Source organism: Thamnophis elegans, chromosome 4 (assembly GCF_009769535.1).
Source record: "Thamnophis elegans isolate rThaEle1 chromosome 4, rThaEle1.pri, whole genome shotgun sequence".
In the NCBI taxonomy this organism is placed as follows: domain Eukaryota; kingdom Metazoa; phylum Chordata; class Lepidosauria; order Squamata; family Colubridae; genus Thamnophis; species Thamnophis elegans.
Window position 1 is genome coordinate 702,045 of NC_045544.1, and position 144,179 is coordinate 846,223.

At 41.7% G+C, this 144,179-nt stretch overlaps 1 protein-coding gene across 1 annotated transcript; it reads right to left on the reverse strand.

Annotated features, from left to right (window-relative positions):
* Positions 1-20,075: 20,075 nt before the first annotated feature.
* ERICH1 (glutamate rich 1) lies at positions 20,076-97,415 on the reverse strand. The gene is made up of 6 exons (XM_032216385.1): positions 97,262-97,415; positions 81,273-81,431; positions 62,560-62,700; positions 39,699-40,061; positions 33,210-33,404; positions 20,076-20,745 (listed from the first exon to the last, which is right to left on the reverse strand). Exons 1-6 carry the CDS (start codon positions 97,284-97,286, stop codon positions 20,669-20,671), a joined length of 960 nt encoding a protein of 319 aa, XP_032072276.1. The 5' UTR covers positions 97,287-97,415; the 3' UTR covers positions 20,076-20,668.
* Positions 97,416-144,179: the final 46,764 nt, after the last annotated feature.

Genomic DNA, 144,179 nt, shown 5'->3' on the forward strand with positions numbered 1-144,179 from the left:
TGTCATGGCTCCCCCTCTCTTCCTTCTGGTTCTTCTTCTTGTGTTAGTTTGTTTTCCTGAGTGTGTGTGGGGTGTGTGTGTGTGTGTGGATAATTGAGGTTCTTCTTCCACCTGTGGAATACAAATGGAGGGGATTGTATTCACAGCAGAAGACGACTCTCTCTGCACACCTTCAGCCAGTGGAGTTATCCCTGGAAGTGACAGTGAAAATCAATTGGGGCTCAGCCTCAGGCTCAGCCCTTTGGCTGGAGATCCAAAATCTGATTTAAAAATCCACAGGTTTCCTCTTTTTCTGAGCCAGCTGCATTAAGCTGTAGGTGGAGATGCTGGTCCCAAAGAATCCCAAGAACAGGGCCGCCTGATGGATCAGCGTGTCCACGGGGTTGAGGGCTAACTTCCCAGCTGCTTGGGTCTGCAAGAAAGCAAAGAAGTCCCCCGTTGAAGCATTCGGACGGGAGAAGGCGAAGCAAACAGACGAGCACCCGGAATGGCCAAAGGGCCTTGGCAGGAAGACAATCCAGCCTCCTGGCCTCGGGCTTCTCTGAGCTTAGCTGTTTTCTTGGAGATATTTCACTACCACGGATGACGTTACCTAATCTGGGTAATGAAGTATTTACAAAAAAACACAACCAAGCCCAGAGAGTACGGAGGACCCCCCCACTTCCACCCTGAGCTATAAATAGTCTCCTTTATTGGCGTCTCCTAACCATCCTGACCAACAATACCAGGGCTCTGTGAGCCTTCAGCGTTTAGTCGTCCCAGCCACGTGACCAGGGAGACATCTTCAGACAGTGCTGGCTCTTTGGCTTTGAAACGGAGATGAACACCGCCCCCTAGAGTCAGGAACAACTAGCAGCCCATATGTGCAAGGGGAACCTTTACCTAACCATCCGCGTGGGAATTCCCGCCACAGGGCTTTTCACTATCCACTTCTTGCCTTTGGTTTTCCACTTATCGTTTCTAATTAAGATGCCATATTCCCTGGCTACTGAGCATGCTCAGTCCTACCTCAGTTCCCACCAGTTCCCCCAAACCTTCCCAAATTGTCCCCTTGTAGTTTTCAGAGGTCTATTTGCAACATAGTCCTTTGCTTTGGGATCTGATTATTTCTGCATGTAGTCCTATCGTATCCAATCTGTCTTCCGTGAACGGAGCAGAATGCCTGGCTTGCCTCTTGAGTCCAATTGAAAGGGTGGCCCCCGAGCACCGAACAAGAACGCCCTGCACCATTTCTTTTAAAAGAAAAACCCAATCCCTTAAGTAGCAGCCATATGGAATACGGGCTTTATTCTGGTTTTCCAAATGAAAAGCTGGGGTGAATTGCCAGTGCCATCAAGAGTTATTGCTGTATTAACTTATTAGATGTTTATCCTCCTTTTATTACTTTATATAAGTAACTCAAGGCAACACACACACCTAATACTCCTTCCTCTTCCTATTTTCCCCCGCAATAACAACCTATGAGGTGGGTGGACTGAGAAAGAATGATTGGCCCAAAGGACACCCCCCCCTCCCCAGCCAGCTTTCACGGGACTAGAACTCCCAGTCTCCTGGTCTCTAGGCCAGCACCTTCAGCACTGGACCAAACTAGAAGATACCTCCATGGCTGATGGGCACTGGGAAAGGTTTTTTTTTATAAGAGTTTTTACTCCGTTTCATTCTGACTATTGTGAGTAAGCAAAAGGGGGGAGAGTTTATGGCTGTAGCCTTGGTGAACGTCACGGATGCTTTGATGTATTATGAACAGAAATTCATACAGACATGCAGAGCAGAGATACAATGTGAGAATTCCAGTTAATAAGAGGCAAGGGGACCAGAAAGTCATTCTATATTAAATCGCCATAGAAACCAGCGCTCTGCCATTTTGAGCATAGGATCCCCTCTCCCACTGGCACCTCTGGGACTTCCTGGTTAAGGAGATGGTGGGTGCTCTAAAGCAGTGTTTTTCAACCTTGGCAACTGGCTGGGGAATTCTGGGAGTTGAAGTCCGGACATCTTCAAGTTGCCAAGGTTGAAAAACACTGCTCTAAAGGCCATGAAAGGTGATGAATGACAGTAAAAGCTGCTTCATTCAAATTATATTCTTCCGCACTGTTATAGGACCCTCCCCGTGAGAAGCTAGAAAAATCAAAGGGTTTTCTACGAGTCTGTGATTTTTGCATAGATATTTTAAATATTCAAATCATACTCCATTAAGTCAGGAATATTTCACTACTCAACTGTAAGAAACTGTTTTAGGAACCTCACCATAATTAGCATTATTTACTTTTCCTTCACATTCTAATAGTGCAGTGTTGTGTTTACGGGATGTCTGTGAATAGATAATTTTATACGTTCTCGTACTCAGAAGTAATTCCAGTTAAATATAATGGGGGTTTATTTGGGGCTAAGTAGCTATTGAATTCAGCCTAAATAATTGTTGGTAATTGAAAACCTAGAAAAAAGAAGAAAATTCCAAAAAACGCAATAACAAAATACACACTTTTTGCTCTGGGCAATGTAGAATGACGCCAGTGATCCAGATTAATAACCAAGGCATCCCCCTATAAATTTAATTAGATTCCCATTGATGGCTGGAAAATTGGCTGTACCAAATTTAATATTCTTTTCCTACGTGACCCAGGACAGAAGCCCTGCAGAAGTGTAAGTGGAAGCGAAAGAGGGCAGGGAGAGAAAGAAAAAAATATCTTACCTGTAATAATCTTATATAACCCGGTGTGATTTTCCGCAGGAAGATAGCCATTTTTATCCAAGTTTTTCAGAGACTTCCAATTTCCAATTTTCTTCTCTTTTTTTAAAGATGAGCTGGTGGACAGCCACAACTTAATGAAAACAAAAACTTGCCATAAAGGCTTATATGATTAGCTAGCTGGACTCACTTTGCCTGGCCTGTTCTACAGAAATACAGATTGGAGCATGTTGTTCCCATTAAGATTTTTACATGCCACTGTCCTACAGATACAGTATATAAAGCCCAAGCCTATTATATAACCTGCCATGTGTGATTTATCGGCAAAGCTTAAGTGTTGGCAGAAGTCCCTAACTCTTCAGCCGAGAGCAAGTTATGTCTCCAATATCCCAAAACTCTTTTGGTATGTTTGAGTCTTATTAAGAAAGCAAATCAAAAGCAGCTTCCTTTACAACAAAGCGATCTAAATGTGGGTGACTCTGGACACAGGAAAAAAAAAAACACCACACGGACTCTACTGAAAAACTACAGATCATTCTGAGGTTGAAGAATAAGGCAGGGAAATCGGATTATTGGGAGGCTGGGATCACATTTTACTTCCATAAAATATAATCACAACCTGTTTTATTGATTTCATGAGAGGACATTTGAAGAGAAGAAGCTGAGAGGAGTACTGGGCATGGCTCGGTCTGGAAAGTTAAATGTTTTATTTTGTTGGCTACACATATAGAAGATGTCAATTCTCCTGAAGGGTTAATGTCCTCTTACAGGCTGAGGGCTCCCTTCCGTTATCATTTCGCCAGCTCTTTTTCTGAAAAGGGTCGAAGAGTAATAGCAATAGCACTTAGACTTATATATACTGATCCACAGTGCATTACAGCACACTCTGAGCAATTTACAATGTCAGCGCATTAGTGACTCCTTCTTCTCCCTTGAATAACGGCGGGATTAATAATAAATAAACAAAATAAAGAAATAAAATGAGAATAATAATAATAATAATAATAATAATAATAATAATAGTGGTGAGATTAAATAAATTGAGAAGTTCCCCAAGGAATAGAATATTGGCCAAGTGTGATTGGACACACAAGGAATTTGTCTTTGGCGCAGAGGCTCTCAGTGTACATAAAAGAAAAGATACATCCGTTAAGAATCCTAAGGTACAACACTTAATGATAGTCATAGGGTACAAATAAGCAATCAGGAAACAATCAGTATCAATGGGCTCCAGCACGAGTCCAAAAGCTCGGAAGAATAAACCTCTGGTCCTGGTGACTGACTCAGATTGGACCTTCAATATTCTTGTATCTCATTGACAACTCAGGCGATATAGGATTCTGGTAGGAACAGAGCCAAGAGCCTTGTTCTTTTGATGCTTTCTGGTAGATATAAGCCTAACATTATGCTTGGCTTCCAGAACAGGAGAACAAAGCTCATCAGAATGGAAATAACCAGATCCAGCCTCACCAAGGATCAATAGGGAAGTCATGTTTGCATGTTCAGACAGCCTTGAGAACAAACATTGCACAAAAAGAAAGAGGATTATTTTAGATGGACCAATGATCTGGATTTCTTCCTACATTGAACTCCTGACTTGCGATAAAATCCCTTCCCTTGGGCTACAAGAGAATTTGTGACTGTACAGGAAAACCAGTGACTTCCAATTACCAACTCTTGTTCAGCAAGCTGAGTTTTTTTTTTTTTTTTGAATAAATGCAATCCCTGCCATTCAGACATCAATTTATTAGATTTCTATTCCTATGTATGTATGCACATACATACAGAAATCCAAGGTGGTGCTTCCCCTTATTTTCTCATAATAACCACCCTGTGAGGTCAATTGGATTGTGAATGGCTGGCCCAGGGCTAATCCAGTTAAATTGTTTTTCTTCCGGCTTCTTAACCACGTCACCAAACGAGGCCTCCCTCATAAAACATATAGGCTAAATTAAACCATGCTGGTTAGATTCCTTTTACTAAAAAAATAAATCTATCAAGACAAATTTTGAATGTTGACTTAGAAACCATCACAGCAACGACCCGTGTATGGAAGACATTTTTGTTGGGGCCTTCGAGAAATAAAATAGAATATGCATTTAATTCTAAGTGATGAGATTTTCTAAGATGGTGTTCATTTTTTATTCATTCATTCTGTCTTTAAACCTGCCCCTTCAAAAAAAAAAAAAGACACTGTCATACTTGAATGCTAACTATGCAAACTACAAATTGTTTCTAAATTAAGGAAATGAAGCCCAAGAACGGAAACAATAATTCCTGGATGGCATTGCCTATTCTGACCCACGGCAGGAGTAGGCAGCCTATTGATTTGTTTATGCATTCATCTATAGAAAGATTTGTATGTCACCACCACCCTTTCTCCTGCAGGGACCCTGGGTGGCATATATGAAATGCACATTTATTTTGGAAGCAAGCGTCCCAGATTTCAATGGGAACGATTCCAAGATATTATTTCATCATCCATGGGGAGACTACATTATTTCCCTTCAAGGTAGATGACAGCAAGTCTTTCATTTTATAATTCCAACGGTGATAATAGTCAAGTTCTCTGAATTAACTATTAATTTCAGCAGTACTGTGCCTGTGGCAAGCAGAACACAAAGCTGTGATGCATGGCTGCTTATCATGGGAGGGAAGAGAGCACAACTCAGAGCCAGCATAATTCAGCACCATCCGGCAAAAACAGAAATATTTACAGATTATGCCCTTGTTACAGAAGTCTTTTCTCTCTCCTCCCTTTCAGAAGATGGTGGAAAGAACATTTTGTTCTCTTAGCTTCAGGGCGACAACTTAACTTTCTTTGCCTTTTTTTTCTGAGGCAACTTTCCTGATGCATTTTTAAGATTTACAGCACAAAATGGTAGCCTAGGTGATTCATTTTCCTTAAATGCTCAGTGATATAATGGCTGCTTGGCTGAAGTCCAATACGATCCCAGGTAGGGACACCAGCTTAATGTAGGTCATTTGTTAAGTGCCTTCTGGAACCTGAGTTTAAAGACACCATGTGAATAGCAATCAAAATTACCGGCAACTGTGGTGGGATAGCTAAAAATTAATAAATTGATAGATTTTTCTCTTGGCTGGCCTTACCGGAGCAATTCTGAAGACCATGATGAAACAGGCATGGGGCCTATGATGAGAGTATTGGGTCTATATTTTAAAGCGCCTTGCCAGCTTCAGGACATCATCCAGAAAAGACAGAACATTTTTTAAAATAATATTGATTTGGAAGAAACATATTTTTTAAATTTATGTGACCAAAATTAATTGGACTGAAGGCACTTAACTTTGCTGGATAAATGCCCAGAGTGAGGACCCGAAGTATGAATTATGTTGTGGGGGTAGATCTACATTTTTTCCTGGTGCTAAGAGAAACACCCAAATACATTAATAATTGGAGATTAGATATTTGTGTGCTCAGCCATCAGCATCTGTTGTATTGAAAACTATGTCATCCCATTTGAAGGACTTCTTAAAATTAACCTTACAAGAATGTGTGGACAGCTACATGTACATTGAGAGCTTCTGCACCAAACACCAATTCCTTGTGTGTCTAATCACACTTGGCCAAATAAAGTATTCTATCTTGATATCACCACCACCCACCATCCAAATTATTTTCTTGACAACAGTAGAGCAATAGCTTATCATTGCTTTCTACCTGGATCCCCCCCCCCCTGCAATTCTCAGTCTGGCCTACGTGCAATGGAATGTGTGGGTGATCTTGGGGACGAGAGGAAGAGATGCTGCCTATGAAACCATCAGAGGAGAGAGGCAGGAGCCCCCAGTGGCTTTAATGGCCAAGAAGAAACTTAGGAAAGACTCTAATAGATCAAAACTAAAAAGTAGCCATGGGAAGCTTGTACCTTTTAATGTAATTAATGTATCCCATACAATAAAGTAGAGTTTGATCAACTAGTTATGTTTCCTGTCTGTTGCCCAGGAGGGCGAACACTACAATTCTGCGATTTTTTTTGTCTTCTATCTAAAGAGGCTCCAAACTCCTTAGCTTCTCAGTATCAGCCAAGGTCAGTTGCCCCTCAGATAGGGTTTGAATCAGGTAACAAGCAATGCAGACAATTAGAAAGAAAAAAGAACACTTGCATTTAAAAAAAATGAGCCTACAGTATATCCTGCCTAAAGGCCAATTGATGCTAATGGGGACGAGAGAAGTCAAGTGATGGTCCTTGTCTGCTTTTTCCTGTTCTGATCTTTTCCAGGATCTCTTTTGTAAAACCGTAGTAGTCATGGCTGAAAGGTTGGGAAAGAGGGGAGGGGGGGGGAGGAGGAAATAATATCCATTTTTATTTCTGGTTCCGTTCTGTAGGCTTATCCATGAGCAGGTTTCATGATATACATCTTGGGAGATGACAGGCCATATATCCTTGCCGCTTCTCAGTTGAGAATCATTCTGTTTCAAAAGAATGATTGTCCTTGGTGCCTTTCCTTACACAAGATCCTTTGTGTGTGTGTGTGTGTGTGTGTGTGTGTTGTCACTGTGGAAGTGATAGTTTTGCAAGATGCAGTTGGTGCTTAATAAGTACATGAAAAAGAATCTGGGGCAAAGTCCGTTGATTGTAAAGTGTGAGCATTTTGCAGCTGCAGGAGAAATAGGAGTTGCTAGAAAGACTCTAATTGCAGCTGGGTTTATTTTAGTCAGTTTTCTGACTAAAGCATATGTTTAGCATAGATTGGAGCATAGATAGCATTGCAATTGATTTGCGTACAATTGTTCCTTTCTCATCTACCAGGTTCTTTGGGAAGCAGAGTTTATAAGTGACCGTTCATGTCATCATCCCTTGGTACTGGTCTACCCTTGCGTCAATTTCAGAATTTATAGAGTATTCTATATTTTATAGAGAATAAAGGGAAAAGTAAGGTTCCCTTCACACACATGTGCTAGTCGTTCCCGACTCTAGGGGGTGGTGCTCATCTCCTTTTCAAAGCCGAAGAGCCAGGGCTGTCCGAAGATGTCTCCGTGGTCATGTAGCCAATATGACAAAGGTGTACGGAACGCTGTTACCTTTCCACCAAACTAGTCCCTATTTTTGAACTGCTAGGTTGGCAGAAGCTGGGACAAGTGACGGAAGCTTACTCCATTATGTGGTGCTAGGGATTCAGACCGCTCAACTGCCAACCTTCTGATCAACAAGCTCAGTGTCTTAGCCACTGAGTCACAGCGTCCCTCTTATATAGAATAAAGAATATTTTATTACAGAATCAACTCTCATTTATCAGGATTTTTCATGTGTCATATTATGTTCTATGACCTAGGTGCATTCACAATAAGAAGATATTGCTGTGAGAATTTAATGCTTGAAATGGACTATATGTATGGACTTTTCAACATGAGTCCAAGATTTAAAACACTTTAACGGATAGAAATGTCTCTCCTTAGATCCCCCCCCCAAAAAGAACGCCAGCCACCTGTATTCAAGGCGCGCTACCGCTGAGTCACTGACCAGTCCATGGGGCAGCTGATGCCCCTTTCCACATTTCTGACAGTCAAAAACCAGCCTCTCATTTCTGCTGCACAGTAAGGAAAAGAACATTGTATTTCTGCAGTTCTCTTTCTTCCAACTCCTCCCAACTGCCATTGTTTAGCTCTTATTTATCATACAACAGGAAAGCGCGCGGGGGGGGGGGGGAGGGGAGCTGTTAAATGATACAACAGTTGTGCTGAGGTACAATTAGGCTGTCATGCCATTTGGCCATCCTCTCTCCCTGAATGCTACTGAATGCTGAGAATCCCAAGTTTCTGGTGGTTGTTTTTTAAAAAAATATTTTCTAAATCTCTCTCTGTGTATATGTGTATTTTACAATTAACAAAACAACATTTAAACGTTGGAAACATCAACAATGATAAAAGAGATAACTCCAAACCAATTAAAAATACAAACTAATAATGAAAAGAAAAGGGAGGGGGGGGGGAAATCAACTGTTACAGTTTATACTTATGAACCGAAGTCTCTTGATGCAGCGACCAGAAACAATCCCATCTTCACTCATCTGTTTCTGGAAGGATGGAAAGGGGCTCATTTCTAAACCACCTTGAAGCAGATTCCAGAAGGTCCAAAGGAGCAGAATTAAGGACTTGGCTCTTTTGGAGGATTCTCTTCCATTCTTGCCCTGCCAGAACTTTACAACGTCATTCTTTGCTTGCTTGCAGGTAGCCCTCGACTTACAAAAGTTCATTTTGTGACTGTTCAAACTTACGTCACTGAAAAAAGTGACTTATGACCGCTTTTCACATTTACGACTGTTGCAGCATCCCCAAGTCACGTGACCAAAATTCAGAGGCTTGGCAGAGGGATCTACTTTGCAACCTTCTGACCAGCAAAGTCCACGGGGGAATCCAGATTCACTTAACAACCATGTTACCAACTTAACAAATGCAACGATTCACTTAACAACACTGGCAAGAAAGTTGTAAATGGGACAAACTCAATTAACAAATGTTTCGCTATAAACAGAAATTTAGGGCTCAATTGTGCTCATAGCTGAAAGGACTACATGTACGTATGTATATTTTTTACATTTTGAACCATTCATCTCCTTCAATGAGAGAATCTGGCCAGTGTACAGTAAAATGTTAACATACAAAAACAGGATATATAAAAGTAAACCTTTAGCGAGAGGCAAGGATGGTTCAAACACTATTAAAATCAGTTCAACAGTTAAGGAAGGGCTCTCAAGGCACCAGCCAGCCCCACTTCTCCTCTGGGCCTCCCCATGTGAGGCTGCAGAGCATGTTGTCATCCCTTCCAGGCCAGGAGGGCAGGAGCTGCCTCATCTCTGGGGGGGCAGAATATTCCTCAGGATGTGGGCCATTTCCAGAGCAGGGTCTCTCTATGGTATCCGCTACTCACAGTTCTTTAACCGACAGGATCTGCAACGTACCTTCCCTGCCTGATTGAGTGTGACGGGCCGAGGTAATGGAATTTAGGGTATAGTGTAATATAGGTAAGGGAAAAGTTCCCCTCACACATATGTGCCAGGGGGCTGTGCTCATCTCCGTTTCAAAGCCGAAGAGCCAGTGCTGTCTGAAGAAGTCTCCATGGTCATGTGGCCGGCATGACTAAATGCCAAAGGCGCACGGAACGCTGTTAACTTCCCACCAAAGGTGGTCCCTATTTTTCAACTTGCATTTTACATGCTTTCGAACTGCTAGAATGGCAGAAGCTGGGACAAGTAAAGGGAGCTCACTCCGTTACGCGGTGCTAGGGATTCAACTGCCAAACTGGTGACATTTCTGATTGACAAGCTCAGCGTCTTAGCCACTGAGCCACCGTGTCCTTTTTATAATGTAATACGGCGCTGAGCAAAAGGCCCCTGCCTAGTTATTACATAATATTTCTATTTTTTAAATGACCAGAGGCTTTCATATGAGAACATCCTCACCACTCTTCCCTGAGCTAAACACAATATTTGCCTGTAAATTGGTCTCCGAAGTTTCCCAGCTTGCCCATGGACCCGTCAATCAGAAACTATTCCAAGGCTGCAGCCTTCCGAGCCAGATCTCCAGCTTTCCAAAGCTTTGGAAGCCCAACTTGAATCTGTAGGCTGAGGCTGGGGAGGATGGGAGGCTGATACTCGTCCTTTGTTAACTTGGCCGGAGCCTGACTTGCCAGAGAATGCTTTCCAAGCCTTTTTCGTTCTTTAGCCCTTTCAGGAGATTGTGGACTTACCTATTTAGTTTCTAACTGCAAAGGCCCTTCCTGCCACGGATTCCATTTGCTGAGCAGAGGGCAAAGCAATTTACCATGCACTTATCTAAACATTTGAGAGTTTGCTTTGCTGTGCTGCGGAATGAAACACTGCAGCCTGGAAAACGGCAATTAATCGGAAAGATGGTTTCCTGCGTTTGCCGGTTTAAAAAAAACACACACACACAAAAAAAGAAACTCCAAACAAGCATAGCTGTGAGCAACACGGAGGATCCTTTTCTTACTACGGGTTACCCGGTTGTTAGAAACAGGCCAGAGAAGAGAATCCAGATGCTGTTACGAGCTGTACAATGGAGACGCCGTCAGAAGATGTGATGATGCCAGAGCTGTTTTATGGAGCAGAGCTGAAATTAAGAAACTAAGTTGTGTTTATGTTTGCTGGTTTAAACCATCCATGGTTCTGATAAACTAACACGAAGAACCGTCTTCTGAAAAGCTCGTAAGGAAAGGCTGGCTGGACCAGACCAAACCAGATTTAAGCCTAAATGCTAAACTGATTTGGGAGAATCCTGTTTGGGAACCCTGTTTGCACGTAATTCAGTCCAAGCGAATGAGCCGTGGTGGCGCAGTGGTTAAAGTGCAGTATTGCAGGCTAATTCTGCCAACTGCCAGCGGTTTGATCCTGACCAACTCAAGGTTGACTAAGACTTCCATCCTTCCAAAGTCATAAAATGAGGACCCAGATTGTTGGGGTCAATATGCTGACTCTATAAACTGCTTAGAGAGCTGTGGAGCACAGTGAAGCAGCACATAAATCTAAGTGCTAGGGCTATCATTGGACGGTTCCTAAAGGTAAAGGTTCCAGCCACTCATGCGTGCTGGTCGTTTCTGGTTCTAGGGTGGGTGGTGCTCATCTACGTTTCTAAGCCGAAGAGCCAGCGTTGTCCGAAGACGTCTCCGTGATCATGTGGCTGGCATGACTAAACACCAAAGGCACACGGAACAGTGTTACCTTCCCACCAAAGATGGTCCCTATTTTTCTACTTGCATTTTACACGCAAGCTGGGACAAGTAATGGGAGCTCACTCCATTATGCGGCACTAGGGATTCAAACTGCTGAACTGCCAACCTTCTGACCGAGAAGCTCAGCATCTTAGCCAATGAGGCATCACTTTTAAAACTTTTGTTTTCACAAAATATATCTGGGCACTCTTTTGTACTATTTCCTTGATTCTTCTGTAACCTATTTTGTGCCCCTTAAATATACTTTGGGAAATGGTTGTTTTTGAGCAAGATTAAGGACATGCATTAGAAAAGTTAACTCAGGTAATAGTGGTTGGAACTCCTGAAGTAGCATCGATTTCATTTGACCTGCAAACATTCCCCCCCCCCCCCCGGTCCTTCTCATCAGAAAGGAATGAGAAGATATGGCAAATAGTTTAACCTTCATCTGAATATTGGATGGGGTTCCTGGTGTTGAGAATAAGTGCTTGCCCCTGGACCATCCAATTAGCTTTGTGACTATTAGGCATCTAAAGAATAATACTATGTGCTTAATTTATTAATATTCACTGAGTCTTTAATAGCGATTTAAAGCAAATGTATTCTGTTGTTTCGCATTATTGAATGTTTGGGCTATTTCGTTCATGTAAATGAAAGAGGCTTTTTAAAAATCTGAATCATATTTTGAAAAGCTATTCACGCCTCCACCATCTAAAATTAAAAAAGTTCTGGATATAGGCATGTGACTCAAAAGTACATAATTTCTATTGACCTGTATTTTTATATGAGCTGTGGTGGCACAGTGGTTAGAATGCAGTTCGGCAGGTTACTCCTGCTGACCACCAGCTGCCAGCAGTTTGGAAGATCGAATCTCACCGGCTCAAGGTTGACTCAGACTTCCATCCTCCAAGGCCAGTAAAATGAGGACCCAGGTTGTTGGGGCAGAGGCTGACTCTGAAAACTGCTTAGAGAGGGCTGGAAAGGACTATGAAGCACCATATAAGTCTAAGTGCTATTGCTATTTGGAAAATAGTAAAAAAAATATTCTTTGAAGCCATCCTCACTTCTAGTGAGTGTAATTTGCTATAGCTTTTTTTGGCAGTAGTAGAGAAATGGTTCTTTTTTCTGTTTCTCTGAAAACTCTTCCATTGTTAGTCTAGCCAGAGTTATTCCATCCAAATAGTAAGGAGGCCATATCTGGCTCAACTTCTTGATATCAGTCAGAATTGGCTCGCTCATGGTTTCTCAATTTGAGCAATTTTTAAGATGCATTCAACTCTCAGAATTGCTTACTGGGGATTCTGGGAGTTGATGTCCACATTAGTTCAAGTTGTCAATATTTAGAAACTGACTTTGATGGTGACATGTGGCTCCAAGTAAGAATTTGTGCTTTTAGTTGGTGAGATTAATTTAGGTAGTCAAATATTACAATTGTTGTTATGAATATGAATATAACCAGGGATTATATTCACTTACCTTCCCTACCAGTTTGCAAATATGAGAATGCATGTGCTCCGCCCTCCGCGCCATGAGCTTTGCTTAAAAAAAAAGGCCTAAATGGGATGCTGTAGAGCCATGGCAGGTAGGCATTGCCAACCATGATTTCCGCTACCACTTTGGACGAACCGGTCAGAACCAGCAGAATACCACCTCTGAATATAAGAACAATTGTTAGCAAAATATGAAAGGGTTAAGTAGCAAACAAATGAAAACTCTTGCAATGTGCTTAGCTTAATGCAACTGGGGTAAAAAATATATATAGCTGTCAATTTGCAATCTTGCATTTAATTGAATAGTATCCTCAGTTTTTAAAAACTATTTACTAGTAAAATGGAATAATGGTTTCCCTCATAATCTGTAGGACTCAGATATGAACCTGGTTTCAGTTTTCTACCATATATTAAAACAAACAACTACAATCTGTATGACTGTCAACCAACCTTGTGTGGGCTTTTGTCTTATTATTCAGTAAGTTATCAAAATACTTTTATAGAATTTATCAACGTTTCAGTATTCCCACTCATATCAATGCTATTTTTGTATTTTACTATGGATATCGGTAAAGATATTTATCCATCTGTAATCTAAAGCACATTTACAATATAATCCGTATCACTGGATCTATTAAAAAAAAACTCGCTGAGGTTTTAAAATTTAAAAGGGAAATACAAATGACAAGCCAAAAGAGAGACCTGAATCTTTTTCTCCTACTGACTTTACGAAAGAGGATTATTAAGGCTTTGAAGAACTTTGCGCAATGGGACGAAGAAAAAATGATCAGAAACCAAATCCTACAATATTTGTATGAACTAAACACTGAGATTGTTAGAAGCAAAAGGAAGTAAAGTTGGTTTATTCGATCAATGTTAAAATAAGAGGTTTTACCTGTGCATGGAATTTCTGCTGGCATAAGGACTAAAAAGATGCTTTCTTATGGATTTGTTTATAGATAACGTATGAAAGGAAGAGATAAATGTTGGTAACCTTAAAAGGGGTGAAGAGTCACTAAATGTGCTTATACTTGTGATGAAGGTTGGAAATCTCTCAAACACACACACACACACACACACACGTATCTTTATTGTATTGCATTTCCCTCTTTTCTTTTTTCTTGCACTTCTTTCTCTTCTCTTTTTTCTTGGTTTGTATTAGATTTTACTACTATAATCACAATTCTTTTATATACACCACACTCATACACATCTTTCTGCATGTCTTCTTCTGTATTTCTCCTTTATTCTTCATGTAGCGCAACTCTACATTATTACTTATACTCCAGTTAACTGCATTTCTTTCATTTCTTCCTTTCAAAAACTGCCCTATTTTTAAAGTCAACTACAAAACCAGTTGGCATTTTTATTCCACAGAGTGTTTTCATTTCTTCTTGTCTAGAGGCACACAACTTTGATTGGTGAACAAGCTTATTCATGTTACAGGTAATTTATAAAGCTATCAGACAACACTGACCTCAACTGGCTTCTCTTTCTCATTTTTTCCTCAATATGTTGGTTGATTAAAAGTCTGTGATAAACAAAATTCAAATACTGAAATGAGCTGATTGCACAGTCATGTTTTTTTCATAGTATTTTTTTTGCTAGGAATGCTGCAAAATTTATTTGTTCATTTTTTCAAATTAACCTATTTCACTTCTCTGACAACTTTGTGGAATGGAGCACGTCTTCTGGATAACACACTTCTTAAATTTAGTAAAGCAGTTCTCAGTTAAAAAGAAATGCATAAAAAGGCACATTTTAAAGGAATGTTTAGGAACTATCTATCTTTTGGGGTAAATACATATAACATAAAGGCATGTTTAAAATAATACAAGACAGAATGATTTAATCTGCCTATCCTAATTTATTATGTGATATGAAAAAACAGATTAGAGAAAAGAGCCCTGCTTTCCCCACATTAAGAATCCTGTTAATGGAAGATCCTTCTGTTGCCAGATATGAAGATAAGCAAGAGCATTTAGGCTTATATGCTGCCCCATAGCATTTTACAGCACTCTCAGGGTAATTTACAATGTAGAAGCATCATTGCCTATTGCCCCCCCAACAATCTGGGTCCTCATTTTACCAAACCTGGAAGATTGGAAGGCTGAGCAAACCTTGAGCCCCCTCAGGAATGAACTCCGGGCTATGGGGAGAGTTAAGTCTGCAAAAATGAATTTCAACCACTGCACCACCAGAGATAAAGGGCTCCTGAAGATGTACGTTCCAATGAGCTCTTATGGCCGGGAGGAAGATTTCATGTGAACATCAAGAAGAATTTCTCAATGGTCAGAGCTGTCAACAGTGGAAGAGGCTGACTTGGGAAGTGATTCAGCGAAGAGGCTGGATGCTTTAGGAGTCTATGCTGGAGAAAAGGTTGGAATAATCCATCTCTAAGTTCACTTCAACCCTTAATTCCTATGACAACTTTATTCATATTTTTTTAAAAAAATCATGCCTTTATTATTGTTATAACTCAAGGCGGCAAGCATACACAATCCTCCTATTTACCCCACAATAACAGTAACCTGTGATTGGTGGGGGTGGTGGTGGGTGACTGCTGGCTTTCATGCCTAAATCAGGACTAGAACTCCCAGGCTCCTAATTTCTAATGTGGTACTTAACCACCAGATCAAACTAGCTTTTTTTATTGCTCAGCTTTTAAAAACTGGAGGTATAAAATGGTACGGAAGTCTATATCAATTGATTACTTTGCAGGACAGAGTACCGTGTTTCCCCGACATGGTCTTATTTCCTTTTGACTCCCGAAATAAGCACTTGGCCTTATTTTCGGGGAGGTCTTATTATTTTTGAGGTGCAGGAGGCAGCGAGCGGGGTCACCTCATGGCTGCTGCTGCATTGCAATATTTTCAGGGAGGGCTTATTTTAAGGCATGGACTCAAAAACCTGATTGGGCTTACTATCCAGGGAGGTCTTATTTTGGGGGAAACAGGATAGTATAGTTCCTGTTCAGTTTTACTAAAACAACCCCTAGACTTCCTGGGGAATGACTCTGACTGAATAACCAGCACATGAGACAGAGCAATTGCATTAAGTATATTTGCAAGTTTGTTGAAGTAGATCATCCAGTTTAACCTGTGGCTCAGTGCAGACCAATATTTATTTATTAAATTTATTTATGGATGGTGTATAAATGTATAAAATTTATATACCACCCATCTCATCTAGAGACTTACATCAGAGTAAAAATAGCAAAACAAAGCTTTAAAATGTTACGATCCCAACTATTAAAATGAAGATGGTAAGGAAGGGAGCAAAATACATGCAGTCCATTATCCTCCCCCCCCCTCCGAATGACATGCGCCCCCATAGGGGCCCTAGGCCAATTGGCCAAACCAGGTTTTGAGGCTCTTATGGAAGGTCAAGGGGTGGGAATGGCTCCTATCTGGCACCACCGTCCCAGAAGACGGGTGCATAAATAAGAGTGAGTTTTTTCTTTCCTTTTCATCCCATTATGATTCTTTTATGACATGAAGATGAGCAAAGGTACTGGAGTGAATGACATAATTGTGCATGGTTCATGGGAGTAACATCCATTGCATCTGCATTGTCAGCTGAAGGCACGTTATGCAAGGAGACTGGTTAACAAGCCTAAATTCCTTCCATACAGTCTGGGTAATGTTGGTTTGATGGAGGTCTTAAGCTGGCTGCACTACAGAAGTGGTTTTTCTTGCTTTTGCTCGCTGACTGAACTGCATGCAGTAGAGGCTTATTTCAGGCAGGGAGAATTCTAGGGGTGGAATTCAGCAGGTTCTGACCAGTTCAGCAGAAATGGTAGCGGAAATTTTGAGTAAATACCACCACTGGCTGGCCATGCCCCCATCTATTCTCTGCTTCCTGAGTCCCAGCTGATTGGGAGGAAATGGGGATTTTGCAGTATCCTTTCCCTGCCACGCCCACAGAACCGGTAGTAAAAAATTTTTGAACCCCAGCACTGGAGAATTCTCTCGTTATTCCTCATCTAATACACTGCTGTCAAACTTGCCGTATCATGTTGATACCTTGTGACATATCATGGCATTTTTTGCCTTCGAGGAGCTGGGGTGGCCGTGGCCTGCGCATGATCCATCCGGCCTATGGACCCCCAGTTTGACACTCCTGATCTAATACGTATCTCAAGATCTTGACAATGACCAAGGCCAAATCCTGTCACTTTTCCTCCATGACCTCCTTTCCTATGTAGCACAATATGTTTCCACTCTGACACTGTCACTAATACTAAACTAAACTCCCAACCCACATTCTGCATTCCTGATTACCGTATATACTCGAGTATAGGCCGACCCGAATATAAGCCGAGGCACCTAATTTTACCACAAAAAACTGAAAAGTTATGACTCGAGTATAAGCCTAGGGTGGGAAATGCAGCAGCTACCGGTAAATTTCAAAAATAAAAATAGATACCAATAATGTTTTTGAATATTTATTTCAAAGAAAAACAGTAAACTAGCGGTGTATTCAATGAAATACTTCACTCACCTCATGATGCTGATGTCCCGCTGTGATGATGATGTCCCGTGCAGCCGCGGGAGCGATGTCCCGCCTCCTATGACACACGGCACAGTGATTCCTATCATTGGATCACTGTACCAGAGGAGGTGGGACATCGCTATGTGGCTGCTTGCCATAACAAGGAGGAGGTGGGACATCGTTGCAGAGCGGCAGGAGGGGGAGGAAGGGGAATCGTAAGACAGCCCTGCATTACATTAGAACGTGAGGAGGGGGGATGGTGCGGTGCGCGCTGCGCGGCAAACTGACACAGAGGGAGGGGAAACTCACAGGGGCGCCGGGCCATTCACGAGCGTCACCCAGCGGCATGGCCCCGCCCCCTTTTCTCCTCCATTTCGGGCAAATTTTTCACTGACTCGAGTATAAGCCGAGGCGGCTTTTTTCAGCCCAAAAAGTGGGCTGAAAAACTAGGCTTATACTCGAGTATATACAGTACTCTGGTTTCAGAAAAACTTCCTGCAAAGAAAAAAAATAGAATGCTACGATCAGGGGGGGAAATGGCCTTACTTACCAAGAATCTCAAATCTCACTTGATTTCTTTTAAATAAGATTATTCTTTATTAATGACATTCATTGCTAATGCCAATGATGCAAAATGAAGACATTACGATCCTTCCTAAAAAAAAAGACAAGAAAAAGGAAAACCTATCCTTACAACCACAAAAGACTTCCTGTTTTCTAACGGTTGCCTTGTTTTGAAATTTTAGCACAATGAAACGGAGCCGATAACCACTTCTGCTTAGGAATATAATCATCTCAGAACCTTTTGCATCAGGTATCATGGAACCTGAATGGAAATATAATAATATCCTGGCTGCAATTATCTGTTACCAGAATCTTTGAATGTCTCAATGTCTGAATAAGACAAAATTTCAGTTGCTAAGAGAGAGACACTTATTAAGTGAGTTTTGCCCTACTTTACAACTTTTGTTGCCAGAGTTGTTAAGTGAATCATTTCAGTTGTTAAGCTAGTAACACGGCTGTTAAGTGAATCTGGCTTCCCCATTGACTTTGCTCATCCGAAGGTTGGAAGATCACCTGATCACATGACCCCACGACACTGCGATTGTCATAAATATGACAAATGTCTGAATTTTGATCACATGACAATATGGATCCTGCAATGGCTGTTAAGTGTGAACAATTGTCATAAGCCACTTTGTTGTAACAATGAACAGTCTCTAAATGAATGGTTGTAAGTCGAGGGATACCTGTACTAACAAAACAGTTTCAGAGAATGAACTGCACTCTTAAAAAAGAAGAGGAGGGCTGATCATAGCAAGCCAGGTTATACGGAAGATGCAGAAGAGAAAGGACAAATAGAAGACATCTTGCAGGCTTTGTGTGAATGCATAATAAAAACGTACAACTTACAGAAGCCGCTGTATTTAGAGTATTAAGGAGAGAGCTGGGTATTTCTGAGGATAGAAGAATTAAAATAGTACACAGTCAGATAAGCAGTATCAAAGATTGAGTTCCTCCGTGGTCCTTTAGAAACTACTGGAATAAGCATTATATCGATGCTTCTTAGAGGGCGAAGACTCAGCAACTTTGGGAGAACGGCAGTATACTCCATTTTTGCTGCGCAGGCAAGGCAAATAGAAGACAGGCGTGCTAATATGGGATTTATTATATGTCACAAATACATATTTTGGTCAAAAATTAATGAACTCACACTGTAGTCGGGGGCAGATTTTCTCCTGTATTGACTGCAGGGGCAGAAACACAAAGCGTCTATGCTTACATAAGGGAGTTTAAGAAATAATATTTATTCTGCACAGTTTCTCTGCCTCATTTATTCCGATGTCCCCTGGGGATCCTGTTCTCTCTAGTATCTTTAAAATTTATACAAAGGGCACATTTTGGCAGGCGAAGCGGCTCTTGTGCAGGTGCTAGAAAAGCTGTTCTGATTAAATTCCTCTCTTGGAAACGCTTGGAGCCCATCACTTGAGTTGCTGGTGGAAGCTGCAGTTCTAAGAGGAACTAATGGAGATACCCCAAATATTTACATGACATTGAAAAAAGAGAGTCTGCCCAAAACAGACCATGCTGTAACTCAAAACGAAGCCTGTACATTTTATTATCCCATGGTAGAAAGTCAGCACCCTCTCCCCTCCTAGCATAATGAAATGTTATGGGAAATATTAAAAAAGGCAGAATATTATATTTCCCCTGGATGAGAAATGGAGAAACCTGCTCCTGGAGAACTGAGCCCCACTCCCTGCCCCCAGCAGACACCTACAAAACAAAAGACGTCCGCTCCAGGATGATGGGATTATCCTCCAGGGCAAAGCCATTCAGCCATAATAGGAAATTGCCCTTCACTGCATCCCCCGGCAAGATTCAACCAAGTCTGGGACATAGAGAGCCTATGAAATGAGCTATGACCCCTGCCTAGTCCACTGGGAGTCTGACAACAACCAATAGAATACATTTCTTGCACAGGAACAGGACGCTCAAGGGCAAGGCCCAAGAGAGGGTATCAATAACACTCTCTCCACTCCATGTGTTCAGCTGCACCAGGACCACATGCTTAATGGTTCTGCTCCATTAAACCACCTTTCCAATCAGCCTTCATGTTTCCAGTGCCTTTCTCCTCCCTTGGAACTGAACCCACGTGCTTATTTTTCCCCAACACCACGTCAAATCAACTCAAACAAAGAATACAGGAAAAACGATTCACCTTTTATTCTGCTCCTACAGTGAGTACTTTTTTAAAAAACACCACCACCAGAGATATGATGGGGAAAGCCAATCTTTTCCAGTTTTCCTATCTTTGCACACCAAACAGTGTGTTCCTCTCTGCTGCCTGTAAATTGGTCTCCGACGTTTCTCAGCTTTCCCGTGGTCCGATCAATGAAAAGAGTTTCTGAGCTGTGTTCAAAGTGAGTTAAGCTGGAAAAAAAAGAAACATCAGACTTCTGTACTTCAAGTCACAGCTTTTGCAGTCCATGTTGTTAGCCAACCTCTTAAATCAATGCTGGAACTTGCTGGCTTGTAATGTGGCCACTCCAAATTTCTTGGAAGAAAAACAAAGTGAAATGGACTTCACTGAAGCCGTTGGCTGAGAGCTCTGGGTGCACGAAAAACGAAAGTCACAAAAAAGCAAACAGAACCCAACCCAACCGCCCCCCCCCCCCCCCTACCATTAATAGTCTCTCCATGAACCTGTATCCTCTCCAAGGACATATTTCTCCCCAAGTATTCTAAGGTTTAATTCAAAGTTTTAGATCTTAGCTCTGTACAGATGGAGATTCTCATTCGGCTCATTTCCTGTCCTCCCTTCCAGGAAGGATATCTGTAATCCAGTAGCGAAACAAAGAAGATATTGCCGTGACTTGATCTGCGAAAGACAAAAACATATTATTCACGAAACGTCACAGAGTTTTTAGCAAACCTGTATCTTACGATAGAACTAAAAGTCTTTGCAATTCCTTGAATGAAGCATTTCAAGAATCTTGATAACTGCTCTTATAAATGTTCTTATATATAAATTATAAATGCCTGTTCTTCTTTCTTTCTTTTTTTGCATTGAATTACACAGTTTTAAAAAAAAAAACCACAAGCTTGATCACACAAAGAAGTGGTGCCCTGCTTGCTCCTAGTCCTCATGAAGTGCTAGGTTTTGAAACAGCAGACCTCTTGCCAATTTCGTGCTTTGCAGTCAGTTGCAATGGCCCCATCCCTTCCTAGGAACCACCCACATTTTGGAAAGGGTGGAAGAAAGCCACGAAGAGAAACACTGGGAATAACTCGGAAAATCAGGAGAAATGGCACCCATTTTAAACCCAGCCCAGGTCAATTTGGTGGCCACCAAACAGCTGCAGATTGCACGGCCAAAGGAAGAGGATGGCGGGCTTCCTAACTCCAAACAGCTACAGCGGCAGGCAGGAATTCAAGCAGCCAAGCGCAGGGCTGGGTCTGGCCTGGCGCAAACCCAGCGAAGGGGGCGCCTGTCCCAGGGCGTCACAAGCTTCCTTTTAAAGGTCCCAATAAAGATTGCAAAGATCCTTTTCCTTTCAGTCTTCAGTTTTACTGCCAGTCTTGCCCCCCTTCTCCTTCTGGGGGAATAAACATTTCCCCACCTTTGCCTGCCAGGATACCTTATTTTTTATTCTCCTTTCTTTCTCTCTGCCTCTGCTTCTTCATTTCTTCTCCCTGAATGCCTTCTCATTCTTTACTCCTGGGAGGCAGCCCTTGCTCGGATTTCAAAAGCTCCCTGGAAGGCCTGACCCTTTCCAGTTTTAGCTACGCTCCCGCTGCCAGCAGGAAGGCCCTTCAAACATTATTCCGGAGGGACTGCGGCCTTTGAAAAGAGGCCACCAAGAACAGCTCCATCCCTCCTTTAAACTTTGCTTAAACTGATCTTCTAGATAGGCCTCCTAGTTCCTGCTCTGACCTAGGTAGGCTTCCCCAGCAGCACAAAGCCGAATCCTCGCCCCGATAAACCGCTTCTATTTAATTTACAGTGAATTCCTCTCCAGCAAAGTCCCCGCCCACAGTCTTTCAGGATAGTTCTCAATTACCGACCTTCACCAGGCTTGGCGAGTGGCCAAGCCGATATCTTTCTGACGCAGCAATACTTGGCAAAGAGTGCAGGAATGAACTAATTGTCTCCTGCAAACTCCACTCCCCTTTCACTCCTCTTTTATTCCCTATGGGAGGGGCCATTCACCGTCCACCCGTGGCTTTACTCCCAAGTCGACTCCTGTTCTTTAGCTGTTTCCTTCACCTGGCAACTGCGCATGCGCACACTGGGAACAGGCTGCAGCTGTTCTTCTGCCCCACTGATGTCTGACTCTGAAGGCAGCTGATAACTATCAGACAGCCCTGGCCCCCTCTCCGCTTCCGGCGCAGATCACTCGTCAGAGCCTTCCCTGGATTCCAGGACTGGCCAATGTTCCTCCCCAACCTCCTCCCTCTCCGAATCTGCTGCCAGCTCTGCTGGCTGCCCACAACAGTTTCTTACTCAGAAATCTCTCTCAACATCTGTTTCTCCTATTCTCTCTCATTTGAATCTTTAGCTCAAAATCCCCTCTGATTTTGCATTCTGGCCTTTCACATCTATGCCTTTATTCTTTAAAATAGCAATCAGTACGTAGGCAAAATCTTGTTTGGTTTTAAACTTTAGAGTGATAAGTAATTTACACATTTTATCAATGAAATATGATTAGGCACAACTGTGACCTGCCCCAAGTTTGTTTACTTAAAATCATGTTGTTTCCAGGTATGCAAATGTATGCAAATCTTATTTTTATTTTATTTTTGCTAATAGGTCAGAGAGAAAAAAAAGAATACCTCTACATGTTATACAAGCCGTATTATGCAGAATTGTTGCTTGCCGGGACATTCCTTGAATATCCGATGGAAGGCCACATGCATGAAAAATGTGGGGACTTACATCACAGGCCCAGAATAAAACCCAGTGGAATATTAAAACTGCAGGCACAGAGGAGGCTATAATACTGATAGCCAGCATCCGTCTCTGCCAACCATGCAATTTGAATTCTGCATACAAATGGCTGGCAAACCCTGGGTTTGTTCAGACTAGTTAATTACACATCTGTTTCCCTGAAAATAAGACCTCCCTGGATAATAAGCCCAATTGGGCTTTTGAGCGCATGCACTAAAATAAGCCCTTCCCTAAAATATCGCAATACCGCAACAGCCATGAGCTGACCACGCTCGCTGCCTCCTGCACCTCAAAAATAATAAGACCTCCCCAAAAATAAGGCCAAGTGCTTATTTCGGGGGTCAAAAGAAAATAAGACCCTGTCTTATTTTTGGGGAACCATGGTAACTGCTTGAGGGACCAAAGAAAAAATTACAGGAACAGTACAATAAAAGTGAGAAAAAATATCACAATATCCCGGAAGAGGATAAAACCAAACTACTCCCATATGTATCACGTACAAGAAGTCAGGGACCAGGATATTCAAAAATACAGTACTACAAGTTTATTTCATGCTACTTGTTCAGAAGAATCTGAACTACTAAGGGTGCCAGATAACCGTTAAAGGACTTCAAGGGGCCTGGACTTATGTTTCTTATGGGGGTGTAGAGATTCCAAACCGATGATGCATTCAGCCCCACCCTCGAATTCAGCCTCTTACATGGGAACATAAAGACAAATGCTGCAGACATATCTACAAAGTCACCAGGTATCAAATTTGATCTGAGGACACCTTTACCTGTGAGATTCACCGTAAGCATAAAGGAGATGATACCTTACAGGCAACAGCTACAAGAAGACCTAACCCACCCCCCCCAATTGAAAACAGACACAAAATCTTATTACAGAAAACCATCACCAGGCAGTCCTCAACTTAGCAAAGCTACTGGGGTGAGCGACGCTACAGTGACAGGTAGTCCTCAACATGACAATTCAACCCAAACTTTCTGTTGCTAAGCAAGACAGCTGCTAAGGGACTTTTGCCCCATCTTATGACCCTTTTTTGCCACTGTTGTTAACTGAATCCCTGCAGTTCTTGAGTTAGTAACATGGCTGTTAAGAGAATCTGGCTTCCCCGTTGATTTTGCTTGTCAGAAGGTTGGAAAAAGGGATCGCATGACCCCGGGACCCTGCAATTGTCATAAATACGAATCAGTTGCCAGGGATCTGAATTTGGATCATGTGACCATGGAGATGCTGCAACGGTCATAAGTGTGAAGAATGGTCATAAGTAATTCCCCCCAGTTCTGTTGTAACTTTGAAAGGTCACTAAATGAACTGCTATAAGTCGAGGACTACCTGTAGTCACAGTTCTGTTATTTATAGCAGGCCCCCCCCAATCTTTCCAGCTTGGTGGCCAACCTGGCATGGGGTGTGCGTGTGAATGGCAGATGCACATGTGCATGCACAGCTCCATATGTGTGAGTGGCATGCGCGTGGGCGCCCTCCACTTGCGCGAACAGACTGGTCCATGAGGTGGTGCTTCCGATCACCCACAAAGCTCCCCTTGCAGGTGAAGTTCCACTCCTGCGAACGGAGGGCGCTCGTACTAGCGTGGGTAGCTCCACTTCCACCAGCTGAGGGCGCTTGTGTGCAGGACTCCGTCCAAATGAATGGAGCTTTGCACACTTGTGCAAGTGTTCTCCACTCACGCAAGCACTCTCTGCTCACACGAGTGGAGCTTTGTGCATGCGCGCTTGCCCACCCCTCGTGAGAGGGGAGCTTCACGTGTGCATGCTTGCCCATCTCTGCCACGGTCTGGTTTCAAACAGGCCGCAGTCTGGTAACGGGCCACGGCTAGGGGCTGGGGACCCCTGATCTCTAGTTTTATGTTGGATTGGTTTGCTCCCAGAAAATAAGAACTGCATAACTGCAGCCACCCATCTATCTGGTGCAACGTTTATTAAATGCTAAACATCTTCTGCATGCTTCAGTTTTTAAGGTAGCACCATTTGGTTTCTCTTTCTTTGGATATGATTTCTACTACATGGAAGGCAATGAAGAAAACTGTTCACGGCAGACAGGATATAAACATCCATTACTAGTGTAGAGAATTCACAGAATTATTAGAAGATTGTTCCCTAGTTTCTTTCTGTTAAATGCTTAGAAGACGTTTTTAGCTCTTTAGTGGGTGATAATTTCCAAGGCAACACGAAAAAGGACTATTTTTGACTTGATGCTTGCTGACAAGAAAGAAAGGAAGTGTTAACAGTCTGGCTTCAAAGAAGAGGGGATCTTAAGGCCAAAGACATCCAGAGTGAAGGGGGATAACTTCTTAATACACTCCTTGAGATCATGATATCCCAAATTTAAAAGATCTCAGGTGCTGTGGGAGTGGCAAGCTGGCACTGGAGAGGAAGCAGATCCCAAATGTACACGTGAAATGCTGCCCATTTCCCCGTTCCCTTTGCATTTCCCTCATTACCTTCATATTCCAAGCAATCTCCTTCATTTGGCCAAGAGTGTGATGGGAAGCAGCTGGCTGAACAATGAATTCATACAACCACAAAACCTTTATCTCGGAGAAGAAAGAAACTCACATTTATACCTGGGAAGCAATATATTTTCCATATGTTTATTTATTACAAAAGAGTTCGGTTGGTTCCGTGCCTGCCTTAATAACCAGAGAGTGGATGCTTCCCACTCGCACAGCACCTAAGATCTTCAGATTAAGATTCGGATTAAGTGATGGTCACGAGTCTTCCCATTTTGAGGGTTCAGAAAATGCCATCAATTTTCTGTGATTTCAGCAGTAGGGAAATATTACATCTCTTGGGTGCACAGTGTGGAGCTGCCTTTCAACCTGTTGTTGAGCTGCCAAATCCTTCCTGCTACTATAAACAAACCATAAGCAAATATTTAAAGACCATTCACCCTCTGAGGTTACTGAGAGCTAGAAACAAGTACTTATTCTTATTGAGCCACAGTGGTGCAGTGGTTAGAGTTCAGTGCTGCAGGCTACTAACTGTTGACTTCCGGCTGCCTGCAATTCGGCAGTTCGAATCTCACCAGGCTCAAGGTTGACTCAGCCTTCCATCCTTCCGAGGTGGGTAAAATGAGGACCCGGACTGTTGGGGGCAAGAGAGGCCGACTCCGTAAACCGCTTACAGAGGGCTGTAAAGAACTGTGAATCGGTATATAAGTCTAAGGGCTATTGCTATTCCAACTGTACCAACAACTCTACCATACTTCCAAGGCCAACATGCTGAAAATTTCTCGAGGAACAATCTACTAACATGAGACACACGTAGACTGGATTAGTAGTATGGAGGTTGCCAAAGTCTTCAGAATAGATCCAAAAAATGTGAGCGAGCACAGCATCAACAGAAACTTTGCCTAGAAAGCAAGCAACCATTACTTTATTTTTTAATCTCAAAAGGGACCTGACGGCCCATAAGGTTATCAGTCATGAACATGGGTGCCACATACAGCAGAGGGAATTAAAATGTGTTGACTGCCTAGGCAATAGCAAATGAATTTGTGACTCAGGGCCATGCCGGCACTTCCAAATGTGTCAGGCCACAGTCTGGTCTTTGTCTCAGGAAACCAAAAGTAATAAAGCAACAGGAAAAGATGCACGATGCATTGATGTGTGCTTGTTTTACAGGGAAAACAGCACCCATGCTACCCTCATCTAATTTATAACGTGGAGTTTTAGGAATGCCGATTATACGCCTGGGTTTGTCTTACAGCATTCAAGATAGCTTGATGCCTTTTTTAACAGCTTGTTTCATAAAGTTAAAAAAGGAATGGTGTTCCTGTGGCTTTACATTCAATAAAACAAAGACACAAAACAAAGGCAGGATAATTACATTCATCATTCAAACAGGACATGTGGTTAAGATCACTGTTGAAAATCCATTCCAAGCAGTCATTCCACAGGGAACAGCTGGAGGTTCAAGAGCAGGAAACGTGGGGAGCAGTCATGTTGCACAAAATGGCTGCAACTTTAGCAACTCTTTGTAGTCAGATAAGATTAGGGCTGCTCAGAAGGACTAAAAATAAAAATCCTATATAACTAGCCCTCGAGTTACAGATATAATCCAGCCTCTCAATTGCATTCCTAACCTAAGGATGTGTTTTGAGTGAATCATGTAAAATGAACGTGGAAACTCCCTGCTTTCGCCCACGCATTCACTAATCGAATGCGCAGGTGGTTAAGTGCACATGAGGTCTCTCAAGGTGGGAAAGGCCATGGGGGGGAGGGGGCTAGTGATGGAACAGCCACCTGCTTAAGACCACCCAAGGCCTCCCCAACCCACTGAGATATCTCATGCTCCCCACAATTGCTTGCTGTCCCCACCCTGCCACGCTGGGTCACTTATCTTGCAAAGATCTAGCAAGTTGTCTCCTCTCCAGCCTCTCTGCCACGCAAGATCACGGCCCCCAGAAACTTCCAGTCTCAGTGTGCAAAACGTTTGAACACCGACGGGAGGCTTTGGGGCTGCCTCAAAGCGTCCCATCGGCCTGCAAACACCTTGGCACCTCTTTGCAAAAAGACTTTGACAACAAGAACGGAGCCCCGGAGGGAGAGGCCAGAGGCTCCTGGGGTCTGTTCTTGCTTGCAAAGGCTTTTTTCAAAGATGACTGCAGCCTTCAAGGGACACCTTTAGGCTTCGACAAGGAAACAGCAAACGGAGTGAAGGCCTGAAGCCCTGAAGCCTTCCTCCCATTTGCAAAGCACTTTGCCGCAGATCTCGTAGTTCGAGATCAGTGGCATGAACACTCGTTCTACTGATACCGCATGCTCTTGCACTGCTTTAGGCGTCTGTTCCCAGCGAATGTACCGAAGCAATGAGGGCCATTTTTTGCTCATTTCTGAAGCAAAGAAACCACGGCACAGAGGAGAAAGCTCGCTAGATCTTCGCAAGGTGAATCTCCACAGGCCCAGTGCCTACGGAGACCTGGCGAGGGGGACGGGGACGGGGAGAGAATAGACAGGGTGAATGTTGCAGGGCCTTTGCTGTCGTTCGTAAGAGTGAATGGCTTCCACGGTGCTGCAACATCCGTAAACTCATAAGTGTGTCGTAAGCACCATGTTGTAACTTTGAACAGTCGCTAAGTGAGTTGTCATAACTCGAGGATTACCTGTACACCAAAAAGGGAATTACAAGCTCATTCCGCAAGCAATTTCTTAGGCTGCACTTCTATACTCATTTTTTACCTAAGCTACAAAACTCCAGATGACCATTAGATACTAGCAAATAATGCAGGAAACTCCCTCTGTTGCCATCTTCTGGCCATCTAGATTTCTGCAGCCCACATGTAGTTATTAATGAGTAAGATGCCCTCTGATTTTACTCAAGTACAAGTCCCAAGGCTGCAGTGCAGATGAACATTGGCATTCTATATCTTGGTATTTTCTTTCTCACCATACCAGTGTTTCTATTGTACCCAGTAAGACAGCTTTACATGGTCAGGTCCATTCATGTGATTTACAAGAAGGAGAAGACTCCAATACGAAAGGAAAAATAAATACTGTACCATATATCACTGACACTTGGTTCTGAATAAATATGTCTAGCTTCACCAAAGAAAACATAGGCACGCAACTTTTTTTAAAAGCAGGCCCAACTTTAATTACAAGCTTATTTATAGGTGAGAGCCTGTTGTTGTTTTTACTGTATTTTGGCCTTTCTCCAATGAACTTAGTGCTGTATATCTCAATGAAATCCTAGCAGGGATCAAGCTAATAGGCTTCGGCAGGGCATCTACTATCAGCCATGCAAGTCAAACCCAACTTGGAAAGCAAAGACATGAAGGCGAATGCTACTTTTATTATCAGATTAAGGTAAGAGAATCTTGCAAGTCAGAATCCTTTTATCCCCCTAAGAATTATGGAGGATCACGTCTGAGACGCTTTCCCCGATTATGTTTGTTCTCTGGACCCAGATTTCTTTTCTCTGACTGGGTCTTGGTTATCTTCTCAAGGTTAATCTTTGGGCCCATTACATACAGGCAGACCTCGACTTACAACCGCAATTCAGCTCAAAATTTCCATTGCTAAGCAAGGTCAGGTAACTTTTGCCCCATTTTATGACCTTTCTACCCCAGTTATTAAGCAAACTACTGCAGTTGTTAAGTGAATCATGCAGCCGTTAAGCAAATCCAGATTCCCCGATTGTCTTTGCTTGTCGGAAGCAGGTTGAGAAGGTCTCAAATGGGGATCAAAAGACCTTGAGAAAGTGCAACTGTCATAAATACGTGCCACTCGCCAAGCACTTGAATCCTGATCACAGGATACTACAGTGGTTGTTAAGTGTGAAAAGCGGTCATAAGCCCCCCTGTTTTTAAGGGTGATTGTAATTTTGGGCAGTCACTCAATGAATGGCTATAAGTCAAGCGCTCCTTGTTTACTCTGCACTGCCAAAGACTTTTTCAGCCCCTGAGTTCTTGGAGCGGATCTGTCTGAATTAAAGCTACTATGATTATACTGCAACCAAGAGAGTTACTGGGACAGAAGCACCAATTGTCTTACGGGAGGGTTTTGTTTCTAAATATATATTTTAATTCCTTAAGTACATAAGAACAGCCCCGCGGGATCTGGCTTCAGTTAATCTTACTTCAGCATTTTGTTTCTCACAGATTCCTTTAACTGCATCTTTCTGAACCAAAGTATGAAATATTCTGATGCATGAAAAGTATATAAAATAAAAGCCACAGGATTTTTAAAAAAAATGTAAATAGAGTTTCACATTAAATAACATTTTTTGGGGGGGAAATCTTTCCTTTCACCATTGAAAAACTCAATGCCTTTTATCCAGCTCTTTCTTTCAGTCCACTTATAAGAGGAAGGTATGTGAGATTTGAAATAATTACACTGTCATTGATTAAATGCTTTAAAATGCAGGAAGGGTACATTTTTTGCAGGCCCTTAAGTCTATCCATATGGTCTATTTCGCATATTTTCTCTAATAAGCCTGGTCATAAAGGACGAGCATCTGGCGGTGGCTTTTAGATGACAAAATCTCTGAAAGAATTTTTAATTATGATGTAGAAAGACCTTCCAGTGACTTGGGTCCTTTTTGGAAACCTGTGACAGAAGGAGTCTTATAATCTGATTGGTTGTAAAGTACAATGGAATCTGAGAGTAGTCAAAATGGTATTTTACCAAAAAAAGAGAGAATATTTTGCAATATAACACATGACTCCTCAGAATACTCTGGATGAATATACTATATAATCTTTGCTTGAGATGTTTATGTATACCTGAGCATACTTCCTTTGGGTGCCTTTTAAGCGTTTTGCTCTTCGGTACGTATGCTTTGAATTAAAAAACCAATTCAATAGGAACCTGGCACAATGGAAGACAGAACAGTAGCATTCACCCTGATCTTTGTTTCCCTGAATGCCTCTGGATCTCACATGGATCACACAAGTAACCCAATATGCCTCTCTTTCAAATTTTGTCAGGTTACACTGGTACCTATGTTGTCCTAGTACATAAGCAAGATTTTCACCTAAGCGTCACAAGAAAAGTTTTAAAAAGACTCTAAAAAGTTTGAATTAGAAAATATATTTCCACAAGACTAATTGATGGGTTGGAGCAGGGGTGTCAAACTCAAGGCGTGGAGGCCAGATGCGGCCCACGGGGTGTTTAGATCTGGCTCGCGGGCGAAACCTGGAAACAGTGGATGACCAGCCGGCAGTGCCTCTGCCAGCAAAATCAGGGCTCCTCCCGAGCTCCGTTTTTGCTGGCAGAGGTTTGCAGGAGACCATCCCAGCTGAAAATGGAGATCAAGAGGGCTGCACCCAGACCCCCGAGCTCTGTTTTCGCTGGCAGAGTGTTGCAGGAGTCCCAGCCAAAAATAGAGCTCAGGAGCTGGCAGAGAGCTTGGGCCGCCACTGGTGACATGAGTGACACCATGCTTGCCACCCTGGCTTCCTGAGGTCAAACACAACCCTGATGCGGCCCTCAATGAAATTGAGTTTGACACCCCTGGGTTGCAGTATAAAATTCAATACAAAAACCATTACATGCAGATAAAAGGAAGACCTGTATCATCCCTCTGATCAGATCCAAACACAAGGATCTGCTTTGCCAGACTGATGAAATAACAAACATTTGGGGAAGGGGCTACCTGTGGATCGGTCCCACAGTTTAAGCGGCACACAGATTTTTCAATCCTGTTTATTGCCATCTGAACTACAATGGATGCTGAAAGAGATCTGGTGCCCAAGGGATTTTGTTCCATATTTGTGAGCAAAGATTTGCGATCAATAGTTTTTCAGTTTACTTTTAAGGATTATAGGAAGTATATTACCTTCTCTAAATACAGCTTTGTCCTTTTCTCTTTGATGGTGATAGCTGTTGCCAGTGGATTTAAGAATTCATAGCATTCTTTTGTGCTTAGTATGGCAATTTTGGAAATGCAGAAGTCAAACATGGCCTTCACCCCAGAATAGCTAGAGTATGGATTATTGCAACCACTGGGGGACGGGGGAGAGAAGATTATACTTTGGAGTCCGTGGGAATAAGGAGGAGGAAAGTGACAATATGAACGTTACGTTGTAAGCTCCACACTTTTGTTTGTGCAGTGTGATATCACATGCACATAAAGACACGACATTGCCATGTTTGATCTCAGAGATAACCACTATGCTATTGCTAGCATCACTGGATTTGTTGTTATTGTTAGTTGCGAAGTTGTGTCCGACCCATTGCGACCCCATGGACAACATTCCTCCAGGCCTTCCTGTCCTCTCCCATCCTCTGGAGTCCATTTAAGATCATGCCTGCTGCTTCGGTGACTCCATCCAGCCACCTCACTCTCTGTTGTTCCTGCCTTCTTCCGTTGGGTCAATGTATTTCTAGCTGAATAGCTGGCTCAGAAGTACAATGGATTCTAGATCTTTCTTTCTTGCAAATTAATCTTGGAACAAACTTTTGTTTTTGCTGAATTGAACCCATGAAAACTTCACTGTATCTAAAATGGCTTTTAATTTACTATCGTCAAGGGGAGTTCTATCAAGAAATAAATCTCTGAATTTAATGCCTTTCTGCTACTATTAATCGCATGAATTTATCTCAGTGGTACTGTAAAAGCTGGCATAAAAGAGGACAACTGGTGGATAACTCAGTGTCAGAAATTGTCCCCATTTTTTCTAAGTAAGCAAATTATTCTATAAAATTGATTCAAAATAGATTCAGTAACTTGGCAACAGACTGGGAGGATATAATGCTCCTTCCCCAAAAGGAAAAGAAACAAGACCAGTTTCAATTGTTGGCTTAGAAATTGTTAGCGCTCACCATAGAAAAAGTTTTAAAGTGTACAGGTACATAATCCTTTAAAGTGTACAGGTACATGAATTCTGGCAATGATGCTCTTGGGATACATTATATAGTAATAAGCCAAACCTTGCCCATCCATATGTTTAAAGCCAATGTGCCCGTTTTATTTCTGGGCTAAAGGCTTTTCTATAAAGTAAGGGGAGGGCTAGGATGAAATTTGATTTCATTTCATTAAACTACATTAAATATACTTAAGATGAGTGTTCTGCTGTTGTATATTCAATAAATATCTCCCATCTGTCAGAATATAAATTTCATTTGAGAACCATTTTTAGGGTATCTGGCAGCTTCATAGAAACTGCAGAAAAGATCATGGAAAGCCATGACTGACCAGAAAGCAATTTCAAGATTTAAATTCTCTTTTCCCCGTACAAATCACTTATTTGAAATTGGGAGGGGGGGTGAATTTACGTTTTGCCTGCAAAGACACACTGAATAAAAATCTTTATATTTATATGAACATTAATTATTTTTTTAAAAAAGAAATTAAAATGCTTGAGAAAAATAGTTTTCTAGGAAACTAGCTGATAACCTGGCATTGCCCGAGTATTTATTTATAGGGGGAAAATGTCTAGACCAAATGTAATTTCTAATGTTGGATTTTCCCCATTACCAGATAAAGCCCCCTTGTGCAGTATTGTGAAGCCGTTACCATGGCAATTCCACTGCACTGTACAGTAGAAGCCATTTTATGGTAGTACAGTAGAAGCCATTTTAAGGCACAACAGGTTGTATCTTAACAGAACACACACCCGAGGGGTACTTGGGGTGTCTTATCCCTACAGTATTTTTTTCCAGAAAATAAGTCATCTGTGTACCAAGTTTGATTGAAATTGTTCGAGGCGTTCCAGAGTTATGCTGGAACATACACACACATACATACAGAGCCAGATAGATAGATGATAGACAGAGATGGATGGATGGATGGATGGATGGATGGATGGATGGATGGATGGATGGATAGATAGATAGATAGATAGATAGATAGATAGATAGATAGATAGATAGATAGATCTGCATGCTAGAAGAAATCTCATCAAAAACTTGGATGCATTCAGCCTACCATGAGGCATCTCTAAATGTGTGCTGAGGTCTTTCAGGGCAATATTTAGTTCCTCCACGTTCTGCTGAAGGACGAATGATTTCATTTGACGCAAACGTGCAATATCTGATGATGACAACATGCCAGATTCAAGACTCTTTAAAACCTCATGGATGCTTCCGGAGCTGTCGGTTGACTCTGTACACTTTGAGAGCTCTTAAGGGAAAGAAAAAGTAGCTGTTAGCAACTGGTTTACAGCATACAGATATTCCTCGACTTACAACAATTAGTTTAACGATGGTTTGAAGTTACGATGGCAATGAAAAAAAAGTGATCATTTTTCACACTTGATGACCATTGCAGAATCCTTGTGGTCAGGTGATCAAAATCTGGACACTTGCAAACTGGCATAGATTTATGACGATTGTAGTGTCCTGCTTTCAGGTGACAGGTGACCAATTTTTGCAAAGTTAATGTCGTGGTCAGACCACTGCCTACTGAGGCTCGACTTCCGGAGACCAAACCCCCACTGTAGGGAGGAGGAACCGACCAGGTGGTTCCGCCCCAGGCGACTTATGGAACCGTTAAGGTTCCAGACGGAGCTTGGGGTCATTCCTGATACTTTCGCCCACAGTCCGGTAGAGACTCTGGTTGCTGCTTGGCACTCGGCAGCATCGGAGGCCCTCGACCGGATTGCGCCACTACGGCCCCTCCGAGGCGGCGGATCCCGGAGACCTCCTTGGTTCACCGAGGAACTCCGGGAGATGAAGCGCCGGAGGAGATGCCTAGAGCACCGATGGAGGTCCGATAAGTCCGAATCGAACCGAGCAATGGTAACCACCTGCAGCAAGGAATACACCAGGGCACTTAGGGCAGCAAAAAGATCTCACATAGCCACCTTGGTTGCGTCCGCTGAGTCTCGCCCAGCCGCCCTGTTTAAGATAACCCGCTCCCTATTGAATAAAAGGGAAGCGGGGGAACCCTTGCAGGGCAGAGCTGAGGACTATGCCCAATTCTTAGCGGACAAAATTGCTCGGTTTCGGTCGGACTTGGACTCCATCCCCGCAGTTCCAGCCAAGGCACAAGAGGATCAGGTGGAACATCTCTGGGTTGAGTTTCAGGATGTTACCCCCGGGGATGTGGACAAGGCCATGAGGGCTGTAAGTGCCTCCACCTGCGTACTGGACCCGTGTCCCTCATGGCTGGTTACTAACAGCAGTGAGGTGACACGAGGCTGGATCCAGGCGGTTGTTACCGCCTCTCTTCGGGAGGGGAACTTCCCCGCCGCACTGAAAGCGGCGGTGGTGAGACCCCTCCTAAAGAAGCCATCTCTGGATCCAGCTGTTCTTAATAACTATCGCCCAGTCTCCAACCTTCCCTTCCTTGGGAAGGTTGTTGAGAAGGTGGTGGCCTTCCAGCTCCAATGGTCCTTGGAGGAAGCAAACTATCTAGACCCCTTCCAGTCAGGCTTCAGACCCGGTTACAGCACAGAAACCGCTTTGGTCGCATTGACCGATGATCTCTGGAGAGCCAGAGATGGAGGACATTCCTCCATCCTGGTCCTCCTTGACCTCTCAGCGGCTTTCGATACCATCGACCATGGTATCCTTCTGCGACGACTGCGGGAGGTGGGAGTGGGAGGCACCGTGTTGCAGTGGTTCTCCTCCTACCTCTCGGACAGGTCGCAGTCGGTGTTAGTGGGGGGGCAGAGATCGTCCCCTAGGCCCCTAACATATGGGGTGCCTCAGGGCTCGGTCTTATCCCCCCTACTATTCAACATCTACATGAAACCGCTGGGAGAGATCATCCGCAGGCACGGGATCAGATACCATCAATATGCGGACGATACCCAGTTGTATCTGTCCACCCCGTGCCAACTCAATGAAGCGGCAGACGTGATGAACCGAGGCCTTGAGGCCGTTATGGACTGGATGAGGGTAAACAAGCTTGTGCTCAACCCAGAAAAGACCGAGTGGCTGTTGTGCTTCCCTCCCAAAGATTCGATCAATACTCCATCACTCAGGCTGGGGGGTCAAATTCTATACCCCTCAGAGAGGGTTCGCAACTTGGGAGTCCTCCTGGATCCACAGCTATCGTTTGACCACCACCTGACGGCTGTGACCAGGGGGGCATTCGCCCAGGTTCGCCTGGTGCGCCAGTTGCGACCCTACCTGAATCGGGAGGCTCTCACAACAGTCACTCGGGCCCTTGTGACCTCTAGGCTGGAATACTGCAATGTGCTCTACATGGGGCTGCCCTTGAAGAGCATCCGGCGACTTCAGCTAGTACAGAACGCGGCCGCGCGAGCGATTGTGGGTGCACCTCGGTTCACCCACATAACACCTATCCTCCGCGAGCTGCGCTGGCTACCTGTCGATCTCCGGATGCGCTTCAAGGTGCTATTAGTCACCCATAAAGCCCTGCATGGTAGTGGATCTGGGTACTTGAGAGACCGCCTTCTGCCAATTACCTCCCTGCAACCAATTCGATCTCATAGATTAGGCCTCCTCCGTATTCCATCGGCCGGCTGGCAACTACAAGGAGGAGGGCCTTCTCAGTAGTAGCCCCGACCCTTTGGAACGAGCTCCCCGTGGAGATTCGTACCCTCTCCACCATCCAGGCCTTCCGCACAGCCCTTAAGAACTGGCTAGCCCGTCAGGCCTGGGGATAAGGATAGCCGCCCCTCCCGAATGATGAGTGTATGTTGCTTATTACTTTTATTATATGTGTCTTTGTCATTGTTTTGTTATTCCCCCTCCCTGATTTTATGTGAGCCGCCCTGAGTCCCCTCAGGGAAAAGGGCGGCCTACAAATGTTAATAAAATCTAAATCTAAATCTAAAAAATCTAAAGCCAGTTTCACCAAACAACCATGTTATTAAATGAACCCCTGCAGTGATTCATTTGCAAACTGTGGCAATAAAGATTGAGCCGGGGGGGGGGGGGGGAGTCAACTATCTTTCTTAGCCACAGACATTTTGGGCTCAATTGTGATGATAAATTGAAGGCTACTACCTATATGAAAAAAGCATCATATTTGCGTTTTCAGTCTATGCTTTTGGTTTTGACAGACTTATTTTTTTAAAAAAAATGATATAGAGAAACGTTTACCAAATTTGAAGTGAAAAAAAGTCTACGAGAGACTCATAGCACTGTGTTTCTGAATCTGGGCCTCTTAAATTTTCCAGGTCTCTCTTGCTCTGATGGGTGTGTATAAAACGAAAGATACACCTGAGTCCAGTCTGGGTGAACATCGGGTGAACTTATGCTTAGAAGATGCATTACACAGAGAGTATGACTTTGACCTGATAATATTGAGATGAAGAGAGCTTCATATATATATTAATTTTCAAAGACTGAGGTCCATGCATAATCAATAACTAGACCCCAAACTATGAACTCCCTCCATTTAAAAGGATTATGGGATGAGATGGGGGGCAGAAAATGGGTCTTTTTTTTTTTTTTTTTTACAAAAACAGGGGCCTTTTTGCCTTCCCCCAGCCCTGCTGAGGCCTGCCGAGGGCTCCTGGGGACTGGGGGAAGGCAAAAACACCTCCGTCTTTGGGACGAGGGGGGGGCAGGGCTTCGGGAGGCCACAAATGGCTGCATTTGGTGTATAAAACACACCAACTTTTCCATTCTTTTTTTTGAGGGGGGGGAAGGCACCTTATACTCCAAAAAATATAGTATGCCAATGATCCCTTGGTGCCACAGCCTCAAAAGAGCAACACACATTTGAGAAACAACTCATCCTAGAATAGTACTACTATTCCCTAATCTGTTCTTTAAAATAAAATCATTATTAAAATAACATCAGGCATACATAGAAAGAGGCTGAAGGGGGGGGGAGAGAGAAGTCATCCAACTGTTTATGAGACGCTATGGAAGGAAAATGAATAAAAAGCATTAAGATGATAGTTATGCTAATATTTTTAGTAGTGCAAATATACTATTCCCAGTGACAATGTAAATCAAAGCAGAAGAAAAACTGTCTTTCACAAACATAGCTAATTATCATATTCTTGTCATAGATAAATAGATAGATAGATAGATAGATAGATAGATAGATAGATAGATAGATAGATAGATAGACAGACAGACAGACAGACCCCATATTTTTCAAACATGAAGATAAACTTTTTTTACTGTATGTCCTTCCACATCCCACCCCTTTCTTTCTGCCCCATTATCATCTCTGGTGGTAAAGCTTGAAGTTTATATTCCAACAAGGGTTTGCAGATGTGTTTGAAATTCAATCTGAACAAAATAAAGGAATCTGTATTCAGTACAGCTACTTCCTAAATCTGAGAAATGCAGGCTCATTTTCTTTGAAATCTCTGCCTGTGGGTGTAGGATGCCTGTTCATGCATAATTTACTGGACCTTTGTGCCACTGCACCTTCTGGAAAGTATAGCATGAAATCATACTATATACCACTGCCCTCCCCCCACCAACTGGTACTTCAGGAATTAAACAGAGACACAGAAAACAGGTTCTGTAGCTTACGTGAGAAACGGAAGTTTCAATGCATGCGCTTAGAAATGCATCTCATTAGAATAAGCGATGATTATTCATATATTCAAGTAGATCTAAACAAAATAGTTTCCTCCATCTACTATTGTATCGTGGAAATAGGTATCAGACAGAAAACAAGAACAAGCAGGAAGCTTGAATCAATAGAAGTAGTCCTTGACTTACAAGACAAATGAGCCCGAAATTTCTGTTGCTAAGTCAAACATTTGTTAAGTGAGTTTGCCCCATTTTACAACTTTGCTCGCCATCGTTGTTTAAACGAATCGTTGCATTCGTTAAGTTGGTAACCCTGTTAAGTGAATCTGGATTCCCCGCTGACTTTGCTTGTCAGAAGGTCCCAAAAGCAGATCACACTGCAACCGTCATGAGTCAGTGGCCAAGCATCTGGACTTCGATGACATGACCATGGGGACGCTGCAACAGTCGTCAATGTGAAAAACGGTCATAAGTCAACTTTTTTCAGGGACGTAACTTTGAACAGTCACAAAATGAGCTGTTGTAAGTCAAGGACTACCTGCAAGCAAGCAAACAATGATGTTGGGAGGTTCTATCGCTCTGTGCTGGTTGCTTCCCAGGTGACTCATCTCCTTTTTCTCTTCTATTACATTGGGCATGTTTTTAGCTGATACGCTGCCCAGAATCATTAGAGGTTGGGTGATCTTATACATTTGATAAATCAATGGAAGACCTTATGACTGAGGGCAGTGGAAAAGTCAGTTCCTGAGTGTAGGAACTAGGGCTGATCATATCTTCAAACGGGGTGGGGGGAGGGGGGTTAGCTTCAAAATAGTTCTGAGCAAAGATCCTCTCCAAGCAGTTTCCTGAAGCAACGCAGCTCCTTTCTTTCTCAGAGGAAAGCACCGTGGAAGGAGGCTGAAGGGGGAAAATCTTCTCCTGCAATCCTGGCTGACGTGGTTCCAGGTTGGGTGCAGTTGTGGGATTCAGCTGGTTCGGGCCGATTCGAGCGAACCAGTTTGCCCGGGTCTGACACAGTTGTTAAATTGGTGGCTGGCTCTGCCTCTTCCAGGAGCCCCCATGCGCCCCCTGCTTTGGCTCCCAGGTAAGGGAGGCCTACTAGGGTTGTGGTGCCTCCCTGTGGCTGGTTTTTGCTCCCAGGGGATGCGGGGGGCCAAGTGCCCACCCAGCCGGTCTTTAGGGCAGAGAACCGGTTGTTATTTGAATCCCACCACTGGCTGGGTGGCTTTGCCAAACAGGGCAGAAATTAAGACTGGTATGAGGCATCCGGGAGTCTTCAGTTGGCACTTGAGAAAGAAGACTGACAGGACTCTCCTCCCTCAAGGGGACTTGAACCGATGGGGTTTGTTTTGTTGAGGCCTTCTCTTCAGAGGAGACTACAGGTAGTCCTTACAACCGTTCCTTTAGGGACTGTTCGAAGTTACAACGGCACTAAAAACAAGGGACTTATGACTACTTTTCACACTTATGACCGTTGCAGCATCCTCATGGTCATGTGATCAAGATTCAGATGCTTGGCCACTGGCTCGTATTTATGACGGCTGCAGTGTCCCAGGGTCATGTGATCCCTTTTTACGACCTTCTGACGAGCAAAGTCAATGCGGGAAGCCAGATTCACTTAACAGCTGCGGCTAGAAAGTAAACGGGGCCAAGCTCACTCAACAAATGTCTCACTGAATAACAGAAATGTGGGGTTCAGTTGTGGTCATAAGTCAAGGACTACCTGTAACCTGTTGCCTTAACTTGCAAGATGAATCTAAAACAGTTTGCATCGGTCCAACAGGAGTTATGTGTGTGTGTGTGTGTGTGTGTGTATATATATATATATATGTATGTATGTATGTATGTATGTATGTATGTATGTATGTATGTATGTTCTTTCTTTCTCAAATTGAGAGCACAAAGCAATCATCGGTCTTCCTCCCTCCCTGTATCTGACAGTGGAAAAATAATTTGTTTCCCCTCCTTCAAGTCACTGTCATGCGCGATGAAATATACCTACTGTCAGAAAAATAGATTTCCTGCGTGGCTTGCAAAAAATCCAGTATGTCATCTCCTTTATCTGCAACTTCAGACTCTCCTCCTCCCTTTTCTTCGGGCATATACGTGAAATCGGTGGCAACGGGTTTTCCGAGCAAGCCAGCGGCTCTCATTTTGTCTTTCCGCCGCTTCTTTTTCATTTTCCTCTTTTGGTTTTGAGTCAAGTTGGGACTGTCCCTCTGTTGCGGCTGCAAGTTGTCTCCCATTGAGTTTTCACGCCCTCCACGTTTTGCTGGATGTCCATGTCCACCAGCAGGAGTTTGACAAACGTCCTTCCGTTTTTTCCTCCGCCGCTTTCTCGGAAGTTGTTCTTCATCATTCTCCTCTGTGCATTGAAAGAAAAAGAAAATGGACTGTAAATACAATACAGCAGTGTTTCTCAACCTTGGCAACTTGAAGATGTCCGGACTTCAACTCCCAGAATTCCCCAGCCAGTGAATAATAGAAGCCAATTATCCATTAATATCTTCTGCACTGTAGCTTAAATCCACCAGATCTAAATTTGCACTAAAACACAGGACAAGTTATGGAGAACTTTCTCTGGCAGCACACAACAAAATAGGCACTAAGCAAGTGTCCCCATGAAGAAGATCTAAAGCTGTAGCACCTCCGCTAAGGGTTATTCATCCCTCTAGACCAATGTTTCTCAACCGTGGCAACTTGAAGATGTCCGGACTTCGGTTCCACCACAAAACCGTGGTGGAATAAAGCACGCTCGACGAAAGCGCGTACGTGACGTCATCACAGCGCGACGAAAACATCGCGCTGTGAGCGGTAAATTTAAAATTAAAGCGAAAACCTTACCCTAACCCCCCCAAACCTAACCCTAAACCTAACCCTAAACCTAACCCTAAACCTAACGCTAAACCTAACGCTAACCCTGAACCTAACCCTAACCCTAACCCTAACGCTTAACGTAACCCTAAACCTAACCCTTAACCTAACCCTAACCCTTACCTTTATGTGAATCGGCTTGCTTTAATTTTATTTTAATTTTAATTTAATTTATTTTTAATTTTTTTTGTCGCGCTGCTGATGACGTCACGTACGCGCTTTCGTCAGGTGCGCTTTATTCGACCGCGGTTTTGACAGGTCACGCCGGACTTCAACTCCCAGAATTCCCCAGCCAGCGAACATCTTCAAGTTGCCAAGGTTGAGAAACACTGCAATAGATGGTAGGAAGCAATTTGACTATCTGGATAAAAACATCCCTTTTCTCTAAGATGGCGATGCTTCATAATCTCAGATGGGAGGGGGGGGGGAGAGAAAGTTCATTTTGATTACAAAATTTGATTACGGGTAGTCCTCAATTTACAAAGGTTCATTTAGTGACTGTTCAAAGTTACAACGGCACTGGAAAAAAGTGAGTTATGGTTGTTTTTCACACTCAGGACTGTTGCAGCATTCCCGCTGTGACATGATAAAAATTTCACACGCTTGGTAACCGACTCATATTTATGACGGTTGCTGTCTCCTGGGATTATGGGATTACCTTTTGTGACCTTCTGACAGGCAAAGTCAACGGAGAGGCCAGATTCACTTAACAACAGTGGCAAGAAAGGTCATACAATAGGGCAAAATTCACCTAACCAAAAGTTTCACTTAGCAACAGAAATTTGGGGCTCAATATATAATTTACCATAATATATTCCTCATGAATGAAGAGCATGAATTCTCTCTCTCTCACACACACACACAAAGACAAAATTGGTATTGCAGTATAAGGAGTCTTCAGTTTTGAGGAGCGGGGGCTGGTCAACACAAAGGAGAGAATGAAGTGAGATGAGCACAAATGCCGGGTGTTGTTGTGGCCCACCAGCGGCCAGGATAGTTGGGGAGGAACAGGGGCCAGTCCTGGAGTCCGGGGAAGGCTCTGACGAGGGCTCTGCGTTGGAGGCAGAGGGGGGGGGCAGAGTCGTCTGACAGTTATCAGCTGCCTTCAGAGTCATTCATCAGTGGGGCAGAGGAACAGCTAGAGTTGCCAGATGAAGGGACAAGGGTCGATTTGGCAGTAAGGCCACAGGTGGACGGTGAATGGCCCCGCCCATAGGGAATAAAAGAGGAGAGAAAGGGGAGTGGAGTTTGCAGGAGACACTTAGTTCATTCCTGCATTCTTGCCAAGTATTGCTGCGTCAGAAAGATATCGGCCTGGCCACTCTCCAAGCCTGATAAAGGTCGGTAATTTGCTGGAGAGGAATTCACTGTAAATTAAATAAAAGGGGTTTAGCAGGACGAGGACTCGGCTTCGTGCTGCTGGGAAGCCTCGGTCACAACAGGAATTTCCTATTTGGTTTGGATAAGAATGAAGGCCTCTTATATACATATAACATTCACTGAGTGAATAAAACAGACATAAAATAGGTCATAGAAATTTAGCACATGTAAAAATACGTAAATATTTAACACTTAATAATAAATATTTAAAACTAAGCGTCATTTAGTTTTAATCCTATTAAATTATTAGAATTAAAACTAAATGACATTCACTCATGACTGGGCCACGATGACAGTTTTTCCTCTTGTTGAAGGACATTGTAGCATGTGTGAGATGGATTATCCTTCTCCCCACGTACTCTCTACACAGAGTGTCTTCTACAGGCAAACCTCATAGGAAGACACAACTTTACGAAATTGGAAGGAACGATTGCAGTAACACCAATTTTATTTATGCTCCCCTCAATTAAGCAAATTACAGCTTAGAAGAATATATGCAAGAAGCTTCAAGGTCATCTTAAATAATTTCCAATTAAATAGTGTGTAACATGGGAGACCCTTCCCTCAGATGATTGTTTATAAGGTGGCTAGCTGTTTTGTCAAATAAAAATATGTAAGGAATTATACTTATATCCCATGTTCTCTGACCCGCCCATATCTCTGCAGATAAGACTCTGTTTTCAGCTAATGCCAACAAGAATGACAATACTATTTAAAATACTCATCTAATTCTACTGCTGAGTTGATTATTAATATTGTATTGTTTTTATCAGCTGGCACTGGCTTTCTCTCAACTTTATTATATATTATCTTTGCTAGTGTACCATGTTTCACATTTTAATTCACCTCTGCAGCGCTCAGAAGATGCCCTTCACTGAGATCTCTACAAGCAGAATTAATATGAACATACACCTGAGAAGCCAGTGATGAAAAAAAATGAGAAAAATCTATGTTTTTGGTTCCTAAATGCTTTATTTTTGTTAGTTTGGCTTCTGGCACCCAATATTCATCTGGTGCCTCAGCTATAATTCATGCCCAGCCTTTCCACTAATAAATTTGCTCTAAAGATGAGAACTGCAATTTCATTCTTGTAACCTCTCCATTTTCAGGCTTTGTTATCTCTGAAACGCTTCCTCTCTCTTTTCATAATATCAGCTCCAGAGTCGCAAGTTCTTTAACTGACAGATGAGTAACTCACTGCAGAGCAGTTCTGATCCCTTCAAAGGAGGAGGAATAAAAACCCATTTGCAATTCAACGCTGCAGCATTAAAGAGACTTTAAATAATTTGCACCACAAACCTACACTGAACAGCGTGTTACCTGTATGACAATTGAAACAAACATCTCCCGGGAGAATACAGACAGATGAGAGGAAGAACCAGTGACAAATTCATTCCAGCTCTGTATGAAATGGTACAGATGTTAAGGTATCATTGCTTAAGCTCCCCTTTTAAAGGGAAAAAGAAGCGTAAATCGATGTGAGGGCTGAGCGAAGAGGGGCGATGCGTTTTTTCCTATGCGGAGAGAAAACATTTATCCTACGCACAGTTCTCTGGGGGGAAGTCCACTCATCAATTAGTTAAAGAAACATTGCAGCCTTTGTTCAAAAACCAAAAACAACATTTGTGCGTGGCCATGAAGAATATGTGAATCCTTTTGGACGGGTTGTGTAAAGCTCCTCTTGGAAGTTCTCTTTCCTAGGAGTGTAGCAATCTCAAGGGCAACAATAGACATATTTTATAAAGAGATGAAGGGTTTATGTAGGAAACATATTCAGCTTATTTATTTATAGCTCTTTCTATTATATAATTTTTAGTAATGGACTGTAAGAAGAATTCTCCAGTATTTTCTCATCCAATTTAGGGGCTCAAAATAGGCATTCATTTTAGCCACGTGTTCTCTGGCCGTGTCCTGCACAGGACTAAGGTAGCAGCTATTCTATTCTCTGGGTTTTCCTTCTTCGTGGGTTGCAAGACCCCAGAGCAGAATTTTAATCTTGAAGGAAGGAGTACACCAGAGCTGTACCAACATTAGATATTCAGTATCTTTAATATATGGTTGCAAAGGAGTGGATTGCTAAAAAAAATAAGACAGTTCTTACACTAAACAAGAGTTCTTTGGGAACAACTGTGGTGTTCTGAATTATCACTATGCAGTTAGGCTTGCTCATAGGTCTTCAGCTACTAAAAATAATTAACCCAGTGTTCATATCTGTGTGATGGAAAACTTACAGCAATGAGACAATTATCTCCAAGGAACCATGAACACAGGAGGTGGCTGCCTATAAAGACCATTAGCTGCAATTCTTCTCACCCAGCCGCCATCCTGGGACAAGAACGGCTGACTATATGTCGCTTTGCAGATTTTGGAGGGACGGAGGAAGGTGGAAGTTGTGTTGAAATACAGCAATAATGGTAATTCTTTCCCTGGGATCATTAGCATCGCAACTGATTTTCAGGAAGCTATTGATAGGTCAGCTGTAACACCAAGATGGAGGAATTTCAGCTGTGACCTAATTTCAGCTGTAATATAATATTAGGGAAGCTGGAAACAATATTCATATGCATACCTGTTATTAGCACTACATTTCTGAATCACCTGTTACTTAAATATACCATTAGCAACGAATGATTCCCCAACAAATAAAACAACTTAAAATAAGAAAAAAAAACCTTTCAATAAGTTAAATAATTATACGAATCCACCAAAACCAATATTAACTAAGGCCTTACTACTGACATCTACTTTCAAAGCTTCCCCCCAAGCAATCCAAAGATCCAACCATTATTCCAAATATACGGGGTCATTACAGAGAAGGGCTAACCTTGAATTTCTGCTAGGAGAATCAGCAGCTGTTCCAATATTTCTTAGACTAGGCCTGAAGGGTCCAGGGCTTTAAATAACCATCCACAATTATTCTGTAAGTGCTCATTTCCTGCATTTTGCCAGGAAACCAACTGGCAGCTTTTGAATCAACCAGGCTGCCAAATTTTGAGCCCACAGATTTTTTTCCCTATAACCTCTCCAGTCAAATTAAAGCACAGCAGGTTGAGTCTGCCAGTAGAAATAGTAATAGAACTTAAGATTTATATATCACTTCGTGGTGCTTTACAGTCCTCTCTAAGCAATTTACAGTGTTAGCATACTTCCCCAGCAATCTAGGTTCTCATTTTGCCAAGTTTGGAAGGATGGTAAGCTGAGTCAACCATGAGTTGGTTAGGATTGAACTGCTGGCAGTTGCAGAATTAGCCTGCAATACTGCATTCTAACCACTGCGCCACCATGGCTCCAACCTTCAAGTTATTGGCAGATGTAAGGAAAGGTAAAGGTTCCCCTCGCACATATGTGCTAATTGTTCCCGACTCTAGGCGGCAGTGCTCATCTCCATTTCAAAGCCGAAGAGCCAGTGCTGTCCGAAGATGTCTCCGTGGTCATGTGGCCGGTATGACTAAATGCCGAAGGCACGTGGAACGCTGTTACCTTGCCACCAAAGGTGGTTCCTATTTTTTCTACTTGCACTTTTACATGCTTTCAAATGGCTAGGTTGGCAGAAGCTGGGACAAGTAACGGGAGCTCACTCCGTTACGCGGCACTAGGGATTTGAACCGCCGAACTGCTGACCTTTCTCATCGACAAGCTCAGTGTCTTAGCCACTGAGCCACCTTACTGCCCTTACTGGCAGATGTACCGGTGTTCTAAAATAATTTTAAAATGGACAAAGGTGGTTAAGGCTAAGCTTGTTTTAAAATAAATGTTCCTGGTGTTGCCACAGTTTGAGGTGTCAGGGGAAGAGCCGGATCCGGAATGCGTATCAGGAGGCTAGGCGTCTTTCTGAAGATGTATATTACCCCATCAACTGTAAGTGCTGTCATGGTGCTCCAATCTTCCTTGGAGCCAGCTTCCTTTTTTTCCTTCTTTAAGCCAGTCCATGGCCAGATGTTGGTCCTCTCAGAAAACTCTTCGAAAAAGCCATTGTGGCACATTGTATCTCACCAGATGAAAAGTCCTGACAGACTCCATCAACAATTTCATGCAGATGTAAAAAGTGATGAAGGCAGAAGAGCCCTAGTGACACAGTGGTTAGAATGAAGTATTGAAAGCAAACTCTACCCAGAGCCTGGAGTTCGATCCTGACAGGCTCAAGGTTGATACATCCTTCTGAGGTTGGTAGCACGAGGACCCAGATTTTGGGAGGCAAATTGCTGACATTTTAAACCACCCAGTGAGTGATGTAAAGCACTAGGAACATATGTAAGTGCTATTGCTAGAAGGGAGGCACCGGATCTCTATATAAATTATCCGAAATAATTGTGTAGAAAATCAGTCTAAGAGATCAGAATGGAAGAGCTACAAAGCAAATGCAGATCCATTCCTTTCCCTCCCACCGAGACGATACAGAATAATATGGTAGATAAAAACAATCGTCACGCTCCCTCTGGGTGACAAAGATTCACCAAGCCCTCTAAGGCAATTTCAATGCCACAGCCCTCTGCCTAAAAATACGTTGTGAAATACGCCGGGTGGCAAAGGACCATCGTACTGAGGTTCCCATTACCTTTCCTTACCCCTGGCAGGAGTGGTTGCTGCCAGAGCACACAGCCGGGAGGCATATTTTGGCAGCCACCCATCTTAACTTCTATTTTCATTCTGCAGAACTAAAACACAATGTTCAAGATGTCTTGTTTCAAAGATCACATTGGAATGCATTTTACATCTTTTCTGAACATGCCCAACAATTCAGCCTTTCACAGATATGAATCCAGATCTCTGCACAACTGAGATCCCCCCCCCCACAATATAACAAGCAAGAATCCTGTTAATGACAAAACGCTGAAGGTAGCTTGTACCACACACTGTATACCTGCTCATAATCTTGGCACCCTTTTTCATTTCAGAATCTTGGAAGGAACCAGCACTGTGTCTCACTTAGCAAGGAACACGATGAATTCAAGGGGCTCACAAGCATGGAAATAAACCATCTTCCATTGTTGCCCCCTACAGCGGCTAATTAAGGTAGTCATTTATAGCTCAATTCCCCATGATGCTGTCTTGGCCCTTTTCAACATTGTCAATTAGTGTCCATCATTTCATTTGATGATAGTAAATCCCAAGTTTAACTATCTCCAGTTTGCTCCCTCATCATTTCTAGTTCAGATAATAGCCTGCAGATTGTTGCTAATCAAGCTTGATGAAATGTACAAAGCATTTCCCTGGATGTTCTCCAGCAGAACTAGGATTGTAAGATTATCAGAGACCTTATTTTCAGTTATTGAGAAGAGAGCATTTCAGGAGCTACGTAATTTGTGACACTTAAAAGAACTGGTCTGAGATGTGATATTGATTCTGGGAAGTATGGGACCATGTCAGAAAACCCCAAGTCCTTATTAATTTATCTCCCCCTTTATTTATTTATTTGTTTGTTTGTTTATTTTTGCAATTTTGTTTTTCTTCATCCAGCATGCCAGAATTTGGTTTAATGAATGAGACATTCAATAGCAGTTAGACTTATATACCGCTTCATAGGCCTTTCAGGCCTCTCTAAGCGGTTTACAGAGAGTCAGCATATCGCCCCCAACAATCTGGGTCCTCATTTCACCCACCTCGGAAGGATGGAAGGCTGAGTCAACCCTGAGCCGGTGAGATTTGAACCGCTGAACTGCTGATCTAGCAGTAGCCTGCAGTGCTGCATTTAACCACTGCGCCACCTCGGCTCAAACATTCTTTTCCCTATTTTTTTTAAATACAGTACATTCTGCTTGATGAAGTAATTATGAGTGCAGTTTAGCAGGCTAACTCACCCCTCACTGCCAGCAGTTCGATCCCAACTGGCTCAAGGTTGGTTGACTCAGCCTTCCATCCTTCCGAGGTCAGTAAAATGAGGAGCCAGATAGTTGGGGGAAATATGCTGACTCTAAACCACTTAGAGAGGTCTGTAAAATGGTATGTAAGTCTAGGTGCTATTGCTACGTGAACGTAACTGGATCTTCTACCTCTTTAATTGCGTTGTTAAAAGTGGTGGTGGTGGTGGTGGTTTCTCTATAAATTTAACCATTCTGTTATTTTATCCAATGGACTTTACCCAATAGACTCCAGGAGCTGTTTTTAGAGGTATAAGCCATTCCGCTGTGTATTCATAAACTTAGTGACTTGTCTCTTAAAGTTATAATACCGATATCTATTATTAAAACAATTTATTAGATTTGTCTCCCACCGTTCACCCATGATCTTAGGAAAATGGACACCGTGCTCCCTCCTTTATTATTCTCTAATGGGAAGAAGCTACTACTATCTTGGCTTTCCCTGCTGTGAACCTGGCTCCAATCACAGCTGACCTTTTGCAAAGGCAGAAGAAAAACTGCAATGCCAGAATTTTTCCCCACCCCTTGTAGCAGAATGTTTCCTTGAATGCATCATTTCACACGCGGAGAGTCTGCGGATGGGAGTGCTCTGGAACCGGAGATGCACCTGGGCAAAGAGCACCTTGGGTCAAATTGGATCTTGCTGCCCTGGGCTATTCAATGCGGGCTTTGTGAAAACTTAACATTGGTTGAAGAATAAATAAAAGAGTTTGTGCGAAAGGAGGAAAGGAAGAAAAGAGTACCACATTTCTGATTTGTCTTTACTTTACTTCAGGAGAGGGCTTAAAAGGAGAAAATGGAAGAAGGGACAGCTTTGAATATGTGTAATTGAATGATGACTATCTTGATGCATTAAGACAGCAGGGTAGAGTGTTTTTTCAAGCAATTATATCCATCAGTCCTTTCAGATTACAGTGGTGGATTGGAAAGTCACTGGCCAGCTACATGATTGCCAAAGTCCATTATTTTGAAGAAATAAAGCTTTTGCTTTCGGTATGTAATGGGGGCACCAAGGGTATTTTCAATACAAAGGAAGACAGAAAGCAAAGTCACAGCGTTTTCAGAAATATTCACTAATTTAAGTCTGCATTATCCCTTCTCCATATATTCATTTAAAGAAGACTAATACCAGCGAACAAGTATTTTATCACTGTCTTATAACAGAATAGTGGTGTTTTTTTAAAAAAAAAATTATTTTCAACAATCTTACTGGGGCTAAAAGCCTTGTGAAATCACCTTAATTTGACATCCATTAATTTATTTTGTTAACACAATTCAGTGTTTGGGTTGCAGCTTTTGGGAGAGACGTTTCATATCAGTCAGGTAGTAACATAAGCATTCTGATTTCACCTTATTAATAAACCTTGCACCTCATTACAGAGTCCTTATCGCAATTTCTCTGGCAATTGATCTAATAATTAAAAATTATCGTAAATAGTGACAGCATTTATTTAATCTTAAAGACCTCATTAATTTAATTCTCCCCAAATGCTGATATCTAATTGCCCCAATTTTCTATTTCACATGCAAACATACAGAGACAGCATTTTTTTCTCTTCTTCCTTTAATTACAAACCAGATTTAAATTTGTTTATTTGGTTACAGCCATTTCACATCCATTAAAATATAATCAAACACCTGAATGTTAGTGACACTATGGAAACCAATCTATGCTTTAGGAAACCAAAGACATTTCCATTTTGCCCAATGAATCTAAAATCCTTAACATCCTATAAGGCTGTACCGTTCTTTAGCGTTTTACTGTTATTCAGAGTTTAATTACTTTGATAATGGTAGCAAGACTGATTTCTTCCCAGCTATCCAACACTATTAATACAAAAACCAGGGTAAACTCTCCTGGTCTATCAGAAACTTTTCAAATTGGAAAAAATATATGATTTTGTAGTGAAAACAACGAAAAAGCAAAATCAAAGAGGGAGAAATTCTCCCTGTCCCTTTTTTCCCAGGTGTTCTATAAAATTCTATAAATCTGACATTTGGCTTAGTATTTTGTGATAACTCAGTTAGGGCGGCTATAAGCAATCAAACATGTTGATTATTGGGATGCTGTCCTTCTGCAAACTCTAAACACAGGAAGTTCAAAATTCTAGGTCCCTTCTTTGATAGAAAGTCCCTGACATTTAATGTCTAAATTGTATTTACATTTTCATCCTTTTTGCACTTCTTTTAAAGTACAAGACTGCCGCTTCAGCAATGGAGAAGAAGAAGAAAGGAGGAGAAAATGAGCTTTTCTTTTCATGTCTTTACAACAGCATCTCTACCCTCCAGGGAAATTGTGTCACTGGGAAGAAATGTCAAGGTTTCATTACGTTTTGTGCAAAGCATCCCTCTAACCTAATTTTCAGTGAAGCTGTCCATGCTCTGAATGGGGGTAAGTTTATAAATTGCATTAACGGATGTATTATACTATTGTGGATGACTGCCGCGCTATTAATCCGAAAGCCTTCAGAGATATGCAAGGTCACTTCATTCTCTTGAGTCTCGGCCTCCCCCTTGTAACAGGTCCCATGGAAGTGGAGGTTTTGGGGGGCACGTTCCTTCAAATGGCCCTTAGGCGTTTCAGAGAAGCCTTGATCAACAGAGGTTTAAATTTTACACTGAGAACTTTAAACAACCAGCCGATAAGTAATCAAAATATTCATACGAAGATTTGACCTGGAGAATGATATTCTAAAACTCTTCCTTCGCTTGTTTAATTGTAACTCAACACATCACCTAATGATAACTTGCCTGTTTATATTGATTGCCCATATTTGTCAATATTGCATCAAAGCCAGCTTCGAGAATTATGTAGAGGGGCCACATCAGTTGGTTTCACATTAATTTTAAGTGGCAGGGACCACTTTGGCAGTCCAAAGAAATGTCCATGGAAAATACCTTTCTGGAGCATTCAGGGAACTTGAAATTCATGAGTTCTTGTGCGTAAAAGAAAATTATTTGTGTAGCCTGCTCGTGCTTCAATAAGGAGGCATTATAAATATCACCAACCAGAACTATCACCAAGATTTTAGGATAATGTTCATTTCATAAAAGGACCCCAGTGCAAACATTACATTATCTAATCTGGGTCAATCACCAGGACCAGAGTTTTTGCCTTCCAAGCTTTCGGATTTATGCTGGAACCTCTCTTCAGGAACTTGAAAGGGTTCCAGCACCAGTCCGAAAGCTCGGAAGGCAAAACCTCTGGTCCCAGTAACCAACCAGATTGCAACATTATCCTGGGACACATATTCACCTGCCTGGAACCCACACTGCATTTCGGACGTTAAAACATTAGAGAAGGCCCAGAGGTTTTTTTTTACAAGAAGAGTACCCAACTCCTCTGCTCGTAAGGAAATTCCATCTGCCTCCAGGCTTGAAATTTTAGGCCTGGATCACCTTGAACGAGGCGGTCTACATTCCAACCTGAGCTCAGTGCACAAGATCATCTGCCATAATGTCCTACCTGTTAATGGCTAATTTCACTTCAACTGCAATAACAGAAGGGCTTATCAATAGATACAGACTAAATGTGATCCGTTCTGATCTTGATTGCAGGAAAAACGATTTCAGCAATAGAGTAGCAAGTGTGTGGGATGCCCTACCTGATCCTGTTGTTAGTTCCTCCAACCCCCTTAAGCTGTCTACTGTGGACCTTACACATTTCTTAAGAGCTCCCTAAGGGGGCGTGCATAAGCGCACCAGTGTGCCTCCCTGTCCTACTGTCCCATTTATATGTACTCTTTTTACGTGTGCATGGCTATGTTTTTGCTTATTTATATCCATTTATTTGTGCCATTTTTTCATGTGTTTTCATACTCGTTTCCTTGTATTTGTTGACAAATAAAATAAAATAAAATATTCATTTGCAAACATGACAGACTGCAATAGACTCAAAAACATCCAAACAGCATTTTGATCATTGATTCTTTGGTGGAAAGGTAAATGAGTACTGAGTTCAGATAGGACCTTCCCAAAAAGTGTGCACAAGCCTAGTTTCACATGTTCAACAGCACTAAAAGGCCAAATTGGCTTTGTTGGTATCAAAGTTCAAAGCAAATTCGAAATGATCCCCAGGAACCAGTGACGACATTGGAATGCTCGTGGGCCAGGTGATAAAGCCTTCAGTAACTGGGACAGCATGATACGGAATAAAAGTTAGCAAGCAGTGAAACCTGCCTAAAGTTCTCCTTCTTGTTTTGAATCCAGTAAGCATCTGCATTGGATGGGTTCGGCCTTTTGTCATTCTAACCCGACTCGCTTCATGGCCCCAGAAACAGCAGCTCCGGCAATATTTTGTGCTGTATCAGAATGACCCTTGGATGTCAGCCCTTGGATTTATGGTCTCCTTGGTGGAGGAACCGTAATGTGATTCACTTGTTTTCAAAACAAAATAACCAATATTAGACCGGCGTGGTATCCAGTGTTATCAATTCAATTTGGATCTGGGTAGGCAAAATTAGGGGGGAAACTTTAACACATTTCATTTATTCAGATGCACAGAAATGAGGAATCTGAACAAAGAAGGATAACAGATTTGAGTGATTATGTTTTGAGTTTAACTAAAGAATACCTGATGAATTCAGATGAGATTGTTTAGAAGAACAGTGTTTAGAATTAGAGTTTTACTTTATACGTATTAAGGAAGGAGCAGGAGTTTAATGCAAGACCTAAAATTGGCTGAAACTGTACAATATTCCTTAGTTTCTATCAGACATTTGTTTCAATTGGGATAGAAACATTTTCATGGCGGTACAACATATATATAAAAACAGTTTGAGAGAAAAAGCAGTTGCATAAGATAACCCAGGTACGATATGGACTAATACGTAAATGTCAACTGCTATCATATTTTTCAATATTTTCTGATCATCAAAATATTATAGATCATACAGACACAGATACTACTTTTACAGTTGAATCAAATGTATCCTTTAAAAAAAATCAAATTTTCAGAATTGCTAATGTTTTTCCTTAAAAATTCCTGAAAATCGCCCCATATTGCATTTCTGCATTAGCCAGCATCGCCATCTACAATTGGAAGAAACTTCCCTGCTGGCTTCAAAGGATTCTGTATTACTGGGTCACACAGACAATTGGCTTGTGCAAAGCTGTCAGCCTAAATCAGGGCATCCCGTTGACCGCCAATCTGATCCATGTCACCCTTGAGAAAATAATCCATTCATAACACAAGGCAGGTCAATATCAGAGTTAAGTATGTGACCGTTACAAGGAATCCGCAGGGCAGTCGGAGATGGCCCTTGCTTCAACCTGCCCTCTGCAGGAAGAACACTGAGGATGTGCGCCACCTGGCGGCTGTGGAAAAGAGATACACTTAAAATCCCTCCCTTTTTTTTTTAATACATTAGGAAAAAGGGGAGTTATTCATATTCCACGCTTGCTGCAAAAGGGGCCATTTGCGTCATTGTGTAGAATAGATGACTTGCATTCTCTTTCGCTTATGTGCTCAGAAAGAAATAGAAAGAAATATGAATTTTTGTCTTGGCAGAAAACAAAATCAAAGTAAGAGTGTTCAATGAGAATTAAAGGTAAAGTTTCCCCTTGCACATGTGTGTTAGTCCTTCCCGACTCTAGGGGGTGGTGCGCATCTCCGTTTCAAAGCCGAAGAGCCAGCGCTGTCCAAAGACATCTCTGTGGTCATGTGGCTGGCATGACTAAATGCCGAAGGTGCATGGAACGCTGTTACCTTCCCCCCAAAGGTGGTCCCTATTTTTCTACTTGCATTTTTACATGCTTTCAAACTGATAGGTTGGCAGAAGCTGGCTCAATCTCACCGGCTCAAGGTTGACTCAGCCTTCCATCCTTCCGAGGTGGGTGAAATGAGGACCCGGATTGTTGTTGGGGGCGATATGCTGACTCTGTAAACCGCTTAGAGAGGGCTGAAAGCCCTATGAAGCGGTATATAAGTCTAACTGCTACTGCTATTGATTAAGCCCAGTCTATTTTACCTGGAACACCATCCATTTTCTCCCTAAATTTTCACGTGATGATCTGAAAATGCCGAGTGGAGAATGAGCAGGGGGCTTGGTGGCCTTTTCTTTCTTTGGCTATTAAGCAGAAACTACACATCACCAAGACCAAGGATTCCCCCCCCCCCTTGCTAATTTGCTTAGCAACTTAAAATGCTTCTTCATCCATTATGTTTTAAAACGAGTTGCTCATTTTTGTAAAGATTATTTTCAAAACACAAGCACACAAGCAGAACATAATGTGTGAAACACAAGGGCAGTGAGATACAAAGATTTCAAATGGATAAATGAAAATCTGCGTGGTGTAGCGGTTAAAATGCAGAGTCTGGGGAGACCAAGATCCAAGTTCCCGCTGAGCTCCGGAAGCTTCTCGGGAGACTTAGGGCTGGTCCCCCTCTTTCAGATGAAACCACTTCACAGAATTATTGTTGTTGTGGAGATAAATGGAAGATTCACAAAGGAAGCTGCCTTGAACTTCAGGGGGAAAAACAGCATGCAAAAGCTAACAAGCAAAGCAACCCAATTTACAGCTCAGGATAAAGAGCTGGGCTCTACTCACTGAAGAATAAATGTCAGATGAGGTTAATACATATGCTCCAGAACCACAAACAGCCTAAGCTTCACTAAAGGTAAAGGTTCCCCTGGCACATGTGTGCTAGTCCTTCCCGACTCTATGGGGTGGAGCTCATCTCCATTTCAAAACCAAAAAGCCAGCGCCGTCCGAAATTGTCTCCATGGTCATGCGGCCAGTATGACTTAAACGTCAAAGATGCACGGAACGCTGTTCCCTTCCCACCAAAGGTGGTCCCTGTTTTTCCATTTGCATTTTTACATGCTTTCAAACTGGTTGGCAGAAGCTGGGACAAGTAACAGGAGCTCACACTGTTGTGCGGCGCAAGGGATTCGAACTGCCACAGTGTCTTAGAATTAAATAATGCTGATAAATGTTGCACAAAATATTGCTAACAGATATATTATATCTTAAATGGGCATTTTTAGAACTTTTAGCATACACACATAGCCAAAATATAAAAAGGCTTAATGTACTAAAAAACAAATCAACTTTTTAAACGCATCCTGGTGAGTTTAATTAATACGACAATGTGGTTACCTCTTGTTTCATAAAACCTTGGGGAAGCAAGTTGCTGTGTTTCATTTATTTTTTGGATTAAAATTCTCATAATGTTCAGACACCAGAGTGGTAGCTAAGACTAACACACCAGGAAGACACCAGATTGTCTGTTCCCAATGCACTTTTAAATGTGCTCTAACGGTTAGATTAATACATTAATGCATTCTCAACCTATCTTGATTTAAATACATGATTTTGCCCAAATAGATCTGTAGATCTGTCAATGGGGAGAAAAACACTTGAATCTTTTGATGTTATGGATTCTGTGATCATCATAATGCAGTACTTGAAAACAGACCATATTGATTTCTGAAGTGAACAATTTCTTGGAGGGTTTGTGGCTCTTCTACCCCAATACTAATGATTCTTAAGATCTCATTTCACTCGTCATTTTCACAGCATATACAAATGAATCCCTCTGACACCAATGCACTGCAAATAGAAGCAAATAAATTACTGTTAAGCAGTATGCAATTTCAGCTGTCTTTGGCCCATTTGATAAAAATGAATAGTGTCATCTTGTTCAGTCCACTGGGTAATGGGACAGTTAATCAAATTGTTTACCAGCTAGAAATGGAAGGGAAAAAAGATACAAATATTCATTTTTATTTGTAATCATGCTTTGGTGATCCTTAAAGAGTGTCATTAAGTTTGTTTGGGCAAAAATATACCATTATACAAATTAGATAAAGGTTTCCCTAGGGGGCGGTGCTCATCTCCGTTTCAAAGCCGAAGAGCTGTCCAAAGACATCTCAGTGGTCATGTGGCCGGCATGACTAAATGCTTGAAGGTGCACAGAATGCTCTTACCTTCCCACCAAAGGTGGTTCCTATTTTTTTCTACTTGCATTTTTACATGCTTTTGAACTAGGTCAGCAGAAGCTGGGACAAGTAATGGGAGCTCATTCGGTTACGCGGCGCTAAGGATTCGAACTGCTGACTTTTCCGATTGACAAGGTCAGTGTCTTAGCCACTGAGCCACCGCGTTCCTTATACAAATTAGTAGTATCCAAATTAAGATACTGCAAAAGCACATGTACAAATCCCAGCTGCATGAACAAACAATTGAAACACAGCAGTTGAAAAGATCAAAGCATAATAATACTGTATTTTTAAATATAACCAGTACAGTAGAGTAACTTAAAAGTGAGGGAAAGTGGATTGCATCATTTCAAATGACACATGAAATGTACATTACTAAAAAAAACGAAAAAAAAAGGCATTTATTTTTGGGTTTTGGCAAATTTGCCCCTATAGCAAACCAGGGAGGCACTTAACAGACACTGCATTCACTGAACAACTGCTGCAAAAAGATTGCAAAGTCAGGCTGGCCATATGAACAACCCGTTTTCCGATAGTTGTGAGTTATGTCCATGATGGGCAGACTCCATTATGGTCAAAACTTGAGGACTTCCCGTATCAGATTGAAATCCATAACTGAAATCTGTCATCCAAGTCAATCGTGATTTAAGATGCAAAATGCTTGCAAAATTGGAATAGTCAATCTTCTATTTGAGTGGTATTTTGCTTACAACCTTCCCCTCTGAAATGCGATAAGGCAGACGTTACGAACTTACAGGTATAACATGTACTCAATAGTTTTGCCAAGTATCTCTAGCAGCCTGATGGGTTTGTGGCTTTCCTGTCAAGTTTCTCGTATCATCAGTCATTGTGTTACTTGAAATAAACTGACCTTTTGAGTTTTCTAACTTGTAAGTGCTAAATTTATGTTAAGCATGCAAGTGTTGAATTTATGAACAGGGCAGCTGAAAGTAGTACAAAAGTTCAATCAGGAGCTTGAAAAAAGAAATAGAGCTGTAAAAACTTCATATAGAGATAGGAATAATTTTAAGCAAAACCTGAAAAAGGTTGGAGATTCCTGCTTTAAGTATAAAGCAATGCTTGACATGAGCCGAGGTGGCGCAGTGGTTAAATGCAGCACTGCAGGCTACTTCAGCTGACTGCAGTTCTGCAGTTTGGCGGTTCAAATCTCACCGGCTCCAGGTTGACTCAGCCTTCCACGGTGGGTAAAATGAGGACCCGGATTGTTGTTGGGGGCAATATGCTGAGTCTGTAAACCACTTAGAGAGGGCTGAAAGCCCTGTGAAGCGGTATATAAGTCTAACTGCTATTGCTACTGCTATTATCTAAATATAAAAAGCAATGGGTGGAAAATCCTTAGAGAGAGATCTTACTCAGAACCAAAGGAGGCGGGTCCTGATGGTGAGCAAAAAAAATAAGCTTGTCTCTAGAAGTTGTGGGTGCTCCATTACTGGAGGCTTCCCAATGCACAGCCATTGGTCTGGAAGGGTCTCTCCTGCTTAGGCTTGGACTAGAAGGCCTCCGCGGTCTTCCTTCCAACCCTATTGTTCTACCTGAGGGAGTCAAAATGTTCAATATAAAAAGCATCCAATTAACAGGAGGGACCAGGCTGTGGAGAAGGCACGGCGTGAGCAAAAGGACAGGTGCATCTCCACAGGCTTTTAGGGGGTCCTTTGGAAAACTAACAAGATTGCGCCCGCAACCTCTCCTCGTTTCTCCTTTTTGCAAAAGGTCTGCTGTTGCGTTGCTACGACAACAGGAAGCTTGCAGATTCCTATCTGAAGGGGAGAAAAGGAATAGGAGAGAGAAAAGAAGAGGGTGGTGGAGACAGTTGGAGAAGAAGGGCAGGGAGGAGAAAAAATATATGAGGCAGGAATTGAAAGAAGGGAGCATTGCACATACCGCCTTTCTTGCAGTGATCTCATGAACGCGGAGAAACTTAAGCAGAGACAACGGTTGCATAAATACAAGCAGGCTTTAAACTCTGGAAACAGAATGAAAAACTGGCTCTACCCTCAGCAAAAGAGAGGGAAAGGAAAACTTACTTATTTAATTAAATTCATATAGCCGGTCATCGCACGAGGAGTGACTATTACATACAGATATATGTAGTTATACTCAGATTAAACTATTATTAGTTTATTATTATTAATAAAGTTCTACTCAAACTTGTGGATTCTGTTTTCTGGTCTAACCAAAACAAAGCCATTACTGAATATAATCGCAGGTACACATTTCTTTTTCCCTACGGTCAAATCGTTAGACTTTTGTTTCTAAGTGGCACCCACCATGCACCATTAAGCAACTCTTGTTTATCAAGAGGAAAATAAAACTTCTCAAAATCTATCTGGTTATGAAAAAGAACATTCAGGATATTGTATTTTTTGGTTTTTAAGCAGTACACAGAGGGATGGGCTTCAAAAATTTCAGCAACGGTTGCTGGGTGGTGGGTATGGCCTAGTCGGCCTCCTGCACCATGGCGGGGGGGGGACACAACATTTTCAACTTCCCCAGGCTCCGGAGGTTTTCTTCGAGCCTCTGGGAGAGCGAAAACTTCCCTCCCCAGGCTCTGGAGGCCCTTCGGAACTTCCGGGAGCCCCATTCCCCCCCCCAGAGCCTCTGAGCCAGCCCTAAACTGACCTCACATCCAAAACGGACCATGTGGAAACTCCTGGGAGGGGAGGGATGAGAGTGGCCAGCCAGAGGTGGGATTTGGAGGTTCTACGAACTAGCTGTAACGTTAGCTACGGGTTTTCCCGAACCTGAGCGAACCCAGAGCAGCCCACTCCCGAGTAGACATAAAGCTTTCCTCCATTGTGAAACTCAAAGCAATGACTTCTGAGAGGCTATGTCTCCAAATCCAGATCTGCTTAACTCGGGTCTAAAATGGCTACATTATGGACCCTTGCACTATATCCCATGGGTAAGTTATGAACTGCAGTGGATAGGACACCATAAAATCAATACAGGGAGAAAAAGATTTTTTAAAAAACCAAGGAAGCTTTTATTATTGGCTTACACCGCAGCATTATTAGTTTAAAAACGGAATACTATTTTGATCATAATTAATCACCTGGATTAGTAGACTAACACATGATACAAAATAAGCAATCCTTTGATTGTAATTGTATGGCACACAAACGTGATTAATGCTAATCCCTTTGTCATTTTTTTTACTTATTTCATAAACCAGAGAGTATACCTCTGCCTAAGTCTGCTTAAATGAACAGATAACCAAAGTATATTGGAACAACAGAGTCCAGAATTAAACAGCTTGAAGTGATTAAGTTATTGATTTAGCTACATTCATTAGATGGTTGATTCATTAAATCCCAGAGAAAAAAACATTAGCGGATGCACTAAAATGTCAAATTAAGCAAGTCATTCTAATGTTTTATGCAACCCTTGTATTATTTCTTTTGCTATCTAGGACAGGGGTCAGCAAACTGCGGCTCTGGAGCCGCATGTGACTCTTTCATCCCTCTGCTGTGGCTCCCTGTTACCAACCGGCACCACAATTTTGAGAGGAGCTTCTGGTTTGGGGGAGGGGGAATCAGGGTGTGCCAAAAGGAGACGCTATGGCAAGAGGCGGGTTTTCTGGTCCTGGTCAGCTCCACAATTCACAGGGCTTTCAGTTAGGACAGGTAGAGGAAAAGGGATGCCACACAAGGAGGAGACTCTATGGTGGGGAAACCAGACTTCTGGTCGGCTCCAGAATTGAACGGGGGGCTTCCGGTTAGGACCTTTGTGGCTCTTTGAGCATTTAAGATTGCTGACCCCTGATCTAGGACATCTCTTAAAGCAGCCTTTGCAACATGGTGCCCTTCATATCTGCTGCACTGTAACAACACAACAATAAAATACAAATTATATGTCAAGCCAAACAAGACTTGATGCCAAAGTTAAAGAAATAAACCCTCTCCTCATAATTATGTTAATTACAATCTTCTCTACTAACACTGTAATAAAACTGGAGGACGGAGAGAGGGAAAATCCTAGGAAAGTGTGCAGCCAGATAATAATCTATACTGAAATTAATTCCTCTTGATGTTCCTTGCCTTCTTAGCTTCCACTTAGGCAATCTGTCATCCATCAAACCTTTCATTTTGTCCCAACGATAAAAACCTGTCCATTTAAACTGGTAACCAAATGTCTGCAGAGATGTGAGACATCTAGATTTGCCACATTTTCCTGTCTCTCAGCCTATTTTTTGTCTCTCAGCCTCATAAAATAACTATCAAGAGAAAAGCAGAGAAACCCCACCTCCTTCTAGCACTGATGATGTTACCTAGTTGGGCAATCAAACATCTGCAAGCAAACAGCCAAGCTCAGGGCTCGGCAAATACTTAAATACTCTTAAATACCCAAAGAGCCATTTAGACCTGTTTCCCATAGAAAAGAAAACTCCAGGAGCCACAAAACCCTTCCCAGGCCCGACTATTTCCTGAGCGGCCACAAAACTAGTATATGTAGTTGAATTAAACATTCTGTTTTCTTCTAAAACTTTTCTTGATTCCTTGATTTATCCATGGTTGACCTACCTGGGTTGAAAAGCCCATTAAATTGTGTGCCAGAGGGTGTTGCACATTACTGGTTGTGACGCATATTTTGAGCAAGAGGGAGCTGCAGCAGAGGGACGAAAGAGCCACATGCAGCTCCAGAGCCACAGGTTGCTGACCCCTGAGTTATATTGTTACCTACATGCCATGACACTGGTCCCTATTTACTTAAGTATCTAGCGTTTTCTGTACGATTACCTACTCAGTGGCAGTCACAGTGTGATGGGTGTCTGCTTAACACAAGAAATCTTCCCCCTACAGGGTCACATGGTACACAAATGGCCATGGGTGAACTGAACACCAGGTAGTCATTATGCAAAAGTGCCGTCTTCTTCCACAAACTGTTTCCTTCGTAAACATCTATGGAAAGTGATTTATTTGCCCAGAAGCAGTCCTGAAATGGGGAACAATAACTGCTATATATTCCTAACGTTTATTCAATTTCTATTAGAAGTGAGAGTTTACCTGTCAATTGACCTGCAACTGCTCTTAAAGGAATATTTGACCTTTTGATAAGGTTAATACGTATCTTTCTACACAGATAAGAATGGGAAAAACATAAATATTGTTTCTGCTGTTTAATCTGTTTCCTCTTAATATAAATAGGAAATATATCTCATTAAGTTGTGTTAGGAAATGTAAACAAATGTTACATCTATTTGAAATTTTATGTAGAGAATTAAGCTACATACCAAATCCAAATTATTTAACGTTCTGATTCCCCCAAAATCCACTCTTTCCATTTTTATGTGAAAAATTCTTTAGTTAAGGATATCACTTGATGTATTTGAAATGCTTGCAGCAAGTAGATTCATCCTTTGTTAACATTTACGGTAGCATAAAGAACAAAATGAGTAGTGCCTTCAATTGCCGGCCACGCCAAATCAAAATTCAACTAAATGTAAGTCCAGTAAATTCTTCATGAAGCTGATACTAGTACCCAAAGAATGCTGAGAATAAAGTAAACTTAAATTAATAGCATTATAAATATATTCTGTCCTGACCAACCCTGAAAAAAGTAATTTACTATGTAGCAAAAATAAAATTCATTTGGACATTCAGAAATATGACCCCAGCCTATACAAAATACCTGACAATAATGAAATTCAAGAACCACACAAAACTTGTACAATTGCGGTTTCTAATGCAGTCTCCCAAACAGAACTGCTTAATTTTGTACTGTGGTCTGCCGACTCACTAATAAATAGGAAATATGAAATAAATATGAGTCAGCAGTGCGCGGCGGCAGCCAAAAAAGCGAATACAATCTTTGGCTGTATAAACAGAAGCATAGAACCAAAATCATATGAAGTATTAATACCACTTTATAAAACCTTAGTAAAACCACACCTGGAATATTGCATCCAGGTTTGGTCACATTACAAAATGTTAAGAATGTGAAAAAATGTGCAAGTAGGAAAGTTAAAGGTTTAGAGCAGTGTTTCTCAACGCTGGCAACTTGAAGATGTCCGGACTTCAACTCCCAGAATTCCCCAGCCAGCATTCGCTGGCTGGGGAATTCTGGGAGTTGAAGTCCAGACATCTTCAAGTTGCCAAGGTTGAGAAACACTGGTTTAGAGACTAAAACATGTGAAGAATGGTTGCAGGAACTGGGGATGGCTAGTCTAGAGAAAAGGAGGACGAGGGGTTGACATGATAGCAGTATTCCAGTATTTGGGGAGGGGGGGCTGCCCAAAGAAGGGGGGGGGGCGTCAACTGATTTTCCAAAACACCAGAAGGCAATTGATGGAAACTAATCAAGGAGAAAATCGACCTGGAATTAAGGAGAAACTTCAGTGAGAACAATTAACCAGTGGAACAACTTGCCTTCAGAAGTTGTAGGGGCTTCATCACTGGACTTTCTAGAGAAGAGAATGGACAGCCACTTGTCTGAAATGCTATTGGGGGGGGGTCTCCTTCTTGAGCAGAAGGTTGGAGCTGGTTCCAGCTCTATTCTGATTACTTGTAAAGCGTTGTAACAAAATCCCCGCCTGTACAAAGTTAACATAACATGAAAGGCATTCCACCTTTGAAACAATTACTCAGAGAGCTGAGCATCTTTCAGGGATTTCAATCTGGATTTTGCACTGATTTTAGGATGATTTTCTCTTTAAGTAATTGTATATCCTAGCAGACATACTTCATACATGATTGTACATGCCCGTAAACTGATGCAACTTTGCATTTATCTGCAGCTTAAACGTTTAGGCACTGGCTGCTTTAGAAAAAGATGAAGCATTTTCTCTTACCTGGAGCACAAGTATTACTGTCCTCAGCACCACTTCCAGAGGATCCTTTACTCTTTTCATTGGTAGCAACTGGTACGAAGCCTTCAGGAGGCAGAGTCACCGTGTATGTTTTTCTTGAAGGTAGAATCACATTTGTCTTGTCTAGAAAAGAATAAATAGGAAACTGAGGTACACAGGATTTGCCAGAGCTTCTTCTACTAGGGCTGTGCTTCTAAGAAAGTGCAAGTAGCCACACTTATTATGTTACTCAACAACTTGCTAAAGAGCCCTCCGTGTCTGCTCCTTGTAAGTAGCCTACTCTGCCAGGAAACAGACTCTCTGGTACGGTTGGGACGGGACCGGAGGTGTCCTCATGGACGCACGGAGTGTGCGCGTACATGCGCACAGTGCATGCATGCATCTTACAGCTTCTACAACACTCCAGCTGCTCCGCGGAGCATCGCGCAGGCACTGTACCCGCCATGCTCGTGTGCGGCAGCGCAGAAGCTTTAAAACACAGGTAAGGAGCTCGGGCAGGCGGGTGGATCCTCCGGAGCACGTACCGGAACGGTATCCGGTGCTCTGGGCTGGCTCCGGTATGCCTGCAACCCAGCACTGATGCATGCCCACGACAGCTGTGGATGACTTATGAAGCAGCTTCACAAGCCTGGAAATACATATGGCTGCTTAAACGCTTCAAATAATAGTACTTTGCATGCACTGTTGAACATTAGGAGACATCTGTATGGATCTGTAGACACAGCCCTAGAAATATGGTCATTATGGTTGTTTTAGTGTGTGTGTGTGTGTGTATATATACATGTGTGTACACACACACACACACACACACACACAGACCATCAGATGTACTTTTATCCATTACATTACCCGATCTTCAGCCAACTTGCACTAGATTAATGATATTCCTGATATTTGACAATGCCGGAGTTTACACTGAAAGCCACCAGGCTCCAGGGATTAAGGATCTAGTTTAGGAGCAGGGAAGCCTGAATTGTAGTCCTGCCTTAAGCCACAAAAGACCTCTCGGCAACCTTAAGCCATTAATTCTTTATTAGCCCTAGGCAATGGCAAATGGTTTTTGTAGGGATAAAGAGTTGTCCATGCGACGGTCAGGATTTAAGAATGACTCAATTCCACCCTGTCAAATTTTAAACTGCTACCCTGCTACGATCTGTACAATAAATTCATTAAAAAGCAGAATAATTCTCACAGAGTACAACAGGAAGCAGAAGAAATATTGTTCATAAGCAACTATATGATATTGCTGAAAAACCTTTGGAAAAACCTTAATAGGACTTGACTACATTTGCCAATGCAATAACAGTATAACAGTATTTTTGGGATTATAAAACGCACCTTTTCCCCCTCAAAAAAGAGGCTGAAAATCCGGGTGCGTCTTATACACTGAATACAGCATTTTTTTTGTCTCCCAAAACCCCGCCCCTTCACCAAAACGGCCGTGCATAGCCTTGCGGAGGCTTTCAGAGTGCTCCTGGGGGCTGGGGAGGGCAGAAATGAGCGAAAAGGGGCATTTTTTGCTCAATTTTGCCCCCCTCTACCTCCAGGACCACTCTATAAGCCTCCTAAAGGCTATGCATGCCCTTTTTTTGGGAAAAAAATGGGCCCGTTTTCACAATAAATGAGCCGTTTTTGAGAGGACTGCAAAGTGCAAAAACTTTTTTTAAAAATTTGCCTCTTCAAAATCTTGGTCTGTCTTATACTCCGGTGCGCCTTATACTCTGAAAAATATGGTGCCTTGATTTTCAATATGAGAAATTTAACACAGAGGAATGAACTATCCTCATATGTATTATTATAACACAGGGCTGGCTACTGTCCACTGATTTTTAAAAAAGAAAAATAAGGATGTTCATGGACCTACAGGTGAAACTGAGCCTAGCATTTTTGCACCTTTTCCCAATATTCTAATTGTCTGAGATTGTGGATTCGGGGTTTCCATGAGCTGTAAGCCATAATCATCACAATTATGACAAATCAGGGCTTGAACTATCTTGCTTTGCATGTAAAGAGTCTATCTCATATATTAGTTTCACCTTTTAAGTTGCATTACTGAAATAAATGAACTTTTGCACGATATTCTAATTTTTTGAGTTCCACCTGTAGATCCCATTTCTAAGATTTCTATGTGAACTCCATCATTTTCAGCCCATTTTCTTGCACACATGAAATTAAATTAAGAGCATAAGACTATAAGAAACAGAGGCTGTTGCCTTTAAAAAAAAACAAAAGCTCCCAACAATTTTTCTCCAAACACCTTTAATTGCTAATGGAAAATATTCCCTTGTTTGAGGTCAAAGAGAACAGAGACAAATGATGCAGTAAGATGCAACTGATTAATCATGCAATCTGAAAAGACAGGCATCAAGCTAAAAATTAATTGAAACTATTCAGGAAATTCATTTCCCCTAAATTCAAGCTCCAACTATCTCAAACTGTCAAGTCCCGAGGTTGATTTCTCCCTCCACAGTTGATTAATAATGAGGTGTTAATCAGTGCTGGAATTAATGAGAATAAACGTGAAAGATATTTAGGCTCTTAAAAGCTCTTGGACAATACGGGTTCGCTTTTTAAAAAAAATGCAACTCTTAGATGCGATATCTTAATTTCTTCTAAAATTTATTATTTATTCATGTAAATGCAAAACGTTTGCAGGAGACATCCTGCATTCTTCCAACAGCTTCAGCACAATGTTCCAAATTAGAATTGTGCGCTCATACACAGACAACATGCAGCCCTCAAAACTTTGCATAAACTGGAATCACTATGGCTACTGAATAGTTAACTTTATTTTGAAATACATTTACACGTCAATTACGCTAACTTTAGTTTCTGTTTGGTCCTGCCTTCTTCAGCTTCCAAAATGTTGATCTTGCTTGCTGTCACGCTTGAAGAGGTTTACAAACCTAGTTTATAAGGTTTCATTCTTGAAAAGTTCATGTCTCAGATTTCCAAAGTGCCACTGGAGGGGGTCAGGTCACCCTGCTGCGTCATTTGCACCAGGAGTAACTGGCCAAGACCCTGCAGTAATGCAGCTGTGTCCCTGATTCAGGGAGCATTTCCATGTATCCTGCTTCAAAGGATGCAACACTCTCTGCGAAAGGATGTCACTCAATGTCTCGGTTCCAAGACGAAGAGGCATGACGAGGAAGGACAGACTCTTGAAGGTACTCATTCGTAGTACCCACAGGTGGTCCTCAATTTACAGCTGGCTCACGAAAGGCAAAATGGTCAAGAAAAACAGGTGCAGTCACATGACTTCATTATGGGCGCTCAGCAAATGTTTGCAGCAAGCATTCCATGGTCATGTGACCACGTTTCATAATGTTTTTGCTTGAAACTGGGATTTAGTTTGATTTTTTCCCCAGGAAAAACTGCCCCATAAGCAGGGGTTCGCTTAACAACTATGGCATTCGTTTAAGACCGCCACAAAAAAACCCGATCAAGCACAGATAACTCGTTTTACAACCATCATGACTTACGACCAAAATTGTGTGTTCAATTATGGTCCTAAGTCGAGAACCATCTGTATTAGGACAGTGGTTTCCCAACATTGATAACTTTGAAAGGTGGATTTCAACGCCCAGCATGGTGGCTGGGGAATTCTGGACACTAAAGTCAGAAGTGGGATTCAGCCGGTTTGGACCGGTTCGCCCTGGAAATTGCGGGCTGCCCCATCTGCCCAGCTCTGTGGCCCCCCTATTTAGGCACGTTTTTAAAGCCAAAGCGCATGCGCAGAAGGCTCCCATTTGCGAACCAGTAGGGAAAGTAAGCGAGTGCCACCCGATGAAAGTCCATACCTCTTAAAGCTGCTAAAATTCAGAAAGATTGCAGGAGACTGAAGTGTGCATTGCTCATTAAATTCTAAATTATAATATGTATGTACTGAACAATTGGTTTTGTTTTTAATTTGCAACAACATATAAACCAGCAAGTCCACTTCTGCCATGAGGATTTCTCCTTGATTCTTCTTTTTGTTTCTTTTGGGGCATTTGGGAACTCAGTCCAGCTTTGATTAGGGGCTCCATTTGCATGTCTACTAGGGTAACAGCAGGAGTAGGGATTCAAAAGCAGTTGATCAGCAGACTCAGCTCCACCTAAGCAAATAATTTCTTGCTGGACCGGACTAAAATAAGAGCCTGCTGCTTGAATTCTCAGCTTATTGATCAGGAGGCCCTATATGGTGCCTTTTAAGCTTGGTATCCGCTGTGCACAATTGAACTTTGCTACGTACCAGGTCTGGCAAAGCATCTGAAAGAAATACTGTGCAGTGAGTAGGAGGGAAAACAAAGCCCGTCTTCTGAATGCTTTTCCGAATCCTATAATCACAGGCAAAGCTTTATTGTGGCCTTGGAGCCAGGAAAATACTAGACAGAAGTTCATTCTATACAGAAGTCCCAGGTACACGTAGATATGAATAAAATGTAGGCCTAGAAGGTAATAATATTAGTGGCAATCACAGGGATTAAGGCTAGTCTTCAGTTGGGGGTAAAACACGGGTATCAAACTCGCTGCATCACATGACCGTCACCTGATGTTTCATGATGTTTTTCCCCTTTGCGGAAGGGTGCCTTCGCATGGCGCATCAGGCCCGTGGGCCGCCTGTTTGATACCCCTGGGGTAGAACAAATAAAACAAATAGAGCAGAGGTGGCTATTCAGCAGGTTCTGACCAGTTCTGGAGAACCAGGAGAGGAAATTTTGAGTAGTTCGGAGAACCAGTAAATACCACCTCTGGCTGGCCCCGCCCCCATCTATTCTCTTCCTCCTGAGTCCCAGCTGATCAGGAGGGAATGGGGATTTTGCATGGGGAGAGAATGGAGAATTTATAGTATCCTTCCCCTGGAGTGGGGAGGGAATGGAGATTTTACAGTATCCTTCCCCTGCCACACCCACCAAGCCATGCCAAGCCCACAGAACTGGTAGTAAAATTTTTTGAATCCCACCACTGAAACAGAGGCACAAAACTGGGCAACCTGGAAAAACATAGATCAGAATGCTGGTCTGATAGAAGAAGCAACAAATAAGCATTGCACCTTCGTGCCAAGGTAATGGAAAGGGATAGATGGCTGTCATCTGAGATTTCCTCTAAGGTTGGGATGTCCAACCATGTCCACTTTAGGACCTGTGGACTTCAAGTTCCAGAATTCCCCAGTCAGCCATACTGGCTGGGGAATTCTGGGAGTTGAAGTCCACAAGTCTTAAAGTGGACATGGTTGGAGACCCTTGCTCTAAAGAGGAAGTAACAAAGGATCATGGGGCTCAGGGGCTCCTCAGGTTCAACCCTCCATATGGGCATATGCACCTCCATAGGGCTGTTTTATGCGGGCCCCACAGGAATGTGGGAGGATAAAACAGCCAACAAGATAAAGACTCTGAAAGTGAAATTTCAGACTCAGGATGGAAGAGAGATCGGTTGGGTGGACTGGTTTGGAAGTCAATAGTCCAGGCGTTGCTTAAGACGATTCCTGGCATTTCCAAACCTTCATGGAAAAAGGCTATCCAAAGAGACACCGAAAGGCTGGAAGTTTGCTATTAGTTCTTGTTAACCACGTTGATTTTAAAATAGTCTCTTAGAACCACCAGAGCCAGGCATTCAAGGCAGAAGAAAAAAGAATCAGAAATTAACGAGATAGCACCAAACTCTGGAATCCACCGAAACCAAACATTTCTCCAGCCAGAAGAGAGCGTTCTTCATGCATCTCAGAAACGCAAGGGCAGCTCTTCTAAACTTGGACCGGGCTGCTTCTAGGGGATTAAACTTTGTAAAAGTAAGGATCTGAACACCGTAAAGAAGCTGAGGAATACCCTGAGCAAGAAAGGCCTTGCAGGCTGCAGAAAAGAAGATCCGAGCTGCTTAGCCTCAGATGCAAAAAGCCAATTCTTGAAGGAGAAGCCAGAATCAGAGGATGCATCAGATGTGCAGCGACAAGGTCATCCCCCCCCCCTTCCCCAAAAGTCCCTAGTCAAATTTAGCATGTGATGTGAAGGCAGCAGGTTGGTCTTGTCCCCCACCATGTGTGAACATAACTAGTTCACACATCACAAATTATCTTGTGATTATCTTGTGACACCTCTGTTAACGCTTAGAGGGATCAAGTAAATCACCGAGCTGCCTCTCAATTCCCCATTTCCCCTCCCTCTGTTCTCCACCCAAGTTCCCCATTAAAGGGATAGGAAGCCAGTTAAGCATCCCTTCCATTGGTTTTTCCCCCCTTAATTCATTCACACACACACACATACACACCCCTTTCTCTCTCTTCCTCCCTCCCTCCCCATTTATTTAGCACTTCAAGGATATTCTATGAGCTCAGATCTCATTGGAAGCCTTCCCTGAATCTTTCCCCTTCCCTTTTCTCCTCCTTCTCTTCAACAGACTTTGGGACAGGTGAGGCCTCTCAGGGTCTCTCTTTTTTTTTAAAGCTTAAAGCTTTTAAAGCTTACAATCCTTCAAGCTACATACTTGCTTTGAGGTATATGGGGGCACATATTTAATGTGTGCTGTCACTTGACTCTGCTATATAGGATCGTCTCTGAATGTGAAGGAGCACAGTGGCTTGCGTGGTTAGGATGCTGGCTTGACAAGCTTGCATTCGAGACCCGAGTGCTGCCATGGGAATGGGGTGAGTCCCCATTCTGGGCTCCGGCTCCAGCTCCTGCCAGGGGTGTGAGAGGAGCCCTCGTCGGCTAATCCTTTCAACCCAGAGGCACCTCAGGGTGTCCAACGTGAGTGCGATGTGATCTCCAGCTTTTCAAACGACGGGGACGGGCAACCTCCTCGTGCTGTCCAGAAAGCTTATATCTCTCTTGGGTATTAAGGGAGGCAAATGGGAACTGCCTCCATGAGGACTTAGAGCCCGACTACCTAAGGGAATTTGTTTCAGCAAGACGTTGAGATCTGCAGGAAAAACCCAGAAACTCTACTGTTTTCTGAGACTGATGTATTAGGCAGACGGAAGATGGTCATTCCCAGAGTTTGGAAGGCATCATTAAGCAGTTGGCTACCATTCTGCCTTTATAAAATACATATAAAAAGGACTTATTTTTAGTCCAGTCTTTAGAAGCCAGAGGTTTTATTGTTTGTATTTTAATTTACCAATCACATTTTTTCATTGTTCTAATGATTCCTCTAAGTTCCTTTGGAACAGGAACATTATTTATTTGCTAGTTTTTATGCTTTTTATGCTATTTTGAATTATAAATTACCCTGGTTGTTCAATAGTTATCCTAAAGGATCATTCAGATTAGAGAAACTAGATTGCAAATACACTTAGAATATTGTATGCTGTCCTGGATATGGTCTTTTAAAACCTATATTCCAATCCCCCCCCCCAAAGGATTAATGCTATTCCACATTCTCTACTTTGATCTTCTAGCTGCTAAAGGCAGCTTCAAGAGAAGAATGAGAAACACCATGAAGGGTATCATAGAAGAGGTGAAAGAAAACTTTGGTCCATGAGCCACATATACATTCCACCTTATGAATATTTAGGGGGGGGGAATTACAATGGGTGTTTTAGGACAATGTAATATTTTAGCTGAATCTTACCTATAAGACTCTTTGGTAATTGACCAAATAGTGAAACCTAATATCCCTCTCCCACCCCAAAAGTAAGAGAAAGAAATTAATGAACTATGGCTGGTTACACTTAGGAGATGATCAGGCTGAGCTCAGGGTTGGGGTCAAAGTGTCATCAGTTCGCAATTGTTATGCTCCCACAAGGGACCTAAGTCCCGGGCCCCATGAATTCCACTGCTCTTCCCTAGCACCAATTTGCCTTAACAGATTCTTGTGGACAGACAGCATGAAATAAACTCATAGCACTTTTGAACACTGTGCTGGCTCCTGAATTTCTTGCACCTGACATGAATCTCATCGATTCCCCCCCAAAATTTCACAGATTACAATAAAACCACAGCATGGCATCGGATCCACAAGCTGGAGTGATGGCAGACTGAATTGGATGGACTCCATCTGCAGGCACCAAGACAGTTTGGAAACCGAGGTGTGGAATTTAGCAGCTAACGTGTATCAGATGCTCCAGCAGATGAAACAATTAGCTCAAGAATAGGCTTCTCCACCGCCTCCACCACCTGGTGCATTGCAATGACTTCAAGGATCCTTAGAAAGCCTCTCATCTTCCACTAAATTCTGTAAAAACGGCTTCGAGATTCACTGAAAAACCCAGACAAGGAAAGTCCTAACGCATCTAAACAAGGTTGCAAAAAATGACTTGAAATATGAAAAGCCTCAAGGAGGAAGGATCGAAACCACCCCACATGTGTATTCAGGAATGGCTTAAAGCATGTATTAAAGACAGTCTACAGAAGTGTAAAGTTTTGAGATACCCTAATGTTGTGGCCCAGCAGGAGCCGTTGGAGCTGCCACCAGACTCCAACAGCGAGGGGCCCAATGAGTCGGCTCTGGAGGACCCTGGACAGGGTTCCGACTCCGAGCAGGGCGCAGAAAGGCTGGTTGGCCACCAGGAGGCGCCTGAGCCTTGGACCAGTGGGGAGGAGACAAGGGAGAGTGAGACGGACACCAGTAGTGAGTTGTTCCTGGACGCACGGTGCCTTAATTATTCCTGTTTTTTTCTCTATTCTTTATATATTAAGTCAAAAGGGAAATGGTTTCATTTCTAGTTCTAGCAAGATTTCTTCAAGGCATTCTCCCTTAACGCACTCTTCCCCATGAGTGGTGCCACTGCATGCTTGATTCTAAATCTGAGCTGCATTTCACGAGGTGGTTTGATTATTCCTCTTGAGCTCACTTTAGTCCTCCTTGCAGCCCAGTGCTTCACTTCCCACCACTCTGGGCCTTCAAATATATCTGGAAGGAGCCCTCTCCCTCTGATGCCCAGTAGGATTGGAGGTATTTGAGAAGCACTTGGTCAGGCTATGTCTGATGCCCTCCAGGTATATTAGGATACAATTCCAACAATTCCTAACCAACTTGGTTTAGCTGAGTAGAAATTATGTAGTTTAGAAAGCATTCAGCTAAGGAAAGTTTAGTGGGCAGAGTAAAAAAACTTCCTAGCAAACTGTTCTCTTTTATATCTTTTCAGAAAAAAAAAGCAGAGAGAAATATTGAAGGCTTGCAGTGTCATCCTTCTGGCACAGTTCAATTTTGCTATCTATGTACGTTTTAGATTATACTGCGTAGTGAGTAAGAAGGCCTCAGACCTTACTAACTTTGCAGTGCCAGGATGAAAAAGCTCTCGTTCGCATTAGAGCAACCTCATATTGTGGAGCCCTGGGATGTCAGCCCTCGGAGTTGGACTCAGCCACAACTGAAGCTGCTTCACACACTCACTCACACCCAGCGCAATTCCTCTAAGGATCTCCGCACCCTGCTGAAGTGGGCAACTCACAAAGAAGCATCAACGCGCTGCACAAAACAGGCAAACTTAAGGAAAGATTGGCAACAGTTGAGCACGCTGGGCAAGAAGGGGATTTAAGTCTGACGGAAACAAGCTTCCATTGCTAGGAACAACTTAAGCCTCTGGCTTCTTTAGACTTGTGTGACTTTGGCTTGGAATCCAGTTATTTACAACCGTGGCTCATTCACTAAGATTTCATCCCTCCCTTGGTTTGCCATCATAAACCTTCAGCTCGACTTTGGACCACTCGACCTGGGATTCTCCTTTGCTCAGCTAAGTTTTTAACTGCAATGATTTGCTGCACCCCTGCTTCTGCCTTGGACTCTGCCAACTCCTGCTGCCTTGCTGTGAAATCTTGCAAAATTAAAAAAAAGGCTTATCCTTAACACCAAGTATGATCAGGACTGTGTGTAACTCTTGAAAGGGAGCCGGTTCCAAGAAAGCCAAGATGCAAAATTGCAGCTCTCTGATCACATGATGTCTGCAACCCTTGTGGAGATATAATCAGGACTCACGACAGCCAAGCAGACAATTCAGCCCTGCAGCAGGAGCTCCTGGCCCATGGTTCCCAGCATAGCTCCCTTGTCCTGTCCACAGTCCCCTGGTCTCACCTCATATGAGGAGAAGCCCATTTTCTCTGCCCGGCACCAAGTTCTTCTCACCTCGCTGTGCCTCATTGGAGAGAAGCCACTAAGAGGGGCCTCTCTCCCATCTGATGCAGATCTAAGTGTGATGCTTTCTCTGCCCCCCCCCCCCCGGTCCGCTGAGAGACGCTCCTGCATATAATTGTCATGTTCCCCATGACATCAACATGCCACTGATACTGTTTAGCCGGTTTGGTGGAGTGCTTAAGGCACCAGGCTAGAAAGTGGGAGAGAGTGAGTTCAAATCCCGCCTTAGCCATTAAAGCAGGGGTGAAACCCAGCAGGTTCTGACTGGTTCTGGAGAACCGGCAGCGGAAATTTTGAGTAGTTTGGAGAACCGGCAAATGCCACCTCTGGCTGGCCCCAGAGTGGGGAGGAAATGTACAAAAAATTGAATTTCACTACTGCCTGAAAGTCATGAAAGATTGAGCTCCGGCCAGTCATTCTCTCCCGGGACACCCCACCTCACAGGGTTGTTGTTGTGGGGGGGGGAAGAGAAGGAGGATGAGGAGGAAGAAGTGTAGGATATGTTCGCCGCCTCAAATTATTTGTCAAGTAATAAAGGCAGGATACAAATAAATAAAGAATTCTTTCTCCAGTCAAGCAAATCTTCGGCTCCCAGGTTTCTATGTAATACAAATAATCCAGATAGTCCTTCACTTACAGCTGCAACAGCTCTTTTAGGCAGAAGGAAGCCTTTTCATCTGGGGACAGACAGAATTACTATCAATCAGAGTGACAGCCGGATTTATTGAAGCGATACAAGTAAGGGGCCAGAAGCCACCCTTGCTTAACTGCTCTGTGTGCGATAACAGCTCCAGAAAGATCCCACAGGGAAAAACATCTCACTCTCAACAAGACATTAGAATAAAAAAATAGGAATAAAAAGAAGCAACATTTTATCTATTGAGGACCCCTGAAATTTTCCCCCACAGCCTTTGGAATCAAATCAAGAGCAGATTTTAAATTCAAAAGACCGGTTGCTGCCAGGAGAGTATCTTTTTCAGCTAAATAATGCAGGATGAAACCCATGGCCCAAGGGTGAGTGGTCCCTTCTAGATCCTTCTTGCTCCTCAGCAAGGACAATTTCACTTTGGATCCAACCCAACATTTTAAAATAGATGTATTTTGCATATAGCTTGCTTATTAAGCAAGCTAATAGGTCTGTAATTGCCAAGGTCAGATCTATTTCCATTATCCTTGCCGAATGGGTGACAATGGCCGAGGGGTGGCATACACTTACCTTCCCTACTGGTTCACAAATGTGAGCGGGCGGGCGCTTTTGGTGAAAAAAAATGGCCTACACGGGATGCCGTAGAGATGGGGTGGGTGGGCGGAGCCACGCCACGATTCCCGCTACCGGTTCAGGTGAACTAGTCTGAACCAGTAGAATACCGCCTTTGCAATGGCCATGTTCCAGTCAGAGAGAAAACACGTTGCGCTGTGAATATAAGTAAATAAATCAACCAGCATTGGACCCCAATAACTATTATTCGCCTTTAGTAATTCTTGGGGATGACATAATCTCCAAGAGGTTTTCCAGGTTTCAGTTGTGCAATAAGATCCTTCCTGTCAATTAGAAGTGGCTACTTGGGAGATACTTTACAATAGGGATTATCAGGGAGTTATTTAGTAGTTCTAATTAACAGTTATTTGAAATTAATTCTCCAAATATCTGCAGATATCTGACACACAGAATATGTGCCTCTACTCACAGGACAGTAGTTGATGGCACCAGAACATCAAGCTTCTAGGCCTTTTGGCAAAAAAACAAGTGTGCTATCTGTTCTTATAATATACTACTTGTCGCTAAGAGATTTTTATCAGGGCTTTGATTTTTATCCACTTCTGATTGGCTATATGGATACTGTGTTTTTCTAATCTTTCCATTTTACACTTTTTCAGTAGCTTTTTAGGGGGGGGGGAGGTGTTTCACCACTGCTTGTTATGATGTCTCGTATAACAGAAGTCCAAAGCTATGGCATTACAGACCTTGATCCATTAAGGAGATGATGTAGCAACCACGTTCTTGATGTATAATATCAACGTGTGGTGTCTGTGAACTATGAGACACATCCTCCTTTATGAGACACAGATTGACCATCAATAGACAAGATAGATATCAACATCTACATGCTGGGTAAAAGAGGCAATCAACAAGCCAAAAAGAGAACCAACCAACCAGAACACCTCGCCATCAGCAATCAAAACCCAGATGAGCATAGATAAACATCAAGATTAATATCAGACCAACAATCACAAAGTAAACAATAACCCAGTCGAAGAGTTGCCAAAGAAGCTTTGAGTAAACAGTCCAACTGAAGAATCTCCAAGACCATTGTCACCAGCACTGAGCTATGAGACTCGAGCTGCCCATCCTGGACTCTCCCGTCGATCCAATGGAGAACAACCAAGCTCGGAGTGCACCAAGGACCCCTCACACATCTTCCCATTCGCCATCTGTTGCTAACCACTAGATTTTATCTTCATATGATGATGCTATAGATTGGCCCTTGTTGGAGCTGTAATAAGAGTTGCCTGAAGCATGAGATGGTAAGCAAATGGATGCGATTAAAAAATAAAATAAAATAACCAAAATGTTACTTATAAAGAGGAGAATTAGTGAGACACCAGGAAGGCATAGTTTTGAAAATTACTGTCAATTGCTATAAATTACTAAACTTATATATATCAAATAACTCTACCATCCCTTACTGATTCAAGGAATTTTGCCTAGATTATTATCTGTCAATGCTTGGGATGATCTATGCAACCGAAACTGAGAGTTAAAAGCAGCAGTTCATTGATCCAAACCATAAAATTATGGCTTTAGAAGATTATGAATAATCAGCAGCCATACTGATAGTTATGTCATGTTAACATAATCACCCAACAGAAGACAAATTCTTGATGGAAAGGCATTTAAAATGTCATATTCTACTGTGCAAAGTAATAATTACAGTCTGTTGCTCCTTCTTGCAATAGTAATTAACTGCTAAAATGAATTGTTTAATCAGTCTGCAGAAGTTGTTTATTCCAATATTGCACTGCCAAAGAGTCTCTCATGAATATGTATAGACAATATTTCCTTTGCTTGCCAGTCTATCTCCAGTCCTCAGTCCTCCAAATCACAGACATTTTAAATACAAGACAAGCAACATTTTGTTAAGGCTGCATGGGCAAAGTATGCTTTAAGTTGCTGGCATTCCGGAACTGGCAAGGAAATACATCTGTTCTTGTAAATCAACTCCACAAGTGCAGCAAAGGAATTTAGAAAGAACTCACATTACATTTAAAATACCACATTAAAAACAAACAAGGGTTTATTGCAACCCCAGATTATTGATTCCAGCAATATATTTGCCACTCTAGAGAAATATTATCAATATAGAGAATGTAGAAAGAAGGTATTACTCTTTCTCAATAATTCTGAATTATTATCTAGTAATATGTTATGGTTCTTCTATCTATTCACGTGGGGCACATTCCACATTTAATAGCAAATATGCTCCTTTTCTCTGATGAATATGCATGATTACTGGCTCCCAACAGTGTTCTCAAACCCATTTCTGAAGTAATGATTATGTAATTGTAGGGCTACAGGCTATTCATTCCTTTGCTCTCCAATCCACTTAAATTCTGCTAGGTCCTTTTCAATAAACTTGCAGCTTTAGGAATCAAGGAAAGACTTCATTTTATATAACCTAAAGAAGATTCTACTACTTTGATACCGTCAAAAAAACTTTGCAGATATGTCCATAAAGTCATCAGGATGAAGCAAAACTCAAGCTTTTATGGTTAAAAAGAATTATAATTGATCAAGATGTATCGGCTTGGGGATAAAATAATAACATGAATTAAAGATACAGCAGCCTCTTTAAATCAATGGACTTAATTTTACTTAATTTTGATCAGACTTTCCCAATGAAACTAATTCTACTTGGAGTTAGAAATCCTCGGATTCCAAAGGAACGCAATTTGAAGATGAAGAAAGCTGTATTAGACTGATAAATCAAGCAGGGCAATGAAAGACTTCATCTTCTAAGGCAAAAACATATTTTGGAACTCAAAGAGAAACACCTATCTGCAACTCCTTAAACTAAATGCATATTTTGTGGGACCACAGTGAATTTTAAATCCAAAGAGACATGTGCCCCTAATATCAAATGATTGATGGAATGTGTGTGTGTGTGTGTGTGTGTATACATACATACATACACACACATACACACATACATGCAAAATAGACCAACTATGATTTTTTTAAAGCATTTTTATTACTTAGGAGGGCCATTTAGCATAAAATAACATTCCTGCTATTTATTCTTTGGGTCTCTGTCAAGAATTGTGTGGTTTTCTCTTTTGAGAATGTTTCCTGGAGCATATAGGTAGTCTTCATTTAGCAACTACGACTGGGATTGCAAGTAAATCATTAAGCAAAGCGGTTGCTATGTGAAACCATCTCTGCTTATATTCATACTTCAGCTTTCCTTTGTTTTACAGACCTGTGAAGGTTATAAATGTAGTTATAAAATTACTTTTTCATAACTGTGAATGGTACCCGGTACAATAACTGCAAACAGTCACTAAACAAGGACTACTTACATAGGATGTGGACACCACTCATATAAATTTGAGTCAACTTGATTAGAATGCTTGATTGCATCGTAGCAATAGCACTTAGACTTATATACCGCTTCCCAGTGCTTTACAGCCCTCTCTAAGCAGTTTACAGAGTCAGCCTCTTGCCCCCAACAATCTGGGCCCTCATTTTACCGACCCTGGAAGGATGGAAGGCTGAGTCAACCCTGAGCCGGTGAGAATCAAACTGCCAAACTGCTGACAATCGGCAGTCAGCAAAATTAGCCTGCAATATTGCATTCTCACCACTGCACAGCCATGGCTCTCAGGTTGTAATATCAAGCATTGTGTTCGATTTAAAAACACCAGATGATACTTCAGGGCCAAAGGATGCATTATTTTCACAAGCGAAGGGATTTTTTTAAGGGCGTATGTACAGGGGAAAAAATCATAATTCAATGCACGGCTGTTTTGAATGTGAACTAAGTTTAACCAATCTACATCCACTCTTCCTTTCAGCTGAATACTAAGGAGTAATTCCTGAGGGTCCACTTGTCAGTCTTTCAAAGATGGCAATTTACAATTCACAGGTGTGTTTTAGTGGCACATTATCAAAGGTGACTTTTGTTTTGCACCTGATATCTGAATAGTTACGATATGTTTTTAGTTTCTGAAGTTAATTTTTGCCTTGCTAATATTTTATGTTTTAAAAAATGCTAGTTGTAGATACTGTGTTTCCCCGAAAATATGACATGTCCTCATAATACAGCCATGCCACATTTTTCTGGTGGACAAAAATATAAGCACCCCCCCACACACACACATATAAGCCCCCTGGGCAACCCCCCCACCTCCAGCCAGGCAGAGCTCACCAACCTAGCAGTATCTCGAAGGTACCAAGCCGCGGAAATCTGGTGATCGCGTTGCTTGGCGCCTTTGGGATACCACTAGGTTGGTGAGCAGCGCTGTGCCCAGCCGAAGAGGGGGGTTTTGGGCGGCTGCTCTCTTGTGAGCGGGCTCCCAAAGAGCCGGGCACAGCCTCATGGGCGAATGGCTGTGTTGCGCTGTCGCAGCAGTGCAAGACAACAGCCATGAAGTGACCACGCTCATGAGCAGCCACCCGGTAAACTCCCTTTGCAGCTGGGCACAGCGCCATTCACTGACCTAGGGGTACTGCCAAGCCGTGTGAGCGCCTGTTCGCTGCCACCCAGCTCCCATGCCTTGGCGCCTTCCAAATGCCAGTGAATGGTGCTCTGCACAGCTGTGGAGAGGGGGGTTGCACAAGCGGCTGTTCTGCTCTCGCTCACCCACCTCCAAGCCTCATGATGCATGGCCCAGCTCTCAGCCAGGGCACCTCCACCGTCACCATCCCACCCTGGCTTTTTCCGTGGCTTCCGACCCGAGTCTTTCGGCAGTGGCCACTCTGGGCGCACACTCTATGGTTGTATGCTCTACAGGCAGCTGGCCCACAACCATAGAGTGTGCGCCCAGAGCAGTCACTGCCAAAAGACTTGGGTTGGAAGCCGCGGAAAAAGCCAGGCTGGGATTGCGGCGGCAGCGGAGGTGCCCTGGCTCCATAATGAGAACTGGGCCATGCATCGTGAGGCTGGGGGGTGGGTGAGCGAGAGCGGAACAGCTGCTCATGCAACCCCCCTCTCCAGCTGTGCAGAGCACCATTCATTGGCATTTGGAAGGCGCCAACCCGCATGAGCCGGGCAGTGGCGAACAGGCACTCATGCGGCTTGGCGATACCCCTAGATAAGTGAATGGTGCTGTGCCCGGCTGCAAAGGGGGTTTGTCGGGTGGCTGCTCATGAGCGTGGTCGCTTCATGGCTGTTGTCTTGCACTGCTGCGACAGTGCAACACAGCCATTTGCCCATGAGGCTGTGCCCGGCTCTTTGGGAACCCGCTCACAAGAGAGCAGCCGCCTGGCAACCCCAAAACAATAAACCCTCCCTCCATAATAGAGGCCAAGCCATATTTTGTACATAAAAAGAAAATAAGACCCTGTCGTATTTTCAGGGAAACACGGTAGCCGTTGTTCCCTTGGTAAAGTACTATTACTGTTTTAAAACTGTGACTTGTAATACAGCAATTCAATGCCCAAATCTAACCTAAAAGGCAAATACTGATGCACTTGAAGCCAAGAACTTTAGTAAAAATGGTCTTGGGTGTAGCTTTGCAGCAAAGGAGCAATTAAACCCCAAACATATCATTTTGAGTTCATCCAAAATCGTTTTTGGATTATAAAGATACAGGGCTTATCCAGACACCCTGCTTGCTGTGGCATAGATGGCCCACTAACTATTTGTGAAGGACATGAATGCATGAGGTTCTGAGTATGACTCTAGCCCACCAGGATGGTACCTCTATCTGCTCCACTTTTAAAGGGGCTTTCCAGTTTCTGCCAGCACAAACTCTGCTGAGTGATCGGTCTGCAATTTCTGGAGCAAGTTTAGAGGAAAATGCTGGCTCAGCTGTGAGATGCTAGCTAAGGCTACTACAGACATGTCCCACCCTGCCCTTGGCTATTTATTGCCAGGATTGCTGTATTTTTCGGAGTATAAGACACAGCAAGGTTTTGAAGAGGCAAATTTAAAAAAAGTAGGTAGGTAGATAGAGGGATAGAGAGGGAGAGAAAGAAAGAGAAATAAAGTACATAGGTAGGTAGAGAGAGTAGTTAGTTAGATAGGTGGGTAGATAAAGGGATAGAGAAAGAGAGATAGATAGAGAAATACAGTAGGTAGGTAGGGAGAGGGATAGAGAGAAACAAATAGAAATAGATAAAGAAATACAGTAGATAGGTAGAGAGAGTGAGAGTAGGTAGGAAGGTAGATAGAGGGATAGAGAGAAAGAGAGAAATGCAGTAGATAGGTAGAGAGAGAGAGTAGGTAGGTAGGTAGATGTTTCCAGGTGTATTAATCCATGTGCTGAAGAAGGAAATCGCTGACAAACCTTAAGACTTTGTTTCTGCTGGCACAGCATTTGATCAATGTAATTCTCATCAGTTAAAAAGGAAAAAAAAGTTTTTGCACTCTGCAAACCTCCGAAAAACAGCCCGTTTTTCGTGAAAACGGGCCTTTTTTTTAAGTAAAAGGCATAAATAGCCTTGGGGGGCTTATAAAGTGTTGCTGGGGGGGCAAAAACAGCCCATTTTTGCTCATTTCTGCCCTCCCGAGCCCCCAGGAGCTCTCTGAAAGCCTCCATAAGGGTATGCACAGCCATTTTGGTGAAGGGGGCGGGGCTTCGGGAGGTAAAAATGCTATATTCGATGTATAAGATGCACCCAGATTTTCAGCCTCTTTTTTGAGGAAAAAAGGTGCGTCTTATAGTCCGAAAAATACGGTATTTAATCTTACTTCTCTCTTATCAACAAATACCGATATGTCTTCCTGTCTTAAGTCTTCCAGTTTTAGTGCTTGATATATGTCCTGAGATCCAGGCTAATGGACGTGTGTGTAAAACAGTGCCAAAGGTGTGGGAGATTGGGCAAATGTACCATGGTTTGGCTGGCAGAACATCCGAGGCTGAGAGCCAGGAGCCCAGCAAAGAGGTTGCCAACATCCCCGGAGTCAAAACAGATTGTTTTGATTCTAGGGATACTTTGATACTTTCTGTTGATACTTTCATAGATCCAAACAGTGTTACATCATCAAACTTGCTGACATTGATTGACTGGGTTTAGATATCATAGCAAAGCAAAATGGAACTAGTTGGGCATTACAGGAAATTCTTGTTTAATTATCATGTATATCAGTGCTGGGTTCCGGATCCCGTTGCAACTGGTATGGTCGCAACAGGGCCCGGTGTCCTTCAGATGAACGCGCGCGGCAAGCGTATGCATCTTACCTTCCAGCAATGCCTCCGCAAGCCTCTCTGACACTCCAGCTGCTCAGCGGAGCATCACGCAGGCGCTGTACGCGCCATGCCTGTGTGCGGAAGCACCAAAGGCTTTAAAGACAGGTAAGGAGTACGGGCTGGCGGTGGGCTCTCCGGAGCACCATACCGGAATGGTACCGGGGCGTACCACCTGCAACCCACCACTGATGTATATGGACACTCACACGCCAATGCACACATGCAAACATTACCTTGGACCCTGGAATCTTTTTCCAAAGCTGCCGCTTTCTTTGCCTCCTCCTGAGTTGCAACTGCAGCTTTCAAAACAGGAGGGCTTTCCACGCTTGAAGAAACTACATCGGGAAGTACAGGAGCAGGGAAGAGTTTTTCCAGGACTTTCTTCTGGAACACTAAAAAAGTAACAATATAATAAAGACGTTAAAGTCTTGATAAAGCAAGAAAAAGCTTTAAAAACAAACATAAAAATAAAAAACCCCATCTTCCATTACAAATAGTAGAAAGTGTGTCAGTTGGTTACAGTATTTCCATGCATCTCTTCCATAGTCATCACCTGCTTTTCATATCAAATCGCATATTTTAAATTCACCTATATCACAATTATTATATCTCAACCTTAATTTGACTATAATTGTTTTTACGTCCTTTTATATATAATATTAAATTTAGAATAGGATTATATGATAACATTCCATTAAATCATCCTAAGATCATCTAATCACAATACATCTTTATAACATATTCTAGATAAAGCTTTTAAACCTCCTCTCATAATCTCCATGTCTTGTTTATATAAAATTTCATATTATCAAATATCTATATGTATTATTATCATTATTAACCATTATTTAACTATAGGTATTGTCCCTTCATTTTATACATACTACTAGTAAATTTAGCTTAATTTTTATTATACATTTTCATTGCATCAACCTGTATCCCTCCAGCAATAGTACGGTCTTATATCTCTTGCCATTTGTAACATTAATGTTTTAGTTACTTTCTTAATAAATCTAGTATAAACTTCCCTTGGCAATATGCTGTTCCTTTCATGTCTCACAAAAGCTTGAAACCCAACACCTGCTCTTTCCATCAGCTTATCTTTGGTTATCTCTAGTGTTTCTATCAAGATTTCTCTCCTTATTTCCGTCAATTTTACTCTCTTTTCTTCTTCTGTGTTTTGAAGTCTGGGGTAGAGTTCCAATCCAACCATCTCTTCTTTCCATATTCCGCTCTTGCCATTACCAACCACGCTCACTTTGTTATCAGTATCCATAGCTTTCTTATCTCTTTGCTCATTTTTTTCTTCCATCTTTTGAATTCTGTCCTCCACTTTCTTCATTTGGTAAACATCCTCAGTTTCTACAGCAGATTTTTCTGTTTTGTATTCCATATTCTCCAATCTCTTTTCAATTCTCTCTGTTACAATTAATAGATTTTGAATTTCAAACATAATCATTTGCAATGTTACAGTTTTTTTTCCTGCTGAGCCATTCTTTCAATTTTGCAGACACTGCCACTATAGGGTTCAAGGCTATTTTAATAAACTTCAAACAGGTTCATTTATTATCTTTCAAGTAAAAATGTTGTCTTCCCTCCAATAGCTAGTGATAGAAGTTCCAAAAAGGCACCTGTATCAACAACTTGTGCTCTTCCTACTATCCCTGTCAGTAAGCAAACTGAAAGAATCTTGAATCTCAAGTGATCAAAGAAAGGTTATTCCTGGATCTTTCAGAGACTTTGCGTTGTCCCTGAGATCAGCAGGAGGTGCCCTTCTCAATCACCATCTCTGCGGGATGGTTTAGGTCCAAATGGACCATCCAGCAGCAGAAATTTGACTGCGATCTCATAGCACCAAGATCACATGTTGTGCCGTTGCGAGAAACATCTTCAAGGAAAAACAACAAAAGTCTAGTTACCTCTTGAAAAAGCATCTTTGGGGCAACCATGACCTGGATGTCTGAGAATCTCCATAGACACCACAAATTACTATTTTCGCTCATCACCAAATATTCCAGTCTCAAGTTGCTGGTTACTATCAGGCTAATCTGATTCTACTTCAATGATTACAGCTAAACTCTATACAGTGTACGGGCTCTGGGAAGTGCGGGGGGGGGGGGAAGGGAGGTGGGGTGTTAGGGGGAGGGGGGAGGGGGGATATATAGTATGTGTTAGATTTTAAAGTAACGTGACTGCACTTGTATACTGTTGCTTTATAATTCCACTGTAAAAATAGGACAAGCTGAATATATTAATAGATTATAGAAATACACCGAAGGGAGGAGTAGAGGGATAGAAGAAAGAGGGGTAGAGAGGGTGGGAGAGAGGACTGGAGGGAGGGTGAGAAGGGAGGGAGGGAGTGTACCAGGAGAGGGGAGTCGTAGAGGGGGAGGGGAAGTAGGGTAGAGGGGAAGGATGGAAGGAAGATGGAAAGTTGGAGGGGGGCGAAAGAAAGGGTGTATGGAGGGTCGAAGAGGTACATTGGGTTTTTATTTTGGGGGGTTTTGTTGACAAGAGGAATGTCTGTGTTTATTGTTTAATGTTATATGACCCCGGTTATGCACAGTATATATGTGACTGTACGAAAATGAAAATGGAAAATAAAAAACACATTTACAAAAAAAATATATGATTACAGCTAAACACTGTTCCATAGTTTGTACAATTCACCAGCATTTCTTTTCAAGGCTCTCCTAGGTATTTTCTGTCTGGAAACATTATAAATGCAGTTATTTAGTTTCTATTGTTTATTAATGTTTTATGTTCTTACTGTCAATTGAATCTTATTTCTGTCTTAATTTTATTAGCTGCAGGAATTGTTTTAACAATATAAATAGTCACTATAATTGGACTCTTAACTTTCATTTTGAAACCATAATCACTCTTTATGCATTATTCTTCCTCATATATTAATCACTACATTTTTTCAAGAAAGGTTCATTATGACTTTCCCATAGATTTTAGTCTAATTATAATCTACATTATTTCAAATTGGTAATTTTATTTTGTTATTTGTTGTCATACATAAATTGCATCATACTTTATACTATTAGGTTTTACAGTTCCAAACTCTTAAATGTTTAACTTACAATTTTACTTGTACTGTGATATGATTTTAAAGTTTATTTTACTCTAATCAATTATCATTCTTTTGTTTGTTTTATTGTTTTATTTACCTTTAAAATAAAATGACTGACTGAGTACAATCAAAGTTATTCAGAACTGTATTTGCCAGCGGTGTTGCTAAGATTGGCCTTAGAATCCAGGACAGAAGACAGAGTTTAGATAGCAGAATAAACTTAACTAGATTCTATATACTGTATATACTCGAGTATAAGCCTAGTTTTTCAGCCCACTTTTTGGGCTGAAAAAAGCCGCCTCGGCTTATACTCGAGTCAGTGAAAAATTTGCCCGAAATGGAGGAGAAAAAGGGGCGGGGCCATGCCGCTGGGTGACACTCGTGAATGGCCCAGTGCCCCTGTGAGTTTCCCCTCCCTCTGTGTCAGTTTGCCGCGCAGCGCGCACCGCACCATCCCCCCTCCTCACGTTCTAATGTAATGCAGGGCTGTCTTACGATTCCCCTTCCTCCCCCTCCTGCCGCTCTGCAACGATGTCCCACCTCCTCCTTGTTATGGCAAGCAGCCACATAGCGATGTCCCACCTCCTCTGGTACAGTGATCCAATGATAGGAATCACTGTGCCGTGTGTCATAGGAGGCGGGACATCGCTCCCGCGGCTGCACGGGACATCATGTCATCACAGCGGGACATCAGCATCATGAGGTGAGTGAAGTATTTCATTGAATACACCGCTAGTTTACTGTTTTTCTTTGAAATAAATATTCAAAAACATTATTGGTATCTATTTTTATTTTTGAAATTTACCGGTAGCTGCTGCATTTCCCACCCTAGGCTTATACTCGAGTCAATAACTTTTCCAGTTTTTTTGTGGTAAAATTAGGTGCCTCGGCTTATATTCGGGTCGGCCTATACTCGAGTATATACGGTAGGCTGTCCCATCTCACTTGAATAGTAACCTTCCATCCAGCTGGAAAACCACCCTGGTCTAGAAACTAACATCTTGTGACTATTCCCAATTGTGCATTAAATAGGGATCAGGTCAAAGATCTCACAATGGTTCCTGAATTTAGAGCTGCAGTCCAACCCACACTAACTATTCATTTTCTCCTGATTATATTTGATGGGAGAGTTATAGGCCTTTATAAAGGCAGATTACAATATTCTTTCTTCTGTACTGCTGCAGGGCAGGTACCTCAAAACGTTTATCATCTCCTGCTTGTGTCCTTGTGGTACGGAATAAATTTAAAGTTTATGCATACATTTTTACTTTATAGGTTTTATTTGGCCTTATGCAAAATTTGATTTATTACTGTTTTAATAACAATGGCAGGGCAGTCGTATGATTTATCAGGTAGCCTTCCTATTAGCCAACAAGACTTTTCAGGTCATTTAAGTTTTGCAAAGTTTTGATACCTAGCTTCAAGAATTTGTCAGGTCGTTTGTGCTGAAACTTATACGAAATATACAAATAAATGAAGAGAGAGGGGGAGGGATGGAGAGAGAGAGAGAATGGATATCAGAATCAGCAACTACATCAGCTGTTTTCATTTTTTAAACTGAGAAGTAAAACTACAGTCGATGAGCTCTCACTTTCAAATTGCAAAAGAAACATCAGCTTAGGTTGAAGAAGAATCAGCTCTCAAAATGCAGCCCAACTGCAACTCCCTTAGCAAAGATGACTATTGGTGAAGGAGCTTAGAATGACTCTTCCCCAACAACTGAAGGGGAAGATTTCCCCCGTCCCCCGATGCACATTAAAGGCAGGAAAAATACGCTTCTTAGAAGCGAAGGTCTAACCTGGATGAAATTCTGCTTCTTTCCAACATTATTTGGAGGCACAGCCAGCAGTCAGTTATGTAGAACCATGAAACTTTTGTTATCAAATCATACTTGCTTGAAAATCTACACATCCTTTTGAAATAATAGGTTTTATAAACTGTCAAATGTACCTGAGAAAAAGATTTTGCGTTCCTTTTAGCCGCTTCTATGGGGAAGTTTTTCTTCACATACTTGGCCTTGGCCAAGAAAAGACCTACAAATTACAGTCATTCACTTAATGTTAAATGGTTAATGGTAAAATATCCAAAGTTGTCGTTTGTTCATGGATACCCCAGGCAGATTCATAGACACAATTCACAACACTAAGAAAACTTCAATAATGCCATCGTTATTAGAAAAAGCTGAGAAGAAAATGACATCTGTGCAGTAAGGATAACTACTAGAATTGCCAAGTAAATAATAAATATATTCCTCCAAAAGATTTTTTTTAAAATTTCAGGCAAAAGAAAAGCAGGGAATGTAGCTCGGCTCTCTTTTAAATCATGGACTGTTTGTATTCTAAATAAGGCACCTGAAACAATCATTCTGTTCACAGTTGTTACTGTGAACAGAAACCATATTGAAAGCTGCTTTCATGGGGGGAAATTATATTCAATGTGCCTGGGGAGATTTTTTCCCTATTACTATTAATCTAGATATGGCTGCAGGGAAGCTTCTGCATATCCCAGTGAAAAGAAGAAATATCACAGGGAAACGAAGAGGGGAAAGCAGCTTGTATAACTTCTCGAAAGACAAAACAAACACCTGGGAGCAGAGTTGCACAGTATGAAAAAAGAGTATGTTGCAAACACATACCGTGACCCGACAAAAGCGCGCACGACAAAAGCGCGCCGACAAAACCGCGTCGCTAAAACCGCGACATCATCACCACGACATCATCACCGCAGCAACAACAGCGCGGCGACAGAAAGCTGATTTAAGTTAAGTTAAGGGTTAGGTTTAGGTTTAGGTTTAGGTTTAGGTTTAGGTTTAGGGTTAGGTTTAGGGTTAGGTTTAGGGTTAGGTTTAGGGTTAGGTTTAGGGTTAGGTTTAGGGTTAGGTTTAGGTTTAGGGTTAGGTTTAGGGTTAGGTTTAGGGTTAGGTTTAGCGTTAGGTTTACGGTTATGTTTAGGGTTATGTTTAGGGTTATGTTTAGGGTTAGGTTTAGGGTTAGGTTTAGGGTTAGGGTTAGGTTTAGGTTTAGGGTTAGGTTTAGGGTTATGTTTAGGGTTAGGTTTAGGGTTATGTTTAGGGTTAGGTTTAGGTTTAGGGTTAGGGTTAGGGTTAGGGTTAGGTTTAGGGTTAGGTTTAGGGTTAGGTTTAGGTTTAGGGTTAGGGTTAGGTTTACGGTTATGTTTAGGGTTATGTTTAGGGTTATGTTTAGGGTTAGGTTTAGGGTTAGGTTTAGGGTTAGGGTTAGGGTTAGGTTTAGGTTTAGGTTTAGGGTTAGGTTTAGGGTTAGGTTTAGGGTTATGTTTAGGGTTAGCTTTTGAATGCTAGTAAAAGCATTTTGCTGAGCGCTTCGGAAGGCACAGATTTGCCCTCTGTGGTTATGTCGGCACAGAAAAGGGCTTCGCGGTCGGTGAACCAACACATACACGTGTGCAGAAGACCACAGCAGCAAGAATATAGTTTTGCAACCGAAGGCAAGAGTGGCATTTTCTAAACTTAAAAGAGGCTCCACTGTCCATGGCCCCAAATGCAGTCTCTCAATCCCTAGTTTTCCTATGATTCACTTGCCGCATATGTACCACCACCACACTCACAAATGAGCAAACCCTGCACTCACAAATCAATCTCTTGCACTGACGGAATACATTCAAGGTTCTCTTTAACACGATTCCAATTTCCAAAGAACATTGGCCAAGTACAAACTTCTTTTCACAGAGAAGAATCAGACGTTAACAGTATTTGCCACAAGACCACATTTAATGCAGCCTACAACAGGGATGGACAGCCTCATTCCTTGGGGTCTCTTGCAGCTTGCCAAGCCAGTTTTTGCAACATCTAGAACCCTCTGCCTCTACTGAAAATAACTGGGCATAGTTTTTGTTATTTTTAAGGTGGGCAACATACTGTATTCTTCAGAGTATAAGACACACTCCCCCCCCTAAAAGAGGGTGAAAATATGGGTGCATCTTATATACTGAATGTAGCCCCACCCTTTGGCCTCTGCGCATCGCTCTAGCAATCCCCGCAGCCATGAATGGGTCTGAAACAGAGTGTTCAGACACTGAAAACACGATGCGCAGAGGTCAAAATGGCAGCCCTGAACAGCTGTTGCCTCTTTGGACCGGTTCCGCGCTGCACCTGCTGTATTCACCGGAGCGCCCCAAGAAGATCACCTACATGTTTGAAGCTGCAGCTCAGTCCCAAAGCACATGCTCACAACCAGCGAACCTGAGTCTCTGGGAACAGCTGATTGGGGGTATTCTGGGAGCCCGATCCACCCGCCAATCAGCTGCTTGTGCTGAATCAGGCTAATGTGCTGAAGCTGAGCAGGCTTTTTGCAAAGGATGCTAGCCAGATTAATACCAATGGATGCTGATAGGCAGAGGCAGATTTTTTTTATTATTTTCCTCCCCAAAAACTATTGTGCATCTTATACTCCGGAGAGTCTTATACTCCGAAAAATACAGTACATGAGCATAGTGTGAAATCTAGAACAGGTTTAATACAGTTTGAAAAAGCTAAGAAAAAGCCCCCTCAAATCCCGGAATCAATCAAAACATGTGCCTCAACCAATATGTACAATTCAGCTCTTCCACTGCAGCTCCTGCCCCCCAAACATTGCAGTCTTTCATTATTCCTGCCTTACAGGGATCTCTGAGAGTTTTCACACCTTTCACCATACTCTCTTGGAATCCATCTGGTGTTTGACATTTCATTACTTCCCATCAGTTTGAAAATAAATAAATAAATAAATAAATAAATAAATGACTATGGAAACATCAATTAGCCTATTTCAGGCCTTTGAGAAGTTGAGTGTTGTCTTATCAATTCCCCTTTTAATGTTTCCAATCCAATCAGTGGTGGGTTTCAAAAAAATTTAGAACCACTTTTGTAGGTGTGGCCTGCTTTGTGGGAGTGACTTGCCGGCCATGTGACCGGGTGGGAATGGCTTGGCAGTCATGTGACTGGATGGGTGTGGCCAACTTGCAAAATGTAGTGAAACTCACTTAACAACGCTCTTGCTTAGCAACCAAAATGTTGGCTCAGAAACTCTGGCATTTGAAGCACGCAAGTCTTAAAGCTGTCAAGTTACAAGACCCTTGCACCCCTAACCCTTTAGGAAAAAAACCCCAGGGGTGTTCAAACTTGACAGCTTTAAGACTTTAAGGTTTAGATAGGACTCTTAGAGAGGTGAGCCAGCCAATCAGTGAGTGGCAGGCGGGGCAAGCATGGTGTGGACGGGTGGGGGGAGGGAGCTGGAACCGGTTCTAAACGGCACTGTAGATTTGTGGAACCTCTTCTAGAGAAGAGGTTAGAACTGGCAGGAACCCCAATGCTATGTCAGAAAAAAATCATATAATAAGCATTTATGACCATTGTACGGTCCCGGGATCATATGAACACCTTTTGTGACCTTCTCATACAGAGTCAATGGGGAAGTCAGATTCACTTAACAACCTGAACAACTGCACTGATAACAAATGCGGTAAGGAAGCTCATAAAATAGAGCAAAATTGACTTAACAACTGTCTTGGTTAGCAACAGAAATTTTTGGCTCAATCGTGGTCATAAATCAAAGATTACCTGTGCCACATTTCACCTTTACCCCTACAGATTATATACTGAAGATTATATTAGAAGTGCAAAAATGTAAAGAAGAAACGGAGTTGGGGAAAGAGGACACAATAGCACTATCTAATGGTGTCCTTAGAGATGAAATTGCACTGGAAGCTGCCCTCGGATGCATCCAGAAACCGATTACAAGAAACGTGACCTCATCATAGGAGGTGCAGAACGCCTGAAGGGAAAATTAGCCCCCTGCTTTGCGCCTTCACTAGGATCAATGACACAGTACACCAAATTGCCAAGTGGAAAACCAGGAACATCTGTTTGTCTCTTTTCTTTCTCTATTCACCAGAAGCTCCTTCTGAAGGGAATCTTGAGAGACAATCTTGTCCATGGGTAGTCTGCTTTATTACTATATTTATATAAGTACACTTATTCATAAAGATGAATATGTTTGGCAGCTCATAAATGTGCTAGTAAAATGAAACGGTGTTAGCATAAAAACACATCGTTCAAATGTCGTTCGGAATTTTATACATAAAATCTTCCAAACAAAAAGAAATGTTGTAAATATAAATACGTGACTGACAATGACTGCATGAAAATGTCTTCGCTGGGAATCTAAGAGTCCAGAAGGATTTCGCTTGGCAAAACTCTTCACAGATGCCATTTTGATCTCACTGTGAAAAGAAAAGAGCTTTGGCTCACCAGCCATCATGCCAGTTGGCACATAAGCACTTGCAACAGAGGCGCATGAGCCAAGGCAGATCCCAATAACTATTTAGGAACCGGCTGGGTGACTTCGAACCAGTCACTTTCTCCCAACTCCACCCAACGTGTTGTGGGGAAAACAGGAACTAGGAAGAGGAAGAAGTGTTGTGTATGTTTACCTCTTTGAGTTACTTATAACGTAACAAGGGGTAAAAAGAAAACTAATAAATAAATATTAAAAAACAGCTATGTGAATTAGAGGTAGAAAAAAGGCGCAACTATTTTCAGATGTGTGTGATTCACAATTATAGTTTCATAGGGCCTCCTATATGAGACTCGCAGTCTCAAATCACCAGCTCATAAAAGGATTTGTATTTAATCTATTTTCTCTCCAAATAAGAACAATACCTTTAATAAATAGATCCGAGTGAACAGTACAGATCTCCAAATGTGGACCTCATTTAACATTCCATGCCCATAGATTTCAGTAACTTCATCAATAAAACTCGTTTCTCAACCACTTCCCCCAAACACCTGAGAGATTTTGAGCCTTTTCACATGCATATCTGCAAATGAACCTTTTTAAAAACTATTCTTAAATAACAAGATATTTAAGCTTTATTTCAAAAATAGCTCTGTATCTCATCTTTGTTATTTCTATATTATGAATAAGGAATATTTTCCAATATGTGGTCAGTGCATATGAGAGCACTTTCATATTTCCCCCCTTTTAAATGGATCTACAAGTATACAAAATTCTGGGCTATGGGGTATGCTGGCAGAAAGAACTAAGCATGTACATTTATTAATACAAACTTCAGATGTTTTTCACAAATAAGTTATGTAAAAAGAAGCGTGATTTTAATGATTTCAGTTTAATAATAAATGCAAAGAATCTTTTCCTCGTCATTCTTGGATTACTACTTATTAAGAAAGCTGACCCTGGAAATTGGTAAGAATTCAAAGCTAGTATAAGGTAGCTAATTTGTTTTAATGTTGAAGTGACTGTACAAGACAATAGAAAAATGAAGCCATCATCTGTATCATGTGATATCGAACAAGAAAAACATCCTAGATTAATATTGAAACCTTCCATTAACCAACAACTGTTTTATAACCAAAGATATAACTATACTTCATCCAAGGAACAGGATACAAAAACAAACTACCTATTCTGATAAAGTTTAAAGGAATATGTGATGGCAAGAAAGTAGTTTTAATTTTCTGTTACCTTAGATTCTGCTCTAAGTTATGCTTCAAATAAGAAGCAAATACAATTCTACAATCAAGAAAGGGCATAACTAACGCCAATTGTATAAAAATGCTATGATCTGTATCGGCTTCTGATGAGCTGATTTTGTACAAATGAAAGTTGAATCTGTTCCAGCCTCCCTGGACAAAGGAGCCAAGAATTATAATGCTACAAGAATTATTTTTAATTTGGAAAATGAATTAAAAGGGCAGCAGAGAGGAGAAACGTGAAGCATGCAGAAAAGACAGATGACATAAAATGTAGAGAAGTAACAAAATACTTGAAGTTTAAACAGACACCAGCATATTCCAGCAATCCATATTCCTCCTTGGTATTACTAAGCTTCTCTAGTTCCAGCCCAATAATAAACCGATCTGTACTCGATGTGTTGCAGATTAAAAGTAGCTTTTCTTGCTTAAGGTGACAGGGACCCATTATAACAGGGTATGCAAATCATATCCAATCACTTTTAGATTTTTGTCTACAAAATCAATATTGTTTTGTAGCAGCTAAGGTGGGATGTCAACCTTGATTTCATTGAGGTCCGCATCAGGGTTCTGTTTGACCTCGGGGGGCCGGGGGGGCTGGGGTGGGTGTGGGTGTGGCCAGCTCAACGTCAGTCCTGTTGGGGGCACCTGTGGTGACCCAAGCGCTCCATTTTCATTGGCAGAAGGTTGCAGGAGGCCCTGGCAGCCGAAAACCAAGCTTAGAGCCCATTTTCGCGGGCAGAAGCAGCGTGGGCCGGTTCTTCACTGTTCCCAGGGCAGCCCCGTGGATCAGATCTAAGAATGCCGCTGGCTGGATCTGGCCCCTGGGCCTTGAGTTTGGCACCCCTGAGCTAGGGCAAGAAGAGAGCCAGCTTGGTATACTGGTTATTATTTATTTATTTATTTATTTATTTATTTGTCTTGTATGCCGCCCACTCCCGAAGGTCTCCGGGCGGCTCACAAAAGACAAGGGAAAGGGGGAAAACGAGACAAAAACAATATATTAAAAACAAAACCAACATTCACAATTTCCGTTAAGGCATTGGGCTACAAAACCAAGAGATTGTGAGTTCTAATCATCCATAAGGCTGGTGACTTAGACTAGTTCTTAACCCTAAAAACCAGGGAAGGGCAAATTATTTCTGGAAAAACAGTGTTGCCATAAAAACTGCAGCCAATGTCCAGGCAATTGCCAGAAGTCTGAAGGTCATAAACCAAGGAAGGGCAAACCACCTGTCTGTGGATGTTGTGCCAGATGTTTATGGTTTTATCTCCTTCCCCTTGAATGGCTGCCATCTGCTGCTTCTCAGTTAAAAACAGATGTTCCCCATTTCCTTTTCAAATGTACCTGTAAATATATCTAGCTTATATAAACCTAGTTGCTTCTTCAAGCCCATCCCTTTCTCTTATTCTCCCCAACCTTTTGCCTATTACACATTAGCATATTGCACGACTCCTTAAGCTATTGAAAAGAGATGATTTTGCAAAACAATTCAAGGAATGGAGAGATAAATATCTCCAAATTCCAAAGATGTTTTGTCAGTTTCCTTAATGTGGTCAAGTCAGTCTTCTCTTCCAGCCCCAAATGATATATATGAAATTCTTACAAACAAAACTTAAGAGAAGGGGAACTGAGGGCAGAGGCGGGATTTGTGTGTGAGGGTGAACTTTTGTGAGATGAAATGTTGCAATGGGCAAAAATGACACAGAATCAATAAATAAAACAGCTTGACTTTTCCGTGCTACACATGGCATTTACCAAGAGGGAAGAATTGCACACTCTGGAGAGACGAACAGAAGGGTATATTAGCAAAACCATCCGTTAGAATCACATAATTTGGCCAGAACCGCTATAGAGGAAGAGTGGAACTGACAATAATTATACTGCTTATGTTTTTTGGCTGACCCAAAGGATAGCCAATAGCAGAGAAAAGCTCCAATGGTAAATAGCGGTGTTGTTTTACAACCCCTTCAAGAACCCTTCTCTGCATTTCAAAATAGTGAAAAACCTAGCTCTCTTTTGTCATTCTACTAATTTCGCTGGAGTAACTAAATGACACGGGAAACCTGGTAATAGATTTAAAGGTAAGCAAAACCATCTTTTGGCTGCACTCACACCCATTAACAATGCCCATTTATGTTCTTTCCTTCTATCCAACTGCTGCTCTTCAGATTTTCCAACTATCTGAACAGGGTGAACAAATCATATCCTAGAACTCATTATCTTAGCATTTCTTACAAACCAAGATTTATTCCTCTGACAAGCAGCCCATCATTGTTTACGTTCTTAGCTTGGGGTCACACATACAAAGTCAAAGTACTTAAAACCATGGTTTTTAAAGACATTTTATTAGACATCCTCACATATAACAATGCATATCTTCACTGACCTTCTTTGGAAATGATATGAAGAGATTCACTACTGCCTTCTTCTAGGATATTTTCACCCTTTAAATCAGGGGTGTCAAACTGAAGGCGCGCGGGGTGCTTAAATCTGGCCTGCGGGATCAGCCTGAAAATAGCAAAGGATCGGCCCACGGTGCCACTGGTAGCCAAAACGGTGCCACCACCCCGTGCCCCATTTTCAACCTCCTGCAGCACTCCGCCAGCCAAAACAGGGCACAAAACAGGAGGCATCTGTCTCGCACCCTGGGCCCACAGAGAACTACAATGCTGATCCTCAAAGAAATCCAGTTTGACACCCCTGCTCTAAATCTAGCCTAAAGCCTTTGTATCTACCATGCAAACACTAACTAGGTCCATCCCCAATTGCTTTTTTAAAGACCAGCCAAGGTCAGTCCCATCTCACACGACGCTTCTTATACTGAGGCTGACAGGGCTCAATTGTTGGAATCATAGGAACACAGCGAGACAAGATTTGGGGAGGCATTTTATAGCATACTGTGGAGTATGAATCTAGCCATTCCTATCTCCCCTCAACGTAAGAAACTTTTTCATGGCATACAAAAGTTTGACACCAGACATCCCACGTTCTGGATTGCTCTGGGGCAAGTATCTTGATTGTGATTCGGTAATGACTGGTCAGGTGATGCTCCCTGATTTTTTTTTTTTTATGAATACTCTTATAGGGAGAAAAAAAAAACCCAGAATCATCATGGCTGGAGTTGCCCCTGCCTCCTACATATATCATTTCAGAACACATTCTGAATACCAATAGAATAAGATCCTAAAAAGCAAACAAGGGAAGAACAATGGAATAACAAGCCCTAATTTGTGACTTGCTGTCGTTTGATTTGAGAACCAGGAGGGAGGGTTCACTACTCTTTCTGATTAACACAGAACTGAAGTTAAGGCAAATTAAGTTATAACTAACTTTGCCATCTTTCACCACCACCACCCCCCCATACACACACACACACACACACACACACACACACACACACACACACACAGGATAAGATTCTTTATTTTCACAACATTTTGATTCATGATCAGGCTCCACCCAAGATATTAGAGCCAATGGAAATAATTTATAATTTTCACTGAAATGCTGCCCCACTCATATCACTCCATAATGTTTCTGCCATAACACTGTTTCTGTAAACTTCTCACTTATAGAGGAATAATGACCTAGAGATTGATTAAGGCACCAGGCTAAAAACTGGGAGATTGTGTTGTGGCAGCACAGTATTGCACTGTTTGCAGACTAATTCTGCCAACTGTCAAGTGTTTGATTCTGACCACCTCAAGGTTGACTCAGCCTTCTATCCTTCAGAGGTCGATAAAATGAGGACCCATATTCTTGGGGAAAATATGCTGACTCTGTAAACCACTTAGAGAGGGCTGTAAAGCACTGTGAACTGGTATATAAGTCTAAGTGCTATTGCTATTGTGAGTGGTATATAAGTCTAAGTGCTATTGCTACTGTGAGTTCTAGTCCTGCCTTAGGCATTAAAGTCATCTGAATAACTTTGGGTCAATCACTTTTTCTCGGCCCAACCTAACTTACGGGGGGGGGGCTGTTGTGGGGAAAACAGAAGGAGGAAGTAAAATTGGTACATTCACCGGCTTGAGTAATTTATAAAATAAAGGCTGGATATAAACACTAAATAAACATTTCTGTATCTTCCACGCTAGGATTTCATTATAACAGCAGATATGATGAATGCCACCCCACCATATCATGGTAAAAAATAAGTAGTTCAAGAATGCCTCTACTAGGCTAACGGCTGTTCATTGATATTTCTCTCTAAATCCAGTCAGAAGGGTTTTAAACTTCCAAAATTTACAAAAGTCTTCCCAACATAATCACAAGAGTAATTTGCATATAATCAACTCCATTAGTAGGTAGCCCACTGGTCATTCTAATTTGAATTCCAAGATTTAGTTGCAGGGCTGGTGCAAGTTATTTGCAGCCTGAATAAGCTGTCAAGTTTTCCAGTTTACAAATTCCACTGTTGTCTTATTTTAACACTGACAACAGGACAGGCTATTCTACTATATCTGAATATTACAAGCTAATTTAGGGGTGGGGGTGGGAGACCATGTGACACTTTACGCTTTATCCCTGGTAATCTTGTCCTTGGGCAGTGATTACCCCCTCCCTCCTACTCACTATGGATGAACCTGCCTCACTCTGTATAATAGTAGGTCCATCTCTTTAAATAGGGTTTCACGATTGTGGTTTGCTGCATTCCTGGCAAATTGGCTTTATCTGTAATATAGCTCAATTCCTCTCAAGGTCCTGGGCACACTTTTAAAAACATTACAACTTTTATCAGTAAGTGATGCAATATTACAGGAATAAAAACTAGTAATATATAATGTCACCAATCACTCACCGAAATATATTTTTCAGCACTTGGTTAACTCTCTTGACAAACACACTTTCTTTAGCAATTGCAGGGATATAAAAGGACATCCAGCAACCCCAAATTTTGGGACCTTAGGGTGTGACTTAATAACAGTCCATCCTTTCCTGGTATGGCATTTCTCGGATTTGCTGGGCTGCACATGGATCATGCTTCTTGGAGGTGGAACCAAAACAGATAAACCCGTGTCATCTGTCAGCTTCACCAACAAACCGAATTTCTCTCTCTCTCTCTCTTTGATGATCTCTCTCCAAAGCTTCTTCAAATAATCTCACCCCCTTAACAACAGAAAAGCCTCGAGACTCCTCTTGTTAGCCATTAGGGCAGTGTTTCTCAACCTTGGCCACTTGAAGATGTCCGGACTTCAACTCCCAGAATTCCCCAGCCAGCATCTGCTGGCTGGGGAATTCTGGGAGTTGAAGTCCTGACATCTTCAAGTGGCCAAGGGTTGAGAAACACTGCATTAGGGCCTTATCCATGCCTGAAACATAAACAAAGCTTACAGTCTGTGGAGATTCTCAGCCATCCAGGTCATATGGCTGTCCCAAAGGTGCTATTTTTCAGGAGGCAACTGGACTTTTTCGCTTTTCTCTTTGGAAGACGTTTCGCTTCCATCCCCCACTGAAGAAGCTTCTTGGATGAGAAGCGAACCGTCTTCAAAAGAAAAAAAGCCTATCGATCGCACAAACTCTACTTGGGGGGAGGGGGGGGAGCCTCGTGCAGCCCATCTCCGCTGGACTTCTATGCTTCCAGCCCAGCCACCTTCTAGTTTGCCCGCTTCCCCAGCTCGCCCCGCCGCCTCACCTTCACTCCTCCTGTTCACGGCCATGTGTCCCAGAGAGGTGCACAGAGGCAGCGAAGGCCCGCAGCCCTGGCAGAGGGAGAACCATCAGCGCCCGGTTGGGAAGCGACCTTCTTCTCCTCCTCCTCCTCCTGCTGCCGCTGCTTCCGCTTTCCATCCGGCCGTGTCTCATCTGCGGAGGCCCCGCCTCCTCATTGGCTCTTGCTCCGAAGGGGGCGGTCCTTACGCTAGCGTTCCAAGGGGGCGGGGAGGACCTAGGCCCCGCCTGCCGAGCTCCCGAGGGGGGGGGAGGGTGCGGGGAGGCCGTGCGCGGCTGCGCAGAAGGGTGAGAATTCCGCCTAGCGAGCCGGTCGGAGAGCCGCTTCGCTCACAGCGCACCAGCCGCTTTTTTATCCGGAGCAGCCGGGCAGCGCCTGGAACGCGGGAACTTATCCAGCGGCGCCGTTTTCCCCCCGAATGTTGTGGCGGCCGCGCGCGAGTCCCTGAGGCCAATGCACCCGGGGGGATAATGTCCATTATGCATACTTCTCTGCCTCTTTTCCTCCTCTTCTCCACCTTCACTATCGCCACCACTGTGGTTGCCGCCACTACCCTCCTCCACCTGAGTGGCTGAAGGCAGCGTGCAACTCACTTAGGCGCTCAATGAATAACGCCCTAGGATGTCCGCGCTGAGAAAGGTAAGCGGGCAGCCAATGAGCCCAGGACCCTCGCGGGGGGGGGGGTTTGGGGGGGGGAGGCAGGAGGGGGCATCGGAGCTCACCCCCACCCCACTCCACACACACGCACACACACCTTCACTGTACCTTTCACCGAAGGTTTAGAACCAGCCCCGCGGAGCACAGAGGTTTGTGCGGCTGCAAACTCTGCGAGCGGGTGGGCTTCGGGGAAGGGGTGCCGGTGGGGTCCGAGGTGGAGGCGGAAAGCGCTGGGAGGATTGAGTCAATTGGGGGGGGGGGTTATTAAGAGGGAAGCTGTGCCGTTGCTGGTGCTGCGGTTGGGGTTCGGCTCGGCGCGGTGGTTCCGAGCGGGGTTCCCGGTAGTCATTGGGGGTCGGAGGGGGGAGGTTCTTCACCTGGGGCCACTGGAATCGGAGGCTGGGGGGGGGGCGCAGGCGTTTGTGTCTTTCGATTCTCCCCCCCCCCCCTCCGGGTCTTCCGACGTGGTCTTTCACCGGCTCAGGGTTGACTCAGCCTTCCGTCCTTCCGAGGTGGGTGAAATGAGGACCCAGACTGTTGGGGCGATATGCTGACTCTGTAAACCGCTTAGAGAGGGCTGAAAGCCCTATGAAGAAGCGGTATATAAGTCTAACTGCTATTGCTATTGCTATTGCTATTGCTATTGCTATTGCTATTGCTATTGCTATTGCTATTGCTATTGCTATTGCTATTGCTATCTATCTATCTATCTATCTATCTATCTATCTATCTATCTATCTATCTATCTATCATCTATCTGGGTGAAATGAGGACCCAGACTGTGGGGGCGATATGCTGACTCTGTAAACCGCTTAGAGAGGGCTGTAAAAGCCCTATGAAGAAGCGGTATATAAGTCGAACTGCTACTGCGGTGCTGGTGGGCTGCGGCGGCATCTGTTGCGGAGGCCGTTCCTTTCGGGAAGGGGGACGGAGTTGGAGAGGACGGGAGTTTTCTGTGACAGCTGCGGTTATTTCGGTCACGGAGGGCTGCGGGGGGGGGGGGAGTTCTGCGTGGGAACAGGGCCGCTGTCGGCGTCGGTGGGGTCGAGAAGCGGCGCGGGGGGCTACAGTCCCCAGCTTACCCGACGACATGGAGACACGCGTGCGAGCCGGTTGACGGGGCGGGAGTGGAGGGAGCGCCTAGAATTGACGGCTGAGGACGGTTGGGGCGGCCGGCTGAGCGTTTTAAGCCCCCCGCCTCTTCTTTGGGGATCCTGGAGGTGCTGCTAGGAGGGCGGGAGAGAACCCGAGCATCCGTCGGGGTGGGAAGCGCCAGGGGGGAAACTCGGGGGGAGAGAGAGAGACGGGAAGGGTCGGAGGGGCAGAGGCGGCGGCGCCCTCCCAAAAGCCTCTTTGGGCGAACGGGGCTTTTCGGAAACTCCTTCGGGGCGAGGACTTTCTCAGAAACAACCGGGACGGTCCTGAGATTGCTCCCCCCCCCCAAACACCCTCTGTCTCTAAAGCGGCGCCCGTCGCCCTCGGGAACGGCCGGGACTGCGGGGCGAGCGTCTCCCGATCTAACATGGGAGAACGGGGACAAGCGCGTAAAAAAGCCGGAGGAGCGAGAGGAAAAGGAGAGGAGGAGCATCCCGCTTCCTCGGAAAGTGCCGGGGCGAGAGGGGACGTGTCCGCGGGCGCGATCTCTCTCCTCCTTTTGGCTGCGCCGACCGCCGTCCATGTAACGGCGGAGTTCGGCTCCCGTGTAGCGCTCGCTTCGCCGGCTCAGTCCCCGAGCGCCACAGAGGCGGCGAGGCTCCCCGAGTGGCCGGGAAGCGCGCGGGGTTTCCCCTCACCAGGCTCCGCCGGAGACCTTCTGAGCCTGCAGTGTTTCTCAACCTTGGCGGCTTTAAGTCCTGTGGACTTCAACTCCCAGAATTCCCCCAGCCAGCTCTGCTGGCTGGGGGATTCTGGGAGTTGAAGTCCACAGGACTTAAAGCCGCCAAGGTTGAGAAACACTGCCGTCTGAGGGGATTTGTTTTGGGGGGGGGGGAAGGCCTTGGGGACCCCGTGGGGCAAACCGAGGCGGGTTCGGATAAAAGGGCGGCGAATTTACACGGCGCTTGGATCCACACCGCCGCTGCCCCCCGCAGGCGCCCCCTCGGCTTCTGGGGCCCTGGAAGTGCGAGGAGACTGCGGGGACGCGCCTCCTGGTTTCCTCAGGGGAGTCAAGAGCTCATCCCGCCCGTTAGATCTGCGGGAAGTAATTAGTGTTTAATAAATTTATAGGCCGCCCAATCCCCATGTATGACAGAAAATACATTTTAAAACAAAGAATTAAAAAAGACAGAGAAAGGGAAGGCGGGCTGCTTCGAGAGAGAGAGAGAGAGGAGAAACGACAACGAGCCCAACAACTTCAGAGGCTGCTGGGGTGGAGCGGCCCACCGCCTGGCCTTTCTCCTCCGCGGCCTCCCAACGCGAGGCCGGCGAGCGGCAGAGGAGTTCGAGGCAGGCGGGAGGAGAAGCGGGGGGAACGCGCCGTGTGGGCAGCTTCCCCCTTGGGAGGGTCTCGCGTGGAAGCCGTCCCTGAGGCAGAAAGGCCGGCCGCGGAGGCGAGTGGCGCGTCCTCTGAGGTGAGGTGAGGCGAGGCTCCCGCCGCCTGCAAAGGCCCCGTTTGATGCCAAGTTCCGAAGCTTTTTTTCCCCCCCTCCGGAGTTTAAGACGCTGAGTGGAAGCTCTAGATCTGTTCCTGGTTAAACTCTGCCCCAGGTTGGATTCGAGGGTCTGCAGAGGCAGCCTTCCATTTAGCACCCAGTGTTTCTCAACCCTTGGCCACTTGAAGATGTCCGGACTTCAACTCCCAGAATCCCCCAGCCAGCGAATGCTGTAAGCGATTGTAAGCGAATGCTGGCTGGGGAATTCTGGGAGTTGAAGTCCGGACATCTTCAAGTGGCCAAGGGTTGAGAAACACTGATTTAGCACCACGATTCACCAAAACTTCCACTGCTAAGCAAGATGGGCTCTTAAAACCTTTGCCCCACTTTATAATCTTCCTTTCCAGAGTTGTAATCATTGCAGAAGGTGATCACATAACCCCGGGACACTGCAACCATCATAAATATGTGCCAATAAAGGAGAATGCTTGTAGTCCAGGGTTGAAATGAGGGGTCCTTGGTGCTCACTGAGCTTCCTTTGTTCTCTTACAGACGTTTCATTACCCAAACTAGGTAACATCATCAGTGCCGGTAGGGAGACTATTAGCACTGATGATGTTACATAGTTTGGGTAATGAAAGCTCAGAGAGCACCAAGGACCTCTCAAAATATGTGCCAGTTGCCAAGCATCCAAATTTTGATCATGTAACTGTGGAGTTGCTGCAACTGTCATAAGTGTGAAAATGGTCACTTTTTTCAGTGCTTGCCCTTTGTGTAAAAAAAGAAGAAGGGAGGGAGGGTGGGGACCCAGTGCACTCCCCCCTCTCTGGTGGTTGCCTTTGACTCTGTCCCACGAAATAGATAACTCCTTTCTGCCACCAATGACAGGATATGGAGTAGTTGCACTGAATAGTTAATTATGCTCTTGTTTGCAGAGGTTCTTGAGAAGAAGGGCTTGGACTATGGTTGGGTGGATTAGTTAAAAACGGGAGAACCAAGAGAGTGGGTAGTCCTGGAAAAATTCTTATTGTAGCTGTCACATAGTTTTGGGGTGGTATCAGTGGCTTAACATCAAATGCTAGGCCACTTATAAGCACTGGCTTTTCAAATGTGGTGGCTCCCATTTAAGAAATCTTGAAAAGTTGGCTTAATGAACAAACCACTGGCTTGTTTCCTTTATCCAAATTGTCAGGTGTATTCTCATAAAGATGAGTTAATGCCATTTTGTTGTACTTAGTCGGTGTTGGTTTTATTCCAGTTCTAAACTGGTAAGAATAAGATCTTCTTTAGGACTCAAAACATTGATATAATCCTGGTGGATTATCATATTCACCTGGTGGGTTGTCTGACACCTTGGATATTGACATTTAATATCAAATGAAAACTTATTCCAGACCTTGAACAATAGCATCAAACATTGTCAGTCATCACTATTCTGTCTGAATACAAACCATTCACTTTAGACTATTCATATGATTATTAGTTCTTTTCTGAAAATTATGGATGCAGCCTTGATCTCATTTGAATTTGGAATTAATCTGCTATAAAGGGAATTGGTATTTTATCATTTAGGTAAACTCTTATTTGCCCTGAAAAAGAAACCAGGACAGAAATAGCACTGATTGATATGCAACTCTTGCTAAGCATTTTCTCACATGAAAAATAATAATAAAATAAAGTGATATGCAGATACATCTGTATAGTTTCCTTTTCCACCAGTGAGCTTAATATATTTAAGCTGTAAATAGTAGATATGAGAGCCAGTTTGACCTAGTGGTTAGGGCACCAGGCTAGAATGCAGGAGACCGTGCGTTCTACTGTAGTAACTACAGTGTTACTACAGTGTTCTACTCTTCTACTGCTGACTTAGTCATGAAATCAGCAGGGAGATCTGGGGCCAATCAGCCCGAAGACTGACAGGCCTCTTCTGAAAAACTTTGCCAAAAAACTGCAGAGATTTCTCCCTGACTTGAAGGCACAAATATCATATAGAAGATCTATTAAAGCAAAAAGTAGGATCTCAAGGAGTATAGCTCTATGGTAAACAGTATGACCAGCTGAAGCTACACTATGAAAACATCCCTTCTGCAAATTGTTGCAAAAATGTATATTGCTCAATAGCAATGCCTACTCTGTTATATCCATATAGTACACTAAGTAACAATACACACTTTTTAAAAGAAAACTATGTACCTGCATCATTGGAAGTGAAAGAAAGGGATGCTCCAATTCTGATAATCACAGCCTGTCACTGGTTGCAAGGAATATTCCTGTTCTGGTCCAGCATCAAAAACCAGAGAGGTATACTGGAGATATCAGTCTGAGTCATCTCTCCATTTTAATGCCAGAGGCCCTAATTTGGTGCACATTCCATTCTTTAGAATAGTCATCTTTATCATCTATGGCAGTGTTTTTCAACCACTGTGCCGCGGCACACTAGTGTGCCGTGACATAGTGTAAGGTGTGCCGTGGGAGAATTACTTTATATATAGTCAATATAGGCACAGAGTTAAATTTTTTTAACATTTTCTAATGGTGGTGTGCCTCGTGATTTTTTTCATGAAAAAAGTGTGCCTTTGCACAAAAAAGGTTGAAAAACACTGATCTATGGCACCTCAATCATCCCAGGTCATGGTTATCCCAAAGGCAACTGGACTCATGAAGAGCCTTCTGTTTCACCATAGATCTATACTCTTGGATGATAAGTGAAAAACGCTTTCAAAGGGAAAAAAAACCCAAGAAAGTTCAGTTGCCTTTTGGAAAAGCACTTTGGGACAGTCATCCTTATCATTCCAGAACTGTTAACTTGGGCATGGCATATTTATCCACCATAGATAGCTGATAGAGGGGAAAGCTACAATGTTTTGCTTCTTTAAAAAAAAAAAAGTTTGTGTGTGTAATTAACAAAAATACGATGCTTACACTATTAGTAGGCTTTTGAATAACCAGCACAACAGTTTTGTAATTTTGTAGATTTTAATGTGAAGGATAAATTATATTTTGCATTTATTTGGTTGTAAGAACAATTAAAATGCAGTTGCATCAAGTTCAATAAATGTTTCCCATTCTCCTACAGTCTAAGTAACAGAATGCTTGTCGCCTTTTTTCCCTTCTTGAGCATCTCACTGGAGGCTTTTCAAACTACATGAGTTGAAGGAGAGCAGCTGCTGCAGTTTTATTAACTGATGCAATGTTGCTAGATGTCCAGTGTTCAGCATAAATATTCATCCATCATGCTATTCCCTTTAGAGATAACCAATATTATGTAAAGCACAGAAAAGGAATAAGAAATAACAAGCCAAGTACACTAAGCCAAGAGATAAGAAAAGGAAATCTAAAGATGGTTTTACATCAATACCTTTCACTATACATCTCCCTGTCTTTATGCCCTTGCAAACCATCATTGCTTTCAGGATATCCCTATACCGCTTTGCATTTTTTGCTCTTTAAACCTTATTTCTATCTCTTAAAGGATCTCAGTAACTTCATTCAACGTAACTTATTATTTGGTGCCGTCCTCTTTCTCTCAAAATTATGTTTTGCTACTCGATTCTAGTTCATTGACCAACCCACTTATTTCCCACTTGCTTTTAGCTGCAGACCACATTAATCCACCATCCATTCATACTTCATCCTATTCTTTCTTTAAACCACACATACACCAAGATATTATTTCCAGTGCATCCAACTCATCTTTAGGTTTCTTCTGACCTACACAATTATCACTTTAGTATCACTAAATGTGCAGAAACATATTCCTAAACACAGTTATTTTGAATGAACCATAATGAAGGTTCAATGTTCACTTTTGCAACAGACCATCTGCACCTCTTTAAATGCTTCCATTCATTTTCCTATTGTCTGTAAACATTTATTTCAAGGTACGCAACTTCATGTATTTTAGTTTTTAACAGAGAGAGAGAGAGAGAGAGAGAGAGAGAGAGAGAGAGAGAGAGGAAGAGAGAGGAAGAGGGGAAGAGAGAGAGTATAACATGGAATAATTCACTGCTTTTTCCTTGTCAAATATAAAATATCTTGGTTTTGAAACAAGTTTTCAGATTAATGTTTCTTATTGCATCATATAGTACCTCAGCCAATAATATGGCATCATCTCTAGTGAAAAGTGCATACAAATTAATGTCTCCAAGCAATACACTTATAACATCATCATGAGCATTCATTCCATATTTATCCATGAATACATTAAACAACCAAACATTCATCATACATCCTCCTTATATTCCACATAATGTTGAAAAATTCACTAAATATTCTTTAAACTGGAACAATATATGACCAAAATTCTGGACTCCAGTGTGATCATAAGTTGAAGACCATCTGTAATCTGAATGAATTTAATTTGAATTTTTCTCCACCATGAGGTCACTCACACTTTTTGAGGATTTCAAAATTCCTTCCAGTTTTGGAACAATTGAGTTTGATACTATTAAAGGTATTGGGTAAATGTTGTATATTTTTACTACTAAGATTAGAATGTATTGGAAGACAACATAATTGGTACTTTTATACTCCCTGTCATCTGCTCTTTCATTGTATCAAGCCCTGGGACACCAATGGGAACAGAGGTGGTATTCAGCCGGTTCACCTGAACAGGTACCGGAAACTCCGGCTCTATGCTGTCCTATTTAGGCATGTTTTTGAACCCGGGCGCATTGCGCAGAAGGCGTGTTTGTGAGCAAAGAAGGTCAGAAGCATACATGGAAGGGACACATGTGCCTGTCAAGAGGGGGGGGGGCAAACCGGTGGTAACAAAATGTGAAATCCACTGCTGAATGGGAATATCTGAAGATGCTTTTGTGCCCATGGACATCTTATAAGATGTCTGGTAGGTTTCTCCTGAATTTTTAAAAGTTTTTTAGAAATTGAGAGTCTAGCTTCCTGAAAAGCAATAAAGTCTTTTATTTAAGAAAATATTTCTGATTTCTACAGACAACCCAGCGATTTTTTTTTTTAAAGAAAAACTATATGGGTCTACAGTATGTTTGCTGTCTTACCCGGAAAAAAAAGAACAAATAAGACTTGAAATGATAGAAGACATTTGAGGATGGTGCTGGTAGGGTGGGGAATGGAAAGGATGGAGAGCAATCCATTAGTAAAATGGGCTCTTTGTGATTCATCCTGGCAATCATTGAATCATGGGAATCATTAACTCTATAATACGCCCTCAAAATTCCAAATGTTCTCACTTGTCGAAAAGGAATGCCCACACTGATCGCAAAGAGATCCTTCTTCATATATTATAAAGTGAACCCGTATCTGGGTTTCATAGAGTTTATACAGGTAGTCTTCCACGTACAACTCTTCATTTAGTGATTATTCCAAGTTACAGTAACACTAAAAAAAGTGACTTATGATTGTTTTTCACATTTCAATTTCACATCAATTGCAGCATTCCCATTGTGATGGGATCAAAATTCAGACCCTTGGCAACTGCCATGTCTTTATGCTGGTTGCAGTGTCCCGGATCATGTGATCACCTTTTGCAACCTTTCCACAAGCAAAGTCAATGGGGAAGCCAGATTCACTTAACTACCATGTAATTAACAATTTCAGTGATTCACTTAACAACTGTTATTGAAAGTCATTAAATGGGGCAAAATGTAACAACTGTCTTGCTTAGCAGTGGAAATTTTGGGCACAATTGTAGTTGTAAGTTGAGGACTACATGTAAAGTATGTTCGTGTGGACACACATAAAGAAGCAATAGAATATAGTACCAAATTAACACCTAAGTGCTATCAAGCACAGATAATTCAGGCTGACTGACGTTTTATAAAACTTCAATTTTTTTAAAAAGTTCATATTATACAATCTAGTGCAGTGGTTCCCAAACTTGGCAACTTTAAGACTTGTGGACTTCAACTCCCAGAATTCTCCAGCCAGCAGAGCTAAGTTTGCCAAGTTTGGGAACCACTGATCTAGTGGAAGCAAAAACCTACAGAATATAGGAGTGTTATGATTCTCTGTACTTTGATTTAATGCTCTGTATGTTTATTTAATACATATACTGCCTATTTTTTTTGTAGTGATTTGTATAGTATATGATTATATGCTTTGCAGACAGGGTGGTTAACAATGTAGCACAAATAAGTGAATATAAATGTTAAGATACCAAAACCAATGTATGAAGGCAGATAACCTAATCTATCATCCACACAAAAAGGGTTTTTTAAAAAAAAGATAATTTTAAATTGTCTTGTGAAAAGTGAAGACCCGAACAGCAGAGGCAAAATGTTCCATTTAATAAATTAATAAACAAACATAATAAATACAAAGGCTAGTAATTACAGTACAACTTTCCTTTAGGTATTTTTCCCAGTTGGAATAACCAGTGCTGTATTCTAGCTAACTGAAATTAATTAATGAGTTACAATGAAATTTTATCAGGTGCAAAAGACCAGGTCCAGTCGTGAAAGTTCAATTAACTGATTTATTGCTAAAAGCCGATGCACAGGAATAAATATTTATTTCTAAATAAATAAATAAATTAAGAGGTTCACGTCACATGTAACATACAGTGATGGCGCATCTTGTTGATGGAGCAGTTCGGATGGGATGAATAGCTAGAGAGTCCTCACTAACCAACCACTTGTTCACCATTTAAAAGTATAAAGGTGATGGAACTGAAAAAAAGTGACTTTGAAGCTGCAGCCATTGCAGCCTCCTGTAGTCATATGATTGTCATTGGTGACAGCCAACTTCCAACAAGCAAAGTCAGTGGGGAAGCCAGGAGGAAATTGCAAGCTGCGCTTACCTGATTGCTTAACAACCTATGATGAGTCACTTAATAACCTCACCTGGAACCTTAAGCTAAGTGTGTTCATGTGATCTTTCACTTTATGACCATATCATTTGATGGTAGAGTTGCTGGTCCCAGTTGTGATTGGTAAGTGAGGACCACCCGGATCACAGAGTTTTGGCCCTCCTTGTAGCACCCATTAGCAATAACTTAGAAAGAGGCAGTCTAGGAGAATTGAAATGAACCTTTTTTTCCTGTCTTTGACACAGAGGTTTAAAGAATAATGAGGTTCAACCTTGAAAGATTTAAGGCTCCTATTACACCTTTAAAAAACGGAATTCCCTTCCTCCTAAGATTGAAGCATTTTCTCCTGTTTTAGGATAGATAAGGGGAAAAATGGAGACCTTAATCTTGCACGCAGAATATCACCCTGTTACCTTCATGTGATTGTTTTCATGGTAATCTACCTCCCCCACCCGCCTGAAGTAAGACAAAAGGAGAAAAGGAGCTCCCAAGTCACAAATATTTATATATCTTTATTATAACTACCTTCTCTTTCATTCATGTTCTCCTTGAAAGTAGAGACAGACGTAGACCAGGTAAAAGACATTCCTGTCTCGCTTCCTTCATCCAGTGTCTTTGTTAGTGGGGGAACCAAAGCAAAATCTCTTGATCACAGGAGATTTTGAATCAGTAACTTCTTGACTCTCTTTTTGCAAACTCACCAGAGGAGTTTCTCCTTGTCCCTGCTATCGGCTAGCTTCCTAGATTTATCTTGGCACAGCAGTGAATCAGCACAATCCTAAGGACATTTGTACTCACTTTGGCATGTAGCACATGGCTTGGAGTTCAGTAGTTGTGTTTGGGGTTGTTGCCATATAATTGGCTTTAGAATACCACTATTTATTTTTGATTGATTTTATTTGGATGATGCCAAGACCACTCTGAGTGGCTGGCCACGGGAAACAAACAAGATGCAAAATATATAGCATGAAAGGTACAATAAAAAATTTAATTTCTGTTCAGACAGGAAAATATTATTTTTGTCCTTTGCTTCATTTTGTTATAACATGTTGTGTGATTCCAGCCAATGCAGCCTTTGCTGATTACTCATTGTTAACTACACTTTCAGCTGTTGATCTTACTTTAGAAATCATGCTTAAAACATCTCATTACTTATAATGATTCATTGTTTGTTTTTTATTGATTGGTTGTTTGGTTGGTTTAATATCCCTCCATCTCACTGTTGTGGGCAGCTAGTATCTTATATTGAACATTTAATTTTTGAATGTTGGGAAGGATAGCAAAATGATCACATCTCTACTTTTGTGTGCCTGTTCTAGAGAGATCCCCCCCCCCTCCCGCTTTCCCTATAATACATGGATGCTACTGCAGCTTGTTCTACGGCTACAGATTCTGGGCTTCAAAAATCCAGACTGTCAGTAGATAGTTCTGCAGCTCTATCCTTTCGAAATGTGAAGATGCATCTGCTGTTCTTACATTATTTTTGAAACATATCACAAAAATTGCAGTCTTCTGGGATGAGCCTGGGTCACGCTGGGTTCCTATTATACCAGTTTGATGACATCGTATAATTGGCTCCCAGGTTGCTGAACTGCTGAATAGTTCTCCCCCCATTTAAATCATTGGAGATACTCTAAGCTTTGATTAGATCATGTCCAACTTTTTAGATTCATTACCTGACAGAAGCTTATCCTTAAAAGTTCTTGGAAATACTGACAATTTTAAAGACTACGTCATGCCTATTCACATATTCAATAATAAAAGTGTACTAATATTTCAGCTCAGTCCAGTGTTATTTTCTCTGGTTTTGAGATTAGTATCAGAAACAACTAATTTATAGCTATTTTATAGGCTGGATTTACATATTGCCAGAATTATAATGTGATTTGTTTGATTTTACCTTGATATGTTGTTTGAACCCCACTTCTGTGATTTAATGAACAAATCATAGTTAAATCATGATTAATGCAGTGTAGGAACCCAATCGCAGAATGAGCAACTTTTTGTGTTTTCACGATGAAACAATTGTTACTGAGCAGAATAGATTTTAATTGAATTTGATGTCATTTATAGTTTGTCATATTTTCAGTGCTTTGATCCTATTAGCATTTGGTTTCAATACACTGTCTGTAGCCCATCTTATTGATAAGATAAGGGGGGAAATCTGAATACTTGCATTATTTGTGGAATATTTAAAACAGGGAGGGTATAAAAGAAATTGGAAACTACTTGTAACCTGTAGAAGATAATCCACAAATTTTCTGTCTGGCATTGGAACACTGAGTTCTAATTAAAAATGGAAGTATATGTCCAGCTTAAAGTCTTTAGAGGGATCTGACTTACTAGGGTGAATAACGGGTGTTTACTTTAGACCAGCAATCTTGCATATTGGAGTCTGCTGTACAGTAATGTTACTTAAGTTTTAAATTAATTCCCTTTGCAATTTACAATATTTAATTAAGTGACAATATTCCATGAAAGCATTTATTTGTAAGTGTTTCTGCATAAGAGATACAGCACATACTCTATTCTCCCTGTTTTCTTTTTAAAGGCAGAATTGAGAATTTCTACACTCTCGTGATCCAAAGTAATAAAACAACTACTTCAATTTTAAGACACAATCAGTCTTAAAGTTTTCCCATTCGAGTCACCTACTAAGATTGGGGGGGGGGGGGGAATACTGTGACATTATTTTAGGGCTTTTTGCATGTATAGCCTTTGGCAAGAAATCAGGTGGGATTTATATATAGGTATATTCACAACGCTTGATACGTGAGCAGACAAACACAATTGAGACATTTGTAGTTTGTACTAGAGAGACAAGTGTGGCTCCTAAAGTGGTTCTTATTGAATATATTAAAATTAATAACTTTTAATACATTGTTGGAATCTTAGCAGATGGCGTATTATTTAAAGATCTTTTCTAATATAAAGACTTGTCTTCTCAGTTTGTTAATAGAATGAAGCTACAGCAAAATACTTCTGGGTAGTCATGGGACCTGGTGGGAGCTACAGAATGTTGCCTTTTATCTATATTCATTGGATGCGCGTGGAATGCAAGAAAGCATTAGCACTTAGACTTATATACTGCTTTACAATGCTTTACAGCCCTCTCTAAGTGGTTTACAGAGTCAGCCTATTGCCCCCCAACAATTTGGGTCCTCATTTTACCCACCTTGGAAGGACGGAAGGCTGAGTCAATCTTGAGCCTGGTGACATTCGAACATTCAAATTGCAGTCAGCCAGCAGTCAGCAGAGGTAGCCTGAAGTCCTGCACTCTAACCACTGTGCCACCATGCCTCATAGGATCCAGGCAGCATCCTTATCTTCTGCTGAACTTGCTAGAAAGAGAAAGTTGGCCTCCCTCACTGTCTCTACACTTACCTGTTCCTGGTGCTACCTTCTACTTATCTGTTGAAGGATCCCTATTACGAAAGTTCAGTAATTACCAAGTCTTGTTCCTGCAAAATTGGAGAATATTTCTAGTAGTTTGTTTTAGGAGTCTATGGAGTTAATGGCCTTCAATCAGTGGGGCCTTGGAAGCCAATTATTCTTCTTTTTTAACAATTGTTCTTTGCTAGGTCCCATTAAGGCCAATCATGAGAAGGTAGGAGGGCCATTTGAATTGGGTTTCAATCTCAAATGGCCCTCAAGTTCAGAGGAGAGTGTGTGTGTGTGTCCATGTGTGTACAATGCCTGGTGAATAGAGCCATCGTACATAACATGTCCAAAAATTAACATTGGTGACATATTTGTGATTTATGATCTATGACCTATCACTTTGTTGCTTGTATATACACCGAGAGCTTATTTGCCAGAGACAAATTCCTTGTGTGTCCAATCACACCTGGCCAATAAAGAATTTTGTTCTGTTCTATTCCATCTAAAATCATTACAGAGTGTGTCCTCAGGAGAGGACTCTTTGGTTTATCAAAAAGGTTGCTATTTTACCCTTCCTTACAGAAGGAATGTCAGCATAACACCCAGGTGGGCTCCCCAGCGGTGCTGCTTTAAGCAGGTAAGAGTGGAGAAATGGAAGCTCTTCAGTTTGCCCTTCTTGTATTCAATCCATGTTCTTAGGCTGAGGAAGCTAAAAAGTATCCATAACAACAGGGCAAGCAGAAACTACTCTGCAGATGTCCACAGGCTCAGAATACATTGGAGTGGATGTCGCATAATTCCACAGATAAGCATCTCTTTGATTCCAAGGGGTGCAAAACAGCCATGTTAGATAAGTTGGCATAAGGAAACAGCTGTGACTCAGAAAATGTTGGTGCGTGTACACAAGTGTGGGTTGTGTAAGCTTTTAATGTTTGGATCTTATAATATCCATAACTTTCACCTCCTTTTAGCTGTTATTATGTAAGGATGAAAGCAACTATCTTTTTAGCTGCACTGAAGCGTTGTATTACAGTATATTCCCTGAGAGAGTTATCTGTGCTTAAATTAATGTGTTATATATATAAGAGGGCATCTTAGGGTTGTATATTTTATTAGTGCCCGCAGCACTAATGTTTGTATTCCCCTTCCCCCCTGCTTGTTAGCCGCCCTGAGTCTCTCGGGAATAGGGCGGCATACAAATGGAATAAACATTCAAACATTCAAAGTATTTTTAACACAACAGCTGATTTTCCAGATTTCCTGAATGTAGAATCCATGAACCATAAATAGGCTTTGAACATTTTGAGTCGGGAATTGTGGCAGTTGGTCAAAGTGCTCTGGAGGATATAAGGTTTCAAAAAAACAGCCTGGGATTATGTTTTCTAATGTAATGTTATTAGTTTAAAAGCATAACACTTCTCAAATTTCAGCCACCTTAGAAGGGTCTTATTTTCTTTTGACCCCCAGAATAAGCACTTGGTCTTATTTTTGGGGAGGTCTTACTACTTTTGAGGTGCAGGAGGCCCCTTAACTTCGCCTCGCAGCCTGAAGATCGGCTGATCCGGAGAGGGCCGGAAGTTCTGTCTCTGTTTCTGGCACACTCTTGCCAGCCCTAACGTTGCTGGGCCTCCTGCTGCTTTTGCAGCTGCAAAAGTGGCCACGGTTGCGGGAGGCGGTGGTCTGAGCGGCACTGGCAAAGCAGCTGCTTTGTGGACAGTGGCATGGCCTGCTGCGACTATTGCACCGTTAACTTGTAGGTAAGGAGGGCGGCGCGAGGCCTGCGGCTCGTTTTGTAGCCGCCACTAAGAAAAGGGGTGCGGTACCTAGGTTTGCGGGAGTGACTTCCACGAGGCCGTTCCGCATAGATGGTAGGTGCATGTGATGCGCGTGGGGCATGTTCCCCCCCTCCCCCCCAGGAATGGGGACCGGCTGTACATGTGTTTAAATATTTTAGGGGAGGGCTTATTTTAACGCATGCACTCAAAAGCCTGATTGGGCTTATTATCCGGGGAGGTCTTATTTTCAGAGAAATAGTGTATTTGTCTTAAAGAAACAAATCTGACCATGAGAGTATTTCAGGAAAAGTACAGATTTCTTTTTAATTGTTTGGCTAACCAACAATCTTAACAAAGATGTCAAAACACATCATTTTCTCCCTGGGAGAGGATAATGTGGGAATGTTCAACTTAAAAGGCAATCATTTGCAAGAATTATTGGAAGTGGTTTTCAAATAGGATTTTGCATTTTCATGCAAAAGAGAATAGAGAAAAAGGACCAACAGCTCTTTTATATTTGGGGTGAAATGCATAAAGAGAAAATATTCCATTTCTCATCTTGTCGGCAAAAAGTACATCCATCCCTAATGCACGAATTTTACTTCAGCAAAGGCTATCAGTACGTGGCTGGGCACATCATCATATTTCTGGGATAGATGTATGTACATTGATATTTAAATCTGCTGGATTTAATTTTATAACCACAGAAGACTTGGGAAAACTCAGTCATTGTGTCAGAGAAGAGGCCTAAATTGTCATTGTATTCCTTTATCCTTCAAGATACTCCGAGATGATTTGCTACCATAACGTTCTTATATCACTACTGTATGTACTTACTATGTTCTACTTAGAGGATCCTAGCCTTATAAACAATTTATTCTATCTTCTCCACTTCTAAACAGGGGCTGTCTCTTCTCCAACTATACTTCTGAAATTCTCAAAATATTATGTATTAAAAACTATGTATTAATTAATAAATAATCTGATTACTTTTTGGGATTCTGAGGCAATTCAGACTATCGTCTCATTTACTTTGAAGTTTGCGCAGTAGATACCGTACTTAAATTATTCCTGAATATTTTCAGGTTCTTATCCTTTTTACATAGTTGTGGATATACAGTATTTAGTGCTATAATCATGGGCATCTCTGTAATTTTCACAAGTGTAAAGTTGGAAGTGTACATCAACCATTAACATTGCCCTCGATATCTTTAAGATGGCTAATAGCTAAAGTCTCTTTGACCTATCTGTAATTCTTTCCACTAGTTCATTGGGAAGTTAATTAACTTCCATTCACATAAAATTAACCTCTGTACTATACCCCAGGCACTGTTGTACCAAAGCTCTTCTTGAGATGACAAATTCCATATTTTATGAATGTAATTCAACATCACATTCAGATCTTTAGTGTTTGATTCCAAAATAGTATCAATTTATTTAGTGATTCAAAACTATAGCAGATCATGTGAGCTAATGACAAGCCAGCCCCCCAAAATATAAGGCCCAAGTATTTTTGAGAGATTCAATAAATATATTAAAAATCCTCAAAGAATTGATTTCCCTCTTAAATCATATTGATTCTCCAAATGGAGTATTCCAAATCTTCAGATTTGTAGCAAATTTCTGTTTTCATTTTAATTCCTTATAAAATTGAATTCTTGGTTTCTGTTCATATGCTGATTTCTTAAGAATCCTAAAACTGCAGTTGCCTCAGAGGATAGTAAAACATTTGAACCATTTTGTTTAACTAATATATGTTTCAGCCAAATATCTAGGTGCAAGTGAATATTTTAAATAATTAATATTCAAAATGCAATTTATCTTAGTCTTTGAAACAACCATTAGTAATTAACTGATTTGAGATATTGATCCTTTGTTTGGACAAAGCATTCTAATCAGGCATTTTCCATTTTACTTTCAAAACTGGGTTATTTGACATCATTTTCTCATATAATTTATGATCAAAGGTACTCACTTACCTATTACTGATCAATTATAATTGGCAGCTTTCTAAGGTAGAAATAAAGATCCCTGTTAAATATACCTAGACCTGAAAACTTGACAAGATTTTACACATTTACTTTTCAAGTAGGCCCAAAGAGAGGAATATTCATAAAAGTTTTTGTTCCCAAAGAATATACAGTAAGTGTTGAAATAAAACTGATAAATTAAAGCTGCTGTCATCACAAGCTAATTTTACTTTGGTTTCATGCCGCCATAAACATTTTCTCATTAACTTATCTTTTTGACCAGAGTATCTAATAGGGATTACAACAGAATCCTTCTTAAAATATACATTAATCTCAATGTAATATTTATTTGGATAACATTAATCTTTTCCTTAGAGAATTTGGCCTTCACTTTTAGCCATTCAACTTTGTCTACTGAAATGCCAGCTATAGATGTAGACACTTAATTCATTATATTGTGATGTATTTCAAAAAAGATATAAACCCCAACACTATAGAGGTCATACAAATTTTAATCTTAAAATCATCCTCCTGAGATTATTTTTGAAAAGTCTTAATGTTTGAAGAATGCGAGGGAGAAATAATATAATTCTATATGGCATAAAGTTAATAGTAAACCAAAGAACAGAATTAATTTTGTATTGATATTGAGGAATAACTCTCTTCCCCTTTTATTAATTAGTTGTGTTTTTCTCTTTTTGTCACTTTTAATTTACTTTAATTACTAATTATATTTAGGTATCTTTTTCACTGTATAAATTATTAAATAATCTTTTGGGGTGGTTGATTGCAATGGAAAGATGGAATCTAAAACCTTCCGAAGATTTATTAGTTAATTCATATACATACACCTGCATACCCACACACAAATATGTAGATACAAGTAGTCCTCGGTTTACAACTATTCATTTAGTGACTGTCTGAAGTTACAACGGCACCAAAAAAAGTAATTTATGACCGTTTTTCACACTGAAAAACATGGTAGCATTCCCATGGCAATATGATCAAAATTTGGATGCTTGGCCAATAGCTCATATTGATGATGGTTGCAGTGTCCCGGAGTCATGTGATCTTCTGACAAGTAAAGTCAATGGTGGAGCCAGATTCACTTAACAACAGGGCTACTAATTCTACAATCACATTATGGCAAGAAAAGTCATAACATGGGGCAAAACTCTTGTAACAAATCTCTCGCTTAGCAACAGAAATTTTGGACTCAACTGTGTTTCTAAGGCGAATACTACTTGTATCTTCTCTCAAATAGCAATGGGAACTATAGAGAGAGAATTGAGTAACAGTAAGATAGGGAGGCTGAGAATTAGTTTTTGCATTAATTTTTAGTCCATGCCACATTTTAAGAGTTTTAAGGGGATTTACCTCTTACAAATTTGATTTCTGCAAGGTAAAATGAAGGGATTTCAACACTGAGTCCCGATAGACATTAAAAGTTTAACAAATTTAAAAGGTTGGCCTTCCTAAGATCTCCGATATGAGAAGTCTTGCACATGAATAAAATTTCAATCCTATGTTCAGTTTTTGGCTTAAGGCCATCTGAATAAGGATATCTAGGGGGCTGGGGATGACAAAATACATGTTTGGATACAATTGTGTGGTGTTGTGATTCAGGGATTTAAGGACGGGATTTGATTTATGACACATAGGTCATTTTTGCATCATTGTGACTTGCTATGGCTGGTGTCACTGGGACTTAATCCAGCAAACGTTCTTTGCAAGCATACATGAATACAGCTACATTTGCATATGTAAAGATCCTCCCCCCCCGCCAAGCCGATCTTGTTCAAAACTGAACTCCATGGGTATTTTGAATATGCAAATATGAAATTTTGAATGTGCAAATGAAAGCAGAAGCTTCCCTTCCCACAGTGTTCTCACATAGGGAGATTATTTATGGATATATTTTTTGCTTGCTTGCTTTATAATCTGCCTATTCTTCAGAAGACATGGGGATCTGATCAATAGTAACTGGCTCAATACTTAGCTGATAAGAGGTTTGCTTTTTTTTCTGTTTCTGGAATTAAAAAACATGTTCTGTATTATTATTAGTATTGTTTCTGTTTCTGAAAGTTTGAAATATAATTAATTTCAAAGCAAGAGGCTTTGGGGCCTCCCAAACCAAGCATTTTCCTATAATGACAATTCTGTGTGATAGGCTGGTCTGTCACTCATCATACAGTCTTCTTGCCTAAAAGTGATTAGAAGCTGGAGTGTCCAAGATTTTGGTTCAGTACCTTAAGCACATATTATGTTGTGATTTACTTTATTTATTTATATTCCACCTTTATTATTTTTATAAATACTGTAACTCAGGATGGAAGTCATACGTAACATTCCTTCCTCCTCCTCTTATTTTCCCCACAACAACCTTGTGAAGTAGGATGGGTTGAGAGAAGGTTAGTGGGCTAAAGTCACCCAACTGGCTTTTCTGCCTAAAGTGGGACTAGAACTCACAGCTTCTTGGCGATTGGCCCAGTTGCCCAGCCAACTTTCATGCCTGGGATGAGAGTAAAACTCACTCTCTCGCTCTCGCTCTCTCTCACTTGTCAGTTTTTAAAATTTCCTTGCTAAATGAATAACATTTACTGAGAAACCTGATTTTTCTATATTATTCATGCTTGCTGAATAGGTTCCGATGATGGGCAAGAAATTTTACACAGAGTTCAAAGTGCCATGATTGGGTTTCGCTATTCAATAATAAAAAGAATTTGGCGCCCTCTGCTGCCAGCATCTGATTCTGTTGCAAATAGATTCTGCTGTTGGCTACTGCAGTGGCTTTTTATTAATCACCTGTCATTTGTTAAAGATTTTTATTTTGGTTTGGGAAAACTAAGAATAGCAGAATCTTCTGCTGACCGTGCTGTTTTTATTTTAGTGCCAAACCAAATAACTTAATTGTAAGAGTGCATGCTGTGAATAGAAAGATATTCTGTTCTAATTTTTTAGTGGGATCCATTGCAGAAGATAATCCTTTTTCTCTTTCTTTAACATATCAGTTGCTTCCCCCTCCCACACACATACACTGGTGCCAAAAATACCCAAATAGTCCTATTACCTGTTTTTTCCCACCCAATCTTCATTTTACGTACCCATTTGTTTGTTCTTTTTATAATCTAGGACTGTAAAATTCCACATAAAAGTAGCAATTACTTCACAATGTAAAATTCTTTAATAGTTTTTAAAGCTATATATGAGCATTAGATTCAATGGAAGTAATGAATGTGTCATTTTCTATAGAAGTCTATATGGCTCTAATTGTATAAGTTTTTCAAAGCAGTAATTCTATTATGCTGAATAAAATATTTGGCACATTTACAATGGATATTTTGAACGGTATTTCAAACAAAGCTTCTAATAAATTCCAAGACCATTTCCCCCATCCTGATTCCTTCCTTTATCTTCCTTCATCATTTGTGCTAAATATTGCTTCCCTGCTTTTCTCTGAGATGTCTTTGATAATAATCCAATCGTGCATACCCAGAGCATATCTAGATCATGCACACCGTCCCTATAAGAAATCCCAAGCCCCAAATTTGAAACAGTTTCTCTGTTCTCAGTGCTATCTTTAACCATTACCCTTCGGCAGAGACATTATTGTATCCTCAACTGAAGTAATCATCAGAATAATGCATTCTACAATCCCACATTTTTGTAATACCCCCTGCTAAGGTTTCCCCAATATTTTGTCTGCCTTCTATTCTGCATGCCAGATATGCCGGCAAGGAGGTAAATAAATCTGTGTTCTTTTAGCTACTCACAGGAGAAGGTGGCTCGATAAAACCGCTCTCCCCAATTTCCAGTACATATAAAAGGTGCATTAGCTCAGTTTAGATTATTTTATATAGACTAGTAATAAATTAAGAAGTAAGCTTCTATTTATATGGGGAAGGAGGGAACATGTGTCTGCCTTTGAGCTTTGTTCTAAAAATAAAGGCTTTCTGGTAAAAACGAATAACAAAAATTTTGGCATGAAAAAGAATAGCCGGATAGCTGTGCAGTAAAACATTACAAAGTGGACAGAGATGCAACCTCAGACTGAGATTCTTGGAAGGTTTAAAAAACTTTGGGGGTTTAGGAAATCGAATTGCTTCCATAAGCTTTAAGGCCAGAATTCTTCTCCAGCTTGCTTTACAAACTAAGTTTAAGGCTGCTTGAAAGGATCACCTGAGCTTGTTTCTGTTTTGAAGAGAGAGCCATGGACCGCTTGGAGTTGTGAGGGGAGAGCTTGTCCATCACTTACTAACACCAAAAGTCTTTAAAGAATTTCACCCAAAGCCTCTAAATTTAGACAGTATTATTTATTCTAGACTGTGCACAAAGGAACCGAGGATAGAATGGGATCCAGACTGACAACAATGTTAGCTTGCCCCTGGCCAATTGGTAAATTAAACCAGAGATGTTTGTCGTCATGATGTATTTAGTTTAATATTTCATTTTTTTTAAAAGAGCCATTCTTAAAAACCTGTGTTGAATATCATTTCTACATTTTAATTGCAAAAGCAGCTACGAAGGATGAGAATTAGCTAACAAGACATGTTCCATTGAGATTGCTAACCAACATGTGATTGCTGTTATGTGCGTGTGTTTATGAACATTGCTGGCATGTCTATGGAAGTAAATTGCATTCACTTTGGATTTGGATGGGTGACCTAAAGCTCTAGGCTCTTACAATGTCACAATGGAATAAAGGGGAAAGAAGAACATTCAAAAGGGATTTTCAGTTTGGTATTGTAATGAAGATTGTTTGCACCTGAGAAGATGATCCAGAATATTACTTGTTCATGGTAGTCTTAAAATGAAGACCTTGAGACGTGGTAGAATGAATTTGTAATAAATGGAAATAATCATTTGCATATTGTTTAATAAAATTGTATGTGAAAGGTGTTAGATAAATAATCAAGGTACATGCAGATGATGAGGATAGAAGATAATGCAGATGATAAAGGATAGATGATTTCTAATGTGTACCGCAGGTGATTCATTATTTTACTATCAAAATAGTAATAATAGTAGTAGTAATAATTTTAAAATAGCCCAAATATCATGAAATTTGAAGTTTTCACTTGAAATGTCAGCATCTGCGCATGAAATCTGTAGAGATCTCTCCTAAAACTACTGAAATTCTTCATGATAATCTTGGAGACTCTTGGTCATTTTTAATATATGCTTTTAATTGGATTCCATAGACACAAAACTGGAGGAAAGATCATGCATGCCTTCTCTCATTATTTTATGTGACTATCTGACGCATATTTAAATGATACAGAATTTCCTAAGGAATTTCTAGATATTTTAGAGGCAAATTAAAAAAAAAATTCATAAGTTCTATCCATATTATGTCAGAGAATGTCCAATGTGGTTTTCAAAATTTTCCTCTGCCCTGAAATAGGCATGTGGGAATTAGAAATGAAATATCACTGCATTGTGCTTTTATATTAATTTAATTGGAGAATTCTAGTATGAAAGCCATTTCTGCCAGGGACACAACTAGGACTTAAGTTAAAGTCTGCATGTAATCAAATATGATTAGAGATGACGCTTACTTCATTATTAATCCCGTTCCCCAGGATATCTAAATTGTTAAAAATATCATCCTTTGGCCGGGTTCAATAAAGCTCAAACTCTGGCAGGCTCTTTAATTTGCCCCATTTCATTCCACTCCATAAGGAAGCTGCCAATTATTTTCCAACTGGAATTCTCTGCTGACTGGCAGATGAAGACGCAGAAAAGCCTTCGGAGTTCATGACTGTCACCGCGAGGAGATTTCCCAAAAATGAGCTTCATCCTGAACCGGCCTGCCTAGGAAATAATCCACCCCTGTCCTTGTTTTTAAAGCTGCTTTTGTTTTGTTTTTTGAGATAGCAACGTGGCAGTCTTTAGACATTTCTAGAGAATAATGAGTTTGGAAAAGAAATTTCTAAAAATGTTAAAAAAAAAAGGGGGGGGGCAGAGAAAAAAAAATGCCCAAAATGGAACTAAAGAAAGGTGACAGCAAAGTAGAGGGTTCCTCTCCTCTGACGAGTCTTAAGTCTTGCAGGTATCGGAACAAATACTAATCATTAGAATTGCAGGTACAGTTCTGGGCAAATATCCCTTCCTTGTTTGTAAGTAGGAGGCTATTGAAAAGAATTTAAGTACTATACTCGAAAAAGCAAAATAGACAGGTTTTTTTAATCCTTGAACCCAATGAGAGGAAGTGATACCATAAAAAAAACCCCTGCATTTGCCCTGAAGCATTGAACCTCACGCTGGGGTGTTTGAGAACTAGGTGTGAGAATGTGAAGATGGCCACTTGTGAGCCATGCCCCCAGCCATGCCCGATTCCTCTGCAGGGCATTTTCAATCTGCCTGGATTTTAAGGGGCTCCTGTGATTGACGGATCCTCTGTATACGTTCTCCAGGCCTCGCATTTCTCTGCTTGTTTCGTTCCTTAGGTGAGTTGAGTTCATGAGGAAAGAGAGCAGGACGGCAGTTAAATGATCCAATTTCTATTTCACCTGTTTTCCATTTAGTTGAACATTTGCAAGGCACATTTTAAAGGCTGAAAAGTCTGAATATCAAACAAACACATTCCTGATATGATTTGACCTTTAAGCAGATGTGCCAAGGGGAGGAAAAAAACTTGAATTGTAAGGAATGGTCTCTATCTAACAAGATTTCTTCTTCTTTGTCTGTGATAGATTTCTTCTTCTAAATCTAACTGAAATGAGTCATTCCGATTACTGGGACCAGCTGTTTACATGAGCTTTGGCCATTTGCTCTTAGTAACATTTGTCTGCCTTCCTTCGACAGACTTTAATCAGCAAAGCTCCAGCTTTGTACAGGATCCGTCCCAAATATCTTGTTTATTTTCAGTCCTGAAACCCACCGTGCCTCTTTTTTGTATCTAGTGGCCAGTTCTCTTCCCAAAGAGCAAAAAATACTTTTAAATTATTTTCTTTGATGCAATAAATTTCATGAGGAGAAAAAAAAAAACTAGGTACTTTTGCTACAACAGGCGCCCCAAACCACCTTCCATTCCTCCCTTGTTTTATTGTAACGACCCAAAAATGACAAAGGGGGGTCTGCTGTTGCTGTTCAGCCAGTGTGTTTGGTCTGAATTGATGCAGAATGATAGCAGTAGCACTTCCGCTTCACTGGGCTTTACAGCCCCCTCTAAGCGGTTTACAGAGTCGGCCTCTCTTGCCCCCAACAATCTGGGTCCCCGTTTTACCCACCTTGGAAGGATGGGAGGCTGAGTCAACCTTGAGCCTGGTGAGATTCGAACTGCCAAATTACAGGCAAACGGCAGTCAGCAGAAGGAGCCTGCAGCCCTGCACTCTTAACTGCTGCGCCTCCAAGGCTCAGTGCATTCTGGGAAATAGATTTCTAAGCCCCTGGCGCTAGAGTAAGTTTTTTGACTTTCTTCCAGGGTTTGATGGAAAAGTCCGAAAGAAAAACATTTCCTTGCTAGGATTGTTATTGTCTTCCTACGTATCCTGGTGCAGCATATAAGTTTGAAAAATCAATAAATTCATTTAATTTGTTAATTAATGTTTTCCCCATGCCTAATTGATAGAGTTAGTTTTTGTTATTAACTTTCTGGCTGTTCTTCAGTCATGTTTTACTTGCCCTGCTCTGAATGTGTTTTATTTTATCCAGGAAAAATGCATTTCCTCTTTGTTTCTGCTTGCTTTTACTGATGTGTTCTTGCTGAATATTGCTATTTCTGTTTCGTTGTGGAACCTTTATCTTCTACTTCAAATTAATTCTGAAATTAATGAATTAATTCATTTCCTTGCTGAGTTTTGTTAGGCAAGTGTATTTTTAATCAAATGTTAATTTGAACCTTTATGAAATTTACCCCTGGGTCATGTATCCCTTTTATAGAGTGTATAACTTGTTATAATAATATGGGTGAAATTGCATTTTAATCCTTCGCATAGGGCTGGGATGGCGAACCTATAGGTGCCCCAGGTGGCTCGTGGAGCCATTTGTCAGGGCACGTGAGGCGTTGCCCTGTCAGCTGGCCAGCATACTTGCGCGCACTGGCCAGCTGAGTTCAGCCTTTTTTAAAGCCATTTTTCTCCCTCCCCAGGCTCCAGAGGCTTTATAGGAGCCTGGGCAGGGCGAAAACAACCCTCCCTGCCCTCCCCGGAGGCCCTGCGGAGGCTTCAGAAAACTTCTCTGAAGCCCCCCAGAGCGCAAAAAACTGGCCCTCTGGGCAAACCGGAAGTTTGGGAACAGACTTCCGGTTTGCTCATAGGGCTGGTTTAGCCCTCTGGAGCCTTCAGGGACCTTCCGGAGGCTTCTCTGAAGACTCCGTAATATGAAAAACGACCCAATGGATAAACTGGAAGTCACTTAACAGTAAAGGTCAGCAAGGCTTAACACAACTGTATATATATTCAAATTCAATACATAACAGCTCCCATTAAAAAAGGGAGAATGATTTTGCTAAATGAATCACTAGCACAGTGTTTCTCAACCTTGGCGACTTTAAGTCCCGTGGACTTCAACTCCCAGAATCCCCCAGCCAGCAGAGCTGGCTGGGGGAATTCTGGGAGTTGAAGTCCACGGGACTTAAAATCACCAAGGTTGAGAAACACTGTGCTAGCAGCTTGTTGCTTCTGTCTTTTGAGAAGAAGAGTTTCTGACACCTCCTGGTTTCCAAGTCAGCAATTACTGTATATTCCACAGTGCCAAAGATATTTTGTGTTGGTTGTTTATTTCATTCATTTGTATATTACTTTTATTGTTGCTTTTTTTTACAAATAACTCAAGGTGGCAAAGGTCTCCAACACATCTTCCTCCTCCCATTTCCCCCACAACAACAACAACCCTGTGAGGTGGGCTGGGTTGAGGGAAAGTGGCTAGCCCAAGGTCACCCAGCTGGTTCTCGTGGCAGTGTCCTCTGTGTGTTCATTTGTTGTGTTTTCTCATTTATTTCCTATCCGAGTTCATTTCTTGTATTTGTATTTTGCTTTCTAATACGTACTTTGGCTGGAGATTACACCCACATCTTCTCAGAGCAGATGGCCATTAGCCATCCGTGCTTAAATACAGGGTTGGGGTTTACAGTTAAAAGCTGAAAAGGCTTGGAAAAATTCATTTCCTCCTTGGGGGCCTCTCTGATATTGATCAAGCAGTCTCCGATCTCCCATTTCTGGTGGTTAAAAAAGGTACTTGGTCGGCAGCTGATGAGGACCCTGGCATTAGTTTCTGGCCAGAATTTAGTTTTGAGACAGCCTTGGTTACACTTGTTGGTCACCTCCGGTGGAGCTGGGTCAGCAATGGTGCATCCATCTTTATATTCTCTGATCTCTTGGTGTCTTTTGATACTGTTGATGACGGTTTCTACACTGGCTACTTGGGTTGGGAATGGGACGCATGTTAAAATGGTTCTCCTTTCTCCAGAACTGGCTGCAGTTGGTGTGGTTGGCAGTGAAAGATCATTGTCTACGTCTGTATTTTGTGGGGTGCTGTAGGTTTCTATTCTCTCCCCCCTACTTTTCACTATCTACATGTAACTGCTAGGCGAGGTTGTCTGCCAATTTGGGGTTTGATATTATTGGAGTGATGATGATATCTAATTATATTTTTTGGCTCTAGGTTTTCCAAATGATTCAATAACTTATCTCTTAACTAGAGGCAAATCCAATAAGTAACTTTTTTCTTCAATTCAGGTATCAGCAAAAAAAAGAAAGAAAGAAAGAAATCCAGAGTCTAAAATAATAACACTAATTAACATCTATAAAACTCAACATTCCACATCACAATTCTTGGCTATAAACAACAGCACATTTAAAAGGCATAAAGTTTATCCCGGTATAAACAAATAACTAATATTTAATGTAACAAAGAGGGACCATTTCTCCTTCTCTTTTTTTTTAAAACAAGCTCATAAATATCTCTAGCTTCTAGAATAACTGTAGGGAAAAAAGTTTAAATACCATGTTGACTGTAAATGAACAAAATAAATATTTTTTTTAATTGTAAATAACAATTTCAAAAAGAACCACCCAAAATAGCTACATATCCAATTCAGACAAACTTGTTATATCTTGACTCTTAACAGTGAAGAAAACCACATTTGGCAAATATCAATATTCTACAATAAACAGAGACTAAAATTAAGCATAACAAAGAGGGAGAATTTTAAAAAGAAGCATATTCACAAAACCTCTTTATACAAAAAACAATGCCAGTTTTAAAGACTGTTCATTTAGGATACATTTAACATCATATTAAATGTAAGCAAATCCAATACATATTTTTCCTGTCCAGATCTGAAATCCCAAAAAGAACCGTCTAAAATAGCAACATGTCCCATTTTAACACTGGTCAAATAAACTGACATAGTCCTTCTTTTTACACAAAATAATCTGGCTCTTAATCTGTAAATCCATCAAAAACAAATTGTTCCAACTGCTCTCTGGGATTGTCAAGTTTTGTTTTTTAAATTTCCTTCTTAATTTTTAAAGTCTCATCCATTTTTTTCTTTATAGCCGATGGCAAATTCTTATTGACATTCTCATTCATGTTGATTTTGTTGCATATTTTTCTTTAACTTCCTCTGGAAACAGACTGTTCCCAAGAAGACACAACATAGATCCAGTTCAGTCCCTGAAAGACTTCTCTGAACACAATTACAAGTTGCTTGTCTTGTTAGGTCTCCAATATCAAGTTTACAACACTCGAAATCCAATGTTCAACTTCTCTGAGCCCCTAACCAATTTAAAACTTTCTTTAGCCAAAACCTTGTTGAGTTTTTTACCGTTTATTTTAAATCCTTAAAAATTATAAAGATACACCTTCAGTTTCTTATGTTAAGAACTGAAGGCACTTGGCAGGAGTTTACAGTTTTGTCATTTTGAAGGTGTTTAACTTTTTGGAAGCAGTTAATAGGCAATTTCCAAAACTGGTTAGGGAGTGAAGTGTGAATTTAATGTCCTTGAAAAAGGCCTGTTCGAGGCTGAAGCAACTGTGGTGAATTCCCTCATAGCAATAGCAGTTAGACTTATATACCGCTTCATAGGGCTTTCAGCCCTCTCTAAGCGGTTTACAGAGTCAGCCTATCGCCCCCACAGTCTGGGTCCTCATTTCACCCACCTCGGAAGGATGGAAGGCTGAGTCAACCCTGAGCCGGTGAGATTTGAACCGCTGAACTGCAGATAACAGTCAGCTGAAGTGGCCTGCAGTGCTGCATTTAACCACTGCGCCACCTCGGCTCATCTCTCATCCTCTGAAGACTACTGTCTTCAGGTCTCCTAACAAGGAGCAGCTGTAAGGACAACTGCTTGGGCAATCTTGTGTCCTGTTTATCCAGAGAGCGTTGAAGGAGTTGACATTTGTGGCCGCAAATGGTGACTGCCTTTTGTGGAGCTATCTTCAGTCTGCCGTATTCCTCAGAAGATCCTCCAAGTTTAAGTTCCCAGTCAGATATTATCAGGATTGTATTTTTCTTCCAATATTGAACAACGTTTATTCCTGATGATACAAGCAACTCATTAAATTATAATATTTCTTGTTAGCTTTCTGAGATTATACTTTATAAGAACAGTTCTGTTTCATTTCAAATTTAAATTCCAAACTTTTCTGCATTATGCTATGTATATCTTATCAATACTTTCAAGTTTTTACATGCCCATCATATGTGATAAAATATTTCTTCTGTAAAATGGCATTTCCAACGTTTATTACTGAATGATTTGTCTATTTTAGGTTTTATTGATGGGGTTATGTATCATGTATAACACCAATTTTCCTTTTAAGTTATAACTTGATGTAAAATGTATACATTTAGTCTATAATTCTTCCCATTATTGTATAGTAATTGTTTTTTTTTTGAAAGTCTGCATCCATTTTGTCCAATAGTTTTTTGTTTGTTCTGTATCTGTATCAAAGTAAATGTTTACATGTCCTAATATATAGCTAATAAGTGCTGTTGATTTTGTGTGAGAGTTACAAATTCTGTTTTTTTTTTCTTAATATCCCTGCTTCCTTTTTGAGATCTGATTTTATCCTTCTTACTTTTTGTACATATATCAACCATTTTAGCTTTTACTAAGTAGTAGTTGTCTTTATAATTTACTCATAGAATTTGAAAACATCATATCTGCATATTGTATATAATTACATTTTTGACTGTAATTATCTCCAGCATGAAAAATATTTGAAGGAGAAGCTAAGGGGGAAATTGTTGGACTTATTATTCCATTTGTGGCATTCTATAGTTTAATTAAACTTTGTCTGATGTGTCTTTTTAATTTTTTTTTCCTCCTTTGGGACTTTGTACCAGAAGTATCTATGAAATCCAATATATTTGCTTCTTTTGAGTTTCTTGTATTGTCATTTGTTTTAAAATGTTTTTAAGAATTTGTAAACTACCTAGAGTTGCTAAGGGTTAGGCAGCATATAAATTTAATTGGTGGTGATGATGGTGATGATGGTGGTGATTAGTCACAGCGACCTCACTGGCCTTAAAACTACAATATAGTCTTATACTTTGGAGAAAACAAGATCAGTTCCTTGTTCAAAGAAACATCAGTTACTTATATTAGCTCCAATTGATAAGATTACAGCAAGACCACTGTGATCAAAGTCAGCTCTTAAATGCTAAGACAAAGAGACATACTAACATTTCCAATAATCTGGGCTAATGATTTCCTGGGTCATTATAGTGGCTCACAGGGGCTGAGCAATGACAGGAGAGGGGAAAAAAATAAAACACCATTCAACTCTTCTGTTCCTAGGACCAAACCGAACACCTGATTTTATCCTGTTATTACCGCTGGAACATGTTTCGCAGTAATAAGACAATCTCTGAGATCTTGGGGAAACTGCAGTTGTTGTAATCAACTCTGATTTAAGATAGAAAGGCCGTACTTTGGGTCTTTGAAATTCAGACTTACTGGTTTGATATATAGAAGGAATGATAGACAGACAGACAGATTAAGCCAACAGTGTGATACAGCTGTTCCCAGGGTACATTAATCTGCTAATAGGAGCCAACTGTGTCACCTAACTGTGTCACCTAAACCCACAATGGGGTTACTAAGAAATTGAATGGGTGTCACTACATAAGAAGAGGCTGCAGTTAAGGAAAAGAACAAGCAGAGCTCATCAGAAAGTGGAACTTGCAAAACACCTATAAGAGGTATTTTTTTCTGGAGACATTTTAAAGAGAATCACAGCCAAGCAAGCGTTTGAACCCAGGTCTTCCCTCGTAAATCCACCCACTCTTAAGTCACACCAGATACACTACATTTGCAAGAAATTCTTATTGATATTGTTCTATTCTTGGTTCGGGTGGTTTGGCATACCCAAACTTTTTTTTCCTAAAAAAAGAGCTATCAATAATTCATTGTGAGCAACACAGTCAAAAGCCCTTGCATTATATCAAGAAAGTGAAAACAGGCGTCCTTTTGGGATTCCCTTGGCCTTTCCACTCTTAAATCAGATGAGAACAATGCGATTTTGGTGCAGTGGCCTTGGCTGCATCTGACTTGTACATATGGTGGTTTATTCCATATATTGTTGAAATCTAGAGTGGAAAAATATCGAGCATTGTCTTATTAGGCAAATTTTTAGGTGCACATCCACTCACATCGATATTTGGTATATTGATCACTGAGTCAAATGAAATGTTCTGAGAGAAACTGTTGATACGTTTGTGAAAAACATGGCTATGTTCTCACTTTAAACCATATTATTTGCTACGGCTGCATTACCACGACAAGGTCGCTATTACACAGTTGCTCAATACTTTATGCACTGGCTGGGTTAGTTAATTCATAAATATTTATAGTTATAACCAATCGTGCAGCAAATTCTCAAAGTGATTAAATTAAAATGATGCTACTGTTGGCTAATTCAGTTTATGAAATGTTGCATACAGTTTGTCAATCTAATATTTAAATTTACAGCCTCCTCAATAATTGTGCTATGTTTTGCTTAATTTTGTCCTTACTCTGGTGGGGGTTACATTTGCTAAATTATTAGTAACTGACTGATCTTCAGATACCAGGAATATATAGAAAACTATTTCAGTTGTTCTTGGTACAGTTTTCCAAGATTTCTGAGGGTTTTTTTTTGTTAGAGAAAATGTATTTTAATTGTGTGCTAGGTGTTTGTGTATGTCAGTATGTGTGCTTACAGATAGTTCTCAATTTATAACCACAATTTGTATGAGAATTTCCATTGTTAAGCAAGGCAGTTGTTGATTGAGTTGCACCTGATATTTTTCCCATGGTTGTTAAGTGAATCATATAGTCATTAAGCCAAACCAGATTTCCCCATTCACTTTGCTTGTTGGAAGCCAGCTGGGAAGGTTGCAAATGATGATCACATAACTCTGAGATGCTGCCAGTATCATAAATACATGCTGATTGCCAAGTGCTCAAATTCTGATCACATGACTGTGTAGATGTTACTCTGGTTGTAAGTGCAAGGAGCAGTAATAAGTCACTTGTAACTTTGATCACTAACTGAATGGTTGCAAGCCAAGGACAATCTGTACAGTTCAACTAAAATAATGGAAGATAGATGATAGTATTAGGACTGGGTTCATACTTCTTGGCTGAGTATTAAAATATTAAAGCTTAAGCTATGGATTGCTTAATCATGGCTTGTTAACAATGTTGCTGTTACTAGATACACAAAGTAATAAACCAAAGCCACAATAAATCTGTCCATATTATACAAACCGGATAATTATTGTGTGTTTGTGTGATTTATTTATGTATTATAAATGATCCATTAACTCATTTTCAAAATTAATATAGCAATAGCAATAGCAGTTAGACTTATATACCGCTTCATAGGGCTTTCAGCCCTCTCTAAGCAGTTTACAGAGCCAGCATATCTCCCCCAACAACAATCCGGGTCCTCATTTCACCCACCTCGGAAGGATGGAAGGCTGAGTCAACCTTGAGCTGGTGAGATTTGAACCGCTGAACTGCAGATAACAGTCAGCTGAAGTGGCCTGCAGTGCTGCACTCTAATCACTGCGCCACCTCGGCTCCTTATCCTACTTTAAAAAAAAGACAAGGTGGTACTAGGTCACAGCATATCGTATTTATTATTGTCTTTGAGAAAAATTATTACATACGTATTTAGATGGGTTTTTTCCCCCGCATAGGCAAGCATGATCCCATCACAATACAAGTGGTTTTTATTGAGTATGTTTACACTTGTAAAACACTGATATTTTATGTGTGGGGAATGGCTATACTATTAGCATTTTATTAGAATAACTGATATTTTGATGTGTGAAAAATTACAGGGTCTTCAGTCTTCAGTCAGATGCCACTTGGGAGCTATGCATAAATATGTGAGCCATTTGTGTAGCTGAAAACACATTGCTTTCCCAGAGGAAAAGATCTTGTTAGACACACAAGCATGCAGTGCATAACACGTATTTTAAATATTGCCTTTTCCATATTAAAAGGGTTTTGTGTTGATCTAATTGCTCTACATGGAGACAATACTAGCATAGCTGTTAAACTCTGCAAAGCAAAAGAGAGCCAGATCTCTCAGCCATCTCTCCATTTTTTTTTATAATAGCTTGGTAAGGCAAGTGATTTGCTTAAGGAGAATAGATATTCTTGGAACCTGGATAGCAAACCTAATCTTATTTGATTGACGGGTCAAGAATTACAAGAAGTCCAGCATGGAAAGCTATGCATTCTCTTTGACCAGAGATGAGAAAGTAGAATCTGTGGAGTTGAATGGCAATATAGCAACCTTTTCATTTCCCTCGTTTATTTTCTCTGCTATTTTCTTTGAAGGGGAGAAATGGATTGTTTCCCCATTAAGAATAACATCTTGGGTCTGATCCTTTTTCATTGCTCCTCACTGATGAAATAGCAGGGGCTGTGGCTGAAGGGAGTCGGGAAATGTGACTGGCAGAATATGCCATTGGAGAACAACTTTGCTTTCTAAAGGTAGTCCTTTCCCTGCTGAACTTACAATTGCACTGAGAAGCGAGACTTACGTGGGTCCCAAAAGCAGCATCCCCACAGTCATGTGATTGCAATTTTGGACACTTGGCAACCGACTCTCAATTATGACATCCGGACTTCCCTTGGATCACATGATTGCCATTTGCAAGCTCCACAGGCGGATTCCGACAAGGAATGTGAATGGGGAAGACAGTGGGAAGTTGCAAATGCTTGTCACATCACACTTAGCAACCTGCAGCTATTTACCTAATGGCCACAGTCAGAACTGATGGAACTGACATTGTAAGTTAGCATAATCTTGTGACACGCATGCTGTTTAGACATGGAGTCACTAGTCCCTGTTGTGGTTGGTAAATAAAAACTACAGAGGCACCCCAATATATTGATTTACAATCCCCCAAATTCCCAGGCAGAACAGGATGATTCTCAAAAGACTTGGTTAGCTGGCAATGCCAGGAACTGTTATCAAATACCTTTGTTAGAGAGACTAACTAGGACAACCTGTTTTAGAACATATGTGTATATGTTGTACATACATTGCACGTTATTCCTTAAACAGTGGAATTCTTTTCCCCTTATCCAGGAAATAAGCAAGCAACATTTCAAGAATAAGCAGTGTGTGGAAATATAGTACTTTGAGACATACTGTGAATCATGACAGGCTTTGTACTATCTGTGGCTGCCACAGTGGGCAAAGACAATCCCAAAATGCATTCTAATTGGGAAAAGCAGGGACTTCCCCCCCCCCCCAGGTGTTCCCTGGTGCTTCAGCTGACCCCCTTCATTTAAATATCCTGTGGGGGCCTATAAAGCCTGCTACTTTCCTGTTAAGTTATTTTAATTGATTTTTAAATATAGAAATGAAAATGGGGTGGGAAGTCTGCAGGTACTAAATAGGCCCCCACGTGCATGGAATATCAATAGGTAGGCTATGATCCATCCATTTTCAAACCTTTAAATGAGCACCAATGGATGCTCTCTCTCCATAGGGAGGGACGCCCAATTTCTGACATTTCTGTTTTTTAGCTTCTCCAGCGATGAGACTGCTATTCTCTCAAGACGTTTTATTCGGTCAATATGCTAATTTAAAAAAAAGATATACTCTTTGAACAACTAATCTAGTGGTTGCTTTTATCGTCCTGCTGCTCCCTATGATCTGACTTTTAGCTACCTCTCTCGTTTTTCTTTGGCGATTTTAATGGATTGCAAGTGACCTCGGGGGACCCTGCTTTTAAATAAATATATAAACAAACAAAATACATTTCCGACACTTTGTTGAGCAAACCATTTGTAACTCTCCGCTCACTCGCTTGCTTGTCCTCGGTTCTCCTTGGTTGCAATAAATGTGGTGCAAGGCATGCTTTTTTTTTAAAAAAAAAAAGAAATGTTTTGCTTGTTTAAAAGAATTAATTCCACCTTCGTTTATGCTTTTTTTTTTCTTTGCACAGGGGAGTGGGTGTGGGGGCTTCTAACATTTTGCTATTATTTTTTCCCCATTTCTGTTCATTCCTCATCCTAGGGTTTCACAGCCTCTGAAGGGCGAATGTAACCAGCACAAGTTCTCCCACCGCTGCCTCTTGGGGATCCCTGCAACACAAAAAGAGCTCAGAGATTATGGGGACAACTCAGGTACTGTTAACTTCCCAGGACCAATGCCTCTTTTTTTGCACAGAAGAAATAATGTGTGGGTTGCCCCCCCCCCCCCAAAATAGAGTAATTGACAAAGTGGTACTGTAACTTGTGCTGGATTAACTCTTTTATTAGTTAGTCTAAAATTTGCTGCACTCTGGTAAATGGAGGGCTAAGAAACATGCAACCAAGCTGATATGTTTATTGGTTAATAAGAGTGGAACTAATGTTTCAATATATATTCAATTATATACATATTTTCCTAGTTAGCAAATAACTGGTTTGCTAAGTACGGTATCATGAATCTATCGCATAAAAAATTAAATGGTGCATGCCTTTTTTCCCCTCAAAGCATTCAGTCTTCAGAAACTTCCCTGAAATATATTCCCCTGGCAGGAAGTTGAAGGGAAGAGAGGCAGGAGGGCTGGCCTAAGAGGGATTTCAGCATATTTGCTTTTAAAGAATGTCCAATAAATAGATGAGAAGTGGAAACTCCTGGTGAACTTAGCTTCTTCAGACCCTTCCTGCGTTTATTCTCTTACAAAGCTGCCCCAAGGTACCATTTTTTTAAAATAAAGCAAATCTGATGCATCCCAGACTAAGCTTTAGTTTCTTTTCTTTTTTTAAAAAAAAAATCAAAATAAATTAGTGTCCTGATGTAAGAGATTGAGGTAACCTGAAACTTTCCTGAAACTTTGGATGTTGTTGGGAACAGAGAACAAAAATCAGAATGGAAGCCAATGGTCAGGATGTTATGTTAAAAGACGTAACATGAAGGATACTGCAGGAGCGCCCTCTAGTGTATGTTTAGGCAAAAATAGTAGAGCTGCGAGTAATAAATTCCATATCTGTGTGAAACAATATATTTTTCTTCATGTTAGCTTATATACAAGCAAAGTGCAGTAAATGTTGAAGAAACCCTCGGCATACTCAAGGCCTGCATTTCTTTTGAGATTTTTGTGTAATAATATTCTCAAATCTGCTTGTTTTTGCGTGTGCTCAGTTTACCTTCATAAATCTATAGAAAATCAGACGTGTACAAAGCTTTTCAATGTAATATATTGCTAGGACCAATTAGCAGATTTTTTATTCTCGTTATGGTGGAATTGAATTAATTTTATTCCAAGTATAATAAACATAACATAACATAACATTTTGAAATTTACATCTACTGCAATAGGAGGTTATCAAGGTAATATCGTAGATCAACCCCTTGCCCTGAACACAGAGAATACAATCAACGTTTTGTCTCAGAGTCATAAGCGTAATGTAACCTATACAATCTCATCCTGGAGGGGAAAAAAATGTGTGTGCCAATTGTTACATCTGAAACCAAGTTTATTTCACTAAAAATACATTTACCAACCCCCCCCCCACACACTTTGATATTACTAACAAGAAATACTATATTACAAGTAGGGTATTTTACAGGTAGTCCTTGGTTTATGACCGGTCACTTAGTGACTGGATTTGAAATTCTGACAGTTGGGGTTCCCTCTGCAGTCAAATGCATGGTTGCATTTGAGGCCGTTGGCCATGTCCAATGAACATGCGATCACATTTTATGATGGTTTTGGAGAAAAACAGCACTTCCAATTTTTGGCAAAACCAGGCCCATCACAAACTATTGGTTTGCTTAACAACCATGGATTTGCTTAAGATTCGTGGCGGTGAACTTAACTACTACTGCATACAAACATAAAAAAAATACGTTTGTCTCAACATACAATCCTAATGTAATGCAGGCTCCATGATCATTGTTTGTTGAGGATTACCTTTATATGCTGTTGCAGGCGTTCTTGATTTAGAGTGGGGGAAAAATCAAAGGAGGCTACATAATTATCTTTCTTTCATTTGCTTAGGTTTTTTACCGTTTTTTATCCTCAAGGTAATTTTGTGTGATATTAGCTTTGACAGAGAAAAAGGGGATGCAGTGATTCCAAGTGATCCAGTGAGAGTTAGGTCATTTTTCAGGACTGAGAGGTTTTGCCTCCAGATAGTCCTTGACTTATGACTCCAATTGGAACCAGAATTTCCATTGCTATGGATTGTAAAGTGTGACCCTGTCACTTAGCAACAGCAATCCCAGAAGTCCTGGTTGCCATTGTTAACTAAACCCCATCGTGGTTAGGCGAGGCAACTTCCTGCTGGCTTCCCACAGTGAAGGTCAGTGGGGAAGCCAGCGGGAAGTCGTAAATCCCAGGCTAGCAGGCAGGAAAATGCTGCTGCCGGATAGAAAAAGGAACGAAGTTGCGGGGTGCAGGGGCATCCAGGGGAGCGTGAGGGTATGAGGGAGGGCTGATGATAAGGGTGTAAGAGGATGTGCAAGATGTCTGTGGGTCAGGCAGGTTGTGCAAGGCTGCAGTGCAAGTTGGAGAGGGTGTGCAGAGGTGTAGGAGAAGTGTGGTAAGAGTAGGGGAATGTGCACAGATATGGCAGTTTTCCCCCCACCAATTTGCAACCTTCCCTAACGGCTCCCCATTGATTTTCTGGGGAAGTCAGGGAAAATTTCATGTAGTGGTCATGTGATTACAGGGCACTCCAACCAGTTGTCAGTGTGAACTAGATACCAAGCGGCCAGGGTTGGTTTCTGCCACCATCACTGCCCGTTTGGTGTGCACGCAATTTGCCCTCGTGAGTGAAGCAAGCGTGTGCAGTTGATTGTAAATAGGTCTGTGCAAATGTAAAAAAAAAAAAACATGCCATGGCAACCGGGAAACTGGTTCGGGGGCGTGGCAAGCCTGCTGCCCCTAATGGTTTGGCGGCCCAGTCCCAATTTCCACTACTGGTTGGCCCAAACCGATGTGAACCAGTAGCAACCCATCTCTGCAAGCGCCCTGGTCTCAATCATGTGACTCCCGGGATGCTGGGACGGCTTTGGGGGACCAGTGATTACTGTTATTTATTTATCATGGTCATAACTTTGAACAGTTGCTGAACAGATGACTGTAGGTTGAGGATGACCTATACTCACAACATAGTTGCATGGTGACCATTTCAGGTCACAAACAAGTATTTACCAGAAGACAAATTAGGCAACTTCTTGCATTCTCCTCTGGTTCCTCAGGATTGTAACCACCACAGACTTTTTTGGTGCGTGGGGTGGGGTGAGGGAACATTGCCTTTTGATCAGTGTTGACACCTGGTAGAACTGCTTAGATGGTCCCTGCAGTTGTAGTAAGATTTCAGAAGAGGTTTGCCATCTCCTGCTTCCTAGGCCTTGAGAGAGGGAGCCTGGCTCAACGTCATCTACTTGGCTTTGTGCCTAAGACGGGCCTAGAAGCTCCCAAAATGGCTTCAGGACTGACCCACGGCCTCTGAATTTGTAGCCTGGTGCATTATTAACTACCACACCATACTGGCTCTCACCATTTAGCTTGCCTTCATATTTTTTCCCCCAAGGGCATCAGAGAGATTTATAAATAAAGCACTTAATTGCAGCCACCCACTATTTTGATTTTACATGAATGGAGCTGAGATGTGAGATCCAGAGTCATTCTAAGTAAAGATGATTCAAGAGGATTTGCAAGCCTGTCACTAACCATTCTATTGTTATATTTTCAAGTATCTGAAAAAATGCTAATTGGGGCAGGGATCCTGATTCACAGGAGGCTGTCAGTTATTTGTGAGAGTTCTCATGCAGTGAGAAGCACAATTCCAAATCTGCCCATTAGCCAAGCAAAAGGCAGAAGGAAACGTGGCTTCCTGTCCAAAAACAGGGGACGTTTACCCTGTTCTATTACTCAGACAAGAGGTGCGAGAATGAATTTTGGTCTTACTATAAATAGGGCTCTATCTGAGGCACAGCAGTTTGGGATGCTTTTGCGGTGTCTTTGACTGATTCATATCTTTGGAAATCTGTTCTCCCAGCCTTTGCCCTGCCAGCAACAGGAAACTCAAATCAATTTTAATTCAGATAATGCTGTGGGGATCTCTACAGATCAATCACATTGACCCAAAGGATATCCCTCCAAAAGTTCCTTGGGGGCCTCACATCTGAAGAAATTATTGTGTGATGAAAAGAAATCAGTCTGTCAAACCTCTTTTCAACCTCATTCATAAATTAATGTAAACACCACCCCCCCCCCCAATACATGAGATAAAATATTAAATTAGGGTAAAAAGGTAAAGGTTTCCCATCCAATGATGTAGACCTCTGGGGGGGGGGGGCAATGCTCCTCTCCATTCCGTAGCTGAAGGGGCCAGCATTGTTCAAAGAAGCTTCCATGGTCAGGCCACCAGCATGACTCTATGCAGAGGCACATGGGACGTCGTTACCTTCCCACTGAAGCGGTGTCTGTTTATCTATTTGCATTTGCATGCTTTCAAACTGCTAGGTGGGCAGGAGCTGGGACAAATAGCAGGACTTGCCATTATGCCCCAGTAAATTAAGATAAAACCATAATAAAACCACCAGACTGGCAACGCAGAGTCACAATGGGATGCTATAATCTGATATCTAAGGTAGCTACCCATCTGACTGCTTCTGGTGTGGTTGCCGTGAGATCATCCCAGGTGCCTTGAAATTTCCTAGGAAATATTCCTGAGTTGTATGGGTCATGGTTCGCTCCAGTGTGCCACAGTCACGTTGAGGGCTCTTGGCCATCCACCCTTTCAAGGGCTTTGCCTCAGCTCTGGCGTGGCTCCTCCTGATTCTTATACAGGGGGCTCCATATTTCTCAAGGCAACGAGATTCCTGGAAGTGATTTTATTGGACCTACATTATCAGGTTGGTTATGGTAATAAAAGGTCACCCATTTTAATTTTAATAACTCAATTGTTAGATAAAACCAAAGACCTACATAGATTCTGCCTAGTCTATACTTCATATGTTTGGAGCTTAAGGGCAGCCTAACAGCTTGAGAAAAGGAAAGTAATTGTTTTATTTTCCCCTTAGTAATTAAAAGATGGGTTTTCTATACTGAATTATTAGTTGCCACTCATGACCTTGTCCTCCCAATATACTTTTAAAGCTATCCTGGTTGGTGATCATCACATCAGTAAGCCATCCCATAATTTTTATAGCTGCAGCATTGGAGACAAATTCCTTGTGTGTTTAATCACACTTGGCCAATGAAGTATTCTGTTCTGTTTCTATTCTGTTTCTATTCTGTTTCTATTTCTATTCTGTTTCTATTCTATTCTATTCTAGCCCAGCCCAGCCCAGCCATCTTCACTGAACCACTTTTATTGAATGATCATCACTTCAAGTATTGTGAAAGAGGGAGACTTAAGCCCCATTAATTCAGAAACTTTGCTTCTGAGTACCCGAATAGGTACCTGGCACTACAGTTTTAAGCATGAATTCAGTGCAGCTTATATCCAGCTAAGTATACTGGAAAAGGTTTTAAGTGTATCTAGAGAGGCACGTGAGGGTCCATCTAAGTAAATAATGGTCCAAGTAACACTGCAGTTAAGACGGAAGTGAATATCCATTGCATTAAGAATTTTGTTGTTGATGCAAACTGAAATTCAACTATGGCCGTCTTTAAAATGTATCTGAATAAATGTGCATGAAACAGATTAACAATAATAATTAAAATTACTGGCTGAGATGCAAGTGATTTCTGATGGATCTTTAATAACTAATTTCCCTGAGATCTTATCTTAATGAAATCATATACTTTTAAACAAACACACTTTTGTTCCCTTTATATCTTTTAGTTTTTATGATTCAAACATTTTAAAAAGAATTCTATGTTGCTATGCATTTTCTCTCTGTTTGGAGACTAACCAATATCTAGATCTATCATAGAGATTGCAATCAGTAGTAAATGAGGCTATAAATCACATCCGTCTTCCAGAATAGATGAAGCATCCTTTGAATGTTTTGCACATAGCCTGTAGTGTGCTAGAAAGGAGATGGGGGAGACCAGTGACATTTTTTTCTTTTATGAGCAGTGAAAACACATCTGTGGCTGAAGAGAGAATCACAGTTAGGGAATATGTGGATGGATGTGGAGTAGAGTCTTGCTTCAGGGAGATGATATTTTTATTCTTACAATGAAACCATTGTCAGTATCTGCAGTTCCAGGCATCTTAGAACTGAATAAGAATAACGATAACCATCGAAAGTAACTTTATCTGCCTACTCTTGTACTCATGCCTGCCATTCTGCCACTGAAAAGCAGAAAAAGATCTCTTTAAAGACATTCTACTTCTTTCTCACACAGCTCCAGCTCTGCCCTTTTCACAACCTACTCAGGAGAAGGTTGAGTTACCTTAGCTGGGCTGCAAACATCTGGAGGGCCATTGAATGGTAGCAGTGAGGCAGACGGCACTCCGAACCCTTGCCTGCCAAATGAGCATCATCTGGATGTTTTCAGCTTAGATCTGGTAGATCTAAGAACTGTTCCTAATCCTGTTCCTACAGTTTGTCAGGATAGTTTGCTTTAATAAAAAGAGAACCAAGAGATGTTCTCAGATCCTTTGAAGTGATGTGGGAAATGTAGATAGAACAGAATCTGTTCCATTAACAGTTGATAGGGAGAGTTGGGTCCTGTGGTGAAAGTGCCGGCCTGGAAAGCAGAAGACTCTGATTTCTAGCTCTTCCTTAGCCATGAAAGTCAGCCGGGTATCTTTGGGCTAGTCACTCTCTCTCAGCCCAGCCCACCTCACAGGATTGTTGTTGTGGGGAAAATCGGAAAAGGAGGTAGCACTAGATATCTTTGCCACATGAAGTTATGAGTGGTGGGATTCAAATCATTTAACAACCGGTTCTCTGCCCTTATGATTTCTTCCAACAACCAGTTCACCAAACTACTCAGAAACTTAACAACCGGTTCTCCCGAAGTGGTGCGAACCGGCTGAATCCCACCACTGGAAGTTCTGTCTAAAAAATAATAAAGGTGAGATTAAAAAAGGACCATGTACACACTTTGCAATGACAATGAGTGGTTTTAAAAATCAGTCTCAACACTTTTATTAGGGTACTAATATTTCTCTGACAAAGCGCACCACCAAATGTTTTCCATAGGTCCTTTTCTGCTTATTTCATTAACTTTGGTAATGTATAATTTATAAAGGTTGAGCCCACGAAAGAGTTTGAGAGGAAACTGTATTTAAAAAGTGCACAAGGGCTTCACCCCACATCTGCACTGGAGAGAGCTCTCTGTTTTTGTAGCCTCAGGTAACCTGTGCAAACCTAGAAAATGTATGGGGATTGTGATAGGTAGGCAGTTGTATCTTTGAGACCACATCCTTGGCACATTTGCTTGTATATCTATATACCATGTTGTTCCAGTCTGCTATATACTGTGACTTCATAATGACTAGGAACCTGGGTTATTGTCAAATTATGTTTTGAAATACAAATGTCTGTTTGTTTTGGGGAATCTGTTGTGCAGTAGTGGATTCACCTCACTCCAAGAAGCTCTGAGTTTCAAAACCCAGTTCCTAAGCTTTGTGTTATTTGGATCATAGCACTAATTAAAATAGAGCTTTTCAACTGAAGCAACCGAGGGGATTTGTCTGGTGTCTTTGTATGGTATCTCCAACAGGCAATCAGAAGCTCAGCATATCATATTATGCTACATCCAACTGATTTTTTTTTAAACTGCAATTCAGACATTGATTCTGAGAAATAAATAATAACAGGAGCAGGTGTAGGAGGACTGCAGGTTCATGCACCGAATGGGTCATCTGCATTGGGAAACAGAAGCTGAAATTCATATCCACTTTGTCAGAAAATAACGGTTCTGCATATGGTATGCTCACAGATACAATAGCCCAATTAAAGATGAATCAGATTAGTTCTCTAGTGCCTCTGCCATATTTGCACGGCTTCTAATTAACCTGGGAACCGGGCGAAGTAAGCCTTGGGTTAGAATAGCAACAGCAATAGCAGCTGGACTTACATACAACTTCACAGTGTTTTACAGTCCTCCCTAAGCAGCTTACAGAGTCAGCATATTGTCCCCAACAATCTGGGTCCTCATTTTACTGATCTTGGAAGGATGAAAGGGCTGGATCAACCTTGAGCCGGTGAGAATCCAAACTGCCAAACTGAAGTCAGCAGGGTTAGCTTGGAATATTCTACATTCTAACCACTGTGGCACCACAGCTCCATTTCCTCCATTTCCCAATTTTTAATAAGTAGAGAAAGAATCATGGCGGGGGGCAAGGTCAAAGATTTATGAAGTTCTCCTGCAGACTCACGTGGACGCTATTCCCTTTCCAGTGGTCTCACCCAATATATGCAGATAACTGTAGGCTTAACCTCTAAACCTAGAGGAGAATTGATGCTAAGAAAGATGGCTACTTCCTAGGTATAATGACTGGTTATATGGTAACACATATTTTATTGTCGTTTCTTGCTTTGCAACAAATCGTTTTGCATGGCTGTCCGGTCGAGCCAAAGAAAAGGATGTTTCTGCTGTGTTGAGTTCAATCCACAAAATGGCTGGAAGGTTTTAAATTGTAGTAACATTATGAAAGGTAAAACTCCTACTAAGTCTGTGGGACTTTTCACTCCGAATCAGAGGATCCGAGGTTAGCCTGCTGGCTGAATGCCTCGAGTGTTGCCTCCCTTTGAAATCATTTTGTTCATTTGATCCGTGCTTCCCTTTGCTGAGACATTGTCATGCATTTTCATTCGCACTCCATAGCTCGCATGTTAAAAGAATACGGCCTCATGAATACAGCGTGAGATATGACTCAGTCTGTCGTCAGTCTGCATGACCGGGTTTCAATAAATTGCTTTGAAGTAGAATGTCATTGCCATAAAAGAGTCACAGAGGAAACACTTTGTATATGCTTTATTAAGCTTTCTAATTCCGTGTATTTCTTTTGTCTCGATGTTAATTTAGAGGGAACGAGTGCTAGTGCCAGACTTCGTGCAGGCAATGGGTTGATTCTCCAGATGCTCAAACCCCGATAATGATTTAGAAGTGACGCTTTCAAGGACTCCACACAGTTAGAAACTTTATTGCAAATTAGAAGATGAGATATAATATAAATGATGAGCCGAGGTGACGCAGTGGTTAGGGTGCAGTACTGCAGGCCACTTCAGCTGACTGTTATCTGCAGTTCAGTGGTTCAAATCTCACCAGCTCAAGGTCGACTCAGCCTTCCATCCTTCCGAGGTGGGTGAAATGAGGACCCAGGCTGTGGGGGCAAGTTGCTGACTCAATTTGCTAAAAAAAATCTGTAAACCGCTTAGAGAGGGCTGAAAGCCCTATGAAGCGGTATATAAGTCTAATTAATAAATAAATAAATAAAAATAAATAGCTATAGATGATGAGATACAGATGATCTAGAAGATCAATTATAACCAGATATTTATATATAGGTTAAGTGCTCAGGATTAGATCCTACATCCCTTTTCCCTTCTCTTTCATGATAATGAACTTTTGGTGCAATATTTAGGCTATGGCTCTTCTGTTTTGAAACTATATATGCTTCATGCCTTGCCACCTTGAACCCTCAAACTACCTCTGTGTTTTTTCTCCTTTCTTTTCCTTCTTGAGCCTCGACATGTCAGAAGCCTCTCTCCCGTGTCTACCCCTGTGCTTGCACTGAAGTAACTTGGTGTCTCTCCATATATTTCAATCTGTTCAATGACAGGAACTGATAAAGTTCCCCCTCTTTGAAAGATCTCTGTTCCTTCCTGTTGGTGGATTTCAGGAGGAGACTTTCCATTTCTTCATAGGCCAAAATCAAAGATTCTCCCACCCTCCTTTCCAGAATATCCTCCCCTTTCTTGGCAGCAGGAAAATTGGGGATGAAATTCCATCTCCTCTACTTCTTTATCTACAACTCACCTCTAAGAACAATCTCTGCTTCACTTGACAGCAAGGCAGCTTGAGGGCAAGTCATATTCATTTAATTTGTAAACGTCCATTTTCATTTCCAAAGCAAAGAATTCCAAGAGCTCAGATACATGGTTTTAACTTCCAAAATCTCTAAAGTACGGAGGGAAATGAAACAGAAAAGTGATATCTTTTTCTCCCACTTGTATTCTGCCACAGTTCAACTAGCAGAGGTGGATAAAGAGCCACTGAAGTGACCTGCTGAATGGTAAACCCAGTGCCCTGCGTCCCAGATTCCCTCCTAAGCTAACAACTGAAAGTCAGTGGTATATTCTAATACACACCAGTTACCCTGCTGAGGCAACAGAATTTGCAGTTGGCAGTCGTCTGTTTAATGAGACGATTGAGTGTAGCCCTCAACAATGTCATGAAATTTTGTGTAGTTCTCCAAATCTGGCTAATCAGAAAGAAATTACCCATTTGTCAGCTCTTTCTGTCACTAGGTCAATAATAAATCACATATAAGACACATTGGTGGATCTTAGGTAGTTCTTGCCTTAGGCAAGATGTATGGAAGGGAGGGAATTTGTGGTGATTTCTATCACACTTACCAGATAAGGAGATGGGAGATAAACGTCATAGTACTTTGCATCAGTGGTGGGATTCAAATTTTTTTACTACTGATTCTGTGGGCGTGGCTCGGTGGACGTGGCAGGGGAAGGATACTGTAAAATCTCCATTCCCACCCCACTCTAGGCGAAGGTTACTGCAAAATCCCCATTTCCTCCCGATCAGCTGGGACTCGGGAGGCAGAGAATAGATGGGGGTGGGCTAGTCACAGGTGGTATTTACCGGTTCTCTGAACTACTCAAAATTTCTGCTACCGGTTCTCCAGAACTGTTCAGAACCTGCTGAATACTACCTCTGCTTTGCATACTCCTAGACTATGGCTAGAGAATGTACCAGGACTCCTTGTTCAGAGAAACACTGGGCTGGTTGATTCATTGTTTGGATTAACTGGTCCCTCTGAGTCACCATTTCTCTCTGAAACTGAAAAAAAGGTTTTGGCAACCTGATCCACCAGTGCCAGCATTCATGAAATTGTTTTAATCCTGGGACAGTCAAACTGGACTGGAAAGAGATAGACATTGTGGGAGAAGCAGAAGCAGAACCTGAGGGCCGGGGTGAAAAGAGGGTTCAGCCTAGAATCCCTACAGAGCCACAAGGAGACCAAGTCCAACCTTCCTTGAATGTTGCCCCTAAACTAACTCTAAGCAAGTGCTGATCATTAACTGAGAAAATTCTTGTGCATGGGCTATAATAACAAATTAGTTTAAATGAACCTTCTCATGTGGGCCTGGTCCAGGGGTGAAATCCTCCCAGTCCGGCCTGGTTCAGGTGAACTGGTAGGGAAAAATGCTTTGTCAAAGAATGCAGTAAGATTAGTCTGACATGATCTGTTTATGATAAATCCATGTTGGCTTTTGGCTATTACTTTGTTTACTTCTAGGCGTTCGCTAATTCGTTGCTTGATTATCTTTTCCAGAATCTTTCCTGGTATTGAGGTCAGGCTGATAGGTCTGTAGTTTCCTGGATCTGTTTATTTCCCTTTTTTGAAGATGGGAACCACATTAGCTCTTTTCCAGTCCTCTGGCAGTTCCCCGGTGCTCCAGGATCTCTGAAAGATATAGTCCAGTGGTTCTGAGATCTCGTCTGCCAGTTCCTTCAAAACCCTGGGGTGTAATCCGTCCGGTCCTGGTGATTTGAACTCGTCTAGGGTAGACAGGTGCTCACTTACCATTTTCTTCCCTATTTCAATTTGTGTTCCTAATCTGATTTTTGTAGTGCTGTTTTTGATAGGTTGGACTGTTTTATCCCTTTGTGTAAAGACAGATGCAAAACATGAGTTAAATAGTTCTGCTTCCTTCCTGTGGCTTGTCACTTTCTTGCCACTTTCTCCCAGCAATGGAGCAATTGTTTCCTTAACTTTTTTCTTGTTTTTAACATGTTGGAAGAAGCTTTTTTTCTTATTTTTTACTTTTGTGGCAAGCCTTTCTTCATTGTGAGCCTTAGCTTTCCTTACTTCATCTTTACAGGCTCGGGCTATTTGCTGATATTCTGCCTTAGTTATGTCCCCCTCTTTCTACTTTTTGTAGAGCCAAGGTGGCGCAGTGGTTAAATGCAGCACTGCAGGCTACTGCTAGATCAGCAGTTTAGCGGTTCAAATCTCACCGGCTCAGGGTTGACTCAGCCTTCCATCCTTCCGAGGTGGGTAAAATGAGGACCCAGATTGTTGGGGGCAATATGCTGACTCTCTGTAAACCGCTTAGAGAGGGCTGAAAGCCCTATGAAGCGGTATATAAGTCTACTGCTATTATCTTTTTTGT

Coding starts and splice junctions, on each gene's coding strand:
- ERICH1 (XM_032216385.1), bottom strand. CDS start 97,286: ATGGCCGTGAACAGGAGGAGTGAAG. Junction 81,432..97,261: donor CGTGAACAGGAGGAGTGAAG/GTGAGGCGGCGG, acceptor TTACTTTTTTAG/TGTTCCAGAAGAAAGTCCTG. Junction 33,405..39,698: donor GGAAATCTATTTTTCTGACA/GTAGGTATATTT, acceptor CTTTCCCTTAAG/AGCTCTCAAAGTGTACAGAG.